The sequence below is a fragment of the Polypterus senegalus genome, chromosome 7 (assembly GCF_016835505.1).
Source record: "Polypterus senegalus isolate Bchr_013 chromosome 7, ASM1683550v1, whole genome shotgun sequence".
Classification (NCBI taxonomy): Eukaryota; Metazoa; Chordata; class Cladistia; order Polypteriformes; family Polypteridae; genus Polypterus; species Polypterus senegalus.
The window spans coordinates 112716585-112860763 of NC_053160.1; positions in this window are offsets into that span (position 1 = coordinate 112716585).

The window sequence follows — 144179 nt, forward strand, 5'->3', positions numbered from 1 at the left end:
AGTCCCTTTCTCTCCTTAACTTCGTAGGGGCCTTGCCAATGGGCAAGCAACTTAGAGTGGGAGGTAGGCACTAGGACCATGACCCGATTTCCTGGGTGGAACTCCCAAAGAGACGTGCCGCAGTTGTAATAACGGACCTGGGCTGCTGGGGCCTTTTCCATGTGACGTTTAAGGAGGGGTCGAATCTTTCCAAATCTACCGCGTAATTGCGCGATATTCACTAATATGTTTGTAGAGTGAAGATCCTCTTCTTCCCATCCCTCTTTTAGAATATCTAATATTCCCTGGGGTTGTCACCCATAAAGTAATTCAAAAGGGGAGAACCCCGTGGAGGCTTGTGGGACTTCCCGATAGGCAAAAAGGACAAGGAGAAGGAGCTGATCCCAGTTCCTTCCATCCTCGCTGACCACCTTACACAGCATTTGTTTGAGAGTCTGATTAAACCTCTCCACTAAACCATTCATTTGAGGACGATACACCACGGCCTTTAAATGCTTTATTTTCAGTAATCTGGCAGTCTCCTTGAACGTCTCCGAGGTGACAGGTGTCCCCTGGTCCATCAAGACTTCCTTGGGGATACCCACGCACGCAAAGACGCCTAGTAATTCCCATGCGATGGCTTTAGAAGTGGCTGAGTGCAACGAAACAGCTTTGGGGTATTTGGTAGCATAATCCACAAGGACTAGGATGTACTTGTATCCTCGGGCTGAGGGCTCAAGAGGTCTGACTATATCGACCCCAATTCGATGGAAGGGAATGTCAATCAGGGCAATAGGAATGAGAGGAGCATGGTCCTTGGAATTTGTCGCAGTTGACACTCTTAAAGCGACAAACCTCCTCATTGATTCCTGGCCAGTAGAAACGGAGCTTGATCTGCTCCAGGGTTTTCTCGGTGCCCAAGTGGCCACCTAGGAGGTGGGTGTGTGCTAACTCACAGACCTGCCGCTGGTAGGTCCGTGGGATTAACAGCAGCCTTCTCTCCTGCCCGTCATTCATTGCTACGCGATAGAGAAGGTCGTTGTCTAACACAAAGTGAGGACCCTGTGGCATTGACTGGTTTGTGCGCTGTCTGTTGACTAGGACCACTGCATTTTTTGCAAATTTCAGGGAGTCGTCACTCCACTGCTCCCTTTTAAAGGAGGCCGGCGTCTCTCTAAATTGGAACCGTAAAAGGGAGAGAGGGTCTGCACCGACCTCAATGGGCGTGGTTTCCTCCCACTCCACCACGGCGCTGGTGGATGACGTGTCAGCACGCGGTGGCCCGGGAGTTGCTACGTCACCCAGGATGGCCGCTTCGTCTCTCTCTGCCGGCTGATTACACGGCGTGGAGGCAGCTTGAGACGGCTCATCTCCGTCTATAACTAGGCCCAAGTTAACCCCAGAAGTGGTATGTGTCTCACCGCTTTTGATATTAGGCCAGTCCCGTCCTAGTATCACCGGGTGTGGAGGATCAGGGAGGATTGCCACGTTTAATTTCTGAACTGATCCTCCGTAGCTGATGACACAAACGGCGGTCCTGTAACCCGTGGACACAGGTTATACCGGCCTTAAATTTCAGCCACTGTTGCGGTAGGAAACAATGGAAATGTTGCTGCCGGTATCGAACAGAGCAGAAGTTTTATACCCGTTAACGATCACCACGCCTGTGTGTGGGACCGCCAACGGGTTTGTCAGAGCACACCACCATCCTTTGTCTTTCTACGAAGCTCTATGAGCTCTGCCATGATTCTGAATTGTCTACCCCAGACCGGCTGGGTGAAGCCCCAGGATAGTGTGTCCAGAAGCAGACAGCAAGCCACCTGCTCTATTATTTGAAAGGGTTTGAGTTCCTGTGGCCGTAGCCACTGCCCTACCTTTGCCCATAGGGACCAGGCTTATTGAGGGGTTGGCCGCTCTGGGTCAAACCTTCAGTTTTTCAGGCTACTCACCTGCCAGTCTGGGGCACCCCTAGGTGGAAATCGGGGCTCTGGCTTCACAGGGAGGTGGGCACTCTCATCTGAGAGAGCATAAACAGCCCTCTTCCGATGCAGCCCAACTCTGTAAGCCTCTCCCGAACACTCCCTGGCCTGCCATAGGCTGCCTAGTGGAACATGCCGGGAGCAGAGCCTGTATCGGGCCACTCCAAAACATGGGACACCCTCCCCGCCTGGAAAGTCGGGCCCAGTACGCTCCCACCTGGATGTGTTGCAGGTCCTGTCCCCTTCTCTTCCAGGACTTCTCGATCCTTCCGGCTACGCCAGTGTCACAATAACGAGACATACTCTGATAAAGGTTTGGGGCAACCACCCATATATTCTGGTATCCTGGCTGCAAAGTTGTTTTTATCAAAATAAACAGCACTAATGTGCATACAAATGTGTCCAAAACAAGATTGAAGATTTAGGGAAAAGGGACAGGCTTTTAAATGGGAAGACAGGAAATGTGGTCATAAGGATCAGGACCATGTTCTTTAGCCATTGGTTCGAGCCGGACATGACATCACAGGGGCCGGAGCCAGTAAGGTCTCCTTCCATTGGCTCGGTCCTGGAAGTGACGTCAAGAGAGCCAGATGGAATCTCCCGGGAACGGTCTACAGGAAAGAGAGAAAAAGAGTCAGTGCACTCTGCCAGCTCCCGGCATGCCTCAGAACTGCCATCACTCAAGCCCTTTAGCTGCCTCCCATGCGCACGTGTGTGACACCTTCAATACACACTTGCTGAGGTCTGCCGGTGAGGAAGTCCAGTACCCAGTTGCACAATGAAGATCTAAGCCCCAGGTCCAGGTGATTAGCGATGAACTGGGATGGAATGACGGTGTTAAATGCAGAACTCCACAAACAGCAGCCTGGCATAACAGTTCTTGTTCTCCAGATGTGACAGGGTGGTGTGAAGTGTTATGGAGATGGCATCCTCAGTGGACCTGTTGCAATGGTAGGCAAACTGGAGGGGGTCCAGACAGTCAGGGATGATGTCCTTGATGTATTCTAGCACCAGTCTCTCAAAGCATTTCATGGCTATGGGAGTAAGTGCTACTGGGCGGAAATCATTAAGGCAGTGTACTTTATTTTTCTTTGGGACACGGATGATGGCTGTGTGCTTTGAGCAGGTGGGAACAGATGAAACTCTCAGAGATGTTTTAAAAATATCCGTAAAGACAGCAGCTAGCTAGTCGCAACATGTTTTTAAAACACGAGCTGAGACTCCATCTGGGCCAGGTGCTTTGCGGATGCTGAGTCAGGAAAAAGACTTCCTCACATCATACTCGGAGAGCCTCAGGCTGGAGTCTTGCGGTGCTGCTGGGGGTCGCATAGGCCTGTTTGTCTTAACGAGCTCGAAGCAAGCAAAAAACACGTTCAACTCATCCGGGAGTGAAGCCGTGGAAGCTGTAGCCACATGTGTCCAGGGCTCAGTGATCAGCTGAATACCCTGCCACTTCCAATGAGCATTTGCTGTGCTGTTAAACTGACAGTCCAGTTTGTGGCCGTAATGGCACTTTACTAATCGAGCTACACCAGGCTAACTCTGTGAACCATTTAAAAAAAACTCCTAAAATTCATTTTTTTTGGCCTGTCATAACTACAATTTAGTTATCCACTTAATAAACTAGATATGCATAGAAAAAGTGCATTCTTCAATGAAACTGTAATCCTTATGAATCTTTGCTCTTCTCTTTTTTTCCAGTTCTTCTGTAGTGGTCACCACCACGTGAACAAAAATCCTTTGTAGCCACCTGTGATTTTTCAAATGTCTTAATGAAAACGAATACACCTACCAGCCAAGAGTCTCACTCTGTGGAATGCTTTCTGACAAAGCTTTAAAAAACAATAAAGAGCTGCTTAAGAAGAGAGACAATGGAGATGGTAGAGCACTACAAATATCTAGGGACAATCATTGATAATAAACTAAACATTGATCTTAACACAGAACAAATTAGTAGGAAGGGGCAGACACAGCTTTGCTTTGTTGGACAAAACCATAATAACACTACTTTATAATTCTTTTATTAACTGTGGTGCTTACATGTTGGTTTGGCAACCTCAGCATTAAGAATATAAACCATTTCAACAACATTGTATAAATCAGCAGTAAAATTATTAGTTCACAGCAGACCTATTCAATTCTGTCTCTTATTCCTAAATTTCAGTTGTTACCATCAGGCTGCAGGTTTAGATTTCCAAAGGTAAAAATCAACACATTTAAGAACTATTTTTTTTCTAGAGCTATAAGCATTTTGAATTATGTTACTTGTAGAGATGCTGTTAAATTATTGTTCATTATACCAATCCTGAATGTGTGTATATATGATAACACTGGGTGTTAGTTGTTGTATCTTTGTTTAATTTGTTGGATCTGTGTAACAATATCTTATGCTTTTGTATTTTCCAGTTGCAAACAAATTTCCCTCTGGGAGAATAAAGTCTACCTAACCTAAATTAAGTTGGACAGGTTGCCCAATGTTGGCCTGGAATCCTTACACATTTTGTAACGCTGTCTGACCATGAGCAAGTCCGTTGACCTGTCTGTGCTCCAAATTGAAAAACCAAAAGAAATGTAACCAATTGTATCATAAATGTTGTAAGTCACTTTGGATAAAGGTGTCAGCCAAATACTGTATGTAAATGCAATGCAAGTTTTTTTTTTCTCCAGCTTAACTGGAGTTTGTTTTTTGTCGTTTTTTTCTGACCACCATACAACTGACCTTATCATCAGACTGACATTTAGAGACTTAAAAAATAAAAGCTACATTTAAGGACTCAGTTTTTCTTAATCTTATATCCTTCTTATGTAAGTGTGCATTATTTGTATTTTTGTGTGTGTGTGTCTTTTATTCATTATTTTTCTTGATTTTGGTTTATTTTTGTTTGCATGCAGTTACTTCTTTGATATGTTGTAAAGAACTTTGAGCTACATGCTTTGTATGAAATTTGTGCTATAGAAACAAATGTTGTAGTTGTTGACTATGCCTTTGTTTTACTGTAATCTTGCCAGAAATGTCTCTGGTAATTAGCAGGTCTATAATGGAAAAAATCAGTGAAAAAAATATATGGATGGATAGATAACAGAATCATTAGGCCATAATGCTTGAGAAATGCATGTCTTTTCATCATAAGTATTTATAGATAGGGTGGTCCAGATCTAATTATGCAATTTTCATTACACTAAAACGTATTAAGTTTATTACATAGAAAATCACCCAAAAAATCCCGGACCATCGTGAATTGTGCGAAACTGACGACATGAAGAATCGTCTTCGTGCCGAACTGGAATTGTCCCTGCATAAATCAAAGTCATCCAGACGATCTGGATCTGCATAATTAGATCTAGACCACCCTGTATATTGTTCACGCACGGGCATCTGAGGATTGCCTTCCAGGCTCAGATAAGGTATGCAATAACCGGGACAAGAGGAGGCAACAACACTAATCATATCATCTCTTTTATCCCCCTTAACACCAAGAAGCTTCTTAAGAAGGGCACCCCTGTCATGGCCCCACTCAATTAACCCACACGCCTTCCGAACAGGAGGGTACAAATCTGAGGGCTTCTGGAAGATGGAGTCTCAGTTGGAGGAACTACATCTTGCATTAATGAGCTCCTAGATTCAGACCTGCTTCATAGAGGTGAGTGTTTTGGGAAGCCATTGAGGCTTAAGAGGCAGATTTTGCATCTATTTTCTGTTGCACAACCACACGCTTTTTGTTCAGTTTTCTGGACATTGGCAGTAAACATGGTGAAGAATTGACACTCCAACTTTTCTTTGGTTCTCTTTGTCCTTATATATATATATATATATATATATATAAACTGCTCAAAAAATTAAAGGAACACTTTGAAAACACATCAGATCTCAATGGGAAAAAGAAATCCTCCTGGATATCTATACTGATATAGACTGGGTAATGTGTTAGGAGCGAAAGGATGCCACATCGTTTGATGGAAATGAAAATGATCAACCTACAGAGCCCTGAATTCAAAGACGCCCCAAAAATCAGAGTGAAAAAATTATGTGGCAGGCTAGTCCATTTTGCCAAAATTTAATTGCAGCAACTCAAAATTGTACGTAGCACTTTGTATGGTCCCTGTGTTCTTGTATACATGCCTGACAACATCGGTGCATGCTTCTAATGAGATGACAGATGGTGTTGTGGGGGATCTCCTCCCAGATCTGGACCAGGGCATCACTGAGCTCCTGGACAGTCTGAGGTGCAACCTGGTGGCATTGGATGGACCAAAACATAATGTCCCAGAGGTGTTCTATTGGATTTAGGTCAGGAAAGTGTGGTGGCCAGTCAATGGTATCAATTCCTTCATCCTCCAGGAACTGCCTGCATACTCTCACCACATGAGGCCAGGAATTGTCGTGCACCAGGAGCCACTGTACCAGCATAGGGTCTGACAATGGGTCCAAGGATTTCATCCTGATACCTAATGGCAGCCAAGGTGTCTTTGTCAAGCCTGTAGCGGTCTGTGTGACCCTCCATGGATATGCCTCCCCAGACAATCATTAACCCACCACCAAACTGCTCATGCTGAATGATGTTACAGGCAGCATAATGTTCTCCATGGCTTCTCCAGACCCTTTCACTTCTGTCACGTGCTCAGGGTGAACCTGCTCTCATCTGTAAAAAGCACAGGGCACCAGTGGTGCATCTGCCAATTCTGGTATTCTATGGCGAATGCCAATCGAGCTGCATGCTGCTGGGCAGTGAGCTCAGGGCCCATTAGATGACATGGGGCCCTTGGGTCACCCTCATGAAGTCTTTCTGGTTGTTTGGTCAGAGACATTTACACCAGTGGCCTGCTGGAGGTCATTTTGTAGGGCTCTGGCAGTGCTCATCCTGTTCCTCCTTGCCCAAAGGAGCAGATACTTGTCCTGCTGATGGGTTATGGACCTTCTATGGCCCTCTCCAGCACTCCTAGAGTAACTGCTTGTCTCCTAGAATCTCCTCCATGCCCTTGAGACTGTGCAGGGAGACAACACAGCAAACCTTCTGGCAATGACACGTATTGATGTGCCATCCTGGAGAAGTTGGACTACCTGTGCAACCTCTGTAGGGTCCAGGTATCGACTCATGCTACCAGTAGTGACACTGACTGTAGCCAAATGCAAAACTAGTGAAGAAACAGTCAGAAAAGATGAGGAGGGAAAAATGTCAGTGGCCTCCACCTGTTAAACCATTCCTGTTTTGGGGGTCATCTCATTGTTGCCCCTCTAGTGCATCTGTTGTTAATTTCATTAACACCACAGCAGCTGAAACTGATTAACAACCCCCTCTGCTACTTAACTGACCAGATTAATATCCCATAAGTTTCATTGACTTTATGCTATACTCTGATTAAAAAGTGTTCCTTTAATTCTTTTGAGCAGTATATATATATATATATATATATATATATATATATATATATATACTCTTTGTATTATTTGGCAGGTACTGTAACATATATATATACTGTATATACACACTTTTTTTTTTTAGAAATGTAATAAGGCAGCGTTTTGTGAGTAGCATTATGCCAATTATGATTGAATTTCACAACTAAACCATAAAATAATATAGATATATAGAAAGATACTTTCTTAATCTCAAAGGGAAATTCACATAATCCAGCAGCAGTATACTGATACAAATAACAATATTAAATTAAAGAGTAGTAAAAATGCATGTAAAAGCAGGCAATAACTTTGAATAATGTTAGCGTTTACCAAGGGGGTGGAAATGAAGAGTTGCATAGTTGGGGGGAACAATCTCCTCAGTCTGTCAGTGGAGCAGGACAGTGACAGCACTCTATTACTGAAGCTACTCCTCTGCCTGGAGATGACACTGTTCAGTGGATGCAGTGGATTCTCCATGATTGACAGGAGCTTGCTTAGCGCCTGTTGCTCTACCACAGATGTTAAACTGTCCAGCTTCATTCCTACAATAGAGCCTGCCTTCCTAACAAGTTTGTTGAAGTGTGAGCCGTCCTTCATCTTTATGCTGCCTCCCCAGCACACCACCGCGTAGAAGAGGGCACTCGCCACAACTCACTGGTAGAACATACGCAGCATCTTATTGCAGATGTTGAAGGATGCCAACCTTCTAAGGAAGTATAGTCGGCTCTGACCTTTCTTACACAGATTGGCAGTCCAGTCCAATTTATCATCCAGCTGCACTCCCAAGTATTTATAAGTCTGCACCCTCTGCACACAGTCTCCTCTGATTATCACAGGGTCCATGAGGGGCCTGGGCCTCCTAAATCCACTACCAGTTCCTTGGTCTTGCTGGTGTTCTGGTGTAAGTGGTTTGAGTCACACCATTTAACAAAGTCTCTGTTTAGCTTCCTATACTCTTCCTCCTGCCCACTCCTGATGCAGCCCACAATAGCAGTGTCATCAGCGAACTTTTGCACGTGGCAGGACTCCGAGTTGTATTGGAAGTCCTATGTATATAGGGTGAACAGGACTGAAGAAAGTACAGTCCCCTGTGGTGCTCCTATGTTGCTGACCACAATGTCAGACCTGCAGTTCCCGAGATGCACATACTGAGGTCTGTCTGTAAGATAGTCCACGGTCCATGCCACCAGGTGTGAATCTACTCCCTTATCTGTCAGTTTGTCCCTAAGGAACAGAGGTTGGATGGTGTTAAAGGCGCTAGAGAAGTCCAAAAACATAATTCTAACAGCACCACTGCCTCTGTCCATGTGGGAGAGGGATCGGTGTAGCATATAGATGATGGCATCCTCCACTCCCACTTTCTCGTGGTATGCGAACTGCAGAGGATCGAGGGTGTGGTGGACCTGTGGCCTCAGGTGGTGAAGCAGCAGCCGCTCAATGGTCTTCATCACATGTGACATCAGAGCAACAGGCCGGAAGTCATTCAGCTCACTAGGACGTAATACCTTTGGGACTGGAGTGATACAAGATGTTTTCCAAAGCCTCGGGACTCTGCCCTGTTCCAGGCTAAGGTTGAAGATGTGCTGTAGAGGACTCCCCAGTTCCAGTGCACAGGCCTTTAGCAGTCGTGGCGATACTCCATCTGGACCCGCTGCTTTGCTGGTACGAAGTCTACTCAGCTCTCTGCTCACCTGCGCTGCTGTAATTGTGGGTGGGGATGTCTCTCCTATGCTGGTATCAGCAGAAGGATGGTTGGAGGATGCAGTACTCCGAGGTGAGAGTGCGTTAGGGTGGTCAAACCTGTTAAAGAAGTTGTTCATTTGGTTTGCTCTCTCCACGTCTCTCTCGATGGTGGCAAAATAAATAGCATATAGTAAATGATGTACTGTAATTAAACTTCAAATAAATTTAGCCTGTACTTGTCTGTGGAATACAACAATAATAATAAAACAAAATGAAAACAAGACACACAGCAGCCTTTTTGATTTCAACTTATTTATATACACTTTTGGCAAAAGGGGCCCATCATCAATTACAAAGCATGTTGTACTCCCTCTAAAGTACACTTTATGAGAAGGAATTAGGAGTCTCACTGGACTCAACACTATCAACTGCCAGACAACTGCCAAAACTCAAAGCTTGGTTAATATGTTATCTCTAAATGGTAAAGTAGAAAATTGATTAACAAACTCCATGTGTGTTGAAAAAGGAAACAAAATATGTAGGCAGGCGCTTCAAGAGTTATCAGGTGATAAATAGAACTACTTACAGTATATTTTGTCAATTGTTTTTCAGTTGAAATGTGTGTTTAAACAAATATAGCATGCAACTGTCATCAGCATAACATCAAAGGAGACTTTTTTGTTTTATGTTTTTTTTGCTAAGCCCACATTTGACCAGTTCTTTGGAGTCACATGCACCTCTCATCATTAATTCTCACTGTTGAGCCGTTTAAAGCCAAACATTTTAAAAGCAGCCTTATTCTTATACAGAAAATGACTGCAATATCAGAATGATAAAAAAAATAATGCCCTTTATCGCATTAAACTATCCTTTTGGTTAATTAATTGGGCATTGCTTTGTTTGAAACAATTACTGTGGTATTTTTCGGTGTAATTGTCTGATTGTATGTAATCATTTAAGCTGTATTTTAAACACCCTACAAGTTTAAAAATTTAATTCAACTTTTTTTTTTTAATTTAAAGAAGAGTTATTGTATGCAGTTAACTCCACAGTTTTTGGGATGCAGTTTACACCACATAATGAAGTTGTTTTTTCTTATGTCCTTGAGATTGAACAGCTTTTGTAAACATGTCCAGTGATGTGTAGTACTGTGTCTTTTTGATAAAGTGTTGCTGCTACTACAACACTGAGAACTTTTCACCGTGTCTTCCATTGCGCAGCTATTTCTACATGCAGCAGAAACATATAGTCACTGCAGGTTTAAGGCAGGATCAGCGTCACCATAGCCATTAAACTGCACCATCACAACATGATATAAAGTGATGCATCCACTTACTGAGCCAGAGAAAATAAGAAAACTTTATGGCTATCATTTACTAATGTATTTCACGCTTCAGGTTTTTGGCCTACTACCCCAAAACTTTTTACGTGTTTCCAGATATTAAACATAGCCAATAAATGGAATTTTTTAATGTCCCGGATTGAAATAGTAACAAAGTAGGATTGTTACTAAATAATACTGAATACTTTTTATAGAGTAAATGTATTTACATTTAAAAATTCTTCAAACAGTACAATTCCCTATAAAATATACTCACGCACAGTAACAAAAGTAAATGTAATTTGTTCATTTTCACCACATTGAATAAATGCATACAGATTTATCTTGAACAAAACCTAAACCTCAGTGCCTAACTATACCCCAAATAACCACTATCAGATAGACTGCCCTGCCTCCCTTTCAAATAAACAAATCCTTTCTTTTCACACTGTTTTTTCTTTCTATCCCCAGCTGAGACCTTGTCCACAAGTAACTTCTCAGCTCCAAGCTTTGTGTGTACATTCTGGTGGAAATGGGAGTCCAATGATTTGGCAACATTTGGTCAATAATCAAAGTGTAAGTCGAAAGCTGAAAAGTCAAAAATATTGATTGCCAAAGCCCAATATGTTAACTAATAATCAAGGTCAAAATCAAAACACATGGACAGTCATAACTTTCTAATTACTGTAGATATTAAATAGCCTCTGCATGAAAGACCTAGTTGATATTGAAAGCACATTAAATAGTGACAGCAAGATGAGGTCACATGTTACAACTTCAAGTCACTGCAACAACATGGCCACAGCCATCAAAACATAAACAAAATGACAGTGACTACAAGTAAAATCAAAACACAAAACGGCATCACACAAGCACAATACAGTTCAGCACAACAAAAACACACAATACTTTTCTTATTTCTTTCCTCCTCCACTCCTCCTGGCAAGCTTTGTCTTCTCCCACCTGACTCTGGCTCCTGGAGTAGTGGCTGCTGGCTCTTTTTATAAGGTACCCAGAAGTGCTCCAGGTGCTCATTGACGCATTTATGGCAGCACTTCCGGGTGTGGTGGGAGAGCTGCACTCAAGGGCTTAGCAGCAGCTGCAGCACCCCCTGGTGGCACCCATGGAACTTAACAGGGCTGCACCAAACTCCAGCTTCCATAGAACCATGCTGGAAGTCCGAGGCACAGCTGCAACCTAGGGGAGCTGCCATCTAGCGCTCCAGGGGAGGCAATGCGCTGGATACGCTCCCTCCCATAGTCCTTCCAGCATGGCAGTTTCCCAGCCGTCTGTCACATGGGTTATAACCAAAGCTGTTAACTGGCAAATTTGTATAAATAGTGGGATATTGATTTTTTTGTACCCACTCTTTCACAAAGAGAGTCAGCATTTGGACTAGAGTATTTTCACAATTTCGGGTAGCATTTGAAACACCTACCTCAAATGAGTGTCTAAACCCAGAAGCTAGCAATGGTCTGGGCTGTCTTAACATATGGGCACTAGCCAGCGGCCCGTGATGTTTCTGATGCCTATGTATGTCTCTATTTTGCTATCAAAGCAGAGGCCCCAGCACACTACTTTGCCCAGAGGACCTATGAAACTGTTAAGGTGACCCTGACAGTGGTATTAGGACAGAGCGAGTTGTATCTTTGTAAGGATGCAGATGTTGTGTGTTATCTATCTATCTATCTATCTATCTATCTATCTATCTATCTATCTATCTATCTATCTATCTATCTATCTATCTATCTATCTATCTATCTATCTATCTATCTATCTATCTATCTAATATCCTCAACCAACACAGCAAATAAATTTGAAGATGTTAAGGCACAATATGAAAACACAAAGGGAATATTAGCACTTGCAGTTGAGTTCTAAAGCACTTTTACTGTAGTATGCATGGTTGAGGTCACTAAGGGAGCTGGCCTCTTGGAGAGGGCAATGTAAATCTAATTTTAAGTAGTGGAGCTGGATGACAATAACTGTAAATTAAGGGCTAATGCAAAGTATCAGTGAGCCTTTACTTAAACATTATGTTCTGCCTATCTATTTTGAGCTCAAATAAAAAGCAAATGAGTACAAAGAACTACATTGTATTTTGTTTTTCACCACTATTAGTGGAAATTTTACATTAAAATGGATACACCGGCTAGTTGAATATACCTTACTTGGATACAAACAACTCTCCATTTATATCAGATCAAAGTAATAGCAGACCCAGTTAGATACTTTTAAATATACAAAGAATGGACATGAAACATAGCAAAGTGACTTTGTTCCACAAATCAGTCAGTAACATTTTGTAATCATTGGAGACTGATTATATATGATACGAGAGTGCACCTCTGAGATTACAAAGTCTTGGTGTTTTGTTTAATGTCCTTTATATGGGATTGTGAAAGCACTCTGGTTGTTGTTGCTAGTGCTTTAATCTGGCATGAATGAACTGGTAGTGGTACCTGAGGGAACCATTAAGGAAGATTTTAAATTTTGCTTTTAATATCTTTAACATCTGTATTAGAATTGAAGAAAATGAATTCATTTAAAATTTTATACCTGTATGGGGTAAAAAATGTGTGTGGTGCCTGTAAAGAGGGGGTTATAAAGTTGCACCTAGAGATAACCGGAACTACATTGAATATAGTTTGTTTTTGCATATATGCTTCCTGTTAACATTCTCAGAGGGCTGTACAGAAACAATTAACATAGTTTAAGGAAAATATAAAACAGCTTTTAATAAAAACACAAAACACCATGTAAAATGTATCTCTAAAATACTCAATCACACCATTTCAGAGTTATAATGTTCATAGCCTAACCTGGCAACACTGAGTGCAAGGAAATAATCAGTCCTATACAAGGTGCTATTCCACTGCAAGGCCCACTCATGCAGAGGGAAATTTGAAATCACCACTGAACCTTACAAACATGTTTTTAGGAAGTTGAGGAAAATGGAAATACCCAGAAAAAAACCCACAAAGAACCATGTGAAAGTGTACACAGACAATGACTGGATGCTGGATTTCATAGAGCAGTGGTAATGTTCGTGCTTTTTATTAATGTCTTCGGGCACTGTTAATATGTAAAGAAAAAGTTTTCTTATACTAAAAGTAGTTTCACTAAAAATAATGTTGTGTGTCAACTAATCAATGAGTGAAGGTTTTTACCCTTTGGAAGTGGATTTACCACACAACCAACACGTTTGGGGTTATTTGGCTTAAAAGGACTCTTCATTCAACTATCAGGGTTAAACTTCTATAACAAACACCCCACACTCTGTTCTCCTCTTGCACCATTGTTTCCTGTCAGACACCTGCTGCCTTTACTGATTTATAGTTGTCTACATCTGTGGTGTTATGGGTCCACAGCTCGTTGAGCAATAGGCCATTCATTTTAAATAAATAATCACCGCACCGAGCGGCGTGAGGCGTTGTTAGCGAGCAGCGGGGCAGTCGTCGATGTGGGCGTTTCTCACCGTGTGCACAGGTGAGGAACTGCCCACATTAAATGATTGCTCCCGTGGCTAATGCTACAGCTGTAATGGCCCCTCACGTTTTAAAAAGAAGCGCGAGTCGGTGTGGAAGGGGGAAAAAAAATGGAGAGAGAAAAAAAGGAAAGGAGAGGACGGAGGTTACCGGGAGCAGGAGAGGAAGCAGGCGGTGCGTGAGTGTGGTGAGTGCGCGATCGAGCGCTCGTGGACAGCTGCGTGGAAGCTGGGTGTTAGGCCGACACCCAGGTGTTTGTGTTGATGTCGCTCCCGCTGAGCGATCAGGTAGCGGGAGTGACCAGAGAAGGCGACTGGCCGCAGAGAGGCCATTGAAAGGCAGCGGAAGTCGGGAGACTTAGTGGTGGGAATCCCCAACGTGAGCGACCTGGCCGTTGGTGGAAACCAAGTTCTCCGGGACTGGGATGAGTGCCATACCGGAGCCAGGGATCGGGAGGTCTCCAGTCTCGTGTGTGTGTCTAGAAGAGGGCAGCTGCAAAGAGCGTCTTGCCTGCTGCTTGGCCCAAACGGGATAAGCAGGTGAGGCGCTAACAGAAAATAAGCACGGAGCTTGTTTGTTGTTTTTAAGACTGCTTCCAAGAGAAGATTTTAACCTCTGGTTTTAAGGATGTGTTTTTTTGTTTCTATTTATTGGTTTTATCCCCCACGTTCTTTTATGAATTATTTGATGAAGAATTTGAATTGAAACTGCACTATTTATGGAACACTGTTTTTGTTGGTTTTTAAATAAAAGCACTGTTTTGCACTTTTTACCTTCCCCTTGCTCAGTAATTTGCCTCCATTGACTAGCTCACTCGGTTTCATTATCGACGGTGTGGGGTTCGAGTGCTTCCAATAGCAATGGGAGTGTGGAGCCAGAACCTACATCGTCACACCATCTTATCTAGTCAATTTGTGTTCTGGAATCTTTTTTTCTCACTTCCCATGACTGTCTGCTTATTAGAGTGAAGTAAGTGGTGAGGTTTTTTTGGTATATACTTCTCGATAGCTCATTTTGAACTTTTACCCCTGTTTACTGTATATTTCACTTCTGAGTCATTGAATTAATTTGTTTTTGTGTTTGTTTTTTTTTTCCTGTCTATATGTCCACAGGAGCACCACAGGGGACTGTACTTTCTCCGGTCCTGTTCAACCTATATACATCGGACTTCCAATACAACTCGGAGTCGTGCCACATGCAAAAGTTTGCTGACGACACTGCTATCATGGTCTGCATCAGGAGTGGGAAGGAGGAGGAGTATAGGAACCTAATCAAGGATTTTGTTAATTGGTGCGACTCAAACCACCTACAACTGAACACCAGCAAAACCAAAGAGCTGGTGGTGGATTTTAGGAGGACCAGGCCCCTCATGGACTCTGTGATCATCAAAGGTAACTGTGTGCAGAGGGTGCAGCCGACTATACTTCCTTAGAAGGCTGGCGTCCTTCAACATCTGCAATAAGATGCTGCAGATGTTCTATCAGATGGTTGTGGCGAGCACCCTCTTCTACGCGGTGGTGTGCTGGGGAGGCAGCATAAAGAAGAGCGATGCCTCACGCCTGGACAAACTGGTGAGGAAGGCAGGCTCTATTGTAGGCACGGAGCTGGACAGTTTGACATCCGTGGCAGAGCGACGGGCACTGAGCAGGCTCCAGTGAATAATGAAGAATCCACTGCATCCACTGAACAGTATCATCTCCAGGCAGAGGAGCAGCTTCAGCGACTGACTGCTGTCACTGTCCTGCTCCACTAACAGACTGAGGAGATCGTTCCTCCCCCAGAGTATGCGACTCTTCAATTCCACCCAGGGGGTAAACGTTAACATTATACATATATAAGTTATTGTTTGTCTGTTATACCTTCATTGTTATCACTCTTTAATTTAATATTGTTCTTTATCAGTATGCTGCTGCTGGAGTATGTACATTTCCCCTTGGGATTAACTAGGGTGTTGTACCGTGTTAGCCATTATGAATGTAGAGAAAAGCCAAGCAAAATGACACCTTTTATTGGCAAACTAAAAAGATTACAATATGCAAGCTTTCGAGGCAACTCAGGCCCCTTCTTCAGGATTACATCTTGCCTGAAGAAGGGCCTGAGTTGCCTTGAAAGCTTGCATATTGTAATCTTTTTAGTTTGCCAATAAAAGGTGTCATTTTGCTTGGCTTTTCCCATGGGATTAATAAAGTATCTATCTATCTATCTAAATCTGATTTCTGAAAAAAAGATTAATATTTAAAATATAAACAACAATACAAACAAAGAAAAGTGCAACTAATTGCATCTGTGGATTAAAGGGCATGTCCTTCTCATTCAGGCTAAGGGAATTAACAGTCTACAGTTTTAATCAGAGAAGGTAACATAGAAACATCCAAGCTCCCATAGTGATTAATAAATTATTATTTCAATTGAATAGAGAAATGACACCAATGGAAATTGAATGGAATTGTTTTCAAAACATTGTTGTTTAACACGTATCTGTCCATTCACACAGATAAATTCACAAACCTGCAATTTTCTTTTTATGTTCCTATTTTCTGTATTTAGAAATAGAGAAATATGAGAATGTGAAAGTTCATCTTCGATAGCCTTAACACTGCCATAAGATTTAAGGTTCTCTCTGAAAATCAACAAACGAACGAAGACAAAATATCACTAAATGTTAGTAGCAATAAGGAATATGGTCCATGAAGTCTGCAATTTAATCATTTGATTGTGACCCCCCCTAATGTAGGTCTAGAAAAGACAACAGAAGATATCTGCTGGACTGTAGAGGTATTTGAAGCATATCAATAGGAATTACTCGAAGTGCACCTCCTTGACCTTTTCTGTATGATTTAAGGAATTGACTAAAATCATCAAGCAAGGCCCCAGCAAAGGGAATGGGATCTGTTTTGGTAGTCAAGTCAAGTCAAGTTTGGGAGCATGCACTGGTACAGTGTGTTGCTGCACCCACTACACAACAAAACAACATGGGATTCCAGTTTGCAACCTCCCAGACAGACACGTGGTCCAGTCGCACCTTCTGTAAATCACCCTCTATCTGCTGCAGCCAGGTGTTACGTGGGCGACCCCTTGGCCTGGTCCAGCCACTCGGGTCCCAAACAATGAGGATCTTACGAGCTGGATCACCCTCTAGGAAATGAGCCACATGGCCATAGTGCTGTAACTGAAGCTCCCTCACAATGCAGGTAATGTGCCTCATTCTGGACTCCATGAGCAACTGCTCATTCAACACAAAGTCAAACCAACGGTACCCAAGGATTTTCCAGAGAGACACAGTACCAAAGGAGTCCAGTCTTCATCTCAGGTCACTGAATAGCGCCCATGTCTCGCAACCATATAGCAAGACAGGAAGCACCAGGACTCTAAAGACTTGGACCTTCGTCCTTTTGCATACATATCGGGAGTGCCACACACCCCTTTCCAGTGACCTCATGACTCCCCATGCTCTCCCAGTCCGTCTACTGACTTCATAAAAAGAGTCACAAGAGACATGAATGTTACTGCCAAGGTAAGTAAACCTCTCAACAAGGTCAACACTCTCTCCGCAAACAGACAAACTGCTGATTACTGTGCCCAAGATGTCATTAAAGGCCTGGATCTTGGTTTTTATCCAGGACACTCGCAAGCCCAGACACTCAGACTCCTCGCTCAGTCTCTCAAGCACCCTGATCAGAGCATCCATTGACTCCGTGAAGATCACAGCATTGTCAGCAAAGTCAAGATTCGTGAACCTTTCTTCACCAACAGATGTCCCACAGCTGCTGGACCCTATGACCTTACCCAACACTCAGTCCATACAAGCATTGAACAGAGTAGGAGCAAGAACACACCCCTAATGAACCCCAGATTCAACTGGGAAAATGCAGAGGTCCTGCCTCCACTCTGCACAGCACTCACAGTACCAGTGTACAGGCCAGCCATGATATCCAGCAACCTTGAGGGGATCCCAAGAATCCTCAGAATGTCCCACAGGACAGCTCAATCAACTGAGCTGAACACTTTGTGAAAATCGACAAAGGCTGCAAACAAACTCTGCCGATATTCACGTTTGTGCTCCATGAGAACCCTCAGTGCCAGGATGCGGTCAATGGTAGAAATCTTAGGTGTAAAACAAGACTGTTCCGGCTGCTGGTAGGTGAGCAAGTGATTATGGATCCTATTGAGGATGACCCTAGTAAGAACCTTACCCGGCACCGAGAGCAGTGTTATCCCCCTGTAGTTGCTGTAATCCAGGCGATCACCCTTCCCTTTCCAGACAGGGACGATAAGTCCCGTTTTCCAGTCAGTTGGGATGATGCCAGTCTCCCAGATGGAAGCAAAGATTGCTTGCAATGCCTAGAGGACAGCCCTACCACCAGCCTGGAGAAGTTCACCCCGGATACCACAGATCCCTGCAGCCTCCCCCCACCACCTCAGCTGGTTCACCACCTGTGCAATCTCAGTGAGATTGGGTGGTTCACAGCTAATTGGAGGATCAGCCTCAAGAACCGTGGACCCAGAGATATCCAATGTCCTAGCCGGAGGATCAGCTTTGAACATCTGGTCAAAGTAGCCAGCCTAGCGGGTCACAACTGCAGTGTCATCCATGAGGACCGTTTCATCAGCTACCCTGACTGCGACTCTCCGAGGAACAGATTTGGTTGTGCGTAATGCTTCGATTCCTCTGTAAGCAGGACGTGAGTCACTAGACCATAGTTAGTGCGTCACTTGCTCACAGATTCCTCTAGCAAACACCTCTTTATCTGCCCTCAGAGCCCTTGCAGCTGTCCTTCTCAGTTCCCACTACAGACCAGAGTTGCCATTGGGCCATGTTTTGCGACTCCTCTCGATGATATCCAGAGTGCCCTGTGAGATGAAACACCTCCTTCTGGGAACACCACTAACACCAACACATTTAAAACACCAAAAGATCTCAAAATAATTGTATTTCCTCAGAAAAACAATACTTTAAAATCCCAAACAGTTCAGTGACCAGTAAATACTGCATATAATGTTGAATAGGATGAAAGAAATGTAACACTGAAATAGCCATACAGTCACTAATTAAGAAAGAATCAACATAGAGAGCAAAATTAGAATTGCCTATTAAGAGAGTTATTTTGTAATCTAAATGCTATTATCATTTTTAAAGTGTTTTATCAAAAATGGAAAACAAACCAAAAACAAACTTTGTCAATGAATTCTAATAAATATGGTAAAGAAAATGATGTTTGCATATGTTTAACTAAATTATTAACAATTACAGGGCAATGATACAGTTGTTAAAACTGCTGTCTCATAGCTCCAGGTGACTGTGCTTGGGTCTTTTCCTGGTTTTTGGTCTGTTTTGAGTTTTCACATTTTCTATATATTTATTATCAGTTCTCTAAATGTTTGCACATTCCAAAGACATGAACGATAGGATTATTAGATAAAACTAAATTGTCCTTGTGTGAGTTGGTAAACGACTCTTTAACAAGAGTTGGTCCCTGCTCTCTGCATGATTACTCCCTATACTTGTTTTCTTTAAAAAAAAGAGCAGGAGAAAATTAATAGAGATGTTTGGATTCCGTAGTTCACAGTATCTTGTTATGATTCAAAGATGAATGTGATCTGTAATGAGATCACTACTTTAAAGATAAATATAAGGCATTGGTCACCTGTGGATTAAGAAGCTTGGAAAATGGATGGATAGACATAAGTGAAATAAAGCAATTATAACAATAATTCATTACATTTATTGAGAGCTTTTACAGTACTCAAAGTACTTTACATAGTCTGAGGTAAGCAACTTCAACCACAACCAACGTGGAAAATGGTGCTAATACACTCACCACACTTTAGCTGTTAGGTAGTTAGAGGGTGAGAGAGATAGTCAGGGTATGATTAGGGGTCCAGAATGACCAGGTTGTGATGAGCAGTTTAGGCAGGAAATCGGGAACACCCTACTCTTTTCAAACGACAGCCAAGGGATCTTTTATGCCCAGAGAGAGTCAGGACCTCAGTTTTATGTCTCATCTGAAAGAATGCACTTGTCCTTGTTACTGGACTGGAGCATTAGGATCTACACAGACCAAAGGGTAAGCACCTTCTGATGGCCTCACCAACACATCTTCCAGCTGCAACCCAAGTTTGTCCTAGATGGTCTTCCATCCAAGTACTGGCCAGGCCCAAACATGCTTAGCTTAAGGTGTAATGATGTTGTGAAGTGCAGGAGGTATGGTTGCTGTCAGCAGTTGTTTCAGAATTTCTCTCTATTAATTAACTATTATTTTCTTCAGTCATTAAACATCCACCTGAGACGTTTTACTGTCTCATTTTCTAAAAAGTATATTTTTATACTGTATATGTTTATTTTGACAGTCTATTTGGTAGTCTACTAAGATATTTTTCTACAGGGTAGAAATTCCATATGTATCATTTTCTGTCTTTTATATTTTAGTATGTGATATTCTCTAACAAATTATTCTTTCCCAGAGGCAGCGTTTCATGGAATTATTGATTGTCTCTCTTTTTGATTACGCTTTTAGCTACTGTATTTTTATTACCCTTGTGCGCTTTTATGCAGCTACTTTTTATAGCCTCAAGAGGCAACTGCCACTTCTTACTAGAGTATGCTATTTTGCATGCATTTCTGGCAAGCTTCATGTGCTGTTTTTAATCCCAGGAAACAAGGTACCATTTGTAGCATCATTATCATGGTACCAAGGGTTTACTCTTATGTTAGGACGCCCAATCTCTGATCCTGTAAATGTGGTAATATGTTTTTTTGATGATCCAGTTATCCATTATTAATTACCCACCTTTGCATCTTTACTCTAATTTTCTAAGTCGTTTAATTATAAAATTGTAATACAATATACATCCTGTGAGGTATTATCTTAAAAGAGTTTATCACAGTGAAATTACAGAATTAGTGAGACCATGCTTATTACAGGAATACATAGTTGTCATTTTACCAACTCAGTCATTAGTTCAAAATCTTTAGTAATGTTCTTGATGAAAAATAACCTTTTTGCATAAATTAAAACATTTAAAAATAAAGTGTCACATTTAGTTTTATTCCATACTGCACTTTTATACAAAGTGGTAAAACTAAGGTATATATTCTACATAGAGAAAAATGTGAAAGATAGATATGTTTCATATGTAGGGGACTGAGAACTGCATAGATTAACCATAAACATGACAATAAATACACAAAAGTAAAAGATATAAAGGAATAAAAATGCAGAGTCACATGCAATGTATTATGATGGCTGGCTGGCAAGAGTTTGGGCTCCATTTTCCTACTTCAAACACACTAAACTCTACTGTTAACAATTTACCCATAAGGTGTTCCTTATCATTTCTCAATAGAGATGTCCTTGTTAGGGCCAGGAACCCCCCACTCAGCTTTAAACTCTCTAAAAAAGCTACAACCTCCATCATTAAAATCTGTCAGCAACATGGACTTGGTGTGAAATCTTTCTCAAAAATCCAAATATGCAAGTTTCCAGTAAGCTTGAATTCCAGACCTCAGGTTTCAAGGCAAGTCTCAAGTTATAAGGATTACATTCAAGCAAGTCAAACTGAGTTTCTGTATTTAATCAAGCAAGTAAAGTCATTAGATTTATTCAATTAAGCCAAGTCATAGGTGATAAAACTCACATTTTCACAACAATCTGCTGTTTACATAGTTATAATAATATGTGAAATATACTAACATATAAGTTATGAATAGACTTTCACTGAAAAAATAAAATAATTAACAGTGACTGGTTTATAAAGGGCGACACGGTGGCGCAGTGGTAGTGCTGCTGCCTCGCAGTTAGGAGACCCGGGTTTGCTTCCAAAGGTCCTCCCTGCGTGGATTTTGCATGTTCTCCCCGTGTCTGCGTGGGTTTCCTCCGGGCGTTCCGGTTTCCTCCCACAATCCAAAGACATGCAGGTTAGGTGGATTGGCGATTCTTAATTGGCCCTAGTGTGTGCTTGGTGTGTGGGAGTGTTTGTGTGTGTCCTGCGGTGGGTTGGCACCCTGCCCAGGATTAGTTCCTGCCTTGTGCCCTGTGTTGGCTGGGATTGGCTCCAGCAAACCCCCGTGACCCTGTATTTGGATTCAGCGGGTTAGAAAATGGATGGATAGGTGGTATATAAAATTATACATTGAAGTAATATAAGTGGATATATACTATCTGTTTCCTCACAAGAGCACTGTGCCTATAACACACAGTATTTAAAGAAAATACTTTTTGAAAGACTATGTCTCTTTTGAGTATCTATCCTCCCATCCTGAGTAAGGCATAATGTGCACAAGGCAACAGCAATCCCTGGACAGGGTCCTACAGGGCTAACACATAGACACACCCATATACTATGGCCAATATAGTATTACCAATCCACCTAAACTGCTATCTTTTGACTGTTGGTAGAAACTTCAGCACTGAGAGGAAACATACGTTGACAAGGGGAGAACACGCAAACTCCATGTAGGTGGCAACCAGGTCACAAAGCTCTGTCTTCTCATTGCGAGTCAACAGTGTTACCATTGTGACATCATGTCTTCTACCACAAGAATTATAGAATACTAGGCTGACCCACCTTTTAAGGCGACCGACTTTTAAGTTGACAACTTCTTAACACTAGAATTACCAGAGCCTACGAAAAAACTCGTAATTCCATCCCACCTTAAACTGCTTCTTAAATCCCTTCACACCTCTCCGCCAGCGCCCTTTGTCTTCTAAATGTGCTGATAAAGAGAAGTCGGCTATTCCATCCCCCCACCAATTTAGAACGTGCACGAACTTCTCTCAGCTCATGCCTTGATTGAGTATCTGGGAGTGAAGTGGAGTTTTAGAGTGGAAATAATAGATCGTTGTTTGGAACACACGCATTTCATGTCTGTTTTTACAGTAATCTGTGTCAACACATTGTTAAAACAGAAACTTTTTTATATTCTAGTAGTAGATGACAAAATGTAGGCATAAACTATATAATGTATGAAGCCTGAAGTCCAAAGAGCAAAGAAACATTTTCACAAGAATAACGCAATTGCACTTTTATTCAAACATATAACTGCAGAAACAAAAAGCCGCCTAAACATGTGACATTGACACCAGTTTACCGTAACTGACTCCGTGGCTCAATAGACTCAGCCCCTGCTTGGGAATCAAGGGGTCGCGGGTTCGATTCTGTGCCCTTCCGTTTTGAGAAGTAAACTGCTCTTGTCTTACTGTTTTAGAATAAAAGCATACATTTGATTTCAGTCTGTAACAGCCGGTGCAGTTTATGATCCTTGTAAATGTTAGCTTTTTTTTTTTATTCACTTTTCACTCTCTCAGTCGCGTTCAGAATCAATCCATACAACCCCATCTGACATGGCTGTTTTCACTAAAGGCGCTATAGCTCTGCAGTGTACCACGATGCATACTAACGCACAATCACACCCCGGTTCTGACACACAAGCGGTGGTGAAGCTGCCTTCTTCGTATCTCACCGTCACTTGCTTTTCGTTTTATTGAGTGTTCCTGCCAGTCCCCGCATGTTGCTGTATGCTTTTTCTTTTGTACTACAGGACATGCAGAGGAAAGAATGGTAAAGACCAGTAACCGGCTATATGCAATCATCAGACACTCCCCATCTGCCCGTGTCGTTCAAACACAGGAACATATATTGGTGTAAAAGTATAACAAAAGTGCACTTTTATTCAAGTGCACTTTTCCATCGCCTTTTCCTGTAAGAAGCAGTGTACACACTTCTCTCTATCCAGCATACAGCAACATGCGGGGACTGGCTGAAACACTCAATAAAACTGAATAAAAAGAAAATCAAGTGATGGTGAGATACGAAGAAGGCAGCTTCGCCAGCGTCTGTGTGTCAGAACCGGTGGGGGGGCGTTAGTATGCATCGTGGTACAGCACAGAGCTATAGCGCGTCTGTATTCTGTTTCTTTTGTACTCCAGGGCACGCAGAGGAGAGAATAGTAAAGAGCAGTAAGTTGGCGCTATATGCAATCATCAGACACTCCCCATCTGCCCGTTGTTTTGTTATACTTTTCAAAACTTTTATACTGCTCAAACTGGCATGCTCAAAAATACACGTGTAATGCCACGAAAAGTGCACGCAGACACTTCATTTCGCAAACAAAACAAGTGCACTTTTATTCAAAACTACCTGTATAACCGAAGAAAAAAGAAAGCAAGTTACAGTAGGCGATTGATACGACAGCTTGCATGGTGCAATGCTAAGAAGTGCAGATTTTCATTCCGTGCTATATGAAATCATCACATTCAAATATTAACAGTTCCCACACACCCAAGGACCGTACTTCCTACATTTACGACACGTGTACTTGTTGCAGTGTACACACCTCTCTGTGCTATGGTTTCTATTACACTGAATGAGCACCTGACACTGTACTTTCTTCCCTGGGGAAGGTCCGCATCAGAGAATTTCCAGTTCCTGCATAAATTCACACCCGATCTGACGCTGTTCGTTTTCAAATAATATTGCATTAGTGCGATTATATTTTCACATATATTGTCTCTTTCTTTCAGGTGTGTAATAGAAACCACAGCATAGAGAGAAGTGTGTACACTGCTTCTTACAGGAAAAGGCGATGGAAAAAGTGCACTTGAATAAAAGTGCACTTTTGTTATACTTTTACACCAATATATGTTCCTGTGTTTGAACGACACGGGCAGATGGGGAGTGTCTGATGATTGCATATAGCGCCGAAGTTACTGGTCTTTACCATTCTTTCCTCTGCATGTCCTGTAGTACAAAAGAAAAAGCATACAGCAACATGCGGGACTGGCAGGAACACTCAATAAAACGAAAAGCAAGTGACGGTGAGATACGAAGAAGGCAGCTTCGCCAGCGTTTGTGTGTCAGAACCCGGGGGTGATTGTGCGTTAGTATGCATCGTGGTACACTGCAGAGCTATAGCGCGTCTTTAGTGAAAACAGCCGTGTCAGATGGGGTTGTATGGATTGATTCTGAACGCGACTGAGAGAGTGAAAAGTGAATAAAAAAAAGCTAACCTTTACAAGGATCATAAACTGCACCGGCTGTTACAGACTGAAATCAAATGTATGCTTTTATTCTAAAACAGTAAGACAAGAGCAGTTTACTTCTCAAAACGGAAGGGCACAGAATCGAACCCGCGACCCCTTGATTCCCAAGCAGGGGCTGAGTCTATTGAGCCACAGAGTCAGTTACGGTAAACTGGTGTCAATGTCACATGTTTAGGCGGCTTTTTGTTTCTGCAGTTATATGTTTGAATAAAAGTGCAATTGCGTTATTCTTGTGAAAATGTTTCTTTGCTCTTTGGACTTCAGGCTTCATACATTATATAGTTTATGCCTACATTTTGTCATCTACTACTAGAATATAAAAAAGTTTCTGTTTTAACAATGTGTTGACACAGATTACTGTAAAAACAGACATGAAATGCGTGTGTTCCAAACAACGATCTATTATTTCCACTCTAAAACTCCACTTCACTCCCAGATACTCAATCAAGGCATGAGCTGAGAGAAGTTCGTGCACGTTCTAAATTGGTGGGGGGATGGAATAGCCGACTTCTCTTTATCAGCACATTTAGAAGACAAAGGGCACTGGCGGAGAGGTGTGAAGGAATTTAAGAAGCAGTTTAAGGTGGGACGGAATTACGAGTTTTTTCGTAGGCTCTGGTAATTCTAGTGTCTTAAGGCAATTCAATATGTAGATCAATTTGATATGTTATACAAACTCATTAATTTGGTTATATTGCATTTGAGCGGTATTACTTTAATACTCATAGTTTCTGTTATTTTTGTGATGAAATTTAAACTTTTTTTCTATATTGAGGTCGCCCTTTTGAACCCCCCTGATATTTACTACGCGGAAAGGCATTTTTACTCCATCAACATTAATTATTTCCAGAGACATAATTTTGTCTATTTTTACAGCGCATTGCGCACAAAAGCAAGGGAACAATGGGAGCAACAGAACTCTGCTCACATCATGTCGCTTCGTACCGCAAGATGCAAGTAGTAAGTCTGTGATAAGCGGAATACCGCTACGCTTTCCACTCACGGGATGGAAGGACAATCCCGACCGCTTTTATATAGTAAGAAAGAAGAAGAAGAAGATATCGCACAGTCTGGAGTAGAAAATCATCTTTTACCTGGAAAAATGAAACTACAAATCCCATTGTGCATTGCAAAATGAACGGGGCGTGTGTGAAACTCCGTGCCTGCCTAGCACTCATGGGATGGAAGGACAATCCCGACTGCTTTTATATAGAAGGATGCACATTAAAGGAACACAGTCTCAAAAAAAGTCTCTCCTCTGTCCTTTCTTATATTACTCTTCTGTGTTACTAGACCAGTCCAATCTAATTAAAATTGACCCTCAAATACTTGAAGCAGTGCACAACCACCGCATCCACTCCCTGAATAGTGTCCATGTTCAGAGGCTCTTCGGGTGAAAGTCGTTAACAAGTTGCCTAGTTTGTTCATTTTAAGTTGCAAACAACATGATCTGGTGTTATATTTATAGTCCTAGGTGTACTGTGTAAAGAGACAAGAAGACAGAACTGTTCCTTGTGGTGCTCCAGTGCCACTTATATGCACATCAGAGACATAGTTCTTGAACGTCAAAAACAGTAGTCTGCAAATCACTATTCAATACCTTCTAGGGCAGGGCTATTCAATTGGCGGCCCGCGGGCCACATGCGGCCCAGAATCAACCTCCGAGTGGCCCAGCCCGTGGTTCCGCCCATAGATAATAAATTAATATATAGTATTCATAAATTGTTATTTAATATAATTTAATATAAATATATATATATATTATATGAATATAAATATATAGTACTGTATATTAATATAAATATAAAGTATTTATTATGTCTATGGTCCCGCCAAAAACGCGCATTCCTATGTAAATTACGTAGCCTGCAACACGCAAACAATGCAGAGCGTGCCGGTAGTAGCTTAGATTACTATCAATATGTCTTTCTCAACACTAATACGTAAAATTGCCAATGAAAACCGTAAGTGTAACCCTGCCTGGACTGACAAATACTTGTTTATTTTACCGCCACATCTAAACGCCAAACCGATTTGTTTAATTTGTAATGAGTGCGTTGGAGTATTTAAAGATTACAATGTGCGGAGGCATCATGTTGAGAAACACCACACTTTTCGCACCAATTTTCAAGAGGGATCTCAAGAGAGGGCTGCAAAAGTGCAGAGTTTGATGGCATCTTACAACCGGAGCAGTACTACCATGGTGCGGTCATTCACAGCCCAAGAGAGAGCTACTGCAGCATCCCTTCGTGTTTCCTGGATACTGGCAAAAAAGAAAATGCCATTCACAGACTCTGAAACCGTGAAGGACTGTATGCTGGCTGTCGTGGATGAGGTGATAAATGACGATAAAATTAAAATGAGCGTGGTATCTGCTATAAAAAACGTACCCCTGTCAGATACTTCAAACATTCGTAGGGTTGAAATTCTTGCTGCAGATGTGTATGAAACGCTGTTAGGAGACCTGTTGAAAGCTGATACTATGTCTATAAGGACACACAACTGGCGATATAGTCTTTGGGAAAATTTCCGCCTTTTTTAAAGATAGTGGCCTGGATATGAAGCGTGTGTGCATGCTTGTGACAGATGGGACTCCGTCCATGACAGGGAAAGTGAATGTTTGGCAGCACGTTGGTCCGCTGTTGCACCTCAGTTGATCTCCTTACACTGCATTGTGCATCAGGCGGTGTTGTGCGCAAAACTAAGCGGGGCGCTCAAAACGACAATGGACAGCGTTATGGCTATAATTAATTTTTATTCGCTCCACATCAAGCCTCCATCATCGCTTATTCCGCATGCTGCTGTCAGAAATGTCTGCTGAGCACCACGACCTTCTTTTGCATAATGACGTGACGTGGCTGTCCAAAGGCAAAGCACTGGAGCGTTTCTGCGGTCTCAGAGAAGAGATCATAACTTACCTCCGCGGCAGCAAGCAAAAAAAGGCAGAAACGCACTTGAGTCGCATACTGGACGACAACTTCATGGCTGATGCCTGCTTTCTGAGCGACATATTCAAACACGTGTACGATCTCAATTTGGGACTACAAGGCAGAGACAAAACTGTCATCGACCTTGTGGAACAGATGCGCGCATTCCAAGTTAAACTGGACCTTTCCGCAAATGATTTGAGCACAGGCCGAATGCTGCATTTTCCGACACTCCGCAAATGCATTTAATCCCCCGCACAAATCACGGATGTGATGACAGGTTTCATTGCGATGTTGAAAAGTAACTTTGCTGGTCGATTGGGTGGACTTGATCAGTTCCCTAACATTAAGAAAGTAGCGATCGTCATGCTCATTATGTTTGGATCAACATATAAAGTTTTTCACACATGAACTCCATAAAAAGCAACTCTCGTTGCTCCCTGACTGACCATACTCTCCACCAATGCCTTCGAATTGCATTGACAACTTGACAAATTACGAGCCTAAAGTCACTGCTCTCGTTCAAAACAAAAAAATGTCACTTCTCCCACTAAGTCAGCAGGGTAACTGTAGCCTACAATACATCAATATAATGTGGGATGTGTAACAGAGGCATGCCTAATCACACATGGTGATTTAAAATATGTTCCCTCAGTGTTGTTATAGTTGTGAATACTGTGCACTTTTTATTTTATGCACTTTGAGATGTTCCTGGGTCAAATATGTGCAAGTTGTTTATTTTGTTTCAAAAGGAAACAATGTTATTTCTAATAGCCTACTACTGTGCACTATTTTGTTTTATGCACTTTGTGATCAGATAGGTCAGATATGTAGCCTAGGTCAGTTTTTTTCTTTTGTAAGTGGAAAAAATAGGAGCCACCTCAGATTCTGTTAATTCAGCTCTTTTTGTATGCACCTTTTGCTCTGCAAACTGACCAAAGTTAAAAGAGAAACAGCGAATAAACCTTATGTTTTTCAATAAATTTGTTTACGTTGGTTTTAAAATTTGTCATTACGAGCTGCTTTGCCGCTAAAATGACTGGCCCAGCTAACCTTCTTGGTTTGACAATCTGGCCCAACTGAATTTGTAATTGAATAGCCCTGTTCTAGGGGAATACAGATTTGGAGGTGTACATCATAGTCAAACAAACAGGCAAGATTTCTCACATGTATAACTGAGACAAAGGTTTCTTTCAAATTTTTTTCTTCTTCATTCTATTACTGTGCTTCAGATGATCAGTAAAATGTACAGTTTTGCACATTCTTCATATACCAGAATGAGATATGACTATTCCTAAATTTCATACAAACCTAAATGTGAATCCCAACCTCGTTGTTTCGCCACAGCACTACCACTGTGCCATATTGCAGCCCACATTTTAAAATAATCTTTTTATGGAATTTTAATCATTAATTAACTAAATATTTCAAAAACTGTCCATTATTTAGAATACTTTTTACATGCAAAAAATGAAGATTTACTGTATTACTTATTTGTGAGCAATGTGGCTGCATTAACACTCATTCGTGACTACACACCTGTTCAACAAGGTAACTGGATGCAGGCAATGCCAGTATTCTCACTGCCACTTTGAACAATAAAGGACAGTCAGCTAGACTGTTCTCAACATCAAAGATATAGTATCTAAGTAGTGGTTTTGCTAAACTACAGTACTGCAGCTTTTGGTTTTTTTATGTTTTATGGTACAATGCAAACAGCAGTCATTCACTAGTACTCGCATTTTGGACCTGTTCTTAATTTAACCACAATCATCTCTAGTAAATGAAAGTATATAGAAATGCTGAAGGTAGTTATAAAAGATAAAGTATGTTAAATATATGGATACAATGTGCAGTATGTAACAATATACCTTATATCACATAAATATAATGTGATTTTCCTGGATACCTTTGTCAGTGTTTAGACTGTAATTTTTTTAGTAGGTAATATTTTCTTATCTTCAATGAAACAATTCAAAGTTGCCAGGTTACAACAAACCAGGACAAGGATCACAAGTGCAAGCTCCCCATGATGACATCCATCCATCCATTATCTAACCCGCTATATCCTAACTACAGTGTTACAGGGGTCTGCTGGAGCCAATCCCAGCCAATACAGGGCGCAAAGCAGGAATCAAACCCCGGGCAGGGCGCCAGCCCACTGCAGCCCATAATGACATGACCAATGAATTTACAAGTTAAAGTAATTTTAAGTTTCATATCACTTAGTTTATATTAAGCATCTAAATACCTTAGCCATCTAAACATGTTATTCATGAAACTAAGGTAGTTTACTGTAATGTCTGAGGCCTTCTAAAAAAAATCTAACAACTGCAGACAAGCCTTTGATGTTGGCCAAAACACCAGTAGCCTTCCACGGCCCTTAGTGAATAGTGCCTACTGAACATCATTTACAGTATATGATAAAGCACTTATGATGCAGTTTTCTTGCAGCATTCATTTGCGTGTCTTGGCAGTATACAAATTCTCACTTGGACTGGAAGTTCACAGAGATGGGAAAACAAGTCCACTGTGTGAATCTGCGAGGGAGATTGTGGATCGGAATTAGAGGAGGGGCAGCGTGAAACAGGACCAGTGGAGTCCACATGCAGCTGATGAGACAGGCAGAGGGTTCCACAGCTGATGTGGTACATTAGATGGAACAATGACACATCATTCACAGCATTTGTTGTCAACTCGCTAACAAGCTTAATTGTCTTTATGAACCTTAATATGAATAAGTCTGAAGATGTTATCTTGTCAGTGATTTTTCTCCATCAGATGTTGCAGAAGGAATTTACATTCTTGGTAGGGCAGTCTGCAGTAAACTGAAAATATTCAAATTCGTTAACCCCTGGTGCTGATACATCCACTGCTGTTGCTCTCCAACATGCTGGTTAATCCTGATGACTTATGTAGACAGTGCTATGTAGTGCTTAGAGTATATTAACAGAATGTAAATGAAAAGAATACAGTTTGAAAAATAAAACTTTGGTACTATTAAGATTCTAGTCATGAATAAGCAAGTCTAACTAATGTTGAGTCATTTTTTAAATTTGTCAACTAAAGTCCAGCTCAAGTCAAATCTTGAGACTCCAGTTGCCTACCTCTTCTGTGCTTCTATGCTGAAACTGGTTTCAATTAAAAAGGAGTAAGTAAAATTAGAGATTAAACTAGGCATATTCAGGCTCAGCAGTCCACAGTACATTGCTATGATTCATAAGGCCACCGACTTAAAAACAAAACTTGTCAGTTAGGAGGATAGCGCTCACAGAGAGTATGTAAGTAATTGAGGGTCTTAAATAATGTGCAATAAAAGATAATCAGATCTTTTTTTCCCTATAGAGAGATTGCCTAACTGGTTCTGTAGTCTTGTAAATTTTGCCCCTGACATTGCTATTTCAGCACACCACCCCATCAACTTGTTCTAAAGGATTCACATACGATTTAAAATATTATTTTTAAGGGTCATAGACTTGCTTTTTCACAGACTTCAGTTCCATTACAGCATAGGAAGGCTAATGTCTCAACCATTAAAATGCCACTGATGCCTGGGTTTCAGTCATTATGCACATTCATGGTCAAAAAACATCATGAATATTTAATTGATGTTAGGCCTCCTGAAATTATTATTAGAGTTAAGTTGGCATACACTTCAGGAGCTGAGAAGAAGAACTGCTGAGTCACAGAGCACAGAGGGTGTTGTTAAGTAAGGCAAGGCTTTGCAGTAGAAACAAACAAGAAATCTGGTGGCTTTGGACAAGTAAGAAACTGTTTTAGAATGATTCTGTGTAGTTACTAATTACTTGTAATGTCAATTGTCAAAGTCAATTTATTTATAGAGCACATTTAAAACAGCATCAGTAATGCTGTAGCAATAGTGCTTTACAATAACATATGCAATAAACATAAATAAAATAAACAGAATAAAATAAAATAAAAAACAGCAGTAAATTGAAAACAAACAAATGACTACGAGGACAGAACCATCAGTATTACTGAAGGTCACGGAAGGCTAGAGAGTAGAAATGTGTCTTCAATCTAGTTTTAAACAGTTCAATTGAGGGTGACTCCTTAATGTAATTAGATAAAGAATTCCCCAGACGAGGTGCAGCAGCTACAAAAACCCTATCCCCCTTAGTATGAGGTACAACAAGAGACAACTGACCGGTAGATCTAAGCTCTCCAGATGGCTGATATATAACAAACAATTCAGATAAATATGTGGGAGCATATCCATCTACTGATTTAAAAAAATTCAAAATTAATTCTAAAACTAACCATTTTTAACCAGTCATGTACATTATACAACAATGTATGTCTCAATTCCTGGCCCTTAAAAAAATATTGAGTTGTTTTGCAAACGTTTTCCATTATTTCATAATAATTATTGTGTTATTTCACAAATGTGTTGTCTGCAACTGACCAGACATTATAGCCACATACTGTATATTTAATCCTACATGTACTGAGGCTTAATTTAATCCACCTAGATTATGATCCCTGGGAGCCAATGATTACCTCGGTCAAACTTCTTCTGATGCAAGGAAACTTGGTGTCATTTTTGATCCCTCCCTTTCTTATTCCGCCCACATAAACCATATTAAGAAACTTTCTTACTTTCACCTCCATAACATATCCCATGTTCGCTCATTCCTCTCCTTTTCTAATGCTGAGAAACTTGTCCATGCTTTTATCACATCCCGCATCGATTATTGTAACTCGCTGCTGGCAGGTGCCCCTTCTAATCTTATATCACAGCTCCAGTTGATTCAAAACTCTACTGCAAGAGCCTTTACATGAACCAGTAACAGTGAGCGCATTACACCCATCCTCCTTGACCTTCACTAGCTCCCTGTATCTTACAGGATTGAATATAAAATTCTATTAATAACCTACAAATCTTTAAATGGCCTTGCACCAGACTACATCAGTGTCCATCTAAATCACTATGCTCCTGTTTGCCTGCTAAGGCTATCTGATTCTGGTAATCTTGTTGTGGCTCACACTAATCTGCACTCTATGGGTGACAGGGCCTTCAACTCCATAGCACCCAGAATTTGGAATGACATCCCAAAATTAATTAGATCAGCTGATTCCATTCATTCTTTTAAAAAACAACTTAAACTCTGTCTATTTAGGAAGGCGTTTAACTTAACATTCTGCCCTTCTTTCAGTTTACCTCTCTGTCCAGGTGCTCAGGATAATTTGTGTGTCTGTTATATCACAAATTACGTTATTTGTTAGGTTTTTCTTTTAGTATTGAACTTAGTATTTTACTATGGTTTACTTGTCTTTATTCTATTTAATGCTTTGTTATCTGTTTCATTGTTCTATTTAGTAAAACATATGTATCCAATGTTACATATACCCTGCTGTTTTTTTATAAGACTCTGTGAAGCGCCTTGAGCATGGGAAAGGCACTATGTAAATAAAATGTATTATTATTATTATTATTATTAAACTGGGTATAAGGCAAAAATGGTACACTGGTCCTTGGCAGGATTCAATCACCATGCCAACCAGAAAAGTGTGTGATGTGTGAAATCAAGAAACGTTATTTTCTTAACTGAGAAGTATTACTGACACATGTCCAGTATGCAGAGTTAAAAATGGTAATCATGCACAGTTAAGAAAACATAGTGATCCCACTTAATCTACAAATGCACAAGGAGAATATACATTAGGAGATAACAGCATTAGAAAATTGTGATGAGAACAGGCGATTCAGCCCAACAAGCTTGTCCATTCTATTTACCTTAATTGTCCTAAATAACATTTTCGACATTTGAAAGTCCATGACTTTTTCCATGTTAAATTTTTTTTTAAAACGTGTGTGAAATTTTCCTTTAAAATCAATTATGCAACAATGTGATCTGCTGTACTATTTCCTATAATAATTTAAAACTCTTCAATTATGCCTCTCTCTTATTCTCCATTTGTCTTAGAGAGAATGAGTTTTGGCACCAGTTTTTTACAATTTGATTTAGACTCTGCACTCATCTGTCCACTGTCCTTCAGAACAATATTAATATCTTGTGCCCTTTCTCCACTAGTAGAGGAGGTAAGCAAGGAAGGCGTCTTTCTCTCATTCACCCTGCTTTTTACAAATATTTTGAATAAATTCCATCCAGAACTCCTTGCCTTCTTCATTCCACTACATATTTACGTATGATGACCTTCTTATATTTAGATAATGCCCCTCTGATATCCCCAGTATGCACACTTTGAAATTCTCCACAGAATTTACTTTACTCACTGTAAACACCACTTGATGGACCTCATCACTGGCCCTCTCTTTGACATTTTTGTTTTGTTGGTATTACTGCTACCTTTCCCCTCCACATGCTTTGACACTGCTCTTCAGTGTTATTTTTCTTTTAGTGTAATAGGTTCATGTTCTATCTGCTTTTCTTTCTTTAAACATTCCTCAATAACCTCAAACTCTACTTCTCTTAGACCTCTCTCTAAGATAATTCCTAACTATCACCAGCATAGAACGTTTCTGTCTCTGTGCTCTAGTTGCTAAACTACTTCTTGCTTTTCACTGAAAAGCTTCTGAGCTCATTATTCTGGACAACTGGTGATCTTCTTTTACAATTAAATTTACCTTACACTGCATCACAAATCAATGGGGCATCTATCAAATCAGTTGAAAACTAGAATACATCAGCTCAGTTGTACAAATCTTAGTTCTCTGGTTTCCTGTGATTTAGCTTTCCTTCTCTACTTTTTTAGGGTACGGAGTGATCCTATCAAGTTGATTGGATTTTTACCAATATGGTTGTGTCCTTTGTATTATTTCCTGTTATTCTGAACTTGTGACAAATCAATTACTGTAAGAAAATAAATATAAAATCCTTGTAAATGCAGTGTATAAAATTGTAAATAAATATATAACATTATTTTATATTATATGTGCATATATACTGAACATATTTACATATATATACATATATGCACACATGTTTATATGGAATGCCAAGTATCATGTGTGCTCTACAATGATCTGAGAATTCCCAGGAAAAAGTATTAAAATTAGTTATTAGTTTATTTTCTAAACATAAGAACAATTCAAACACACCATTTTCTCGTTGAAGCTTGAGTTACTTTAAACATTGCTTGTAATAATTTCTGTTTTGAATTATCTTTAACATACTGATGCCACTGTCTTGTAATATTAAATTGCAGCAATAGCTGAAAGCTGTGCACCTGCCTCACAGCAATTGGCAATGTATGATTTATGGTTACTATAACTAAGTACCAAGAAACATCTATTAACCATCAAAGAGCTCTGTCTTTGACTATCATTCTTTATGATCAAGGTACACAACATGATAACGGGTCAAGGTTAGAATGCAAAAGAACGTTGCAACCAAGCCCCAGCCTCACTAGGTCACATGTTCTGGGCCTGCTCCAAATTAACATTATTCTGGACAAAAATTTTTAATTACCTCTCAGACAGTCTTGGACTCACAATTCCTCCTAACCCATTAACAGCTGTGTTTGGGGTTCTTCCAGAGGGTCTTAAAGTGGAGAAAGACAAACAAACTGTGATTGCATTCACTACACTGTTGGCACGCAGACTTATTCTGATAAACTGGAAGAACCCAAACTCTCCTCTTTTAAGTCAGTGGGAAACTGATGTGTTATATTATTTAAAATTGGAAAAAATCAAATACTCAGTTAGAGGATCTGTGCAGACTTTTTTCAAAACATGGCAGAATCTAATCAGTAATATTTTGAAATGATTTTATAAAGCACAGAGAATTTGTTGATTTAGGTATTTTTAAAAGCCTTAAATTTTACACCGTTTGGCTTGTTCTCTCTCTCAAGGGTGGGGATCGATCTGTTCTTAGCATAATTCTTTTTTTGTAAAACTTGATTGCTATGTATTGATTGTAATAAAATTAATAAATAAATAAAAAAAAAAAAAAAAAAGAATGCAAAATAAGTAGTATTTTTTTTCTTTGAAAGCTCATGTTTTGCACCTGATTTTGTACAGCATGCACTTAAGAACTGCCATCTGAGCATCACATTCTGTTTTTGGTGTACAATTTTGCTTGTAGCAGAATTTGGTACATTCTTATCACACATCTATTATAATGTCACCTTTTGAATGTCTTTACACTTTCAAACTGAACTTGTTACAGTTGAATTTGGATTATTTTATGGTACATGTTTTGTTTGGGTACCTTACTGGGTTTCTTGGAAACATTAAATTATTTCTGAAGAACCTAAAAAACACAGTAAACCTCTGCCAAGATATTTGAGGACTGCAAAAGGAAGAAAGCTCCATTTGACTTTGCTCCATTATTGACATTTCATCTCCTGGTGTATTCTTTAAACTTGACTGCTGAGTTTTTTGGCACTGACAGTATAGATGTGTTTTGTTTACTTCAACAGCATCACTGTGTTCTCCTTGTCTGCCTAACAACATCTGAATAACCTAGAAAACATCTTCCTGTGGCTTCACAATGCTAATCTTTTATTGTACTGTATATCAATAAATGTAAATCACTCTGTGATCAACTTACCTTCTTTGGGCATGTGGTGTCAGCAGAGAGGGACAAAATCAACCTCAAAAATGATAGCCATCATGAACTACCAAGTGCTCCAAAAAGTAAAAAAAAAACAAAAACGTTAATACATCCAGGGGATGGCAGGGCAGTTCTGCAAGTATATGCCAAGGTTTGCAAACACTGCAGTTCTTTGTTCTAACTGCTGAGAAAGAGGACCAATTGGGAATGGTCATACAAAATTTCTAAGCAAAGCACCCCCATTACCACCATTCTTAATTTTTCGAGTCCACACTAATATGAATTATTCAGATTAAGTGCCATCCCTTCTGAAGTCAACCATGGACAGGAGTAAAAGTGATTTTATATGCATCAGGTTCAGCAAAAGGCAGTAAGAACAATTTTTCTTTCACCAAAAATGAGTGCCTTATTGTTGTGTGGAGTGGTGTGATTTCTTAGATGAGATCATGTTTGAAGTCTACACCAGCTATAGGGGTTTGGCCTGGGCATTCAGTTGCTCAAAGACACATCTAGACTGACTAGATGGGTGTTATACTCCTAATAGTTTTTGTTCTAGGCATGCTAGTGTAAGTGTTGTGCAGATATCATGCCCAAGGCATTGCCCTGGGAGAACTGGTGTGATGAAGCAGGTTTTCTCCATACTCCAGGTATTCATTTTTGGAGCCTCTTAAGCCCGCATTATCTGTAACGTAACCAAGGGACAGGAGGCATCAGCAAGTCAGGACACACACAGACAGCAAAGGAATGGTGTAAAGTGCAGGTGCATTAAAATACAGTCAAAAAGAAACAGTAAAACAGTGTAGTGCATCATCCCTCAATAAATATATAATCCCATAATAAATACTGTAAATTAGAAATCTATTGATCACAGTAAAGGGTTACAAATGCAATAAATAGTTTAAAATAGAGGTAAAACCAAAGTCAGGATTCCCTTTTAGAATCCCCAGACACAATACATACATAATGCCCCTCTCCCTTTTCTCTGCTGCAGCATCCATCCCTCTGCCTGTCTCACTCCTCTCTTTCCTTCAGCCCAGTGTACATCATCCCTCATTGACTCCCAGGCTTATCCTTCATGGGTCTCGCAGTCGGTGTAGATGTCAGCAACTGTGGTCTCTTTCAACTAAGGCTTTTATCACAGCTACCTCCTTTGGCACATCTGCAGTGACTCCCCAAGCTGCCTCTCCCGTCTTCCTCTCACATAACACAAAAACTAGATGCCTACTGGATCCCTAAGGCGATCACGATCATTTCTTACTGGGTCCCTAGGGAGATTTTGATTGTTCCCCGCTACCTCATAGCTCAAAAATCACTTGTTCCTCAATGAGGCCCTGATCACTTGCCTCCACTCTTCTGTACTAGCTGACAGATAGTACCTTCACCTGCCTTCACCTTCTATTCAGCTACTTTCTTGTTCAGACTCTTTCATTTCAGCTTCCCCTCCCTCTTATATGCATCTGGGTGCAGCGATTCTAATGTAAACCACATGAAACCAATGATGCAATCAAGACAGACTGCACCCTCCCATACAGGTGCACCCTGTCTCAATCACTCTATCAATTCCATGTAGCTGCGCAAGCTCCCACACCCATGGAGATTGAGCCTGCTATTTATTTATCTGTTTAAATATTTAAACACTGGGCTCCCAGTTGCTAAGCTGCAGACTCTCTATATCACAACTGGCTTGCATGTGTGGTGACTATGGGTTAATTTGGCTGGTGGATAGAGCTATTCCCATTACCAAGAAGATTTGCTAAAACACAAAATATTATTATGATGGGGCAGTGCCGAGAAACATTGTCAACAACACGGGTCCCCTATTTACTGGCTCTGTTACTGAAGTTGTCTGGAAGTAATTGAGAGAGGTTCACCAGAAGACCACAGTATACCATTCCCAATCTAACTGCATGGGGTGAACAAAACCTGAAACCCACGATCATATCTTTCATCAAGGACAGCAATCTGGAATTGATTGAACATATTATCAGAAGCTACTCATTATTTTCAGAATACACATCAGCTGAAGGAGTCAATGATGGGCACATTATTGGAAGGCCATTCATAATGCAACCAGTACCAGAAAACGTAACATAATATATGAACAATATGTTTTTGGCATGAAAATTCTGTTGGAACCACGCAGACCAGTTACATAGATGCTGTCATCTTAAGAAGCCATTCAGGTGGTTTGTACTGAATGTTTGTGGATGAGTGAGAAAGAGAGAGAAAAAGAAATAGAATCGTGCAGTTAAACAGCTGAACCTACAAGACCTGTCAAAAATCCATTAGCCAGAGGAAATGAAAACCAGGGACCCTTGAGAAGGATCCAGGCCTGGACTTGCTTGGGGGAAGGAGAGTGAAGATTGTGTTGCCTTAGACCCCAGTGAGCAATGTGATGCATGTCAGTGGATAACTATGGAAAAAAGAGCATTGGAGACGCATGGAAGGAGACATGGATAAACAAAGCAGCAGCAGCAGTGATGCTGGTATGAGGCTGTATAAGGAGATTGTCTAAAGTATTTCTTGCATGTGGGAGAAGAGGAGCCATACTGTGTTTAACAATGTATTTCGCTACTAGCGCCAGTAAAGATAAAATGTCATCAAAATAATTCCTTAAAAATAAAATGCACAGTAGAAGGTCTATTGATATATTGTCACACATTGTAGCCACAGAAGGACAGCATCAACATCAAATTCTCTGAAAGCAGGAAAGCAAATTAATATTCTCAATTTTTGTTCAAAGGGGAATCTGGTAAGTCATATTGTGCATATTTAATCAATGTGATTCATGATATTGATGATAACATCTCCATAATAGCAAGATGTACAAATTAACACACCCTTAAATTACAAAAATAATCAACCAATGAGTCAGCTTAAAATCATTATGCCTTCAAGCCCCATGGCTGAACTTAAATGTTCAGGTTGCTCATGCACACACATAAGAAAGGGTTGGACTCCAACGCTGCAAGTTTCAATGACCTCCCCAAGAAACTAGAAAACAGGTTATCTAGCTGTGCAAGGCACACAGAAAAGTTTACATGATTCAAAAACAATTTTTTTCCTACATAATAAATTTCTTCAAACATATAATGGAAATATCCAATAAAAGTTGTCATAATGAGTAGGTTAAGGTTGCAATAAACAATTTCACAATAAATTGTTGAGGGGAATTTACTACTTATTTTCATTTTTGCACAACAACACCAGGTTCTGGGAGAAGGGGGAAAAACTTGTCATGAATTCAGAAGCACCACTGTCTAAGAAACATATGGAATGCATGCATTGCAGAGCTGAATTTTGAAGAATAAATTGTAAGATTGAAAACTGCAATATACATCATGCATCACCAGAATGTGCTTGTTTATCCAACATAAGATCTATAAATCAATAGATGTTTAATTAGACGATTTTATTCAACGTATTTGACTACCTTAATGATAAAAGGGATTTTTACAGTATGTACATAGGGATTGAGTTTTGATTTTTCTACCTTGTATGACCAGTAGAGGAAGTTGCAAAACCCCAAATCCCAAAAGCATTCACACTACACAAGTCCTGGGTTCAAATAAAACAAGTCTATTAACAAAGTACCTTACAATAAAGTTCTTATATGCACTTTAACAATATTCTCTTCTCCTCTCCCTCTCGTTCCTCCCCTTGTCCCATGCAAGTGTTGTCCAATCCTCTCCCGATTCTGACTCATCTGGATGAGGTCAAGTGTCTTCCTTAATCTTAGGCATTGGATTACTGGCTCAGTGGAAGTCCTTCTGTGTTGAGCAGAAGTCCCTGAAAGTAAGGATCACATATCCTCACAGCAGAATCTGGCAGCACCTCCGAAACCCAATAAGGCTGCCCCATGGTTCCTCTATCACACTGGCCTACCAACCAGGGATTGTTCCTTGATCTGGCTATGCTGGGATGCCAGTACACCCAGCCCAAAACTGGCACCTTCTGCCATTTTCCTGGCTAGGGTAGTGTGGAAGACGAATGTTCTCTTAGTTCCCTTGTACTAATTCATGTCTGAGAAGTAAGCTTTATGAAACCAAGTAACAGCATGCTTTGTTTTAGCAAACAGAAAAATATTTGTGCAAAGGACTCAAGGTCTGAGCATTCCACACATGAGTCTGCCTTATCACGTTTTCCCTTAGCTTACATCTGAACGCCATAACAACAGGGGCCAAGAAATCAAGTTGCATAAGGGACATTGAAGGGGCTCAAGGATTGTGTATAATAGAGTGTTGACTGTTACATTTTATAATGATATTAAATTACGCATTCTAGGGGTATAAAACTGGACCCCACCCAACAGATGGGGTTCAAAAGAGCCCTGATGCTGTCATGTATATTTGACTGTCTGCTTTTCTGAAACTCTTCTCACCGTGACTCTGAAAATAAAGCTGCTTTATAACCGCACCTGCTGTCGGGTCTGAGTTTCGTCCACAGTAGGGAACACTGTGTCTTTCCTCCTGAGTTTCCAATGGGCTGGCCTCCCATTTAGGTAAGAAACCTTGCCCCAACCCTGCTGGGATGCCTGCGCACTTGATACAAACACTTGATACAAATCATCTGTTGTTATCTGGCAAAGTCTGAATAACAACAATGTCTTCAGGTTGTGCACTTTTGTAACCAATGTGATATCTGTACCAATCAATATCTGTACTAACTACCTTCTTACTACACGTTAAAGCTTCTTCTGATTAAGTGGTGTGCCCTACTCTAGTATTCTCTGCTTGGGCCAGTACCCACTCAGATGTCTGTAGGGTAGTCTCATTATCCATACTTTTAGAATTTTTATTAGGATTATTTTCAATGTCATTTTTAAATGTCTCTTTGATTAATAAATTCAGTTTGTTAAATCAATTATAGGATTAGAGAAATGTTTACAATATCCTTTTAAGCCTAGTCAAAGCAAAGCAGTAGGTCCAGATGGAGTATCGCCATGACTGTTAAAGGCCTGTGCGTTGGAGCTGGGTGTCCTCTACAACACATCTTCAACCTGAGCCTGGAACAGAAGAGAGTCCCGAGGCTTTGGAAAACATCTTGCATCACCCCTGGTGATGGTAAGGTATCACGTCCTGGTGAGCTGAATGACTTCAGGCCAGTCGCCCTGACGTCACATGTGATGAAGACCATAGAGCGGCTGCTGCTTCACCACCTGAGGAAACAGGTCCACCATGCCCTCGACCCTGCAGTTCGCATACCAGGAGAAGGTGGGATTGGAGGATGCCATCATCTACATGCTACACCGATCCCTCTCCCACTAGGACAGAGGCAGTGGTGCAGTAAGAATTATGTTTCTGGACTTCTCTAATGCCTTCAACACCATCCAACCTCTGCTCCTGAGGGACAAGCTGACAGAGATGGGAGTAGATTCATACCTGGTGGCATTGATCTTGGACTATCTAATAGACAGACCTCAGTATGTGCATCTCGGGAACTGCAGGTCTGACATTGTGGTCAGCAGCACAGGAGCGCCGCCGGGGACTGTGCTTTCTCCGGTCTTGTTTAGCCTAAATACAGTACGTCGGACTTCCAATACAACTCAGAGTCCTGCCACATGCAAAGGTTTGCTGACGACACTGCTATCGTGGGCTGCGTCAGGAGTGGGCAGGAGGAGGAGTATAGGAACCTAATCAAGGACTTTGTTAAATGGTGCGACTCAAACAACCTACAACTGAACACCAGCAAAACCAAAGAGCTGGTGGTAGATTTTAGGAGGCTTAGGTCCCTCATGGACCCTGTGATCATCAGAGGTGACTGTGTACAGAGAGTGCAGACCTTTAAATACCTGGGAGTGCAGCTGGATGATAAATTGGACTGGACTGCCAATACTGATGCTCTGTGCAAGTAGAGGACAGAATCGACTATACTTCCTTAGAAGGCTGGAGTCCTTCAACATCTGCAATAAGATGCTGCAGATGTTCTATCAGACAGTTGTGGCAAGCGCCCTCTTCTATGTGGTGGTGTGCTGGAGAGGCAGCATAAAGAAGAAGGATGGACAAACTGGTGAGGAAGGCAGGCTGTATTGTAGGCACGGAGCTGGACAGTTTGACATTTGTGGCAGAGCAAATGGCGCTCAGCAGGCTCCTGTCAATCATGGAGAATCCACTGCATCCACTGAACAGTATCATCTCCAGACAGAGGAGCAGCTTCAGCGACAGAATGCTGTCACCGTCCTGCTCCACTGACAGACTGAGGAGATCAATCCTCCCCCACACTATGCGACTATTCAATTCCATTAACAAAACATTAACATTATACAATGTTATAGACTGTTATACCTGCCTTGCACTCTCCACCTTGCATTTTTTAACTTGCACTGCATTTTTATCACTCTTTAATTAATATTGTTTTTATCAGTATGCTGCTGCTGGAGTATGTGAATTTCCTCTTGGGGATTAATAAATCTATCTAGTCCACATGTACCTGTGTATTTTTTTAAATGTAGCTTTTTATAGACATTTTGGCCCTTTAGCCTCACACAAACTGCATTTTAGGTCCCTGAAAACTGACCTATTGAAAAACTTCTTCCAGGGTGAAGATGTTTAGAAACTCTATCTTCCCTGTTTACGCGTAGTCAGTGAAAACAGAGTTTTGAGCTTGTAACGTCAGAGTGTGTACTGGTATCTCCTTTGCTTGACGTCAGTGTGTGTGCCATCATCTGTTTAGTTTACATGAGGCAATTTTGTGCAATGGTGGACGTAGCTTAAGTAGTACTAGCATTAACCTTGTTAACAGGTCTGTTTAGATGTTCACATTTAAATGTTCAATTACTCTATCACTACATTGAGCAACAGAGACATCAGAATGCGCTGCAGAGGTCACTGCTAAATTGAACACTCTGGCTACTCAGCCTGACCCGACACAGATGGACACAAAGACACATATAAAACTAAAAAAGACTTTTATTTTTCTTCACCCGTGGGCACACGTCTTCCTCATGACCCACAGGCAATACACAGTCCACAAAGCACTATTCCAACACCAACACAATCTTTTCTCTCCTCTACCACCACTCCTCCTGAAGCTTAGTCCTTCTCCTCCCGACTCTGGCCCTTGAGTAGTGGTGGCTGGCCCTTTTTATAGCCCACCCGGAAGCGTTCCAGATGCTTGACCACCTGGTCCTAATTGCACTTCCGGGTGGGACTGAAGATTTGTCTAGCCAGGCTGCTGACTCCATGCAGCTCCCTCTAGCGGCCATCCGAGCCCCCAACCAGGCTGTGGAGAACTCCATCTTCCATGGAGCCATGCGACAGGCTGGGGGATCACCACCCGCCAAGGAGACTGCCACCAAGTATCCCGGGGGAGGTATTGAGCTGCCAATGGTTGCTCCCCCGGAACAGATGCAGCAGTGGCATCCCTGCCGGGCATGGGACCCGGCTGTCTGCCACATCGCATATCAAAATAACACAACTGTAAAGATATCACCTGTCAGTGTTGTCAAAAAAGTTGCTCATTCTACTATTTAGCAGACTAGGGGAGATTACACAAGGCAGCAAATGCCTTTGGGTTGTCAAGACAGGTGGTTCCTAAAATAGTAAGGCAAATGTCTGAAGCAACTACAGTTCATTTGGGCCCTGCATATATACAATTACTGCAGTCTAGGTTTTCCTGAGTTTTGCTAATTTCGAGTGTGATACTAAGGAAATACTCTACTTCACTATTAGTCCATGCATAAGATCCCCCCTTACCTAGAAGCACCGTTGTTGTTAGCCTTTCTGAAATGGTAATAACTTTTTTCAGGCTTCTGATTGGCCAACATGGCATTACGCTTAAGGTTATATCACCGTCTGTTGTTTTGGCATGTTCTTGACAGGGGATTTTTTGCATTTTCATGTGGATGGAAATTTGAAAAGAAAAAAAAAACAGAGCATGAGTGGACAGGAAGTTTTTTTAAGAACAAAGGAGGAAATCTGTTTTAAAAGTACCCAGGTACATATGGACTGACTAGGCCTTTGAAATCAAATGTAATCTTCATACTTTTCCTCCCAATAAAATATTTGCCTGATTAAAATTGGTTTTGGCTGGTATTATTCAAAAAGTAATTATATGCTCAAGCATGATCAAGTTTCTGTCACTGCTATTTGCTAAAAACAGCATGAAAAATATATAGCATTCACATTGTCACAGGAGACTCAAGTCAATTTCCTCTTTAGATGTAAATGCATATATAAAAATAGAGTTTTATGACTCATTTTTATCAAATAAATAATGCAAATGTCTTCTAATGTAAATTATTTTTAGCAGGGCTTCATAGTTACCCCTTTTTCCTAAAAAAAGAAGTATTTCTAAATATTTATTCTTTCTAATATTTGTTATTAAAAATGTTTATTGTGAATAATAGTACTCTATTCTGCCTTGTATTGAGAGCGAAGCTTAAGGATCAATTTTAACTTTGAAGATTTCTGAAAGTTCTATAGTCATCCCAATTCTAGCCTTTTAAAGGTTACCTGGAGTTACACACTGAGCTGCAGCACTTCACTGGCAATACTTTGCTGCATTTATCCTTTTCATTTCAGCTATCAAAATAACTATCCAAGAACCCTTTTTTCGCTTTGCCTCAGTATGTGTGTATTGGTAAAAAGTCTAAAAGCCATTTAACATTTCAGTCCTGCTTGAATAGTGCATTTATACATTTAAAAATCTATTATTCATTCCTGCAGTATTTCCAATCTGCTGCACAACAGAATTTCTTCACTTTTGTTGCTGTGTTTTCTAGGAGCAAACACAGGCAAGAAAAAAATACTATAAATATGTGGTTGTTATTATTATTTTATTTCTAGTAATAATATAACAGGAAAATACAGTTATTGAACAATGATTTTTGGAACTCTCTCACACTTTGAGAAATTATTTTGGCATTGTAAAGTACAAATCAATATTGTGTTAAAGATAGGATGGGAGAAGGTTGGAGTCACTTGTTTAAAAATGAATTGGTATATGTTTGGTGGGTAAATGTGATGAGCCTGAAAAAAAAAATTGATATATTCAGAGGTTTTGCAGTATTGGCTTCCTTAGGACTGCCTGTAAAAAACAATTATTACCAAAGGCCCTATGATAACATTGTTTTAAGGGTAAAATTACATTAAATGTTTGTTTTGGTGTACTGAATTACCTATCACATTAAAACAATTTAAAAAACAAAGTTGCAGAAGGTGTGGTGAAAACTCTACTCTGGTTTGAAAAACATCTCAAAAGTCAAATAGTCAAATTAACCTTCTCCCATTCTATCTTTAACACAATATTGAATTGTACTTTACAATGTTTGCAGTGCTCCTGTTAATACAGTATTATGAACCATGAAAGTAGGCTCAGGTTATTCCATAATTCCATCCATATCTCAAAAATGTGCATGGTAAGTTGGAAACTCCGAACTGGCCAGTTGTAAATAAGTGAATGTAGTATATTTTGTAATGTGAATAACAATCAGAAATGCCTGTAAATCTAGTGTTTTTCATGAACCTCTTTTACTTTCCAAGGACAGGTTAATGTTTCTAGCTCTTTGATCTTTTTTTGGATTTCATAAGAAACTTCCAGTAATAGTCTATGAAATTGTATGTTTTCATATTGCTAACCAGATCTGCCAGAAATATATGAGTAACCTACATTTATAAAGCTGTGATATATTGTTGACACCTGTCACATTTTGTTATTTCACACTGGACACATCATTGTTATTAAACTTGAGGTCTCTTCCGATACTCATTTTGTGATGTTTTTTGATAGTGTTTGCATAATATTTATATTTCACTCCACATTTTCTGTTATTGAGCAAGATTCACTTAGATTTTTTTTACCTGATTTACCAAACATGATGAACATGAACTATTTGTCACTTTTAAGTATGAGCACAGTTTTGTATTAGTTGTAATGCGTGTCCTGGGATTTTTCAAGCAGACACAAGTTTCGAGGCATTTAAATTCATTAATCATGGTACTAACGAGTCTTGCATGTTGATTAGCACCTGGATGTAATTTCATTCTGTACATGTGCCAGTCAATAATTCAAAAAACCTATACAAGGTTTAGAATATATATTGCTTTTTAACCCTTTCCATACAGTTATAATTGTTTCTGTCACTGAGCTTGCATATTGTCTATACCTTGTTATTAAATTCATAACTTTCTGTTTTTGTTCCTGCACTTTAATGTGAAAAGCAGGTAACTGATCATCAATGGCTATTCCTCAGAACATATAATGTGATTGCAATATACATGCCTTCCTTAAATTTGTAGGACAAATACATTTGCTGTAGAGGGCAGTGTCTTTTTTAATTATTGGACCTCCATGTATCAATATAAAAGAAGGGCTAACAATCTCAATATTTAAAGCAAAAATATTTTAGATTTAATAGTTTAGAATAGTGTACTCCTGGGAGAGTCTGGCAAGTGTTTATACTGTTTTGACTTTGGCAATTTATTCTACTTGTTGGTTACTGGAACGTCTTGTTCTTCAATAGTAGCGGGTGTATCACTGACACTTTGATTAAGATTGTCTTAACCCTGGAAGTAGAACTTAGAGTGAAATGGAGATATTAGGTAGATCAATGTCAGTGAGACCTTTGCTATTATATAACATTCTCAAGCCCACCTAATCCAGTTCAAGATCATAGACACCTGCAGCCTATCACAACTGCATTTGGACAGTGTGGCAGCTCATCACAGAACTCACTCTAGCAAACATACACCCTTGCACAACTGTGCCACATGACCTGATATAGGCAATCCCAAAGCAAACAAGTCCCAAAAACATAAAGAGAGGTCAAAAAACAGAGCTAAGGTACTAAAATGGACACAATTAAAAATAAAACTATAACTTACCAAAACCAACAGGGGCATTCAAATGCATCATAAAACACACAGAACATTGGTGAAGATACGTAGACACATAAACATTAAATTATCAACAATATTACCATAAAAAAAACATTAAAAACCTGGCTGAAACAAAACACATCTCATGATTAATATAAAATGTTCTACTCTGATAATAATAATGTACTGTGTACTGTACATGTATGCAGTCACAAAATATATTCTTCAACTTTTCCTGCTTCAATTTGTGGTCAATATGCTTGATCATCCTCCATACAGCTTGATCCTGCATCTCCTCCTCAGTCAAACCATTTCCTTCACATATTCTTTTACTTTATTCATCCCCCTATGTTTTGGCCTGTCTCACTTTCTCTTCCCCTGTACTTCCATTTCCATCACTCTTTTACCTGTTGTGGTCTATGGCCAGCTTGTCATCCCGGCCAATACCCCAAGGCTGCCAGATGGAGCTCTCCCTGCAGCATGGAGGTGCCCTGGATACCAGCAGGGAATCATGGACAATGGTGTTTTCCTCTACAGTCTTGCTGGATACAATAGGGGCCAACAGAGGACGCTGCAGGGAGGCCCAGAGAGTCGTTTGTGCCTTTTAACCCGGAACCGCGTCATAGGCAAAGCGACAGCAGAAGTGACATACTTCCGGGATGAAGAAGAGGACTTTTTATCTGACCCGGAAGAGATATGAGGTCACGTGGACTGAAGGTTTGAAACACTTCTGGGTCAAGGACTATAAAGGACTCTGAGAAACACCAAAGCGTTGAGCTGGGTGGAAGGGCGGCAAAGCGTCTGGGAGTGGTGGATTGGTTTATTACGAATTGTATTGGTTTATGAATATTGTGGAGAGGAGGGTGCCTTGTGCACTGTGTATTAATAAGAAGTCATATATTTGGACTTTTACCTGGTGTCTGACGTATTGTCCGAGGGTTCAAGAGGGCGGGCGATAGCGCCCTCTATCTGTCACACTATGTACTTTATGTATTGTCTCTCATCCTCACATGTCCATATCACTTCATTCTACTTTCTTGTACTTGTTTAAACATCTTTCCCACTTCTATCTCATTTCTTATTCTGTCCTTTTTGTAACAATGTACCCATCGCAACATTCTAATTTCTGCTTATGTTGTGAGGTGCAAATGAGGAAGAACCAAAGAAAAGCTGGCCAAAAGGCCCACCCCATTTGCCGCCAGTGTCCAAAGCAAAGAACAAAAATGAGTTTGCAGTGACGCAACAGAAATAAAGTATAATTGATGCCTCTTTAGCCTCTGCAGCTTCTCAAAATTATTGTTTCTCGTGAGTGGGTTTGAATCAGGGAGCTCCATCATGCAGGACCATGTTCCTCAGACTGAGATGTCATGTTTTGAGAGACCTTAAATATATGTCATCCTGACCAGATGAGGTGTGGTTCAGTTGAGCAGGGGTGGCTGAGGTGCTTTCACTGGGTGGCATTTCTGAGCTACTAATGAGAAAAGAAACAGAGAAATTTCAGAAAAAGTCTACTGGACTTCTTATTTCATGGCAATTCCTTCTGAACACAATGTAAATTCTTGGCTCTGTTGCTCCACTCAGACAGAAACCATGATAATTTTGTATGCCATGACTACTGACCCAATACACAGAACGTTCAGTTATATTCAAACCTTATCATTGAAAAATAAACATAGATTTTAACATTAGGAGACATTAAATTCAAATAAACTTTCATTAAAAGATGATTTTGGTATGTTATCATCTATAGTGTGCAAAAAAAACTATAAATGACAGCTGAAAACTGTGTTTTGTGAAAAAATTATGAGTTGATATGATGAGACATTTTAGGTCTGTGTCAATGTGCAAGCTCATTTAATAAAAATGGTGCACTGAGACTCAGAGGGGTACAGGTGCAAGCAGTAGCATGGTAGAGCGGCTCAGGGGTGTTGATAGGCAGTTGGCTGGCCAGGCATTCTCATGTAGATGGGCGTGACAGGCAATTGCCTTGTTAACACATCCCTATCACAGCTTAAAAAGAGCCTAAGCAAGAGACAGAGAGGGTTTAAACAAACAAGGCAGAACTGGGTATGTGAATTAGCGTAGGGGAGAGGAGAAATTGATGTCAGTTGTTTTTTTGTGGGTTTTTTTTTGAGTTGCTGGGAGCATCTGCAACAGAAGAACTCTTGAAACTGAGTTGTAGGAAAAGACCAAAATAACAGAACTCCAGATATCTTGAAAATGCATTTGAAAAAATAAATAAGCTACATTTGTAAAGAATATAAACAAACACACTGGATAAGAGAAATAAGTAAAATGAAGAAATGCCATACAATAGTAAAGTACTAAACAGCCTCTCAATTGTAGATGGGTGGGTTTAAGGTAGGTCTCAACATAACACAGCTTGGTCTTTGAATTTAGCAACTGTAAAGCCACAGACCTGAGCACTATATTGAAAAAAAACATGTTTTCAAAGCCATTTTTAAATTAAGTCATATTTATCTGTTTGTGCCAGGTTTGGTTGTGTGTTTATTTTAATCCACCAATGTTAATGCATTAGATATTTTATTTTTTTAATTTTTCATACTTAAAAAAAGAAAGATATATATTTTTGTATGCACCAGGTTATTGCCAGTTTTCAAAGAAAAGCAGAATGCACTGTGAAGATTTGATAAGTGAGTGCTAGAAAGCAAGATCAGTGTTAAAAAGGCATTCTGAAAATGGTAAGCATAAAAGTTTGGCATATCTCAATGTGTGAAATCACATTTATTTTTATTTTGCAAAGTGAAAATTTTGTTTTCCTAAATCTAGCTGGCAGTCTCTGAGGAGAAGAAACTATTCTGATTACTTACTAATTTATTGGCCTACGTAGATTACAATGCGGTTAATATCAATTTGTAAAATAAAATTGGAGACTTTTTGCTATATTTCAAATTTTATGTATATTTTCATGAAAGTGACTATCAGTCTACACTTTGTGGAATGATGGAATTACCAAGAAGCAAAGGAATTCATAATGTGTGTGCTTTCACAAAATATTTTCTTCCTTCATCTGTTTTAGCAAGTTGTGTTACTTCATTTTCAACATTTCAATGTGCATTCAACCCTGTTCTGAAACTTGAAGAATTATTAATTACAAATTTATTAATAACTACCTACCCACACACATATTTGAAATTCATGAAAAATCACAATCACAATGTGTAAAGACATGCATATTTTCCTTTAATCAATGTAATGATTTATTAATAAATAAAGCTATTTCACATCTGGAAATGTAATCAGAAGTTCAGTTTTAGGATATAAGTTCTCCTGTTTATTAAGCGCAAGACCACAATTTGCTCAAGAAAGATTAATTCGCTTAAGCAGTTGAGGCAGGCATAGGCTGTAAGAAAAGTGTTCATTTATTCAGTAGTACTCAGTATCAGAACACAGGAGCAAAAACAGCTAAAATGATAAGGCAAAGCTAGAGGAGTGTGAACTGTTATCATGTCCTTGCGGAGCTGGACGGTGTCTCTGATAATTCTGAGGTGGTAGGCAGGGTTAGGGTTAGGGTTAGGGCCACCTCAAAACCAGTTCCCAAAAAGAGAGAGGTAGTGATAGTTGGGGGCTCAATCATTAGGGGGATTGAAGCACAGGTGTGCTCCAGACAGAGAGAGAGTCTCTCACGGTGTGTTGCCTTCTGGGAGCACAGGTGGGTGACCTCCCTGGAAGGGTGGATAGGCTCTTGGCCAGAGCAGGGGTGGATCCAGTTGTCATTGTCCATGTTGAAACAAATGATATACATAAGGGTAGTCTGTCAGTTCTGCGATCCAAATTCAAAGAGTTAGGTGCCCAGCTGAGGAGCAGAACTGACGTTTTCTTTGAAGTTCTGCCTGTGCCATGCGCCAGTCCAGGTAAGATTGAGGAGATTAGAAGGCTTAACACGTGACTCAAATCTTGGTGCAGGGTAGAAGGGTATGGGTTTTTGGGGCATTAGGACTTATTTTGGAACAGATGGGACCTGTTCCACTGTGACAGGTTACATCTGAACTGGAGGGGCACCACTGTATTGGAGAGGCGTATGTGTAGGCTAGTCAAGGATTGTTTAAACTGGGGAGTGAGGGAGACAGGGAGTTAAGGACAGGCCAGGTTTAGATCTATACATGGAAGAACAAACAATGGTGTAAAAATAAAAATGCATAGTAATGTAAATTCTAAGAAAACATTTAAATGTAGGAGAAGTAACACATTAAAAATAGCTTGCCTTAATGCAAGAAGTATCAAAAACAAGGTAAGTGAGTTGGAGTTGTATGTAGCAGAGCATAATTATGATATTATAGCAATAACGGAAACTGGCTAAATAACAAAGGTGGTGTGACGATGCGGGTTCAGCTCCACGCTCCCACTACTGTTCGGAAGCCCTTGAACCCAACACCGTCGATAATGTCAGCGAGTTGAGCTAGACAGTAGAGGCAACAACTGAGCAAGGGGATGGTTCAAATGTGCAAAAGTGCTTTTATTAAAATAGTCAACAAAAACAGTGTTCAATAAATAGTGCAGTGCTTCAAAGTCTTATTAATAAATAATCCATTAAAAGAAATCGGGGAGGTTAAAAAGTACACAAAAAAAACAATCCTTTAAAACCAGAGGTTAAAACGTTCCTCAGGAAGCAGTCTTTAAAAACAACAAGCCCAGTGCTCTTCTATGCTGGCGTCTCACCTGCTTCTCCCATACGGGCCCATGCAACCAGCGAGACACTCCCTGCAGCTGCCCTTCTCCACTCACACACACAGGTCTGGAGGCCTCCTGATCCTGGCTTCAGTCCGGTACTCATCCCAGGCCTGAGACTTGGACTCCTTAGTCTTCAGGACGCCCACACCAAGGACTGTACACCAAGCCTCGCTACTACTGCTGCCTTTCTGGCCTTCTGCGGACAGTCGCCTTTCCCTGGTCACTCCCACTAACTGTTCGCTCAGCGGGAGCGCCTTCCAACTCCAACGCCTGGGTGTCGGCCTAACACCCAGCTTCCTCGCAGCTGCCCACGAGCGCTCGTTCGCTCGCTCACCACATACTCCGTGTGTCTCTCTCGCACCGACCTGCTTCCTCTCTCGCTCCCTGTAACCTCCGTCCTTTTCGTTTCTTTTTTCATCGATCACACCCAAACCAACTCGCACTTCTTTTATACAGCGAGGGGCCATAGCAGCTGCAGCACATTAGCCACGGGAACAATCACGGATGTGAGCAGACCCTCACCTGTGCACTTGATGAGAAACGCTCACACTGCAGATCGCCCCATGGCTTGCTATGGCCCAACGCCCCCTCACTAAGCCTCGAGCACAGTGATTATTTAAAAAATGGCCATTGCTCAGCGAGCTGTGGACCCATAACACCACAGATGGGGATGAGTGTAACATAGAGGGATACACATTTTTTAGGAAGGATAGACAGAACAGAAAAGGAGGTGGGGTTGCTGTTTATGCCAAACAGGGTTTAAATGTAAGACCTCTTCAGTTGGATGATGAGCCCCATCTTAGTGAGGACATGTGGCTGGCCTGGAAAATATTAGGGAAAAGGTTTTATTTTAGGAGTGTGTTATAGTCCACCCAATTCAGACAGTAATTTCAACACACATCTTTTTAGTAATATCAAAAAGGCAAGTTTACAGGGGATATTATAGTCATGAGGGACTTTAATTATCCAAATATTAACTGGGATAACCTTGCAGATGGAGGAGTACAAGAGCAGGAGTTTTTAGAAGTAATCAGTGACTGTTTTTTAACACAGCATGTTAAAGCACCAACAGGGGTGAAGCCTGTCTGGATTTAGTATTCTGTAATAATCAGGATAGAATTGAGGGTGTAGAGGTGATTGAACCACTAGGGTCAAGTGACCATAATGTAATACAATTCTCAGTATTTTGTAAGAGTGCAGATGCAAAGACTAAAATTGTTAAGTTGAACTTTGGTAGGGCTAATTTTGAGCAGATGCGACAAAGTCTAAGTAGGATAGACTGGGATAAGCTTTTAAATGTGGAGACAGTCGAGGAGCAGTGGAACAGGTTTAAAAATGTTTTACATGTAATGCAGGACAGATATATACCTAAATTTGGAATTAATAGGAAACTAAAAAAAACTTGGATTAATAAAGATTTAAAAAAGAAGTTGCAATAGGAAAAACTGCTTTATAAGGCATATAAGACTAATAACTGCAAAGTGAATCGTAAAGCATATGAGAACATGATGACAACCATTAAGAAGGATATCAGGGAGGCTAAAAGACAGTTGGAGAGGAATATAGCAGATAAGGCAAAGAAGACCCAAGAGATTCTTTCAGTATTTTAGTAGTAAAAGAACAGTTAAGGAGGAGGTCAAGTTCATCAGGAATAGTAAAGGGAATTAAAAGATACAGACAATGAAATAGCAGATGCCCTAAACTTACATTTTTCTGAGGTGTTTACAAGTGAGCAAGTGGATAACCTGCCAGAGGTAAACACAACTACTAAGGAGGTACTGAGGGATTTGGAAATTGTAGAGGGAGAAGTGCTGCTCAGATTAAATAAGATGAAATCAAACAAATCACCAGGACCAGATAATATTTATCCTCGTGTTCTTAAGGAGGCTAGTGAGTACATATATAAACCCTTGACACATATTTTTAGGAAGTCACTGTGCACTGGAGAGATTCCAAGGACTGGAAAATGGCAAATATCATCCCATTATATAAAAAGGGTGACAGGGCAGATCCAAGCAACTATAAACCAGTAAGCTTAACACGCATCACAGGAAAATTAATGGAAGAAATTAATAAGGGTATGATTGAGCAACACATGGAAAGGACAGGAGTTATTCTGAACAGTCAGCATGGGTTCAGAAGAGGGAGGTCGTGTTTTACTAACATGCTGGAATTCTATGAGGAGGCAACAAAAGGATACGATCAAAGTGGAGCTTATGATATTATTTATCTGGACTTTCAGAAAGCATTTGATAAGGTGCCACATGAGAGGTTGGGCATCAAGTTAAAAGAAGTGGGAGTTCAGGGTGATGTTTTTAGATGGGTGCAGAATTGGCTCAGACACAGGAAGCAGAGGGTGATGGTGCGAGGAACCTCATCAGAACTGGCCGATGTTAAGAGTGGTGTTCCACAGGGGTCAGTGCTAGGGCCGCTGCTATTTTCATTATATATAAATGATTTAGATAGGAATATAAGTAACAAGCTGGTTAAGTTTGCAGATGATACCAAGATAGGTGGATTAGCAGATAATTTGGAATCCGTTATATCATTACAGAAGGACTTGGATAGCATACAGGCTTGGGCAGATTTGTGGCAGATGAAATTTAATGTCAGTAAATGTAAAGTATTACACATAGGAAGTAAAAATTTTAGGTTTGAATACACAATGAGCGGTCGGAAAATCGAGAGTACACCTTATGAGAAGGATTTAGGAGTCATAGTGGACTCTGCGCTATCGACTTTCCGACAGTGTTCAGAAGCCATTAAGAAGGCAAACAGAATATATAGCACAATGTATGGAGTACAAGTTCAAGGAGGTTATGCTCAACCTTTATAATGCACTGGTGAGGCCTCATCTTGAGTGCTGTGTGCAGTTTTGGTCTCCAGGCTACAAAAAGGACATTGCAGCGCTAGAAAAGGTCCAGAGAAGAGCGACTAGGCTGATTCCAGGGCTACAGGGGTTGAGTTATGAGGAAAGATTAAATGAGCTGAGCCTATACAATTTAAGCAAAAGAAGATTAAGAGGTGACATAATTAAAGTGTTTAAAATTATGAAGGGAATTAGTACAGTGGATCAAGACTGTTATTTTAAAATGAGTTCATCAAGAACAAGGGGACACAGTTGGAAACTTGTTAAGGGTAAATTTCACACAAACATTAGGAAGTTTTTCTTTACACAAAGAACGATAGACACTTGGAATAAGCTACCAAGTATTGTGGTAGGCAGTAAGATGTTAGGGACTTTCAAAACTCGACTTGATGTTTTCTTGGTAAATTACAGTTAACAGAATTGCTACATTTATGTGTTTGATCTCAGAAATAGGTATAATGTAAAGAAAAACTGCGCTACCCCTGTGGACCTACATAAACCGATCTTGCATGGTACATTGTTTAATTTCTACCAAGCACACATCTGTCATCTATCTATCTATTTATCTCTTCACATTGGCTTCTTCCTTCTCCAACTTTCTTTCAGGCACTTCACTCATTATTGATTGGACTTAAAGCCATCTCAAGCCAGACACAATCCCTTTCAGCCATGCCCTGGAATCGTTTTAGCTTGCAGACGCATTACATTCATACAGGGACACCAGGCCACAAATTCATATAGAATCTAATGTCCCTGAATGTCTGCACTTTAAGTAGTCCCCAAAGAGACATGTTTTGTTTTGTTCTTTGTGATCTTTTAGAAAATGTTTGTTTCTGCTTAGTGTTGTGTATTGGAAGAAAAGATCAATGTTATAAAGGACGTGTATTGTATCACTTTCAAAATAGAGATTTTTTTTTTTTTTTTTCTGGTTCCTGGCAAGTGATACTTGCAACCTCACATTTAATGTACCTGGAAAAACAGTATAGGCAAAATACACTTGTATACCACTTAAGTCATATTATATATAATTAGTCATATATATAGTCACCTTCTTCTTCTTTCGGCTGCTCCCGTTAGGGGTTGCCACAGCAGATCATCTTGTTCCATATCTTCCTGTCTTCTACATCTCGCTGTGTCACATCACCTTCATGTCCTTTCTCACCACATCCATAAACTTTCTCTTAGGCCTTCCTCTTTTTCTCTTGCCTGGCAGCTCTATCTTTAATATCCTTTTCCCAATACAGTACAGTATTGATTATCCAAAGTAATGTGGACTGAGGCCACCTCGGATAATCAAAAACTCGAATAATACGGAAAGCTTATGTGCGAACATAAATTAGGACAAAAATAAGATATTTCCATGCTTTGCCACTGTACGAAATACATATAATATATTTAAACATCTTCAAAAATAATACATATACAATTTCATAAACAAAATATGCTTTTCTTTCATTAATGAAATATAGTATTTGTCTTTCGTCTATTTGCGGTTTCCACTTCTTTTCTTCAATATCCTGTAGGCAGCAACATAATATCCGCAGGTACAGTATCCTGCAGTTTAAACTAATAAAATATTAAATTAAAAACCTAACAAAACAACCAAAAATTATTTACGCTACATCTGGTTTAAGATTGTGGCGATCTAACTTCTTTCGTACTCACTTTTAAAATCCTTCTAAACTTTTCCGAAAAAGTCTCTGACTGTCATTTGTTTAGCTGATTTTCCTTTGCTGCTGCATTCTGTAGGTGCCTCAGCAGCATAAGATCAGCAGGCGTGGTATCATCCTATTGTTCGACATACTGGAAAACCGTCTCAATAGCATGTAGACCTTGCATATGTGATATTTTTCCACAACTTCTGTACATTCTTCATCCTCCTCATCATGATTTTCATCTTTTCCTTCATTCAATATTTTCACCATCATGCCATCAGTCATTTCCTGCTGTTCATCATCATTCATCCACTCTTAATTATCGTTTGTGGTGAGTGGCTCCGAAATGGGAAGGGTTTTGGCTATTTCAAAAAGTGTTTCCTTAGCAGTTTCATCTTCGTTCATCATTTCCTTCTGGCTGGTTTCATTTTGGGAGTGCAATATATTGTACCATTTATTCAGAGTGGATGATTTTATATTGTCCCATGCTTCCACCAACCAGTAAATAACATCTTTTATGTTTATTTTTTAACGCTCTCAATAACACTTTTGCCATTCTCAAGGTCTTCAAGGAGATTTTTTAAAATTTGCTGTCTGTAGTTTTGTTTCAAAGTCTCCAGTACACCTTGATCTAGGGGCTGAATAAGTGAAGTGACATTAGGAGGCAAAAAAGAGCCCTGATGTCATCAAAAGTTAGTTTGCTTTCATCTGGGTGGGATGGAGCATTATCTAGTATTAGAAGTGCTTTATGTGGAAGCTTTTTCTCGTTCAAAAGATTTATTACGCTGGGAACAAAGCCTTCATGAAACCATTTTTTTAAACAAAATTGAATCCAACCATGCACTTCTTTGGTTTCTATAGTTAACTGACAGATTATTTAAATTTACATTTTTTAAGGCTCTGGGTTTCTTTGATTTTCCTATGAGAGTTAATTTAAGTTTATGGCTACCTGATACATTTGAACAGGCCAATACTGTCACTCTCTCCTTGCTTCGCTTGTACCCAGGTGCTGATTGTTCTTCTCTCACGCAAGTGTTTTGATTGGAAGCATTTTATAATTTATGCCCGTTTAATCACAGTTGTAAATTTGATAAAGATTTAAATCTTCCTCTTTAATCTTCACCAAATTAGCGGTAAACCCTTCTATCTCTTCAGTACAAGCTGACAGTTTCTCCCCAGTAATGTTTAACTTTCTAACTCCAAACCTTTTTTTCCACCAGTCCATCCCACCAGCATTAGCTGTGAATTCTTCTTCCCCTTCTTTGAACTGCTTATGAAATTCTAAAGCCTTTGCTTGTAATATCGGTCCAGAAATTGGGCTGCCTTTTCCCCACTCATCTGACTAAACCACAAAAACAGAGCTTGTGTGGCTTTTTCAAATTCTCCTTTCTTCATTGTTTTTCTTTCCATATTTTCACATCTTACCGAAGCTCTTTCTAAATACCATTTTTCAATTTCCACTCTCTTTCTCTTCCAGTCACCTACTGTCAATTCTCCAACACCCAAGTCACTAGACACTTTTTTTATTGTTTCGCCCTTATCCAAGCACTTAATCACATTCCTCTTCACCTCTAAGGGCACAACAACACGCTTGCACTTCCCACTTATGATAACTTTAACTTTGTGGCTTAATAACATTAAAAGAACATACTGTACATAAAACTGCAGCTTAATTAACACACTACAGCTGACGACTGAGGTCACAGCCACACTGAAGGCAATTTTCGGCCATAAACAGCATCGAGTGCGTGAGCGAAAAAAATACACACTTTGTATGAAATGACTTGGCCGCACAAAGAATTTTAGGCAGTTATGGATTAATCCAATCCTTGTTAAAAAGGTAATCAGCTTGTGACAATGTATGGATGAAATAGTGCTGTGAATCCCCATGAATATGAAGATCGAATCCAGTGCCAAATTCCAATGTTTATTTTCTTGAGTTGAACTAGTTTGGTACAGCCACAACATAAGTACCTATACCTCGGATAATACGGAACCTCGGTAAATAGGGACTTGGATAATCAAGACTGTACTCTATACCAGCATCCCTCCTCTGCACATGTCCAAACCAACACAATCTCGACTCTCTGACTTTGCCCCCCAACCATCCAAATTGAGCTGATCCTCTAATGTACTCATGTCTAATCCTGTCCATCCTCGTCACACCGAATGTAAATCCTAGCATCTTTAACTCTGCCACCTCCAACTCTGTCTCCATCTTTCTAGTCAGTGCCACCATCTCCAACGCATATAATAAAGCAGGTTTCACTACCATCCCGTAGACCTTCCCTTCCACTCTTGCTGATAACCGTCTGTCACAAATTACTCCTATCACTCTTCTCCACCCATTCCATCCTGCCTGCACTCTTGTTCACCTCTCTTCAACAATCCCCGTTACTCTGAACTGTTAACTCTACTCCCTGCATCATCACCATTCCACTGACCTTCCACTCATTCATACATGTATTTTGTCTTGTTCCAACTGACCTTCAATCCTCTCCTCTCTAGAGCATATCTCCACCTCTCCAGGGTCTCCTCAACCTGCTACCTACTCTTGCTACAGATCACAATGTCATCAGCAAACATCATAGTCCAAGGTGACTCCTGTTTAATCTTATCTGTCAACCTGTCCATCACCATTGCAAATAAGAAAGGGCTCAGAGCCGATCCCTGATGTGATCCCATCTCCATGTTGAATGCATCCGTCACTCTACTGTACACCTCACCACTGTCACACTTCTCTCGTACATATCCTGTACAAATCTTACATACTTTTCTGTCAGTTCTCACTTCCTCATACAATGCCATAGCTCCTCTCGAAGCACCCTATCATATGCTTTCTCCAGGTCCACAAAGATATAATGCAACTCCTTCTGGCCTTCTCTATACTTCTCCATCAACACCCTCAGAGCAAAGATTGAATCTATGGTGCTTTTTTGGCATGAAACTATACTGCTGCTCACTAATCATCACCTCACTTCTTAACCTATCTTCCACTGCTCTTTCCCATAGCTTCATGCCGTAGCTCATCAATTTTATTCCCCTGTAGTTACTGTAGTCCTGCACCTCCCCCTTATTCTTAAAAATCGGTACCAGTACACTTTTTCTCCACTACTCAGGCATCCTCTCACTTTCCAAGAATACATTAAACAATCTGGTTAAAAACACCACTGCCATCTCTCCTAATTACCTCCATGCTTCCACAGGTATGTCATCTAGACCAGCGGCCTTTCCATTCTTCATCCTCCTCATAGCTGTCCCTACTTCCTCCTTGCTAATCCGTTGCACTTCATGATTTACTATCTCCACATCATCCAGCCTTCTCTCTCTCTCATTCTCTTCCTTCATCAACCACTCGAAGTACTCTTTCCATTTTCTCAAAACACCCTCCTCGCTTGTGAGTATGTTTCCATCTTTATCCTTTATCACCCTAACCTGCTGCACATCTTTCCCAGCTTGTTTCCTCTGTCAGGCCAATTGGTGTAGGTCCTATTCTCCCTCCTTAGTGTCCAGCCTCTCATACCACTCATCATACGCCTTTTCTTTAGCCTTCGCCACCTCTCTCTTCACCTTTCACCTTATCTCCTTGTACTCTTGTCTACTTTCTGCATCTCTCTGACTATCCCATTTCTTTTTTGCCAGCCACTTTCTCTGTATACTCTCATGTACTTCCCCATTCCACTGCCAGTCTTCTTTTTCCTCCTTCCTCTGTCCAGATGTCACACCAAGCACCCTTCTTGCTGTCACCCTTACTAATCCTGCTGTAGTTGCCCAGCTGTCTGGTAACTCTTCATTGCTCCCCAGTGCCTGTCTTACCTCCTCCCTAAATTCAACCTTGCAGTCTTCCTTTTTCAACTTCCACCATTTGACTCTTATATCTGCCCTCTCTTTCTTCCTCTTCTTGATCTCCAACGTCATCCTACAGACCATAATCATATGCTGTCTAACTACACTTTCCCCTGCTACCACTTTGCTGTTTTTAATCTCCTTCAGATTGACTCTTCTGCATAAGATATAATCTACCTGGGTGCAACTTCCTCAACTCTTGTATGTCACCCTATGTTCTTCCCTCTTCTTAAAATTCACTACAGCCATGCCCATCCTTGTTGCAAAATCCACTATCATCTGACATTCTTAATTCAACTCCTTGACACCATACCTACCCATCACCTCCTCATCTCCTCTGTTTCCTTTACCAACATGTCCATTGAAATAAGCTCCAATCACCACCTTTTTGTCCCTTGGGTACACTGTTCATCACTTCATCCAACTCACTCCAGAAATCATCTTTCTCATCCATCGCACACCCAACTTGCGGAGCATATGCACTAACAACATTCATCATCACACCTCCAATTTCCAACTTCATAATCATTATTCCGTCTGACACTCTTTTCACTTTCAAAACACTCTTGACATACTCTTCCTTCAGAATAACCCCTACCCCATTTCTCTTCCCATCCACACCATGGTAGAACAATTTGAATCCACCTCCAATTCACCTGGCCTTACTCCCCTTCCATTTAGTCTCTTGCACACACAATATATTAACCTTCCTTCTTTCCATCATATCAACTATCTCTTTCCCCTTACCAGTCATACTGCCAACATTCAAAGTTCCTGCCCTCAGTTCCATTCTCTTTACCTTCCTCCTCACCTCTTTCCTCCAGACACATCTCCCCCTCATCTACTCCTTTTTCGGCCAACAGTAACCCAATATCCGCTAGCTCCCTGTTGGCTTGACCGATCCGGTGTGGAAATCTGTACTGTTGTCCGCATGTTGATCTACCAAATTTTACACCGGATGCCCTTCCTGACATAACCCTCCCCCCTTTATCTGGGTTTTGGACCAGCATGAAGAAACACCCTGGTTTGCGCATCCCCTGTGGCTGGGTTAGTCATATATATAGTCATATTATATATCTTGATAAACCCAGGGTGTCAGTGAGCCCCAAACTCTAACACGAACACACTTGTCCAGTCCTAGGTTCAAGTAATCAAAGGTTTTTTTTTTTATTTTAACTCCCTCCAAATGTGACACAAGCAAATACAGGTCTTTCTCACAATATCTCTCTCCCTACCGCACTACCCTCCTCCACTCAAGCTATAAAAATAACATTCATTTTTGGCCCAAAGTTGATCACTGAATGCTATCAGTTTCCTTATATTTATCCTGGTATTGGAGGATGATAAATGAATATTCAAAATTCATACACTATTGAATTGCATATCAGCATTTTATTAGTCACATGTACTATTATCATTTTAAAAAATTACAGTATGAACACTGTAAAAACTTCACACAGATCTGAAAAAGCAGACAAGACTCCTTTCTGCTCTCTGCGGGAATAGCCCTGCTGCAACCGCCCATAGGAAGGCTGCTCGCATTATGAAAGGGGTGGAGGAAAACCCTCAGGAGCCTCATTCCCGGAAGAGTTGAAACCACCAGAGAGTCAATGTGGTCAGGCCTGTGGGGATCAGAACTGGTGTAGTGTTGAAGCATCGCCTGCTGCACAGCAGCACTTGGAGACCATTTTGAGGGAGCACATTCAGGTAGGCTCGTGGAAAATCTTGTCTCTCCCGCATGATGATCATCTTGCTCTGCTGTCAAAGCAGCTTGGTAAACTCCTCATTTAAATGGCGGCTGTCCCTGAGGTGTGCAGACATGGGACTGGCCAGGTCTCTATACATGGATACTCCTTTTATTGGCCTGTTTGCTCTGATGACTGTCATACTCAGGAGTAGCTGTTGCTGTGGCAGATTGGCTCCTTCTGCTGGTATGGCCGATGTCACTCTTTTCAATGAGTGTATTATAAGTGTATTATAAGACTCAGGTTAAGGCACTCTCTGGGTGCCTTGTCTGTTGACTCAGTGTATGCTCTGACCATAATGAGTGATGTCTCGGTGAAGGAGACATTTTATTTGCAACTGTGCTCAGTGGTTGATGGGTGCTCATGAGGCACTGACAGGGCTGGCTTTGAGGATTGTATCGGTCAACATGGGTCTGGTGACTGTGGTGAAAGTGGCTCCATGTTCCTTGATTTTGCAAAAGGTCAGGGGCTGCAGATCACTGGATTCTGGTTACATCTCCCTGAGCCGCATCGTTGGACTTAGTACTTCAGTATTGGTGGTGTGGTGAAGGAAATCAATCACTTTCTTGTGAGCAAACACTGGAGGCTTCTACAGATCTGCAGGGTCTACAGAAGTGCCCAGTTTGTGAATTATGACCACAGACTTGTTGTTGCTACTCTGAAGATCCAGCTTAGGTCCAGTAGGCCACCACCTATTTGGAGAATGAGGCTGGACTTGGCCAGACTTTGAGATCAAACTTTTCTAATGAGTTTGCACACAGTTTCTGTGATGGACTTGCAGACTTGGATGTGTCTGCTCATCCTAATGTGATGTGGGAGACCTTCTGTGACAAGACCCTGAAGGTTGCAGAGGGATGTGTTGGTGTTGCCAGTGTTCCCAGAAGGAGTTATTTCATCTCACAGGGCACCCTGGATATTACTGAGAGGAGTCGCAGTGTACGGCTTGATGGCAACTCCGGTCTATACCAGGAACTGAGAAGGATGGTTGCAAGATGGGCTCTGAAGGTAGAAAAAGAGGCATTTACTAGAGGAATCTGTGAACAAGTGACACACCATCTATAATCTAGTGATCCCATGTTCTTCTGACAGAAGAACTGAAGTATCATACACATTTGAATCAATTCCTCGGAGAATTGCTGTCAGGGCGGGTGATGGAACGGCCCTTATGGATGATACTGCAGTTGTGAGCCACTGGACGGGCTACTTTGAGCAGCTGTTTAAAGCTGCTCCTCCGGCTAGGACGGTGGGCATCACTGGGTTAAATGTTTTTGAGGCTGATCCCCCAATTAGCTGTGAACCACACAATGTCACTGAGATTGCATACAAGGTGAACAAGCTGACGGTAAGGAAGGCTGCAGGGATCTGTGGTATAAGGGGGTGAACTTCTCCAGGCAGGTAGTAAGGCTGTCCTCCTGGCATTGCCTACAAGTAGGCATTATCCCAAATGACAGGAAAACAGGAATTGTCGACCCTTTCTGGAAAGGGAGGTGTGATTGTGTGGATTTGTGGCTAATATAGGGGGATAACACTGCTCTCTGTACCAGGTAAGGTAATTGCTAGGGTCATCCTCAATAGGATCCGTGATCACTTGCTCACTTACCAGTGACCAGAGCAGTCTAGTTTTATGCCTAAGAAGCCTACCATCGAATGCATCCTGGCACTGAGGATTCTTATCAACTGCAAATGCAGCTGATCGAGCTGCCCTTTGGGACATCCTGAGACTTCATGGGATTACCCACCCCACCCCCCCCGGATACAGCCATCAGCAGTGTGTTTGTTTGCAGAGGGAATGTCAACCTTGTCAAGAGGTTTAATTATCTCAGCATCGACATTCATGTCTCTGGTGCCTCTTCCTATGAAGTCAGGGAATTGGGAGAGCACATGAGATCGTTGGATCGGGGTGTGTGTATATTTCTGAAAAAGGACTAAGTCTTTAGAGTCCTGGTGCTCCCTGTTTTGCTATATGGTTGTGAGACATGGATGTTACCCAGTGACCTGAGACTCCTGAAGTCCTTTAGTTCTGTGTCTCTTCAGAAAATCCTTGGGTACCACTGATTTGACTTTGTGTCAAATGAGTGGTTGCTCATGTAGTCCAGGATGAAGCATCATTACCAGTATTGTGAGGTAGCGAAAGTTTTGACACTATGGCCATGTGGCATGATTCCTTGAAGGTGATCCAGCTCACAGGATCCCCATTGTTGAGGACGTGAGCAGCTGGACCAAGTCAATAGGACGCTTATGTAACACCTGGATGTGGCAGCTATATGGTTATTTCCTGGGGAGTGGGGCTGGACCACGTGTCTGCTTGGGTAGTTGCCAAAAGTAATCCCAAGGTGTTTCACTGTGTGGTGGGTGTGGCAATGCACTGTACCAGTACATGCTCCCCAACCTGACCTGACCTTACACTGTTAAATATTTATATTTGCTTTGTACTTTTTCATTTACTTTTTGGGCATTATAAAGATGTTTAGAATTGTTGCAGGTGAGGCAGCTTTTGGCTCCTGGAAATGGTTCTTTTGGGACCTGCTACATTGTACTCTGAAAGGGGTACTAATTGTGGATATGATGTCAAGTTATCACTCAATCAACTATCTGAGGCATCTGTTCTATTGTGAGTGCTATTGGCAGGACATAAATGTGATACAATTTACAGATAACATGTTAGATTACAACTAAACCCAGAGGTGATTTGTAATGTGAGGCGCTGGGGCATTGTTACCTAAAATAGTTTATAAATTCTACTTAAATAAACTAGGTAATGTGATATAATAATGAAATAAGTTTGTTTATTTGCACAGCATGCCTGATGTCAGTGCATGCCAAAATCCATGAAAAATTGGTTCTGACTTGTATTTGTTTAATTTCTGTATGAATAAAAATGAAAAAAAAAATTTGTGTGAATACCTATATTTCCATAGTGAAGGATGCCAGCCAAGAGACAGTCTATGTAAGTCCCTGATCTATTGGCAAGCTGGTGACCTGAGGCTGTCTAAATGGTTGCTTTTAGATTTTTCTCTCTGTGCCCCAGACACTTCCATATTTATTGGCAGAGAATTAATATTGTTTTAGGTTTTTTTAATCTAATGTGATTGGACAATTGTCAATGCACTTATGTCATGTTGACGTCAATGGTTCACAGTTTACACCTGCCTTTAATATTACATAACAACAGATGACTGAGCACGACTTAGGTGATGGCTACATCAAGCAGAACTTCAGAAATCAATGAAAATTTAGTGATTTCTTTAATGAACACCCCTGCATAAATTATTTACTTGTAGAAAATAAATTAAAGGCAATTGGACCAGAGCTACCTGACTTAAGAATTCAGCAGTGGACAAGTAATCGAGGATAAGGTTACACAAGCACATCTTACAGCTCTTGTTATGATAAGTGGAGTTAGCTAACCGGATGTGACATGAGTAATGCCTTTTTTGCTTCTCTTGTTTGCTGTTTCAAAGTGTTACCAAATACCAAAGCATTATGGATAACAACAGAGATACAAGATCTAAAACATCTTTCTGAAAAATGCAAGCAGTATCAAAGTAGCTTCAGCAATCTAAACAACAGCATAAGGCTAATTTTTTGGCAGGCTTAGTATTGCTAAACAGCTAGATGAAGACTACAGGATTGGCATTAGAAGGCAAAATGATGAGGTAACCAAAAATCGGCTCATCCTGTCCAGAATAATATATGAGATGTGTTTGTGATTAGTAAGATAGTGGTGTGCCTTGGGATGATTCTGGTTACAAAAAGTGTGACACTACAGAAAAAAAGGTTGGGAAACACTGATCTAGACAATACCACGCAGCTATTTTTTTGGCAGGCTTAGTGAAATGACTCAATTTACTCAGAAAGTAAAAAAGGGGGGCAAGATTTATGTTAAAGGAGATATAGGTATCCTGATTGTAAACGCAGAATAAGATTTAGGTTGGACTTATCCTAATGGTGTAGTACAAGAATTGGGGGGTGGGGGATTCGTGGGTGTAGTTATGTTTTAAAATGGGCAATGCAAATTTGTGCCCAGGTGAGGTAAGCCTGGCAAATTTGCATCTGGCAACAAGTGGAAAATAAAATTACCATAGGGAATAACTCTGTGGATGTCGTAAATTGTGATGCAAGACCAGAAAAACTGGAGGACTAGTGATTGTATAATGTGGATTTATGGAATACAGTGGAAATGGCAAAGGTTCCTGGCACACTATTAACAGAGGTAGAATAAGATTTGGATTTCACTTATGTTATGGATATGTTACAGGACAGACAGAAGTCCAAGTTATTGGAAGATGTGCAGACATGGTGTGGGTTTTAGAAGGAGGAAAGAGGCAAGTTGGCAGAGGACTGGGTAATTTAGAGACAGATGTAGAATAAAATTTGGGTGGCAGGTACATCAGTTCCTTTCCATATCTATAGGGCAAGTTATGGGAGGAGAAAATGGACTGTGGATGTCACAGACTGAGATTTTGGAGCACAATAGAAATAGGAAAGTTGTCATCAGATTGGGCATCATGGTGGTAAGGATATAAAATATTTAGCCTGGATTCACCCTATGGGTCTGGTACTGGACTAGCCAAGATATGCATTGAAATTGCTTCGAGAAACACAAAGCATGTGGAATGACCAGATAGACAGATATGAAAAGCACTATATAATAAATATATGTGAAAGGCACTGAATAATAGATAAGCGCTGCTTCATTTTGTGGTTCCAAAAGATGAGTACCGCCCCAAAACACATTTTTTATAACCAGCCTCCACTGACTAAATCCTTTTGTTTCAGAAGTAATGGGTTTCATCTCCCTATGATACATGAAATTTGTAAAGATGTATGAAAAATATTCAAAAAACAGTATAAATACTTAGTGTGCTGTCAAAATAATAAACAACTGTACTTATGATTTGTAAATCTACATGGTTCTCATTAATGTTTCTTTGAACTTTCTGTAGTATATTTGAGGTTTCAGGATCATTTGAAAAGTGAAACAAATCCATTGGTTTGTTTTGTTGTTTTTGTGTATTTTAAAGTGTAAAAACAAGTGCTTGGTAACAAATAATACTGCATCAGCATTATTACTAATGACTTTTTCATTCAATTATATCTGTTTTACACTCTATCCACAAAGTGGAAATGTCATTTCTTTCCACTGAACTTTTAAAGTGCTGTCTGAATGTAAATGTCTCCTCTAGGCTTAAGATAATGCTGTGGTTGCTATTATTGGGCTAAAAGAAATGTAATGATATTGACTCAAAGTGCTTGTAAACTAAGTTAGCATTGAGCTGACAAAGACAAAATCTTTATCATTGAACAAAAACACAAAAGCTATCTGGTATTCACCAATGCATGCCAAGAAAAAGCAGAATAAGCAAATCACTTTTCATAAGTTGGTGATATTTTTAATTATATACTGTATGTTAAATGCAATATTTCTTTTAAGTATTACTAGAAAAGCAGTCCACTTCACCATTTTACTAATGTAATATAATCAAACAAGACTTAATATTCATATATATTCTAATCATGAATAATATCTTTCTGAAATTAATTTTAAAAAGCAACATAAACTAAACTAAAGTTATGGTAGAAAAGAATATGGTGCTCTTCACAAATCAGAAGAATACCAGTAACTGTAATGAGCATCATACATTTTTTTAAAGTGAAATGTATAGTATTCTTAAGGGTAGCAGAGTGGCTCAGTGGTTAGCGCTCCTTTCTCACAGAGAGAGAGAGAGAAAGAAGTCAGGTACACAACAACTGCAAAAATCAGGAAAAAATTGGATTTGCTTTTGTCCACTGTCTGACACCTCCTTTATTCCAACGATTACAGGAGAACTTTTAAGAAAACAAAGGGAACAGGAAAACCTTAAGGAAAAAGTAAAGACCTTATAAGAGCTACTGAATTCTAAGTCAATATCACTGCCTCATCATGGCCTGTTGCTTGTTGATGAGGAGAGGGTACTACAGAGGGTTTACCTTCAGCGGGTCTTGAAGTGAGGCTGGAAGTAAGAGTTGTTACAATATATAGCATCTCTTGCTTAATGTCTTGCCTCACAGCAGCTTGATTAGGCAATGGTGTACAACTCTGTGAATGTACGTGAGCTGAAGAATTACGAATGAAATGAACTGCTCTTTGTTTTGGCAAGACATTAATTTTTAGAATTAGAATTAGAACAATCTAGACGAGAACAGGCCATTCAGCCCAACAAAGCTCGCCAGTCCTATCCACTTGTTTCCTCCAAGAAAACATCAAGTCGAGTTTTGAAAGTCCCTAACGTCTTACTGTCTACCACACTACTTGGTAGCTTATTCCAGGTGTCTATCGTTCTTTGTGTAAAGAAAAACTTCCTAATGTTTGTGCGAAATTTACCCTTAACAAGTTTCCAACTGTGTCCCCGTGTTCTTGATGAGCTCATTTTAAAATACAAGTCTCGATCCACTGTACTAATTCTCTTCATAATTTTAAACACTTCAATCATGTCACCTCTTAATCTTCTTTTGCTTAAACTGTAAAGGCTCAGCTCTTTTAATCTTTCCTCATAATTCAACCCCTGTAGACCTGGAATCAGCCTAGTCGCTCTTCTCTGGCCCTTTTCTAGTGCTGCTATGTCCTTTTTGTAGCCTGGAGACCAAAACTGCACACAGTACTCAAGATGAGGCCTCACCAGTGCATTATAAAGGTTGAGCATAACCTCCTTGGACTTGTACTCCACAGATCATGCTATATAACCTATCATTCTGTTAGCCTTCTTAATGGCTTCTGAACACTGTTTGGAAGTTGATAGCTTGGAGTCCACTATGACTCCTAAATCCTTCTCATAAGGTGTACTCTCGATTTTCCGACCGCCCATTGTGTATTCAAACCTAATATTTTTACTTCCTATGTGTAATACTTTACATTTACTGATCTAAATAGTCTTCTTCATTTAAAACATACAAGCATCCAAAGGGCATCCCTACAATGACCTAAAGCAGAAGGTGGAATGGCTCTACCTAACTTTCAATCTTATTACTGGGTGGCAAATATACAAACTATAAAAACAAGGACATTGACACAAATAGATGAACAAAAATAAGCTTGGTCTGCAATAGAAATATAGCTCTACAGTGGTTCTTTATTTTTTTATTTGCCTTGTATCCCAGTAAATATAAGTTATCATCAATATACTAACAACCCAATTGTCATTGATTCACTCAGAATATTGAACCAATGTAGGAAGCACTTCAAGATAGAGAAGCTTTTATCTGTGGCACCTGTACCTGTTAACCACCTTTTTCCACCCTCTCAAATTTAAAGTTTTTATTGTTCAGAAAATGTATGGGATTGTACGTAGATGCACAGAATTCACTATAGCTCCATATGCGCATAGCCTACAATCATTCAACTAAAAATCTTTTATTGAGCACATCTATGTCATTTAAAATTGTACAAAATGTTTCCAGGGCAAGATCCAACCTGCAAATGTTGCAATCGAGCCCCAGCCTCATTGGGCTAAATGTTTTGGGAGTGCACCAAATTAACATTCTGGACCAAAACCTTTAAATGCCTATCAGGCAGCCTTGGTGTCACATTCACTCCTAATCCATTAACAGCTGTGTTTGGTGTACTCCCAGCTGGGTTTAAAGTGAAGAAGGACAAACAAACTGTAATTGCCTTTAATTCACTACTAGCATGCAGGCCTATGTTGCTCAACTGGAAGAATCCTAGCCCGTCTCTTTTAAGTCAGTGGGTAATTGATGTTATATTCATCCATCCATTATCCAACCAGCTATATCCTAACTACAGGGTCATGGGGGTCTGCCGGAGCCAATCCCAGCCAACACAGGAAACAAATTCCTGGGCAGGGTACCAGCCCACCGCAGTTGATGTTATATACTATATGAAATTGGAAAATATCAAATTCTTACTTAGAGAATCTGTTCAAAACTTTTTAAAAACCTGGCTTGATCTAATCAATAACATTCTAGAATAAGCTTTTATATTGGGGAAGATGATTCTCTTCCTTCTTTTCTACTCTTAAAGCTATACTCTCACTGTTGGCCTTCCTCTGTTTCTCTTCTTGAATTTAGTTAAGGTTCATTTGTTTGCATGGAATGTTATTTGCTTTTAATAAATTCAATTAAAATAATAAAAACAAATAGTCTTCTTTATTCATTGTATTAATTTGTTTATCACAAGGAACAACAATCATGACTTGGGCAATCTTGGCAATTCCCTCTACATATCAATTAATCTGATCTCTGGTTGATGCTGTAGAATTCTTGGCTAGGGTAATAAACTTCATAATCTTCTAGATAGCCAGGCCTATGTATTAACCCTGTAGGCAGCTTGAATGATTGGTTGTTTAAAACTGAAACATCTGGAACACTGTAAACACCACTATCTGGCTCAAAGGACCACAATGTAAGAAAGAAAACTAAATCCTTTGTATCATTGTGCAGAAATAACTGGTATTTGCAGCACTGTGTCAATTAAAACACCTAGAAGGTAGAATCCAAGTCCAGACTTTAATGTGTACTTTAATTCACACTACATTAAATCTGAAGTCTTCTCTATCAAGCCATTAAAATGACTGATATAAACTTGAATATGTAGTCTTTGTTTATGTGTGTGGTCTACAATAAAGGGAAAAAATCTATTATTAATAATCTAATTCAATACTTAAAGAAAAATAAATATCATGTTGCAAATCCTTTTGGGTGAAATAGTGTAAAAGGTTGAAAGAAGACACTACAAACTACTCTAATAAGCAGTAATAATGATAAAGTAATAAAATAATAAAGTAATAATCTACAAGTTTAATAAAATTACAAAACAAAACAATTATAAACATTATTACTACATTAAATATTTTTTGTTCTCAGAAATGTAGTTATCTTTCTTATTGACTTTACAAATTTAACTTTAACAGAGTTTACTCACTGGGGCTAAACATTTGCAAACAATTTACACAATAAACTACTGTAAACATATAGACTAAACTTACGCTGCTTCATTTAAGACACTATAAAATTTCAATACTGTAACTAGTATTTCAAACAAACACTCTTTCTTCTTCTTTTCCTACTACCCACAATGCTTCACTGGAATGCAGCATTTGAGTCCGTCCTCCTGATGATTTGATTCCGCCTTTCATACACTAAGCACTCTGAAACTTAAAAGGGTTAGTCCTCTACAATTGCAACTGTGACATCTAAAACTGCAATGGAAATTATGTAGTTTAAGGATCTTTGTAGGATTCTCAGACTCCTAGAGATTTCTGTATCTAAATTTGATTTAAAAAAAAATTCTTCTAATTCATGCACCCTATTTCTTTTAAAAATAATAAGTTACTACTTTATATTAAATCTTGCAAATATGAAGTAATTATTTTTAATATGATTAATATGGATATACTAAAATCAATAGTGATTTCAAATCTTTAGGACCTATAAATCTAACTTCCAATTGGTGACTTAACCTGTTAATACTAGCTGGAAATATAAAATTCATAACCACAAAAATGAATCTTTCTTAGACACCAATAATTCTCAGAAATATCTGTAGGAAAACTGGGAAAACTGAATGCAGTTTTAGGAGGAAAATTATCTTGAATGTTTAAAATAACAGGCAAAACAGGAAGGTATAGGAGCTGGTTACTGAGATTTCTAGAACTGCTGCATCACTAAATAATGCTCTTTACAAGTAAAGACTGCTCTAGACTCAAAATTTCATATGTTGGCTACAAAAGAAACAGAACAACTTGCCTTTAAGTCACACCACAATCAGTATTAAAATGGAGAAAAAGCCAATCAGATTTAAGCAAAATAAATGCATATAGTAAACAGGAATTTTAAAACACAATAATAGAGATTAATAATGCAACTGGCAATAAAAATTAGACAGCAGAAAGAAATAACTAAAACATTTAAAGAATATAGTAAGTCCTAATATTCTTTACGGTGTAATGTAGATGATGTTCAATCCAAAGAATTCTTTAACAAAATACTAACACATTTTAAAAGTCCATCACACAGGATGTTAATAGATGGTCCTCCTTCCATCATTATATTAGTCAGGAGAATCAGTCTTGTCAAAATGAATATATTTGCAAAGCATACAGAATTTACCTTTTAAGAGAATTTCTATAAACATCAATAAAGCAATCTTTAATTTAGATTCAACTGTAATATCATTTATCTTGAACTCAAAAATGGCCACACATTAACAAGGCAGCTCTATAGAGATATAAAGCAGATGATTGCATGACACTAACTACCTTTAAATTCTTAACAGGGATGCAAACATGTATGTAATAAAACATGGGAAAATATCAAAGACTAGATTAGTAGATTAGTAGAATGGATATCCTGTTCTAATCTTCTTTATATACCCTGCTCTCTACTTCAACCAGTATTATTTACTGTTAATTTACCAGCATCCCAGTCATTCAAAATTTACTAAAGCTGTGAAATCAATGCAGGAAAGAGATTAAGACAGAGAATCTTCTATCTGTTGCCCCAATTTTTGACATTTTTAACATATTTTAGCCTTTTTCAGAGGAGCCATGGACATTTTAAATGGCACTTGCTATCTGCTGGACACTTTCCAAGCAGCTGTGTAAGGAAGTTTTTCTTTTCACTTTCAATTAAGGATATTTATATATCTATATATAGGATGCCTGGAAGGACTGGGAGAGGGACAATACCTCCCCTAGACCACAAGATGGCATCTGCCAGGGGGCGCCCAGAGGATTATAGAGCCTTGGGTTGCAGCACTTCCGCCACACCAGGAAGTGCCGCCAGAAGAGCATCACGAAGCACCTGGAGCATTATAAATGGGGCCGCCTCACTCCATTAGTTGAGCCGGAGTCGGGTGGAGGAGGATGGAGCTTGCTTGTGAAGGAGTGAGGGTGGCAGAAAGAGAAGAAGAGAGAGAGAAAGAAGGGACTGAGCATTTGGCTGGTTTGAGCATTTTGTGGTGTTGTAAAGAGGTGGAAAATTAATAAACGATTGTGTTTTTTGACATCTGGTGTCTGTCTGTCTGTACAAGGGGACTAAACTTCCACAATATACATACATACATATATAAATAAATATATATATATATATTGTGGCGAGCGGCTGGGTTTGGTACCCAGCCGGGATGCCCAGAAGGACCGGATGAGGGCTTACACCTCCTCCCATCTGCGAGTGGGCGACCGCCTGGTGGCTTTGGGGACCAACCCTGTAGGGGCCCGTGGTCACCGGCAGGGGCACCGGATGCCTGAGGAGCCCTGGCCCTCGGCACTTCCACCACACCCGGAAGTACTGGGGGGAATGAAGACCAGGGACACCCGGAGTGCTTCCGGGTGCATGGCCAGTACTTCTGCCACACTGGGGAGTGCCGGCGGGAGCTTATTGGGAAGCACCTGGAGCTCGTCCGGGTGTGAATAAAAGGGGCTTGACTTGAGTCGGGTGGAAAAGGACGCGTTCTCTGGAGGATGCAAGGAGGCGGCCTGAAGAGAAAGTGAGGCATTATTGTGTTTGCCAGGACTTTGGGGACTTTTGGGGTTTTGAGTGCACTTATTGTTAAATTATAATGTATAATAAACGTGTTGTGGGTGACATGAATGTGTCCACCTGTCTGTGTCTAGGCCAGTGACCACAATATATATAGTTTTGTGTGTGTGTATATATATATATATATATATATATATATATATATATATATATATATATATATATATATAAATGTATATAATCAATATACTCTGTAACTATCAAACTGAAGTATCTGAATAATGTCATCTGGAGCTGCATTAACACTGCATAAACCTACCCAGATTATATCATTCTTTGTATTGCTTATATTTTCTAATTTTAATTATTATGCAGATAAATATAATGTTTAAGTGAAAACCTAAACTCAATGTCTGTGTCTCATTATTGATTACTAGCTTTGCTGAGTGCTGGATTGACCATTTCTTGTCTAATTTTTGTCTCTTTATGGCACGAAGGACACTTTCTTGAATCCTCAATTGATGATAAACAAGTGAAGGAAAAAAAACAGTCCAGTCAGCGAGCAGCCTGCCATTAGAGGTCCCTAGGGTTGAAAACACAAGGTACAATAAGGACATTGAGACAAGCAAGAGGTTGCAGATAAAAATGACCAATTTCCCATTAAGAAAAGAACCTAAGAGGTTAATTGGTACATTTTATGTTAGGTGTATGTCAGGGTACAACAAAAGTGAAGAGAGGGAATGACAATTTTATTAGTTCAAAATGGTTTCCAAGGTTTGCAAGTGTTATTATCTAGTTAAATTACAACAATATAAAAAGTAAATATCATATTTTTGTTAGCTATTGTTAATTCATACCCAGAAAATTGAGAAATTAATTTGTTTTAACAGAAGTAGAAGCAAATACAAAGTCAAAAATCTGGAAAGATCAAAAACATAAACAAAATCATAAACTAAGTACAGTATATAAGACACAGTCTCCCCATTATTCCTAATCAGTCTACTTGCGGAGAAGGGCTTATTCTTACAGCAACGAAAACTTTCTGCAAACAAATACTGAACAAAAGGCATTTCTTTTCTTTTACAATTTTATTTTTGTGCCCATATATTTTTTAATGATGCATTTTATTCTCTAAAAATGTTGACATAAACTAGGTGAGTTTTCTCTTGCTCGAAAAATTCAATGGTATGCTGTGCTCTTGTCTTATTATATTAAAAAATGTCTACCACAATGTTACATACAGTACAGTATCTGCAGTTGCATATGCATTTAATAATAATGGTTTAAGCATATTAATGCACTCTTACTGCAGTGTCCCTAATGATTGCACCCACACAATAAAAACAAACTGGAAAAATAAAAAAAAAAATTGCTCAAAGACACAGAGATTTTAAAACTACAGAGGTGGAGCCTAACCCAGAAGCACATGAATACAAAGCTGAAACTAACCAATAAGCAGGAAGCAAATAAATCTTACATGTTAACATGTCTCGTTTGCACAGACTTGTGTACCTTGTCTATCAATTAGGATTATTTTCCCAAAGCCTGAATCTACAAACTGCGGTAGGCTGGCGCCCTGCCCGGGGTTTGTTTCCTGCCTTGCAACCTGTGTTGGCTGGGATTGGCTTCAGCAGACCCCCCGTGACCCTGTTCTTAGGATATAGCGGGTTGGATAATGGATGGATGAATCCACAAATCTTAACTTTTCCTCTGATCTTCCATTCCCTCCTCTTCACTGTTCTTTTTCTTCCTTAACATCTGAGCCTATTTCTCAAGTTTAGACTTTAATTATTCTTTGGTACAGTATGTGTGGCTTTTTATTCCTACCTGATGTTCATTTCCAGTTGAAGCTTTGTAAAAAATTTTTAGGGCAGAGTCCATCCATCCATCCATCCTCTTCCGCTTATCCGAGGTCGGGTCGCGGGGGCAGCAGCTTAAGCAGAGAGGCCCAGACTTCCCTCTCCCCGGCCACTTTTTCCAGCTCTTTGGGAGAATCCCAAAGGCGTTCCCAGGCCAGCTGGGAGACATAGTCCCTCCAGCGTGTCCTGGGTCTTCCCCGGGCCTCCTCCCGGTTGGACGTGCTCGGAACACCTCACCAGGGAGGCGTCCAGGAGGCATCCTGATCAGATGCCCGAGCCACCTCATCTGACTCCTCTCGATGCGGAGGAGCAGCGGCTCTACTCTGAGCCCCTCCCGGATGACTGAGCTTCTTACCCTATCTTTAAGGGAAAGCCCAGACACCCTGCGGAGGAAACTCATTTCAGCCGCTTGTATTCGCGATCTCGTTCTTTCGGTCACTACCGAGCGTAGATCGACTGGTAAATTGAGAGCTATGCCTTACGACTCAGCTCCTTTTTCACCACAACAGACCGATGCAGAGCCCGCATCACTGCGGATGCCGCACCGATCCGCCTGTCGATCTCACGCCCATTCTTCCCTCACTCGTGAACAAGACCCGAGATACTTGAACTCCTCCACTTGGGGCAGGATCTCTCCCCAACCCTGAGAGGGCACTCCACCCTTTTCCGGCTGAGGACCATGCTCTCGGATTTGGAGGTGCTGATTCTCATCCCAGCCGCTTCACACTCAGCTGCGAACCGATCCAGAGAGCTGAAGATCACGGCCTGATGAAGCAAACAGGACAACATCATCTGCAAAAAGCAGTGACCCAATCCTGAGTCCACCAAACCGGACCCCTTCAACACCCTGGCTGCGCCTAGAAATTCTGTCCATAAAAGTTATGAACAGAATCGGTGACAAAGGGCAGCCCTGGCGGAGTCCAACTCTCACTGGAAACGGGCTCGACTTACTGCGGCAATGCGGACCAAGCTCTGACACGGTTGTACAGAGACCGAACAGCTCTTATCAGGGGTCCGGTACCCCATACTCCCGAGCACCCCCACAGGATTCCCCGAGGGACACGGTCGAATGCCTTTTCCAAGTCCACAAAACACATGTAGACCGGTCGGGCAAACTCCCATGCACCCTCCAGGACTCTGCTAAGGGTGAAGAGCTGGTCCACTGTTCCCGACCAGGACGAAAACCACACTGTTCCTCCTGAATCCGAGGTTCGACTATCCGACGGACCCTCCTCTCCAGAACCCCCAGGGAGGCTGAGGAGTGTGATCCCTCTATAGTTGGAACACACCCTCCGGTCCCCCTTTTTAAAGAGGGGGACCACCACCCCGGTCTGCCAATCCAGAGGCACTGTCCCGATGTCCATGCGATGTTGCAGAGACGTGTCAACCAAGACAGTCCTACAACATCCAGAGCCTTAAGGAACTCGGTATCTCATCCACCCCGGGGCCCTGCCACCAAGGAGTTTTTGACCACCTCGGTGACTTCAGTCCCAGAGATGGGAGAGCCCACCTCAGAGTCCCCAGGCTCTGCTTCCTCGTGGAAGGCATGTTAGTGGGATTGAGGAGGTCTTGAAGTACTCCTCCCACCGACCCTAACGTCCCGAGTGAGGTCAGCAGCGCACCATCCCCACTATATACGGTGTTGACACTGCACTGCTTCCCCTCCTGAGGCGCGGACGGTGGACCAGAATCTCCTCGAAGCCGTCCAAAGTCGCTCTCCATGGCCTCTCAAACTCCTCCCATGCCCGAGTTTTGCCTCAGCAACAACGAAGCAGCGTTCGCTTGGCCTGCGGTACCTATCAGCTGCCTCCAGAGACCCACAGGACAAAAATTCCTATAGGCCTCCTTCTTCAGCTTGACGGCATCCCTCACAGCTGGTGTCCACCAACGGGTTTGGGGATTGCCGCCACGACAGGCACCGACCACCTTGCGGCCACAGCTCCGGTCAGCCGCCTCAACAATAGAGGCACGGAACATGGCCCATTCGGACTCAATGTCCCCCACCTCCCTCGGGGCGTGGTTGAAGTTCTGCGGAGGTGGGAGTTGAAGCTACTTCTGACAGGGGACTCTGCCAGCCGTTCCCAGCAGACCCTCACAACACGTTTGGGCCTAGCAGGTCTGACCGGCATCTTCCCCCACCATCGAAGCCAACTCACCACCAGGTGGTGATCAGTTGACAGCTCCGCCCCTCTCTTCACCCGAGTGTCCAAGACATATGGCCGCAAGTCCGCGACACCACCACAAAGTCGATCATCGACCTGAGGCCTAGGGTGTCCTGGTGCCAAGTGCACATATGAACACCCTTATGCTTGAACATGGTGTTCGTTATGGACAATCCGTGACGAGCACAGAAGTCCAATAACAAAACACCGCTCGGGTTCAGATCGGGGGGGCCATTCCTTCCAATCACGCCCTTCCAGGTCTCACTGTCATTGCCCACGTGAGCATTGAAGTCTCCCAGCAAAACAAGGGAATCCCCAGAAGGTATGCCCTCTAGCAACCCCTCCAGAGACTCCAAAAAGGGTGGATACTCCAAACTGCTGTTCGGCGCATACGCACAAACAACAGTCAGGACCCTTCCCCCCACCCGAAGGCGGAGGGAGGCCACCCTCTCGTCCACCGGCGTAAACCCCAATGCACAGGCTCCGAGTCAGGGGGCAATAAGTATGCCCACACCTGCTTGGCGCCTCTCACCGGGGGCAACTCCAGAGTGGAGTTCACTTCTCCTGCATGCCATCACAATAAAGATTTACTAGAAACAACACACAGTTTCCTCCCACCAGCTCCAAAAATGAGTTTTCAACATCCAGAAATCAATCAAAATGAATTTATGACACTCACATCACTATGGAAAAGGATTAGGCTAACTTACAATTAATTTATTTGTTCAATTACAGAGAAATTACCTTAATGACAACAGTACACCAACATAAAAATCATACTACTATGAGACTGTTACATCTTTGCTGCCATCTACTACCTTGGAGTTTACCTTGCTTTTTGTCAGTCTTTCATCATCTCTCTCTTTCTTTCTTACTTCTGTGCCATTTGAGAATCCACTTCCTGAGCACCAGGAACATCAGCAAAACCAAGAGACTGTTAACTGACTTTTGCGCACCAAACAGCCTCTATGTCCACTCACTGATCAAAGAGTGAATATAGAGGTGGTCCACTCCTACAAGTACTTGGGGGTCAGTATTAATGACAGGTTGAACTGGTCTTGGAACACAGGAATTATATAAGAAAGGGAAGAGCAGGCATTTTTTTTCCTTTAATGTGGGAAGTCGTATCCTTCACATCTTTTATAACTCTGTGATGGCCAGTACGATTTTCTACGCTGTGGTGTACTGGGCTGGTACCATCACTTCAAGAGAAGCCCACCAATTCAACAAGCTCAGTTACAAGACACACTCTGGACTCCTTGGTGGTAGTAAAGAAGAAGACAGAGCCATTATGAACAATGCTGGATATCCACTCTCTGACACACTAACACTGAGGACTTTCAGCCAATGAATTATTCAGCAGAGGTGCGTCAAGAAACATTACTGGGGTTCCTTTTTAACAGGGGTTCTTAACATGAGGACTGTGAACCAAGGATGAGTCTCAGGGGGTCTGTGAGGGTCACATAAAAATTAACATTTATATTCACTACTAGCAAAATACCCACGCTTCGCAGCGGAGAAGTAGTGTGTTAAAGAAGCAATGAAAAAGAAAAGGAAACATTTTGAAAATAACGTAACATGATTGTCAATGTAATTGTTTTGTCACTGTTGTGAGTGATGAGTGTTGCTGTCATATATATATATATATATATATATATATATATATATATCTATACTAATAAAGGCAAAGCCCTCACTCACTCACTCACTCACTCACTCACTGACTCACTCACTCACTGACTCATCACTAATTCTCCAACTTCCCGTGTGGGTGGAAGGCTGAAATTTGGCAGGTTCATTCCTTACAGCTTCCTTACAAAAGTTGGGCAGGTTTTATATCGAAATTCTACGCGTAATGGTCATAACTGGAAGCAGTTTTCTCCATTTACTGTAATGGAGATGAGCTTCAACGCCGTGGGGGGAGTTTCGTGTGACATCATCACGCCTCCCACGTAATCACGCAGTACATAGAAAACCAGGAAGACCTAAAAAGCGCTGAAGAAAACATGCATTATATAATTGAGAAGGCAGCGAAACAATAAGAAGCGGCGAGTGACATATACAACCATATTCATGAGTTCTGCTACTTGAAACAAAGCACGATGTAAACCTACACTTTAAATTAAGTTCATAGACAGGCTGCGCTGGCGTTTGTAATTTAGTGCCTGCCCATATAAGGCCGTCCGTCAGCGGCAATCCAATAGCAAACTCCACTAAATATTCACGGGTTAAGGACTGTGCTTATGCAGAGGAAGATGAGATGGTCAGGGTGGTGTTTGGTACAAACTCAGCGAAACTGCGAGAGAAAGTTTTAAGTGCCAGGACTAAGGTAACATTAAATACAGCCATGGACATAGCACGAGATGGCACCAGCACAGCTGGGAAACTTCGATGCATGTACACCGAGCGGCTCACGTGAACTGACGCAGTGCACAGATAAAAGCAACAGTTCCAAAGAGCTGAACAAAACCGAATTACACAATTGAAAAGGCAGCAAAAATATGAAGCGTCTGATACATACAAGCATATTCATAAATCCAAAACAAAGCACACGTTGGAAAAAGTCAATGTCCCGCTAAAGGAAGACAGTGTAAAAAAAACCGTGCATGCAGTGTGTCAGGTCTCAGATAAAGAAGAAGACGAGCTGTTTATTGATGCAGTAAGAAACGAATCGATGAATGAAACCTGTCATCTTTACAACGATTGACAAACACGGAATGTAACTTGAACACAACACATCCTACAAATACGAACCTGATTGAAAGAAATAATGATAATCAAATCCTTGATGACAGCAACACTCAGTAACACTCACAAAACAAATACTGTATATTGACAGTCATGTTACGTTATTTTTAAAATGTTCCCTTTTCTTTTTTTTTTAACACACTACTTCTCCGCTGCGATACGCGGGTATATATATATATATATGTATATATATATAACCCGATCTACATACTCGAATAATGGATACTTTATTCGCCATCAATGATTGTTTTGGTAAAGCCATACTCAGTGTATTCATTAGATGAACGGTAAAAAGTAAGAGCGAGGGAGGATGACTTATTGAGGCATGCAGGCTGTAGTGCGCGTCAACTCTATCTGAATTGCGATCACATTTGAAAAAATATATCTTTTCAAGTTCTCTTTAGTCCATATGTGTCAAACTCAAGGGCGGGCCACATCCGCCCGGCGTAATTATATCCGCCCCGAGATCATTTTATATACTGTATTATTGTTATTAAAGCCGGGTATATGAAGCGCTGGTAACACAATAAACTACAGATCCCATAATGCAGCGCTTCAGCTGCCTTGCCAACACTTACGAGTTAATCAAGTTATTGCGAAGCTAGCTCACACGATGCTGAAGAGAAAAGTTGATTCTGAAAATAGAGCCTTTAAAACCGATGGGAGGCTGAGTATATGTTTACTGAACCCGTGTGTCTCATTTGTGGAGCTAATGTGGCTGTAATTACAGAATTTAATCTAAGACGGCACTATGAGACAAAACATCAGGGTAACCTGAATGCAATGCAGAAGATACAGAAAGCAGATAATTAAATAAGAATCTGACACTTCAGCGGACGTTTTAACCCGTGCACAATCACAAAGTGATTTCAAGTGAAGCTGCTTTTATGGGAGACACAAATGCACCAGTGCACCTTGCCCACTTTCCCTGTTGCCAAGTAATGTTAAACCAAGTCGTCACTACGGTGTTCCCAAATCGCACTTTGCTGATAAACTGAGCGCACTGAGTTTGCACGGCGCTTTGGTGACTTTGAAGAACAAAAAGTCCGTCTACATGCGGCTCGAACCTTGTGCATGTTTGGTAGCACATATCTGTGTGAGAAGCTCTTCTCAGTGATAAAGACTAACAAAACAGCACACAGGAGTCGCCTCACTGATGAGCACCTGCAATCCATCCTGAGAATCTCCACAACACAGAACCTCACACCAAACAGAAACGAACCTGTGGCCAAAAAGATGCCAGGCGTCCAGCTCTAAAATGACATATGAGCAAAGACAACTGAATGATTTGATTTGTTATTGCTGAAAGGAACACATTTTATTTATATTTCTAGGTTTTGTTATGCAGCATGTTCATATTTGAATTTGTATAATTTTGACAGGATATATTTTTATGGAGAGCAAAATCTTTTGGGATATTTAAAATCTAAGTTTATTTTTTATATAAAATTACATAAGAGTAAAGAAATTTGAATGTTTGTTCTTTTAACGTTTACTTTATTTCTAACTTGTATAATTTAGACAGGATATATTTTTATGGAGAGCAAAATATTATAAGTTGTTTAAGGTTTGAGTTGATTTATTCACGAATAATATTCCTGTCTGTTTTTACCATTCCTACCAAAGATATTTCTGTCGACTAAATAAAAATTCCTTCTATTTAAAATTTAAATAGAACTTGAACAAATACGATAGTTCATAATATCCACAGACTTGCACGTAAGAGCGGGAGTTATCCGTTTTAACAAGCAGCGTATTGCACTGATACTGAAATAGCTGTGTGTGTATATATGTAGATATGTATGTATATGTATATATATGTTTATATATGTGTGTGTGTATGTATGTATATATATATGTATTTGTGTGTGTATGTATGTATGTGTGTATGTATTTATGTGTGTGTGTATATGTATGTGTATATATGTAGATATATATATGTATATATATGTGTATATGTATAGATATGTATATATATATATATGTTTATGTATGTGTGTGTAAATATATATATATATATGACAACAACACTCATCACTCACAACAGTGACAAAACAATTACATTGACAATCATGTTACGTTATTTTCAAAATGTTTCCTTTTCTTTTCATTGCTTCTTTAACACACTACTTCTCCACAGTAAGCTGGTATTTTGCTAGTATATAAATATATATATATATATATATATATATTTACACACACACATAAACATATATATATATATATCTACATATATATACATACATATATATATCTACATATATACACATACATATACATATACATACACACATACATACAAACACACAAATACATATATATATACATTCACACACACATATATAAACATATATATACATATACATACATATCTACATATATACACACACAGCTATTTCGTATCAGTGCAATACGCTGCTTGTTAAAACGGATAACTCCCGCTCTTACGCAAGTCTGTGTGGATATTATGAACTATCGTATTTGTTCAAGTTCTATTTAAATTTTAAATAGAAGGAATTTTTATTTAGTCGACAGAAATATCTTTGGTAGGAATGGTAAAAACAGACAGGAATATTATTTGTGAATAAATCAACTCAAACCTTAAACAACTTATAATATTTTGCTCTCCATAAAAATATATCCTGTCTAAATTATACAAGTTAGAAATAAAGTAAACGTTAAAAGAACAAACATTCAAATTTCTTTACTCTTATGTAATTTTATATAAAAAATAAACTTAGATTTTAAATATCCCAAAAGATTTTGCTCTCCATAAAAATATATCCTGTCAAAATTATACAAATTCAAATATGAACATGCTGCATAACAAAACCTGGAAATATAAATAAAATGTGTTCCTTTCAGCAATAACAAATCAAATCATTCAGTTGTCTTTGCTCTTATGTCATTTTAGAGCTGGACGCCTGGCATCTTTTTTTGGCAACAGGTTCGTTTATGTTTGGTGTGAGGTTCTGTGTTGTGGAGATTCTCAGGATGGATTGCAGGTGCTCATCAGTGAGGCGACTCCTGTGTGCTGTTTTGTTAGTCTTTATCACTGAGAAGAGCTTCTCACACAGATATGTGCTACCAAACATGCACAAGGTTCGAGCCGCATGTAGACGGACTTTTTGTTCTTCAAAGTCACCAAAGCGCCGTGCAAACTCAGTGCGCCAGTTTATCAGCAAAGTGCGATTTGGGAACACCGTAGTGACGACTTGGTTCAACATTACTTGGCAACAGGGAAAGTGGGGTGTTGCACTGGTGCATTTGTGTCTCCCATAAAAGCAGCTTCACTTGAAATCACTTTGTGATTGTGCACGGGTAAAACGTCCGCTGAAGTGTCAGATTCTTATTTAATTCTTCTGCTTTCTGTATCTTCTGCATTGCATTCAGGTCTTTCAGCCTCACTGATGAGCCCCTGCAATCCATCCTGAGAATCTCCACAACACAGAACTCCCTGATGTTTTGTCTCATAGTGCCGCCTTAGATTAAATTCTGTAATTACAGCCACATTAGCTCCACAAATGAGACACACGGTTCAGTAAACATATACTCAGCCTCCCATCGGTTTTAAAGGCTCTATTTTCAGAATCAACTTTTCTCTTCAGCATCGTGTGAGCTAGCTTCGCAATAACTTGCAGCATCATAAGCTAGACTTGATTAACGGTAAGTGTTCGCAAGGCAGCTGAAGCACTGCATTATGGGATCTGTAGTTTATTGTGTTACCAGCGCTTCATATACCCGGGCCATTAATAACAATAATACAGTATATAAAATGATCTCGCAGGCCGGATATAATTACGCGCCGGGCCGGATGTGGCCCGCGGCCCTTGAGTTTGACACATATGGACTAAATAGAACTTGAAAAGATATATTTTTTCAAATGTGATCGCAATTCAGATAGAGTTGACGCACTACAGCCTGCATGCCTCAATAAGTCATCCTCCCTCGCTCTTACTTTTTACCGTTCATCTAATGAATACACTGAGTATGGCTTTACCAAAACAATCATTGATGGCGAATAAAGTATCCATTATTCGAGTATGTAGATCGGGATATATATATACATATATATATACTCGCGTATCGCAGCGGAGAAGTAGTGTGTTAAAAAAGCTAGAAAAGAAAAGGGAACATTTTAAAATAACGTAACATGACTGTCAATATACAGTATTTGTTTTGTGAGTGTTACTGAGTGTTGCTGTCATCAAGGATTTGATTATCATTATTTCTTTCAATCAGGTTCGTATTTGTAGGATGTGTTGTGTTCAAGTTACATTCCGTGTTTGTCAATCGTTGTAAAGATGACAGGTTTCATTCATCGATTCGTTTCTTACTGCATCAATAAACAGCTCGTCTTCTTCTTTATCTGAGACCTGACACACTGCATGCACAGGTTTTTTTTACACTGTCTTCCTTTAGCGGGACATTGACTTTTTCCACCGTGTGCTTTGTTTCCGCAGTAGCTGGATTTATGAATATGCTTGTATGTATCAGACACTTCATATTTTTTGCTGCCTTTTCAATTGTGTAATTCGGTTTTTGTTCAGCGCTCTTTGGAACTGTTGCTTTTATCTGTGCACTCGCCAGTTCATGTGAGCCGCCGGTGTACATGCATCAAGGTTCCCAGCTGTGCTGGTGCCATCTCGCGCTATGTCCATGGCTGTATTTAATGTTACCTTAGTCCTGGCACTTAAAACTTTCTCTCGCAGTTTCGCTGAGTTTGTGCCAAACACCACCCTGACCATCTCATCTTCCTCTGCATAAGCACAGTCCTTCACCCGTGAATATTTAGTGGGAGTTTGCTATTGGATTGCCGCTGACGGACGGCCTTATATGGGCAGGCACTAAATTACAAACGCCAGCGGCAGCCTGTCTATGAACTTAATTTAAAGTGTAGGTTTACATCGTGCTTTGTTTCCGAAGTAGCAGAACTCATGAATATGGTTGTATATGTCACTCGCTCGCTTCTTATTGTTTCGCTGCCTTCTCAATTATATAATGCATGTTTTCTTCAGCGCTTTTTGAGGTCTTCCTGGTTTTCTATGTACTGCGTGATTACGTGGGAGGCGTGATGATGTCACACGAAACTCCGCCCCCACGGCGTTGAAGCTCATCTCCATTACAGTAAATGGAAAAACAGCTTCCAGTTATGACCATTACGCGTAGAATTTCGAAATGAAACCTGCCCAACTTTTGTAAGGAAGCTGTAAGGAATGAACCTGCCAAATTTCAGCCTTCCACCCACACGGGAAGTTGGAGAACTAGTGATGAGTCAGTGAGTGAGTGAGTGAGTGAGGGCTTTGCCTTTTATTAGTATAGATACAGCCCGGTACTGTTGATTTAGACTAGATGTAATCACAGTAGCAGGAATGGTAATAGAAAACGTAGTAGTAGTAGATCTATTTTAATTTGCACACCAGGATTGTAGTTCATTAATATAATGAAATTTATTATCCATCCATCCTGTTCCGCTTACCCGAGATCGGGTTGCGGTAGCAGCAACTTGAGCAGAAATGCCCAGACTTCCCTCTCCTCGGCCACTTCTTCTAGCTCTTCCGGGGGAATCCCGAGGCATTCCCAGGCTAGCCGGGAGACATAGTCCCTCCAGTATGTCCTGGGTCTTCCCCAGGGCCTCCTTCCGGTTGGACGTGCCCGGAACACCTCACCAAGGAGGCATCCTGATCAGATGCCCGAGCCACCTCATCTGACTCCTCTCGATGCGGAGGAGCAGCGGCTCTACTCTGAGCCCCTCCCGGATGACTGAGCTTTTCACCTTACATTTAAGGGAAAGCCCAGACACCTTGCGGAGGAAAGTTTTTCACCACGACAGACCGATGCAGAGCCCGCATCACTGCGGACACCGCACCGATCCGCCTGTCGATCTCACATTCCATTCTTCCCTCACTCATGAACAAGACCCTGAGATACTTGAACTCCTCCACTTGGGGCAGGATCTTGCTCCCAACTCTGACAGGGCATTCCACCCTTTTCCGGCTGAGGACCATGGTCTCGGATTTGCAGGTGCTGATTCCCATCCCAGCTGCTTCACACTCAGCTGTGAACCGATCCAGAGAGAGCTGAAGATCACGGCCTGAAGAAGCAAACAGGACAACATCATCTGCAAAAAGCAGTGACCCAATCCTGAGTCCACCAAACCGGACCCCCTCAATGTCCTGGCTGCGCCTAGAAATTCTGTCCATAAATGTTATGAACAGAATCGGTGACAAAGGGCAGCCCTGGCAGAGTCCAACTCTCACTGCTGGCAATGCGGACCAAGCTCTGACACCAATTGTACAAGGACTGAACAGCCCTTATCAGGGGGTCCGGTACCTCATACTCCCGGAGCAGCCCCCACAGGATTTCCCGAGAGACATGGTTGAACGCCTTTTCCAAGTCAACACAACACACGTGGGCTGGTTGGGCAAACTCCTATGCACCCTCCAGGACCCTGTTAAGGGTGTAGAGCTGGTCCACTGTTCCACGACCAGGACGAAAACTACATTGTTCCTCTTGAATCCGAGGTTCAACTATCTGACAAACCTTCCTCTCCAGGACCCCCGAATAGACTTTTCCAGGGAGGCTAAGGAGTGTGATCCCTCTGTAGTTGGAACACACCCTTAGGTCCCCCTTCTTAAAGAGTGGGACCACCACCCCGGTCTGCCAATCCAGAGGCACTGCCCCCGATGTCCATGCGATGTTGCAAAGGCATGTCAACCAAGACAGTCCTACAACACCCTGAGCCTTGAGGAACTCCGGGTGTATCTCATCCACCCTCGGGGACCTGCCACCAAGGAGTTTTTTGACCACCTTGGTGACATCAGTCCCAGAGATGGGGAAGCCCACCTCCGAGTCCCCAGGCTCTGCTTCCTCATTGGAAGGTATGTTAGTGGGATTGAGGAGGTCTTCGAAGTACTCCCCCCACTGACTCACAACGTCCCGAGTTGAAGTCAGCAGCGCACCATCCCCACCATATACAGTGTTGATACTGCACTGCTTCCAGAATCTCCCTGAAGCCGTCCGAAAGTCGTCGTCCATGGTCTCCCCAAACTCCTCCCACGCCTGAGTTTTTGCCTCAGCAACCACTGAAGGTTCATTCTGCTTGGCCTGCCGGTACCTATTAGCTGCCTCCAGAGTCCCACAGGACAAAAGGGTCCTGTATGACTTCTTCTTCAGCTTGACGGCATCCCTCACCGCCGGTGTCCACCAACGAGTTCGGGAATTGCCTCCATGACAAGCACCGACCACCTTACGGTCACAGCTCCGGTCAGCCGCCTCAACAATAGAGGCATGGAACATGGCCCATTTGGATTCAATGTCCTTCACCTCCCTCGGGTGGTCGAAGTTCTGCCGGAGGTGGGATTTGAAGCTACTTCTGACAGGGGACTCTGCCAGACATTCACAATACGTTTGGGCCTACCAGGCCTGACCGGCATCCTCCCCCACCATCAAAGCCCAGGTGGTAATCAGTTGACAGCTCCGCCTGCTCTTCACCCGAGTGTCCAAGACATGTGGCCACAAGTCCGACGACACGACCACAAAGTCGATCATTGAACTGAGGCCTAGGGTGTCCTGGTGCCAAGTGCACATATGAACACCCCTATGCTTGAACATGGTGTTCGTTATGGACAATCCGTGACAAGTACAGAAGTCCATTAACAAAACACCGCTCGGGTTCAGATCAGGGGTGGGGGCATTGCTCCCAATCACGCGCTTCCAGGTCTCACTGTCATTGCCCACATGAGCATTGAGGTCTTCCAGCAGAATGAGATATTCCCCAGAAGGTATGCCCTCTAGCTCCCCCTCCAGAGACTCCAAAAAGGGTGGGTATTCCAGACTGCTGTTCAGTGCATATGCACAAACAACAGTTAGGACCCGTCCCCCCACCCGAAGGTGGAGGGAGGCTACCTTCTCGTCCACCGGGGTAAACCCCAATGCACAGGCTCCAAGTTGGGGGGCAATAAGTATGCCCAAAGGAGATTGGTTCCAGAGTCCAAGCTGTTTGTCAAGGTGAGCCCGACTATATCTAGCCGGAACCTCTTGACCTTGCGCACCAGCTCAGGCTCCTTCCCCTTCAGAAAGGTGACATTCCACGTCCAAAGAGCAAGCTTCTGTAGCCGAGGATCAGACCGCCAAGGTCCCTGCCTTCGGCCACCACCCAACTCACACTGCACCCGACCTCCTTGGCCCCTCCCATAGGTGGTGAGCCCATGGAAAGGGGGACCCACGTTGCCTCTTCGGGCTGTGCCTGGCCGAGCCTCATGGGTGCAGGCCCGATCACCAGGTGCTCGCCATCGAGCCCCACCTCCAGGCCTGGCTCCAGAGGGGGGCCCCAGTGACCTGCATCCGGGCGAGGGAAAACGTTGTCCAAAATTTTTATTCTTCATAGGAGATTTGATGAACCGCTCTTTGTCTTGTCCCTCACCTAGGACCAGTTTGCCTTGGGTGACCCTATCAGGGGCATTAAGCCCCAGACAACAGATCAAACCCCTCCACCACGATAAGGTGGCAGTTCGAGGAGGGGTGAAATTTATTATATTATATTAATTACTTTTTATGTGTTTTTTTAGATTGTTTACTTTAAAGTTTAATCAAACTTTGTGCATGTCACATATGTATGAGACAATCAAATCTCAATAAATAAAGTACATTATATTCATTGCATGCAACGTTGTGTTTATGTGAATATTTCTGGGGAAGGGGGTCTATAGCTTTCATCAGATTCTTTAAGGATGTCCTTGACTCAAAAAAGGTTAAGAATCACTGCTTTATACAAACAATATTACGCCTGCACTATGCCTCACTGTGATTGTGACAGTCAAGTTATAAGTTTTTTCCTTTTTAATTTCCTTGGTTTATAATCAATCTGGTGTATGTTCTGACAAAAGTGTGTGCGTATATGAATTTTTTTTTTCTTACTTACTTATCTATCAGTTTATGTATTTATTTATCTCAGAGCTTTAATTGATTCCAATTAAATGCTTACATTTGAACCACTTCATCTTCACTTAGTGATTGTGATTTCCTGGCTAAGAAATAAACTATCAGATTGGATCATCCACCCTATTCACCTGACTTGTGAATAGTCCCGTGAGATTTATGTCTTTTCCCAACAATTAAAACTTGCCATGAAATAACAAAGATTTTCATGCAACCCTCACTTCCACCATAACGTGCCAGAGGAACTGCAAGGGTATTCCAGAAACAGATTTCCAGGTTTGTTTCCAGCAATGGCAATATCATATAGCTAAATGCATTGCTGCGGAAGGACATTACTGTGACAGGACTACTGTACACATTTTTTCTACAGGTGCATACTGGGAATTAAATTGTCACATTTCATACATACTGTATCTAAGCTTACGTATGTAGGGCCAATTTACAGTCACCAATTCATCTAACATATACCTCTTTAGGACCCATATGTGCTTTCACATTGACCAAGCCATTCAATAAACCCTCTGCCAAACTTTATCTCTTTACCAAATTAATAAAGTGTGGAACATAAAATGTAATTATTCAAGTCATGAAATTGGTTTTTGCATTATATATTCATTGGTAATTGTGCATTACATTGCCTATTTTGGCAGGTACTGTAATGTTGGTGTGATATTGAACTTTGTATATTGTATTGTCTTTCTGATAAAGATATTGTTGTGCTGTAGGTGTAACACCAACATGAATTACAAATAACTATAGCCTGGGTTTATTTTCAGTTCAATATGTTATTTTGTTTATGTTCATCATCACTACATTGAGTACACCAGTTCAACATTTTTGCCCTAAAGTATGATAAAACTTTGCAATGTTTTATATGGTACCAGGATCTGAGTTTTCTAATCATTAGACTCCAGCTTAGGTATCCTTATTTTCCTTTCTTTTTCTTCTACCTTCAACTAAATCTGTCCTTAAAGTGAGCAACAACCCAAGTATTCTCTCCACATTCTTGCCATCTCCTTTATAATTTGCATGTTTCACATTTGCAGCTTTGAAATCAGTGGTACCTTTGTGGTGGCTCTGAAGCTAAGGATCTGCACTGGTATCCCGAAGACTGCTGTTTCAAATCCCTGTCACTGCCAAAAGAGATCCTACTCTGCTGGGCCCTTGAGCAAGGCCCTTAACCTGCAATTGCTCCAGGGGAGCTGTACAATAGCTGACACTGAACTCTTACCCCAGGGGGTATGTGAAAACGAAGAAATTCCTAATACAAGAAATTGTATAAGGGGAAATAAAAGAACAAATATAGAATACTACAGGCCTTTACCAATATTCGTAGTTTGACAGCATGAGTTTCATATTTCATGCAAATCTATTTTCAAAAACATTTCCTCGCCTTCTCAAAATCCAAACTACTAGCGTATCCAATTTTATCTTGCATCTTTGTTATTCCTTAGCCATGCAGACGGCGTGCCATTGGACTAGCTATGGATTCCCACTGCCGTCTCTGTCCATTAAATGCCCCAAGGACATTTCTACTCCTTGGAAAACCTGCTGAACTCTCCTGTGCCACTTTGTGACCCAAGCTTGATAACCTAAACACCAGTTTGCTTCACACTGTTTCAAGGAATATCAACATAATGCATTGTACCGATGCACAGAGCTTACCAGTGCTGACTGAATGGACTCTTGCTCATTTCATTGCTATTTAATGTAACTCAGAAGAATCTTAGAAGAATCGCTCACTTTTCAACACTAGAGCGATGCTTGTGCGATGTGGCAATCTTTCCCATTTTATAGGCTCAGCTGCAGCTGGTAGTGAAGTAGATAATTGATAATAATAATAAATGATTGAATGACAAGTCATACTAATGCTGACTCTGTGCTGACGTCATCTTTGGCTGATGAAAGGCTCTGAGACATTACACAGCCCTCCCTTTAAGAGGTCATCTGTGCCTATTGACTATTACTAACTTTCTGCAATAGTGCACAAACTCTTTGAAATGCTTGGTGATCTTTTCTTCTGCTGTGGTCATGCAACTGGCGACACAAGCATAGCAGCGGAATGTTTGCTTAACTGTGATTTAACTGTAATGGCACAGCTGAGATATTGAGCACCAGCAGGGGTGTTTAACATTTTATTTCAGTGTGGTGATCTGCCCTTTATACTGTATGCAGACACATAAACCTCCCCGTGTGAAGCAACAGAGATAGCAGCTTCTTGATTGTCTTTTTTCCTTATTGAACTAACACTGCAATTAGTGTTCAAGGTTTCCAAATCTCAGCATCAAGACTCTCCATCAACAACTTTACAAACCCAGCAAGTCCATTTTTAGGTGCTTTACAGAGCTGAACCATAGGTCTTCTACTCGTCCCAGTCTTAACACCAATGTAGCATTGCGTGGTGCTTGCTAGCACCATCTTAATACATTCTTGCTTATTTCATCATTCTTTTAGGTAGCTCACTATCCTTAAAATGTAGTGTGGCTAAGTGAGCCATCAGGGGAGATGGTACGACTATGGCAGAGTTGCTCTTTTTATAGGCCAGCTCTCACTGGAGAATCTTATTTAAATCATGGAAGGCCAGTTCATACTGCTGCTGACTCAGTGTTGATGTCATCCTTGGCTGAGGCAAGACTCAGCACTATTAACAATATTTTCCAATCTATTATATTAGCAAAAGTTTTCATAAAATGCACATTCTTATCTAACACCTCTTTTAACTGAGACTGATTTACTTGATTTTTACTCTCTGTTATGGTACACACGCTAAAATTTAGGCTAACATACTCTTTGATACCACAGTGGCCCAGGCTCTTTCTGGCTATTACCCCAAAGTCATACAGTTAAGACTTAAATGTTTCCAATAGAACACACTTCCTTGCATCCCAAACAATAAAATGTCTTCTTATTCTTCCACCTAGTTTTCTTTATCTTCAATATTAATGATATATGTCTGCTTTGGCCAATTTTTTATTCTTAGTCTTTGCATTCTTCTATCACAAAAACTTACATTTCAGGTTTTCCTTGTATATACAGCACTTAAGCTAATGTTCTTTGCCACTTTCCTGTTCAATTTCATGACTTTTCTCTACTATAAAACGTGCTAGTTTTGTTCTGCTAGCAAATAGTATAGGTCTAGGGTAATCAGATGTCCATCCTTAGGTCAGACAGTCTGGTTTTTTAGGACCTTGTCCTCTGTCTGGTCTCCCAAATGTTCACAAAATCAGTTGTGCTACTTGTTAACCTAGCAATAGTTGAACTACACACTCTCATTCAAAAATGACAAAGAACACTCATTCTTTTTAAAACATAAAATTCCATCCATTGCTCTCACTTTGCTGTGATGTGAGAACAAGCAGGAGTGGAAAAGAAACTATTCAACAACATGCTACTAAAGACAAGTGCAAGCAGAACATGAAGATTGCAGAACCAGGTACATTCTGGAATATTTTTTTAAAGAATATTCAGACACCTATGAGTGAAAAAACATTTGCTTTACCACAAAAATCTTAGCCAATAGAAAACTCTTGGCGGCAGTAAGGAAAAAGCTCAATTATAACACAAATATGAGTGAGTTTTGGTGACTGAAAAACATTTTATCTGCCAGTTTACAAGTAGATTTAGTTTAAAATTAATCATATCTCTGTTACATGGCTGTGGATTTAATGTTGGTTCTGTCAGATGCTATCTTGTACAGTGTTCACTGCTTTGGGATCATGTAAATGACTATCCTACTTAAGGCAATATCATTTGATTCCAAACTGATCAGGCTACATGTTTGCATCTTCTCATGCTGCATTTCCCAAATTTTGAAAACCTATAGAAATGCTTGCCACATTGGTTGCATAAAATATGGCTCCTCTCCATCTGTCTCTGAGATTTTGGTTGCAAATACAATTCAAAAATTCCTGTCCTAATGTCTTCCTCATCTTTAATGGACTCTGTGTCTAAAAGCATACAGTGCCATTCAATTGTAATGACTGCACATGGAAGCAGCAGTTTTAATTAGGATGGAATCAGGAAATGGAATGTTATAGTAGTCATGAACCTAGGTTGAAACCGGGAGGATGAGATTCAAACATGGCTAGGACAAGAAACAAATTTATAAACTGAGAGACACAACAAGAGAGTCAAAAATGAGAATTTTTCACATAGCCTAAGTAAAAATACAACACAGAAATCAAACTTGAAGAGCAGAAAACAATTCTTAGCCAGAGTTTTAAAGAGAGAAAAGGAGGGTATGGCACTGACCTATAAGCTATTGGGGTAATTACATCATACATTGCTTCCAGATGTCTTGCCTTGCAACAGCTTGGTGAACTTGTATTACAAATAGCAAAAAATGATGGCACCAATACTATAAAATAAAAATGGAAAATGCATTTCAACATTTTAATTTTTTAAAATTTCAGAAATCAAAAGTCAGACCAGACCATTAAATTCCTCGACCTGTAAAACCCCTAAAATGCTACCTCTGTTATTTTAGAGGCCTAAGAAAAGAAGCGAAAAAAACAAAGTACAGATCATCATGGCAAATTGACTATTTTCATAAACCGTAATGCAAATTTTCCTTTAATGTCTATTTTTTACCCTTATTCGAATATGAGTTCCATTTGCCTTTGTGTGATATTAAGGATCTTCAGCAGAATTTCTTTGTCAAAACTGTATTTTAACTGACACAGGAACTCAAACCATTAAGCATTCCATCAATTAATGTCATATTCATTTTTAAATTTCACAAAAGAGTAACATGAACGATTTGATGTTCATTTTTTTTTTCTCTGCATTATAAGTAGTATTTCTTTCTACCAACAAGTAGGAATTCCGTTGACTTATATTTACTTTTCACTTCTTCATTGTACACATTTCTCACTTGTCATCTTTTCACTTTCCTTTCTTACATCTATGTATATATAAAATGACAAAATCATCACCCAGACATAATGTTGTCTGGTACCCATAAAAAAGCTGCAATGTCCAATAAACAAAGGAAACAAAAAGTACAAAGAAAGAGTGATATAAGGACTAGCATATCTGGGGAAAAAGGAGTTCCTAAATACACAATGTGATCTTAACAGATGAACTTGCCATTGTGCGTTGCATTCAAAAAAAAATTTTTTTTAAACGTTAGTCTATTTGCCACTTGATTGACATACAGGGCGGCCAGTCTGAGATCACTTTTCTTCTAACACACTGGTCATCCTGCACACACGGTCAAACGCGTGAGCTACGGTAAAACTCTACGTAAAAACTTGCTACGGCTGTGATCTAGTTAGCCTTTCAAATTATATCGACTAAAGAAGAGATTTAAAAAAAAAAAGAACGTTTGGGGAGGGTATGGGCTGGATGTAGAATTGGAAGAGGATTTTTTTCTCACAAGGTCACAATCGAAATGCATTTTGCCTGATCTGTCAATCTATCATTGCTATTCCAAAGAAGGAAAATGTGGAAAGGCACTATTGAACTGTTCATAAAAACTATGAAACTGACTTCCTTCCGAAAAACGATCAGAGAAAGAGAAAGGAGAGGGAACTAAAATCGCAGTTAATCGGACAGCCCTCATTTTTCACTCGGCTGAATTCAAAAGCAAAGGCAGAAACACCGAAGCATTGTTCCGGATGAGTCACTGAATCATTAAGTACTAGCCAACCCGCGGCGTACCATACGCCGCATAATCAGGCCGGTTTTTTAATGAATTTTAAGCACAGGGAGAAAATTAACATTTGAAAAATCGGTAATGTAATAAATCGGCAAGAAAAGCAACATTGTAACAATGCACGGAACGAACCAACACACAATCGTCCATGACTGAAAACCGCCGGATCGTTCCTCGCGCCTTCTGCTGCCAGACGGAGGGATGGGGGTTCACGGCGCGGAGAGTGGAACGGGAGGAGAGAAGGATGTCCATTCAGCTCCGTCCGTCATGCTAGTCTGCTGATTTCTCATTCAGTATGTACTGCCCGGTCATGTGCCCACCTCCAACTTGTCACTTGAGTCGTCGTCTTTACACAGTCCAGATGTACATGTGACTGACGTGGACTTTTCATTGCTCTGTGCGGTTTTGGCCGCTTTTCTATATATAATCCACCAAGACACCTGACCACGGTAGTAGCGAGGTGGGAGGGGGGTGCGTACAAAGTGCAGGAGCATCTAAGAAGACGCATGTTTGTCGCGACGCAACCAGTGGGAGCGTCAGGGCCGATCCTGGGTAGACGGCCGCCTTTGTGCGAATGTGGTTTCGCTGCCCTACGTACCTATTTTCTATTATGATATGACGGATATTACTATTACATGTACTACTTCAAACAGGATTAAGACGGTGTTAGGGTTAGAGTCGGGATGTATAAATAAAATTTAATTTCAAACGATTAATTTCAAACCAAATCAGCCTAGATTAGAAAGCCGGTTTATTTAATCGTTCTAAGCGACAGGCAGCTCTGCACACAGTGACAGTCAATTCAGAGATCGCCGCAGCCCCTGCTGTCTTTTGCCGCTTCTATTGACTCGCAATCCCGTTGAGGAACGTACGCGTCTCACATGAAATCTATCGCCTTTGCGACGCAACTATGAAACATGCAAGTTGAACGTTGACTAAGGGACTACACACATTTAGAGAGCGTGTCGTAAACACATGGTAAGCAATGGAACCGTTCAGACAGAGCGTGCGATGAGCGGCGACCAACAAAGGCTTTTGCGCCCGCTCGCGCGAGCAAATCGCTATGTATGTGAAGTCCCTAATAGGCATCAACGCATCGACTACAATACACGCCACACGCAACTTTGTCAAACTTTGCTCACTGCAAACGTCGCTGCTGCTATAGTCGTCGCCGCCTCAGACTTTAAAATTCAAAGGCGGACAGCCGCCGTCGCAGCGTCGCCGGCTGCTGCACGTCTCCTCAATGGCCGCCTTTGAGTTTGGCCTCCCACGTGCGGGGCACGTTTTTGCCCGTCGCCAGGATCGGCCCTGGGGAGCGTATGAGTCGCACTTAGTGGGAATTTCACGGTTTGCAGCCCGAATGGGGCTCAACGGCTTACCCACGCCGGGTAGACACACGGTCAATGTCATGCATAATTTATTTATTATGTCATGCAATATTTATTGAATGCTAAACACTTCTGGAAACACAGTTGTCTAAAAAGGGAGGGTTTGAGGATACAACAGAAAGTGAATGAAAAGATGGGACTGTAGACTTTCCATTGCTCTGTGCGGTTTCGGCTGCCTTTCTATATATAATCCACCAAGACACCTGACCACGGTAGTAGCGAGGTGGGAGGGGGGTGTGAACAAAGTGCAGGAGCATCTAAGAAGATGCATGTTTGTCGCGGATGCGAATTGCTGTATGTAGCGTGTAAAACAGTTTGCCATGGAGCACGTGGTGGAGCGTCGTAACCGAAAACTCAGTTTTAAAGACTGCTCACTTCATTGTGTTTTAACCTCAGTTGTAAAGGATTGTTTTAAGGATCCCATGGGATACCCCTCGCAAACCGTTTGACACGCTACACCATAGAGTCCGGACGTATTCATGTAATCAGCGTATTGTTGAGCAGACTGTATAACAATGCCTCTGTGACTAAGAACAACGGACACCACGTCACCGAAGTTATCCCAATGTTGGCAAACAAAGCTAAGAGCCATGTCACGAAGTTTGAGAGCAACAGTTTCGTCAATGACATTTCTTCAAAAAAACCCGACTGACAGAAACAAACAGTTACCTGAAGCAGGAATTTCAATAACATTGAAAGAATTGTTGTTTCCATGAAATACATTTGAAGCGGCAGCCATGGAGGGCAAAAGAATAGTCAACGTGGCTCACAGCTGGGTTTGGACCGGAGCACAGACCAAAGCGAGTGAGTATGTGTTTGATGAGCTGTTTGATTTGGCGGGCAGTGGTCTGAGGTGCGTTCCTGAGCACGTGGGAGGAGGGGTAGAGATTCTGGGCGGGGCTTTGTTGTTCCTTTCGCATGGTTTTTCATGGTGTCGAAACCAAAAAGAATAATGAAAAGTCAATGTGGCTTAGACGTGCATGTGGACTCCTAGCACAGACGAAAGGGGCTAACTGGGTGGTTGGTGAGTTTTTGCGCCCGGGCACATGGGCAGGCAGTGTGAATGCCTAGAGAGCGAAGGTAGACGCGGGCCGGTGAAAAAGGAGTGTTGGTGGGTAGGAAAACGTCTTCCGTGTTCTTGCAGGAGCATCTAAGAAGACGCATGTTTGTCGCGGATGCGAATTGCTGTATGTAGTGTGTAAAACAGTTTGCTATGGTGCAAGCGGTCATGCGTTGTAACCGAAAAATCGTTTTTTAAAGACTGCTTACTTCATTGTGTTTTAACCTCAGTTGTAAAGGATTGTTTTAAAGATCCCATGAGATACCCCTCACATGCTGCATTTGGCGATTCACCTCCGCAAGAAACATGCCTCTATGAACAGTCAACGTAGCTCGGAGGTGCATGACATGAACATGGCATTAACCTGCCCTGCACCGCATGTGGCCTCCACGACAGACGAATGTAAATGACGCAACTTTTTCTGTGTCCTCGCGTCCGACTTGGTGGCCGTGGCCCTGCGAGTTGTCGTCGTATCCAATGGAGTTGGTGGGCGTGGCTCCTTTCTTTGTGCGCCATAGGTGTCTCACTTGTTGGCGGCTTAGTGAATCTACGCCCCTTCTGGCGTGCTTTTCATGGTTGTCTTGCCTTAGTGAATTATATATATAGATTCCGGCGTGCTTTTCATGGTTGTCTTGCCTTAGTGAATTATATATATATATATAGATAAGAACTCCTTTCAAGATGGAGAGATGATAAAAAGAGGCCTTCTTTGAGACAGATGGCTAGGGAGAAATTCCTGCAGAGATTTCAAGACCCCTGGCCGGAGAAAAAGGAGTTTGTCTTTGTCATTAAACATGCAAAATACAAGCAACTTAATAACAATCAATGGCCGTTAGACTTGGCATTTTTTTATGATCTGACCAACATGTTGAATGAGCTTAATTTATAGCTGCAAGGAAAAGAGAACTCCATGGTCAATATGATTAGCTCAGTTAATGCTTTCAAACGAAAAATGTAACATCAGTCCTCAAAGCTGCAGCGCTTTGATTTGGGGAACATCCGAAACCTCGCGTCAGAGCTGGAGACTCAATGGAAGGTGTGTGTGCAACTTGACAGCATACGTTACACAGAGCAGATTGAAAATTGCCTGTCAAACTTTGACAGACGGTTTAAAGACTCTGCTTTACTTGAGCCAATAACTACATTTAAGTGCTATCCATTTAGGGAAGATGTTGAGGGTGATTCACCCACATCAAAAATTGCAACACTATTTCACCTAAAACTCCTCTACAGTGGAGGATGACATTTTGGCACTACAGGATGACATTCAGCTGAAGTTTGGGGCTCTTGGACAGTTTTGGAACCAAATATGAGGAAATGTGCTACCTCCTTGATTGCATTATTTGGCTCTACTTATTTATGAGAGTCAACCTTTTCCCACATGAAGATTATTAAATCCAAATACTGTAGTGATCATAAATGTATTGAATTGTTATTGTGCAATAAAGGTTATTAAGTTATGCAAGGTACGGCAACATATATTTTATGTATAAAGTATACTCAGTATATATATATATATATATATATATATATATATATATATATATATATATATATATATATATATATATATATATTATATATATATATATAATTTTTAATGTAGGTAGATCATTTCGAACTGGTCATTTTAAAAGTAGCTCACAAGCCGAAAAAGTGTGGACACCCCTGACCTACTCCTTGTCTTTTAGCACAGAAGCTGTTCATTGTATTTCTTTTAACACTGATTTCTGCTTCTGTGGCAATGGCAATTTTCATCACATCTTTCTAATAACAGAAAAAAAAAATTCATGTTTAGCTCTAATTCATTCATGTATACCCTTGTGTTCCATCTTCTGATTTGCTTAATTTATTTGGACACTATGTAAGATATATTTTATACCTTCTGTGCTGTGCAGTGTTACATAGTACTTGCATTTGTCCACCTCTATTTTATTTCCACACTTGTTGCTGCTGACATTTTAAACATTTGTTAGTTTTCGTCATCTCGATATCTTATTCCCTTTAATAGACACATGCACCATCCAACAGCTCAGCAAACATACATTTAATGAAGTGAATGTGAGAATAAGAATGTATCTAAATATGATATAATAAAGAATATTACATGAAAACAACCTGTAGAACTGCAGCCATATATCTGAAAGAAGTCTTGCTAGGTACACCTCTCTTCTACCCTCTCACTCATTCATTAATTAACAAAGGAAAAAAGAACAGGAACTTTGCCACAGTTTAAGCAATAAAGGAGTAGTTTGACAGTAGCAATAAAATAATTCGATAGAAATATGTTAATGAAATTTTGTGCAAACAACTGTCCAATATGTAAGATATAACAATATCTTACAGTATACTAGACACCATGCTGCAGACATTTTGTTTTTGAAGTGTACTTCCAATGGTATATATTAATTTATTTCGTTAAGCATTGTGTCTTTCATTTAAGAGCTGTGACTGACTTAAGCAGTGAAAAATGTGTGATATCACCATCCTACTAAAGGTTTACTGCAGTTCGGGGGGAGAAGGAGACTCCATTAAGTGATACTTGTGTACTATAAAAGCAATGAATTCAAGGCAGATATAAACCCGCTGGGATTAACCATACTGTCCTATAGAAAGCAAAATATAAAAAAAATTCCCCTAGCATCAAAAGGAAGTTAGGAAAAAGAAATACAATTTTTGCAAGCCCTAAATATCCCTTCCTGACAACAACTGAGTCAAATATTATAAAAAATACCATTCAAAGATATATTAAATAATAACAGAATAACCACAAAATAAAAAATTCAACCAATATACAAATACACACTACACCTCCCAAGGTGGGTACATCAATGTTTCTGAAGAGGTAGGTGCCTCTCCTATTATTTATATAATAATGTTACAAGCAGAGCAGATAGTGTAATATCAAGAAGACACAGATACCTATCCCAATCGAATCACGCCAAAAAAAAAAAAAAATACTGATGATGCCTAACAGTCAAGAATATGTTTAACAAGTCTTTGAAAAAATTAATAACAACCCAAATCATTAAACAGATGGAAGTGCCATGAACTGCTAATATAAGTACCAATTCCAGAAAATTATCACTAGAACGTTCTTACGAATAGAAATGTTTCTACATCATAGAAGTATAATATGATATATTGTAATAACTTCAGGTATTAACTTCATAGTTCAGCCTTGCTGCCATAGCAGCAGCTCTCCTCCGCCTTCAGCCAAAAGTAAAAATTTAGTTTGCTTAAAGTGAGTAGTGCAAATCCTCTAGTTCTTGAATAATATTTACCTGCAGTCATTATATTTATAAACAAAGCCTTCATACCTTTTCCAGGTGCAACATTTAAAAAGATTAATTAATGATGCACTTGGAGCCCCCTCACACACTCCCCTTCCAATCAAAACGTTTCAGCCCTGGATGGACAAGGACACCACAGAAAAACTGAGGTCACCTAAGCTAGGGATGTCCAAAGTCTTGCCTGTGGGCCAATCACAGCCAGAGGTCAGATTATATATAGCTTATTAATATGGCTTCTGATTTAAAATGCATTATTTATGGCCCGCCAGCACAGTCAAATAGAATTAATAAATCACACAAATTCAACATGCAATTCCTCTTCTACCTTATGGTGGTAACACTAATCTGTAACAGTTACAGAGTGGTTAGAGTTCACCCCTAGCTATCTGAAATTTGCTTGGACCCTTCAACTGTCAGGGCTACAGCAAGTAAAAAAAGGAAAATTGATAATGAAGGCTGCCTCTTCCAGGAGAGGTTGAAATTACAATATTTTTTCAATGAAAACCAAAAAAACTGTGTTTGCCTAATTTGTCTTGAGAATGTTGCCATGTTTGAGGAATATAATATAAAGAGACACTAAGAGACAAAATATGCTAATGCATATGACAAGCTATCAGAGACTGACCGTGCTGAAAAAGTAAAACAACTTCAAGATAGCTTAGCCACACAGCAACAATTCTTTAGTTGGGCCCGTGAGTCAAATGAAAATATCACCAAAGCAAGTGGTTATGTTAATTGCTAAACATGGCAAACCTTTAACTGAAGGCAAGTATATTAAAGACTGTGTTATAAAAATGGGAGAAAACATTTTCCCCGAGAAGAAGACAGAGTTTGCTAATGTTTTACTACACTGTGGCATAGAGAATTGAAGAGCTATCATCAGATATTAAGCGACAGCTGGGAGACAGGGCAATGAATTTTGATTTTTTTTCGTTAATCTGCAATGAAAGCGCTCACACATCAGACACTGTGCAGTTACTGATTTTTTTGAAAGTTGTCCACGATGACATGAACATAACAGAAGAGATGCTTGACCTCCAAAGCCTTAAAGGCCAAACAAGAGGAACTGATTTATTCCTTGCTGTTTGCTGAGTTGTTGATAATATAAAACTACCGTGGAGTAAAGTTACTGGTATTATTACCGATGGCACGCGAACGAAGTGGATTGTCCATGCTGATATGTAATAAAGTCATTGCATCATTCATCAGCAGGCTATTGCGCTAAACATGTAATATTTAATCATGTTATGAAACTGGTGGTAAAGTCAAATAATTTCATTTGCTCTAAAGCCCTATACCACCGACAGTTTCAGCAGTTCCTGCTTAACATCCAGGCTGAATATGGAGATGTAATATATCAGAACGACTTGAGGTGGCTCAGTTGGGGAACTAGCAAGCCTCAGACTGTTTATTTATGCATATGGATTTAGTTCAAGCAATTGTACAATGGTTAGTACTGCTGCATCACAGATCCCAAGTTCTAGGTTTAAATCCTGGGGCATTCACTTTGTGGACTCTCTCTGTGTCTGCATTTTAGGCTGCTCTAGTCTTCAATCAATCAATCAATCAATCAACATTTATTTATATAGCACATATTCATACAAAAAAAATGTAGCTCAAAGTGCTTTACAAAATGAATAGAAAAATAGAAGACACAATAAAAAATAAACATAAGTCAACATTAATTAACATAGAATAAGAGTAAGGTCCGATGGCCAGGGTGGACAGAAAAAAAAAACTCCAAAGGCTGGAGAAAAAAATAAAATCTGTAGGGGTTCCGGACCAAGAGACCGCCCAGTCCCCTCTGGTCAATCTACCTAACATTAGTCAAACAGCCCTTTTGTATTTAGGGTTTTCATGGAAGGACCTGATGATGATGGTCACGTAGACTTCTGGCTTTCAGTCCATCAATGTTGGTGCATCATGATGCTTTGAGTAGGTGGTGGTGGCGCAGGCCGGAACCACAAAGAAACCGGAAAAAGAAACAGAAGAGAGAGTTGGGGTCAGTACGGATTTTGGAGCCACTGTGAATAGTTATTATGAAGAATTGAACATACAGAGTATCAGTATTAAGTTAAAGTGAAGTTATAAAAAGGCCATGTTAAAGTAATGTGTTTTCAGCAGTGTTTTAAAGTGCTCTACTGTATTTGCCTGGCGAATTCCTATTGGCAGGCTATTCCAGATTTTAGGTGCATAACACCAGAAGGCCGCCTCACCACTTCTTTTAAGTTTAGCTTTTGGAATTATAAGGAGACACTCATTTGAAGATCTAAGGCTACGATTTGGAATATAACGTGTCAGGCATTCCGATATATAAGATGGAAAGAGATTATTTAAGGCTTTATAAACCATAAGCAGTATTTTAAAGTCAATCCTGAAAGACACAGGCAACCAGTGTAGTGACATCAAAACTGGAGAAATGTGTTCGGATTTTTTTTTCCCAGTTAGGATTCTAGCAGCTGCATTCTGCACTCGTTGCAAGTGATTGATGTCTTTTTAGTCTTCCTCCCTTATACCAAATATAAGTATCCAGTTAACTAGCAGGTCAGAACTGGCCATGCACTTGTGCAGGTATGTGTCCTCCACTTTCTAAACTGCATGTACAGTCTATTGTCAATATTACTATACTGTATATCTGAACAGAATTGGCTGCAATCATCCACTAGAGAAACCTATTGCCATAATCAGTGTTCCTCACCTGTCCTTAGATATCAACAACCATCCTGGACAGCTGACCAGGCACCCCATGGTTCCTATTACAATAGCAACCAAAATATAATGTGGAAAATGTTATGCCCTACTTCATAGAAAAAAATTCTCTTCAGTATATGATGGCAACTCCGGTCTGTACCGGGAACTGAGAAGGATGTCTGTGAGGGTTCTGAGAGCAAATAAGGAGGAATTTATTAGATTAATCTGTGAGCAAGTGACACACCATCTATGGCCTAGTGACCCACTTCCTTCTTACAGAGGAATCAAAGCACTATGCACATCCGAATCTGTTCTTTGAAGAGTTGCAGTCAGGGCGGGTGATGGAACGGTCCTTATGGATGATGCTGCAATTGTGACCTGCTGGGCTTACTACTTTGAGCAGCTGTTTAAAGCTGATCCTCCAGCTAGGATGTTGGATATCTTTGGATCCACTGTCCTTCAAGCTGATCCTCCAATTAGCTGTGAACCATCCAGTCTCACTTTGATTGCACAGGTGGTGAACCAGTTGAGGGCAGGGAAGGCTGCAGTGATCTGTGGTATCTGGGATGTACTTCTGCAGGCAGGTGTTAAGGTTGTCCTACTTGCATTGCAAGCAATCTTTGCCTCCATCGGGGAGACAGCTGTCACCCTAACTGACTGGAAAACAGGACATGTCACTCCTCTCTGGAAGGGAAGGGTGATCACTTGGATTAAGGCAACTACATCTGCGATCACTTGCTCACCTACCAACAACTGGAGTAGTCTGGTTTTACACCTAAGAAGTCAACCATTGACCTCAAAGTTCTCATGGAGTGCAAATGCGAATATCGGTAGAGTTTCCTTGCAGCCTTTGTATATTTTTGTAACACATTTAACTTAGTTGATTAAGCTGCCCTATAAGATATCCTGAGACTTCTCGAGATTCCCCAAAGTTCTTGGATATCATGGCTGGCCTGTGCACTGGTATGGTAGTGTGAGTGCTGTGCAGAGTGGAGGCTGAACCTTTGCATTTTTCCCAGTTGATTCTGGGGTTTGTCATGGATGTGTTTTTGCTCCTTCAGTGCTTGAATGGACTGGGTGTTGGGCAGGGACATTGGGTCCAGCAGCTGTGAGGCAACTGTTGGAGAAGAAAGACTTATTGATCTTTGATCTTGACTTTTCTGACAATGCTGTGGTCTTCACAGAGTCAATGGAGGCTCTGAGAGACTGAGCAAGGACCCTGAGTGTCTGGGCTTGCGAATGTCCTGGATAAAAACCAATATCTTTGCAAAAGGACAAAGGTCCAAGTCTTTAGAGTCCTGGTGCTTCCTGTTTTGCTGTATAGTTTTGACATGAATGCTATCCAGTAGCCTTAAATGAAGAATGGAGAATCCTTGGGTACCGCTGGTTTGACTTTGTGTCAAACGGAGTCCCAAATGAATCATATTACCTGTATTGTGAGGGAAGGGTCAGTTATGGCATTACAGTTATGTGGTGCGATTCCCCGAGGATGATCTAGCCAACAGTATGTAAGACCAAAACAAATGAGTTAACAAAGCATAACTTTAGCAGACAGGTGTTGTCTTTTCTGCGAGATGAACTGGAATTTTTTTTTCAATTGGAAACTAACAAAGCACATTAAAAGTCACATTACAACAGAACATCCAGGATACATGTAGTCTGTGTGGTATTCTTATATGTTTAAGAATTATTGGGGATACTTGAGCTTCTGGTTTCTTGCAGAACTGGCACCAATACTTATAACTAAGGAAAGATTAATTTATTTAGAGATCTTATTTGTGATGATGAATTTTGTAACTTTGTATTGTAACTCTGGTTCCTAAAAAGTTACCCAGACTCACTAATTTACTTGATTATGTTGACCTTTTTTATAAATATCTTTAGTTAAAATGTCTAATAAGTGAAAAAATGTAAATCTCAATGTAATTATTCTGCATTATTACTGTTGTTATTTATATATTTATTGTTCCTGTTATTGACTTGATAAACTGAGGGACAATGATGGATCTTTAATATAGAATGCTAATAAATTTAAGCTACTTCCTCTTCCTAGTCAAAGGAAGAGGTCTTCTTCTTTGTTCTGTTGAAATTGGGTGACAAACTGTTGTTACCACATCATTTAGTAAGGTGCTTACCTTCATGCCTATAGGGTTGTTAGTAATCAGTCAGCAAATCTGGTGACGCAATGTTTATGATATTTGGCAATACCTCATTATTTTATTAGTGCACAATGGTTATTTCATTAAACCTTTAGTATTTGTTTGTTTTTTTTTTTTTTGCATTTTGTTTTTTGGCAAGGTCTGTCTCTTGCACTGCTGAACACTCAAGGAAGTGTAACATGTTTCTGACAGAAAATCGGTGAAATAGTACTATTTGGCCATAGCATTACACAAAGTATATTTCGAGAAAGCTGTCTGTGAATTTTATTTTTAGATGAATGAAACACATTTGGCTAAGGCATATGCCAGATGTCAAATTATATTAGTAAAATATTTAAATAAAAGCACTATCTCAGAATGAGAAATAAATAACTCATTTTGTTTTATAGCAGGGACAGGGTTCATTTGAGATATTTTGATATTTAATTATCACAGATAGGGATTACTTTAAAATCATCCAGGGTTTACTTTTCTGTGGAATTTGTCACTTGTAGAACCCTATATTATAACAATGTAAGCTTACTTTTGCATACAAATAGAAATTATTTTTTTTTTGTCCACTCAATCACAAGAAAATACTCCTGAGCTGTAGATTCAAAATTGCAGGTGAATACTCCAGAGATGTAAAATACGAATTCTTAACAATAGGTTGTTCTTCAAGGGACACATTAAATACTATTTTATATTTCTACAGTACTCTAAGAAATTGATAGAATGATGCAGCTAGGGCTGGGGAATGATAAAATGAAAAAGACAACAACGCTGATGTGCTGGCTTGTGCTGCTGCACATTTTAATCGTTTCAAATAGTTTCATTCTGCATTAAAGGTAGATTCACAAAATGACTTGAATACCATGTATGAAAATTTAAAAACAAATACCAAAATATATCCCTAATAAAGTATATGCTCCAACAAACAAATATTCTGTACTAAATAATACATTTTTAAGAGAAGCGAATCATATCACAGACATTTAAAATGCATGTGACACCATTTACAAAGAGTCATTAAGCTGTCAAACATGATGGATGATATTTCTTGCCTGCATTAAGTGCAGCATTATGAAACATTAGTTCTTAAAAATGTGCTCATGAGATCATTGGTAGTCTCACCCTAGGGTTTCCTGGATTGATGGAAAAGATACATGCTTTATATATTTATTTGAAACAAACGTGAAATATATTTTCTTTAGAAAATGCTTTTCCATTTAGATAACGTATATCTTGATCATGCCTATATGTTTGTTAAAGAAGCTGAAATGAATGTTATTTCCTCATATGCGTTAAAGTTCTATACACTAAAAAGTTCCAATTTAGAAACTTGTCTAAATAATCTGTAATTTTGTTAGTTCTCACATTTGTTATTTTCTGAAAAATGTCATTGTTGTATCACAAAGTTAATTATCTCAGATATTATGCATGGTTTAAATAAAATATACATATATATATATATATATATATATATTAGGCTCGCCGGGCTGGAGCCGGCCGGGACGCCCAGGAGGACGTGAGGAGGGCTTGTGCCTCCTCCAGACCGCGAGGGGGCGCCCGCCCTGGTTCTGTTGGGGCCACGGGTTGAGGGCATGGAAGCCCTTCCCTGTAGGGGCCCGTGGTCACCGCCAGGCGGCGCCCCGATGCCGGTTTATCCCGGGCGGTGCCGGTCGGGCTGGAGCCCGCCGGGCGCTTGAGGACCGGAGGAGGGCGCAGTGCCTCCTCCAGACAGAGTGGGGCGTCCGTCCTGGTTAGGCAGGGGCCTTGGGTACAGGGCTTTGAAGCCCAGCCCTGTAGGGACCCGTGGCCACCGCCAGGCGCCCCGGTGCCTAATTATCCGGGAGCCCGCACTTCCGCCACACCAGGAAGTGCCGGGGAAGACTTTGTGTGGCACCCGGAGAGCTGCCAGGAAGACAGCCGACACTTCCGCCACGCTTGGGCGTGGCTAAGGACGGAACACCTGGGGCTCATCCGGGAGCCTTATTTAAGGGGCCGCCTCCCTTCAGTCTGAGTGGAAGTCGGGAGGAAGCGGACTGAGCTGGAGAGCAAGGACAGGAGGCGGCCAGGAAGCAAGGCACAGAACTGTGGGCCCTGGACTTGGGGGAAATCAGTGCAGAGGCACTGGGGTTTGTGTGAGTGCACGTGACTTTGTAAATAGCTTAACTTGTAAATAAACAGTGTGTTGGGCAAAAATATGTTGTCCGCCTGTCTGTGCCGGGCCAGCGCTCACAGTGGCGTAGTCGGCAGGATGCTCCGCCTGGTGCAAGGCGGGACCTGCATTCAAACAAATTTCTGTGAACGGCCCGCGCAGCAGCGGAACCCACACACTGGCCGCTGGAGCGCCTGTGCACAACCGCGGAGCGTTTACCTAAGAAACCGCCGCCGGACAGCGGAATGGCTTTCCCCGGGTGCGGAGGAGAACCCGACATCGCCGGAGCGCAGCGGGCTCCAGTCGCGCTGTCGAGACGGACAGCCAGGCCGGCGTGGCAGCACAGAAGGCCACACCGAGGCGGGGGCCTCGGCATGACGGGATCCGGGAGGTAAGTGCCCTGCCCTGCAATCATCGGCCCTCGGGGTCGGTCTTACCTTCATTCCTACAGGGAGGGACGAACCGGATCCGCGTCCGTGGCAGGAGCACGCCGGGCCACGGGCTGTCGGCAGCGCGGCGACGGCGGCAGCAAAGAAGGCTGCGGAGTCGGAGCCGCTGCGGCTCAAGGAATCGCCGCAACCACAACGCGGCGAAGAGGCACGTCTCCGCACTCGGAGCAGGGGAGGCAAGATGGCCGCGGGTCGGAAGTCCCGCCGCTGACAGGCACGGGATTGGCCGGTGTGTCTTGCGTGCCGCCGATGATTGGATAGAGGCGGGCCCAAGGAACGCCAGTCTCGTGCCAAACCGAGACCCGATTGGGCCAGAGGGAGTGGCCCAGAGGAGGCAGGGGCGCGCGGAGCTGATGGACAGGTAAGCCCACCGACGCCTGTCTCTCTCTCCACCAGCGGCTCGGCGTGTGTCGGAGGAGTCCCTTCGGCCCGCCAAGCCGTCTTTTGAGGAGTTGCTGCGTGTTCTAGTCGCTCAGTGTGAGCAGCTGATGGAGAAGGCGGTCGCGTCGGGACTGACACCGCGTGAGACGGAGGAACGGCGCGGCGCTGGAACCGGAGGCAGGCAGAACACGGCGGGAGTGGTGAGTGTTGCCGCCCCGTAAAGCAAGTGGGGGGATTCGCCGAACATGGCCGTGACTGTTTACAGGACGACCGGCTCCGAGTAGGCAACTTCCCAACAGCGGATGCGGCGGTGCAGACAGCTAGCGAGGCTGGGAGATCGAACACGCAAGGGCTGGTAGGATCGGGCTGCTGAGTGCCCTGGGTCCTAGCGCCCTGCGCTTCAAGCCCGCAGCTGTCTCCTGTCGCTTGCCTGGACGCAGACGGGCTGGATTTGAGCTTTTGCTGTGCTCAGACCCAGACCGCCAGCGCGTCTAAGAGAAGAAGGAGGAATCGAAGGGTGAATGCCGATTCCTCCGATAGGAGAGGACGCGGCGCTGGATGCGCGCGTCCGGAGAAGGGCCGTCCTCTGGATGGACAGAGGAGATCCCCTGGGCGGCTGGGCGAGCTGCCTGCGAGCGGTGCCGAGGCCGATGAGCGGAAGGGCATGGAACCTGCGGCGGAGGACTTCAGCAGGCAAGTTGGGGGCTGTCGGAGGGGGGCAGGAGCACGGTCGGTACGGAGATCGACGGGGCGCTCGGGGTGAGTGTCCTGGCTGTGCTTCTGGCCCTCTGTTCCTTTATTTTACAGGCCCGAAGCCCCGACGAGCGCTGAGGCCGACGTCAACAGGGACCTGCCCTCCTGGAACGGGCCGCTCCGCGGGAGTGCTCCACGCCGGGAGGACTACAGTGACCCCGCTGGGGGGAACAGCGGGGGCGAGAGCGGCGCAGACCACAGGGGACGCTTGCTCGGCGAGGGTGCCGAAGACAGATGTCCCAGGGTGCCGTGTTGGACCCTGGGGACATAGTAGGACCCTCGCTGGGGACGTGCTGCCTTTCGGTTGTGCCGCTCGACCCACGTGTCCTCGCTAGCGGTGGGGCACTGGCCCCCCGCCGGGCTGGAGCCCGGCCGGGCGCCCAGGAGGACGTGAGGAGGGCTTGTGCCTCCTCCAGACCGCGAGGGGCGTCCGTCCTGGTTCTGTTGGGGGCCACGGGTTGAGGGCATGGAAGCCCTTCCCTGTAGGGGCCCGTGGTCACCGCCAGGCGGCGCCCGATGCCGGTTTATCCCGGCGGTTGCCGGTCGGGCTGGAGCCCGCCGGGACGCTTGAGGACCGGAGGAGGGCGAGTGCCTCCTCCAGACAGAGTGGGGCGTCCGTCCTGGTTAGGCAGGGGCCTCGGGTACAGGGCTTTGAAGCCCAGCCTGTAGGGACCCGTGGCCACCGCCAGGCGGCGCCCGTGCCTAATTATCCCGGAGCCCGCACTTCCGCCACACCAGGAAGTGCCGGGGGGAAGACTTTGTGTGGCACCGGAGAGCTGCCAGGAAGACAGCCGACACTTCCGCCACGCTTGGGCGTGGCTAAGGACGGAACACCTGGGGCTCATCCGGGAGCCTTATTTAAGGGGCCTCCCTTCAGTCTGAGTGGAAGTCGGGAGGAAGCGGACTGAGCTGGAGAGCAAGGACAGGAGGCGGCCAGGAAGCAAGGCACAGAACTGTGGGCCCTGGACTTGGGGGAAATCAGTGCAGAGGCACTGGGGTTTGTGTGAGTGCACGTGACTTTTGTAAATAGCGAACTTGTAAATAAACAGTGTGTTGGGCAAAAATATGTTGTCCGTCTGTCTGTGCCGGGGCCAGCGTTCACAATATATATATATTTGTCAGTACTGAGATTTGAACCTGCAAACTTCCAGATACCAGTGCAGATCCTTAGCCTCAGAGCCACCACTCCTTATTTATCTGTTCACTCCAATTCAGAATTGCTGGAATACTACTAGAAGACTGGAAGACTTGCTGGAAGAGTACTTTGGGAATTAGCAGAATTACCTTGTGTCACCTTCCAATGGTTACTGCTTAGACTGCAATGATCATAATCATATGTCGTAAAATTGTTAGATCTCCTGATTTGAACATACCCTCCTTAAACAATACAAGTGTGCAACTGTATGAAAGGATTTTGGAATTAACAGTGGACTTTTCTTTGTGAAATTCAGAATCACTACACTGAATATTTCAATCTTACTAGGAGTTCTACTACAGGTTACAAATATATTGATAAACCAACATCCTCTACACAGGGTCACAGATTTGATTTATTATTTAGAGAAACAGTTGTTCCAAGTGTAATGAACTTATGAATTTCTTGCATTTAAAATTAACTCCTTTTTATTTATTGGCCCAATGTTGTTCATATTCTTCACTTAAATTAAAGAACTCCAGACACTTCTCACACCCATTTCTTATGTTATCATTTTGTATAGTGAGATCAGTATTCATGTTGTAGACCTTATTTGTACATATGCAGTCAGCTTTACTGATACTCTTAATTATTTCAATCTCTTATAGCAGGTTAAATTTCCTATACACAAGAAAGATCATATTTTGAACTTGGTTTCCACATGTTGGTGTTGATATAGACAGTGTGGAGAGTAATGAGATGAGTATTTCAACCCATAAACTCATTTCTTTAATTTGAATATTCATTTTCATCATTCTTCACAAAAATGTGTTACTATATTTAGAAATATTAACCATATTAATTGTGATCTTTTCTCCAAATTACTTTCTGAACTTCCGTTTATCAACTTCTTTGGTCATTACAAGTCTGCATTTGCCATTCCTTTCGATCAAGTTGACAATATGAAAGAATGCTTTGTTTCCGTTTCCTTCTTTCAATATGAGTTGCAATGTAAATAATCAGACCAGGCCTTACTGATTATTTTAGACAATTGTCAACTAGGATCTTGCGAGCTGGATCACCGTTGGGGAATCACAACACATAGCTGTACTGCCGTAACTGATGCTCCCTCACAATGCATGTAATGTGCCTCATTCGGGACTCCGTGAGCAACCACTCCATGAGCAACAAAGTTAAACTAGCGGTACCCAAGAATTCTCCAAAGAGACACAATACCGAAGGAGTCCGGTCTTCATCTCAGATCACTGGATAGTGTCCATGTCTCACAAACATTTAGCAAGACAGGAAGCACCAGGACTCTAAAGATTTCGACCTTCATCCTTTTGCATAGATATCGGGGCGCCACATACTTCTTTCCAATGATCTCATGACCCCCCATGCTCTCCCAATATATCTACCGACTTCATTGGAAGAGGTACCCAAATGATCTATATAAAATAAAAGTATTTTTATTCTTCTTATACCCTTCGAGTTGAGCCACCACCCTTGAAATTTCTGTGTATATAATAACTATTCATTCTAGTTGTTTACAACACATCTGCTGATTTCGTATTCATCAGTTAGTCATCTTTTAGTACATTTTGTGTATTATATCTTTGTCTTTGTTGTTCACTTGACCTTTCTTGGTTTCTTGATATGCCTAAAAAGGTTTCTGACACTTATTAACCCTGTATGCTATTTCTTTAAGTAAGAGAGAGAGGCATGGAAGCATGCGCTGATACAGCGCTTTGCCACAACCACCACACAATGAACCACCTGGATTGGGACCCAAGAGCAGCAGGTGACACATCATCACCACACTGGAACAATGAGAGTTTTATTATTATTTTTTTATTATTATTATTATTTTTAAAATAGTGCCTGGAGTGCTAATCCTGCCACCAGCCCCCAGGTTTTCCCTGTAAGTTGGAGGACCTGCGTGCAGAATGCTACATTTTAATATGGAAAGCATATCAAAAGCACTTTATCCTAATGGCTATGTGACCTCTTCTATTTTTCTTCCACACGCTGATTACAAATGCGGTAATATTTTGAAAACTGTGTCCTTACCAGTGGTTCTAGCCATGTAAGAGACATACACTCCCACAAAGTTAAAAATGGCAAATTTCAAACATGAGCATACAAGGTGTTGTTTTTTTTTTATTTTTGATATTCTGAGGGTGAAAAATGCTACATTTCTATTACAATTGACAATATTTAGAGTTTAATCATTTAAACTGAAGCACACATTTTATTGTTTTGAATATTTAACACAACTATTTTTGTTTATTGTGTATCACCTGAAGAAAATCATAGCGTTTCTAATGGACACTCTAAATTAGGATGACTTATACTAATTCAGACCTTTTATTATTGTTGCTGTTATTATTATTATTAAAAATTCCATAATTACTGAGCATAAGGTGGGAGCCAGTTTTTTTTAAATTTGTCAATGTCAATGTCAATTTATTTATATAGCACATTTAAAACAACATAGGAATGCTGTGGCCAAAGTGCTTTACAATAAAAGGAGAAAAAACATACAATTAACAAAATAGAAAATAAAATGAATGAACATAAATAAAATAAATAATAAATAGAAGTCAGATTACATAATCACAATAAGGAAACCATCAGTATTACTGAAGGTCACAGAAAGCAAGTGAATAGAAATGAGTCTTTAATCTTGTTTTGAACAGTTCAATTGAAGATGACTCCTTTAAGTAATGAGGTAAAGAGTTCCACAGGCGAGGAGCCGCAGCTGCAAAAGCCCTGTCCCCCTTAGTTTTTCTTCCCCTTGCATGATCATTTTTGTCTAGTTCGCTTTGGTTTGTTTTTACTTTTCTTTAATGAGCTACCTTCTGAATATGAACTCTTTCTGCCATTCCAGTTTGGGTTTGCTAATATCCCATTATCACATGTCAGGCAGTGCGGAACATGTTTATTCATATATCCATCATTCAGCTTCTTTAGACATTTGATGATGTTGTCTTTCTTTATTGCCCTATGTCTCATAGTTTTTCATTAACCTTTAACCATTACTCCAATTCATCCTACTTGATTTTTTTTCCTGCTGTAATTCAGTTCACTTGTTTTTTTTAACTTCATAGTTCTGCAGTGTTTTCTGTTGCATTTCTTTCCCACCACAAGGCTTCATTTGTTATTTTTTTCATTTTACCCTTTTCTTGTTTGATACTATTTGTTTAGATTTTCTTTTATAAATATATGTAAGCAGTACTTCATGTTACAGTATTAATGAAGTTTATTATGTTAAAAAGAAAAGAGGGACAACAAGTGAGGAAGGATGTAGGAAAGGAGTTGTGAAAAAGAAGTGATTGGTGTTTCTGAGCATTGTATGCTGTCTGATTAAAAGAACTGGCAAGTAATATACAGACTGGGATGACTATCTCAGTGTGCTTTTCTACATATTAAGGGCTCCTTTGCTAGATTTCAGTACAGTTCAGTTTTTTTCATTAGTTACCTGATGAAATTACTACCTATTTATTCAGTAATATAAGACAGACATTTGGGCAAAGATCCTAGGGTGTCAGGCTCATTAGGTGTTATGACCTGGTAAAGCTGCATGTCATCTACAGAGATGTGGCAGTTAACCTTGTAATATTTAAATACTGCTTAGGTGAATACTGATAGCTATTGAGATACATCTTTATTAAATTTATTGTATTTCTTAAAAATATTATATCGATATAGACATTTCTTTTGGGGTAAGGGGAAATTTAAGCAGTAGTTCATATTAGAGCATTAATAAAGGTTATTGATTATGTTAAAAAGAAAGGAGGAACAACTAGTAAGGGCTGGTGTAGGAGTGGAATTGTGAAAAGAAAGAAGTGGTTGTTGTAGCTCAGCAATGTGTGTGCATTATTGCCTCATTAAAATAATTGGCAAATATTCCACAAACTGGGGTGAGTGTCTATGAGTACTTCTCTAAGTATCAAGGGCTCCCACAATTCATTATCAAAGTCACTCAAGAACCAAGAAAGAACTGATGCCAGACTCTGGTAAGGTGAAAGTAACGGGCTCTTTTCACCTGCTCTTATAGCACTGATATACAGTATATGTAAAGTCCTCTGTTGTCATAGATCAGGGGCCAAATAGGCCATAAATCATATATTTTTGTGCATAATCTATTGGTTTACATGTGAACACTACTGGGTTATGAGTATTTACTAACTGGTTTGCAAAAGCTGATTGCAAGCAATCCATCTCCTATACACTTCTCTTTACGCTTCATGACTCTACCAGCCCTTAAATTCCTGTTTCTTGCTCCTCCCATTGCTGCTGAAGATCACACGAATAACCAATACAGTTTGCACGCAATATAGTTCATACACAAACCAATAGCATATGTGTGCAAACCAATGCAGTTCACTCACAAACCAATAACAAACACAACTGAATCAGTGATACACAAGAGCAAATCAATGTAGTTCATTGGCAAACCAGTAGCATACATAGACAGACCAATATAGTTATGCACAAAGCGATAATATACAGACTCAAACCAATATAGTTCATATGAATGAAACCAGTATTGTATGCACACAAACTAATGAAGTATGTAGGCAAAGCATTACTAAATATTTATAAACCGATAGTGTTCTCAAGTAAACCAATAGATTATGCACAAAAATATATGATATATGGCCTGTTTGGCCCCTTCATAGTCATACCTGATACCTCCTTGTCATAATTTAAACAACATGATCACATCAACTACACACATTTCATTTTGACAACTTCACTTTCTCACTTTTTTTGTTTAATAAACAATTATTTGTGTTCATGGAACTTTGTGCAATGTCAGCTCTCTAATATGTTTATATTTGTGTAAGCATGTTTTTCTTTCAATTACTCACCTTTTCACATATTCCTCTGATATATTTTTTTTCCAAGATAAAGTGTACACATATTATTTATGGTTCCTAGTGAATTTTCATAGATCTGCCCAGTTACCCATATCTTTTATTGTAACACTCACATTCTTTATTAAAGCTGGATGGACTGCTGCCCTTTGGTACTTTATTTAAAAAGAACAGAGCTTGTGAATAAATTATACAATAACAGATAAGTGTCTCCATCTCTAGCTTTTGATAGGAGAGAGAGTACTGTTATTAGACTTCTACAAATACTGAAAATGGTTTGAAAAGAAGAAAATCAGTTAAGAGCAGTGCCAGATACACTTACCCATCATGTGTGCCTTGTCAAATAACTTATGATTCTGTATGATACCATATTTTTGCACATTGTCTTAAGCCTTTTTTATTAATGGATATTTCTCAGTTTGAGGTGCTGAATCTGATTTTTCATGTATTTGTATCATAGAAATTGTTATTCTCAGCTACTCTAAATTATTTTTCTGCATTTTGTTGCCATTTTGTTTTTTTTGTTTTTTTTGGGTACAACCCTTTTTGTGTTGTCATTGCACGGAAGTTTCAGTTGTATGTGTTCTTGGAAATTATGTGGTTGAGGTCATCAGCAAACTGCCACAACAACTGATGCATTCAATGCGTCACTATTAAAGTTTGCAGATATCAAAGAAAACCCATATCTTTGTGAGTGTATTAGTTGTGCTACTAAGATTTCCCAGTTCTGACTTTTGCTTTGATTTCTCTTACTAAAATTATTGGGTTTAGATATGGGTATCTTTGGTCTTGATCTTTGGTTTGTTTATATTTTATCTCCTGGTCATTCCTTTAAACTTTGCACCCATTCCTGTGCAAGGATAACAACATAATATTCTAGTATTGTGCTTGTCAATCCTGACTCAATGGATTCTTGTTCATTGCATCTCACTTAATTCCTTGTATTCTACAATGACTAAGACAAAAATTAGTGTTGTGGTCTCCAATAAGTACCTGTTTAATAGTAAGAATGCTAATTAAACCAAAGGAAAATGAAAAAAGAATAACAAAACAAATCTGTGAGAGATTATTTCAGTAATATGTTTTTACTTATTTCTGTGGGTATTCTCCTTCCATTAGGTAACAGTGAATAAATGCCAACTTCTGGTCGCATCCTTTCTTATGTAGTGGGATGACTGGAAGGGGCTGGGCCTCTGGGACAGAGCAAATGCAACATCAAGGCTCTTCAGAGGTCTCCTCCTACACTCTAGGGTTGGAAGAAGAGGAGATGTTAGAAATTGTGTCTCACCCAAAGATGTCCCCTGGTTGACCTCATAAACTGAGCCTCCAATACACTACAGCAGTGTGTATGCATGACACCACACTAGAATAGAGATTGCGTAGCTGGGGCAAACTTGCCCTTTTTATAGGCTTCCTAACACCTGTCTCTGAAGCTGCTTATTTGAATCAGTGAAGGCAGCATCTTCAGCTGATGCAAGGCTTATCCCATTGCATAATAACATTTTAAAAGTAAGGTAGATGAAGAATGTGCCTTGTTGCAATACTCAGTTACAGCTGAGTTTGCAGTGTAGAGCTGTTGCATTCACAGGAAGCTCCATTAATAAGGTAATATAACTGATATTGTTTTTAGGGGAGTGGTGATTGTGCACAGGAAATGGTCACTGCAACCATGACAAAATGTCATACATTTTAAGGCACAATTCCTTTGTGTTGAAGTTAATATTTTTGTGTCAGATTATCACAAAATGGCACACCACATACATAGAGTGGATGTGCTTCATGTTCAGGCATGATATGTATGTAGCATAGTGAAATCAACACGGACAAGTCATTGAGTCCTGAGGATTGCGACTCTGATGACAAGTTGTCCTTAAGGCCCGTTTATACTCAGTTGCAGGTGTGGTTGCACATGGACCATGCGTACCCTGGTCTGTTAATTGTTTTAGCATTCATTGCGTAGCACGGCATGGTTGAACTTTCCTCAAACATTTTCCCAAAGTTTTTTTCTTTCTTTTGCATACCAATCTCACAAATATTTACGTGTCTGCCTGCACAAGCTTTCATCTTTGCCCAGGGTCTGGGAGATTTCTTGCCATGAATTATTGGATATTTGGCTATTTCTGTGAGCTTTGAATGAGTTGGATATATGTTTGGGTAGTGATGATTGGGTAGTGACCCAACACCGCCTCACACGGTGACCGAGCTGCAGGCTATGGACGTATATATGTACGTAAGTAGGATTCAGTTAGCGTTGGGAACCTGCGTATCAAATTTCTTGAAGATGGGCCCATAAGTAACAAAGACCGTTGAAAAGTTCAATATGGCGGCCGACGGTGGCATCATACCACCGAAATAAGTACCAAATTTCAGCCTTCTACCTACACGGGAAGTTGGAGAATTAGTGACGTTGGAAAGTTCAACATGGCGGACATTGTTGACCGTTAAGACCGTTACACGTAGAATTTCAAAATGAAACCTCCTTAACTTTTGTAAGTAAGCTGTAAGGAATGAGCCTGCCACATTTCAGCCTTCTACCTATACTGGAAGTTGGAGAATTAGTGACGTTGGAAAGTTCAATATGGCGGCCGACAGTAGCGTCATACCACTGAAATAAATACGTACATCGGTTTTGGTTAGCGCAGGGAAGCCACCTACCAAATTTCGTGAAGATGGGGCCATGAATAAGAAAGTTCAACATGGCAGACGTTGTTGACTGTTATGACTGTTACGCGTAGAATTTCGAAATGAAACCTGCTTAACTTTTGTAAGTAAGCTGTAAGGAATGAGCCTGCCACATTTCAGCCTTCTACCTACACGGGAAGTTGGAAAATTAGTGACGTTGGAAAGTTAAATATGGCGGCCGACAGTGGCGTCATACCATCGAAATAAGTATGTACATCGGTTTCGGTTAGCGCAGGGAAGCTGCCTACCAAATTTCGTGAAGATGGGGCCATAAATAAGAAAGTTCAACATGGCGGATGTTGTCGACCGTTATCGACTGTTATGACCGTTACGTGTAGAATTTCGAAATGAAACCTGCTTAATTTTTGTAAGTAAGCTGTAAGGAATAAGCCTGCCAAATTTCAGCCTTCTACCTACACGGGAAGTTGGAGAATTAGTGATGAGTGAGTGAGTGAGTGAGTGAGGGCTTTGCCTTTTATTAGTATAGACTAGCAAAATACCCGCGCTTCGCAGCGGAGAAGTAGTGTGTTAAAGAAGCAATGAAAAAGAAAAGGAAACATTTTGAAAATAACGTAACATGATTGTCAATGTAATTGTTTTGTCACTGTTGTGAGTGATGAGTGTTGTTGTCATATATATATATATATATATATATATATTTACACACACACACATAAACATATATATATATGCATATCTATACATACACACACATATATACACACAAATACATATATATATATATATACATACATACACACACACATATATAAACATATATATACATATACATACATATCTACATATATACACACACAGCTATTTCAGTATCAGTGCAATACGCTGCTTGTTAAAACGGATAACTCCGCTTACGTGCAAGTCTGCGTGGATATTATGAACTATCGATTTGTTCAAGTTCTATTTAAATTTTAAATAGAAGGAATTTTTATTTAGTCGACAGAAATATCTTTGGTAGGAATGGTAAAAACAGACAGGAATATTATTCCTGAATAAATCAACTCAAACCTTAAACAACTTATAATATTTTGCTCTCCATAAAAATATATCCTGTCTAAATTATACAAGTTAGAAATAAAGTAAACGTTAAAAGAACAAACATTCAAATTTCTTTACTCTTATGTAATTTTATATAAAAAATAAACTTAGATTTTAAATATCCCAAAAGATTTTGCTCTCCATAAAAATATATCCTGTCAAAATTATACAAATTCAAATATGAACATGCTGCATAACAAAACCTGGAAATATAAATAAAATGTGTTCCTTTCAGCAATAACAAATCAAATCATTCAGTTGTCTTTGCTCATATGTCATTTTAGAGCTGGACGCCTGGCATCTTTTTTGGCAACAGGTTCGTTTCTGTTTGGTGTGAGGTTCTGTGTTGTGGAGATTCTCAGGATGGATTGCAGGTGCTCATCAGTGAGGCGACTCCTGTGTGCTGTTTTGTTAGTCTTTATCACTGAGAAGAGCTTCTCACACAGATATGTGCTACCAAACATGCACAAGGTTCGAGCCGCATGTAGACGGACTTTTTGTTCTTCAAAGTCACCAAAGCGCCGTGCAAACTCAGTGCGCGCCAGTTTATCAGCAAAGTGCGATTTGGGAACACCGTAGTGACGACTTGGTTTAACATTACTTGGCAACAGGGAAAGTGGGGCAAGTTGCACTGGTGCATTTGTGTCTCCCATAAAAGCAGCTTCACTTGAAATCACTTTGTGATTGTGCACGGGTAAAACGTCCGCTGAAGTGTCAGATTCTTATTTAATTATCTGCTTTCTGTATCTTCTGCATTGCATTCAGGTTACCCTGATGTTTTGTCTCATAGTGCCGTCTTAGATTAAATTCTGTAATTACAGCCACATTAGCTCCACAAATGAGACACACGGGTTCAGTAAACATATACTCAGCCTCCCATCGGTTTTAAAGGCTCTATTTTCAGAATCAACTTTTCTCTTCAGCATCGTGAGCTAGCTTCGCAATAACTTGCAGCATCATAAGGTAGACTTGATTAACGCGTAAGTGTTACGGCAAGGCAGCTGAAGCGCTGCATTATGGGATCTGTAGTTTATTGTGTTACCAGCGCTTCATATACCCGGCTTTAATAACAATAATACAGTATATAAAATGATCTCGGGCCGGATATAATTACACGCGGGCGGATGTGGCCCGGCCCTTGAGTTTGACACATATGGACTAAATAGAACTTGAAAAGATATATTTTTTCAAATGTGATCGCGCAATTCAGATAGAGTTGACGCACTACAGCCTGCATGCCTCAATAAGTCATCCTCCCTCGCTCTTACTTTTTACCGCTCATCTAATGAATACACTGAGTATGGCTTTACCAAAACAATCATTGATGGCGAATAAAGTATCCATTATTCGAGTATGTAGATCGGGATATATATATATACATATATATATACCCGCGTATCGCAGCGAGAAGTAGTGTGTTAAAAAGCTAGAAAAGAAAAGGGAACATTTTAAAAATAACGTAACATGACTGTCAATATACAGTATTTGTTTTGTGAGTGTTACTGAGTGTTGCTGTCATCAAGGATTTGATTATCATTATTTCTTTCAATCAGGTTCGTATTTGTAGGATGTGTTGTGTTCAAGTTACATTCCGTGTTTGTCAATCGCTGTAAAGATGACAGGTTTCATTCATCGATTCGTTTCTTACTGCATCAATAAACAGCTCGTCTTCTTCTTTATCTGAGACCTGACACACTGCATGCACGGGTTTTTTACACTGTCTTCCTTTAGCGGACATTGACTTTTTCCAACGTGTGCTTTGTTTCCGCAGTAGTTGGATTTATGAATATGCTTGTATGTATCAGACGCTTCATATTTTTGCTGCCTTTTCAATTGTGTAATTCGGTTTTGTTCAGCGCTTTGGAACTGTTGCTTTTATCTGTGCACTGCGCCAGTTCACGTGAGCCACTCGTGTACATGCATCGAAGGTTCCCAGCTGTGCTGGTGCCATCTCGCTATGTCCATGGCTGTATTTAATGTTACCTTAGTCCTGGCACTTAAAACTTTCTCTCGCAGTTTCGCTGAGTTTGTGTCAAACACCACCCTGACCATCTCATCTTCCTCTCCATAAGCACAGTCCTTCACCCGTGAATATTTACCCGTGGCAGTTTGCTATTGGATTGCCGCTGACGGACGGCCTTATATGGGCAGGCACTAAATTACAAACGCCAGCGGCAGCCTGTCTATGAACTTAATTTAAAGTGTAGGTTTACATCGTGCTTTGTTTCCGAAGTAGCAGAACTCATGAATATGGTTGTATATGTCACTCGCTCGCTTCTTATTGTTTCGCTGCCTTCTCAATTATATAATGCATGTTTTCTTCAGCGCTTTTTGAGGTCTTCCTGGTTTTCTATGTACTGCGTGATTACGGGGAGGCGTGATGATGTCACACGAAACTCCGCCCCACGGCGTTGAAGCTCATCTCCATTACAGTAAATGGAGAAAACTGCTTCCAGTTATGACCATTACGCGTAGAATTTCGATATAAAACCTGCCCAACTTTTGTAAGGAAGCTGTAAGGAATGAACCTGCCAAATTTCAGCCTTCCACCCACACGGGAAGTTGGAGAATTAGTGATGAGTGAGTGAGTGAGTGAGTGCTTTGCCTTTTATTAGTATAGATATATATATATATATATATATATATACTGTATATATACTGTATATATAAATATAAATATATATTTGCACACACACACATAAACATATATATATACATATCTATACATATACACATATATATACACACACACATATATACATACATATATATCTACATATATACACATACATATACATACACACACACATACATACATACACACACATATATAAACATATATATACATATACATACATATCTACATATATACACACACAGCTATTTCGTTTCAGTGCAATACGCTGCTTGTTAAAACGGATAACTCCCGCTCTTACATGCAAGTCTGCGTGGATATTATGAACTATCGTATTTGTTTAAGTTCTATTTAAATTTTAAATAGAAGGAATTTTTATTTAGTCGACAGAAATATCTTTGGTAGGAATGGTAAAAACAGACAGGAATATTATTCCTGAATAAATCAACTCAAACCTTAAACAACTTATAATATTTTGCTCTCCATAAAAATATATCCTGTCTAAATTATACAAGTTAGAAATAAAGTAAACGTTAAAAGAACAAACATTCAAATTTCTTTACTCTTATGTAATTTTATATAAAAATAAACTTAGATTTTAAATATCCCAAAAGATTTTGCTCTCCATAAAAATATATCCTGTCAAAATTATACAAATTCAAATATGAACATGCTGCATAACAAAACCTGGAAATATAAATAAAATGTGTTCCTTTCAGCAATAACATATCAAATCATTCAGTTGTCTTTGCTCATATGTCATTTTAGAGCTGGACGCCTGGCATCTTTTTTTGGCCACAGGTTCGTTTCTGTTTGGTGTGAGGTTCTGTGTTGTGGAAATTCTCAGGATGGATTGCAGGTGCTCATCAGTGAGGCGACTCCTGTGTGCTGTTTTGTTAGTCTTTATCACTGAGAAGAGCTTCTCACACAGATATGTGCTGCCAAACATGCACAAGGTTCGAGCCGCATGTAGACGGACTTTTTTTGTTCTTCAAAGTCACCAAAGCGCCGTGCAAACTCAGTGCACTCAGTTTATCAGCAAAGTGCGTATTTTGGGAACACCGTAGTGACGACTTGGTTCAACATTACTTGGCAACAGAGAAAGTGGGGCAAGTTGCATTAGTGAATTTGTGTCTCCCATAAAAGCAGCTTCACTTGAAATCACTTTGTGATTGTGCACGGGTAAAAACGTCCGCTGAAGTGTCAGATTCTTATTTAATTCTTCTGCTTTCTGTATCTTCTGCATTGCATTCAGGTCTTTCAGGTTACCGTGATGTTTTGTCTCATAGTGCCGTCTTAGATTAAATTCTGTAATTACAGCCACATTAGCTCCACAAATGAGACACACGGGTTCAGTAAACATATACTCAGCCTCCCATCGGTTTTAAAGCCTCTATTTTCAGAATCAACTTTTCTCTTCAGCATCGTGTGAGCTAGCTTCGCAATAACTTGCAACATCATAAGCTAGACTTGATTAATGCGGTAAGTGTTCGGCCAAGGCAGCTGAAGCGCTGCATTATGGGATCTGTAGTTTATTGTGTTACCAGCGCTTCATATACCCGGGCCATTAATAACAATAATACAGTATATAAAATGATCTCGCGGGCCGGATATAATTACATGCGGGCGGATGTGGCCGCCCTTGAGTTTGACACATATGGACTAAATAGAACTTGAAAAGATATATTTTTTCAAATGTGATTGCGCAATTCAGATTGAGTTGACGCGCACTACAGCCTGCATGCCTCAATAAGTCATCCTCCCCTCGCTCTTACTTTTTTACCGTTCATCTAATGAATACACTGAGTATGGCTTTACCAAAACAATCATTGATGGCGAATAAAGTATCCATTATTCGAGTATGTAGATCGGGATATATATACATATATATATATACCCACGTATCGCAGCGGAAATGTAGTGTGTAAAAAAGCTATGAAAAAGAAAAGGGAACATTTTAAAAATAACGTAACATGACTTGGCTGTGCACTGCGTTAGTTCACGTGAGCCGCTCGGTGTACATGCATCGAAGGTTCTCAGCTGTGCTGGTGCCATCTCGTGCTATGTCCATGGCTGTATTTAATGTTACCTTAGTCCTGGCACTTAAAATTTTCTCTCGCAGTTTCGCTGAGTTTGTGCCAAACACCACCCTGACCATCTCATCTTCCTCTGCATAAGCACAGTCGTTCACCCGTGAATATTTAGTGGGAGTTTGCTATTGGATTGCCGCTGACGGACGGCCTTTTATGGGCAGGCACTAAATTACAAACGCCAGCGGCAGCCTGTCTATGAACTTAATTTAAAGTGTAGGTTTACATCGTGCTTTGTTTCCGAAGTAGCAGAACTCATGAATATGGTTGTATATGTCACTCGCTCGCTTCTTATTGTTTCGCTGCCTTCTCAATTATATAATGCATGTTTTCTTCAGCGCTTTTTGGAGGTCTTCCTGGTTTTCTATGTACTGCGTGATTACGTGGGAGGCGTGATGATGTCACACGAAACTCCGCCCCCACGGCGTTCGAGCTCATCTCCATTACAGTAAATGGAGAAAAACAGCTTCCAGTTATGACCATTACGTAGAATTTCGAAATGAAACCTGCCCAACTTTTGTAAGGAAGCTGTAAGGAATGAACCTGCCAAATTTCAGCCTTCCACCCACACGGGAAGTTGGAGAATTAGTGATGAGTGAGTGAGTGAGTGAGTGAGTGAGTGAGTGAGTGAGTGAGTGAGTGAGTGAGGGCTTTGCCTTTTATTAGTATAGATTAATAAAAATGTTGTCTAATGTACGAGGGGGAGTCAAGCTAAAGTTAGAAAATGGGATTTATCATAAAATGGAATGAACCTTAACAAAACTGATAATGTAATTTCTCAATGTAGTCTCCATCCTTCTCAATGGACTTGAGCCACCTGATTTGACTTGCCTGGATTCCAGCAGAACAAAATGTTTTGTCTTGTCCTCACAACCACTCGTGCACCAATTTCTTCACATCGCCAACTATCTTGAATCGACAACCACTCAGATGTTTTCTTAGCAGTCCAAAAAGGTGGAAATCACATGGTGCCAAATCAGATGAATAAGGTGGATGTGGCAATACCTCAAACTTCAGCTTGTCCAGACAAGCTTTGGTGATCTTAGCAGTGTGTGGGTGTGCATTGTCTTGCAGCTAACGGACTCCTTGAAACAGCAGTCCCGGCCACTTGGATCGAATAGCAGGCTTCACATTGGTCTCAAGCAAGTCACAGTAGCTTGCACTAGCGACTGTAGTACCACTCGGCATGAGTAAGTGTGAATTTTGATGCTGCTGGGATCAGCTGTGGCCTCTGGGATCCTGGATTTGATAAAAAGGACACAGATAATGAATGGCTGTAGAGATTAATGCTACAATAGCAAAGTCCTTATATCCATAAGCATTTAGAAAGCAGAAGAAATAAAAAAAAAATAAATACCCTCGTTACAAAACGTATATACTAGGTAATACTAGTTAAAGGAAAATCGTTTTGATGACATCAGTGATAAGAAGTAACTTCTTCAAGTTCAAGTACTCTTGTAATAAAAAAAAAAATCATGTAAATGGAGACTCTCCATGACCGGACCACACTAGACAGTGAACCCTTCAACTAAAAATAATCAAGAAGAAAATAAAATTTAGTCGAAAAAAATAGGGAATATCTGGCCCTTATAACCTGCAGCAAGTACTGATAAAACATTTTTTCTAGTATTCTCAAGTTATTTAAAAGTTTAGTTCTTCGCCCTAGAATGAAACAGCAACTCCTCACAGAGTTTGTTACTGTGGAAATATACTGAGTGGAAATATAGATAAGGAATTAGTTTTACATTTTTGTCTCAGAAACTAACAGATAAAATATATCTGCAGTAATGTGATATTCTGTGTTGTAAAACTTAGAAAAATATAAGAAAGATTGGGATAAATGTTGTACAACTGCAGAAGCTAATTAAAACAGAAGAAATTATACTTGATAGAAAAAGGCAAACAAAATAAATAAAACATATAAAAGTGAACAGGAGTATGGTGAAAGTGATGTGCAGATTGCCTGTATAGAAACTCAATAAGTAGAATAAATTGAGTTGAAATAGTAGTGGCAGATGAAAGAGAAATCATTTTAGCAAGTGATTTTAATTGCTCTTTAGAAGGAACAATTACCAAAACGGAATACAAATCTCATCCAGAAAAATATATACTTAATTTAACTCATATTTTCAAGTAGGTGATAAAATAAGAGAGCAGTAAAGGGTCAGTTTTGTTTCCATAAAAAAAAAAACAACAATAATTCAAAATTGTTATTTATACTTAGTCCAATCTGACCTCTCAAACCTATTAAAGGCATAATCAGTGAAGTGTGGGAATTAAATGTGAGAATGCAAGAAAAATAAAAAGTAACAAAGACATTCAATTAGTCAAATCAGCAATCATTTACATTCAAAGAATGGTTAGCCATATAAAGGAAGTGGTGCTAGGTGGTAAAACCAAAACTGCACAGATTCTTTCAAACAACAGGAAAATGGATAAGGCATGGATGATGGGAAATAAAATAACTGAAAACAGGCCTGAATCCAGCTTAGCATTTGGAGAAGTGTGGGTTTAAAACAGTGAAGCAAATAAGGATGACTAAAAAGAAGTGTAAATTATACTTTTTTAACAGACATAACAGAAAATAATAACATTCAAGAGTAGCATAGGTGATCTAAAGGAAAAGGAAAATGCTTGTGAGTTTTCTTTAGAAAGATTAAAGAAAAGAATGAAAAGAGTGCAATAGAAGAATTGCAGGATAAGAATGGGTTGTAAAAAGGTGACAAAGAAGTATTGCTCAAAGTGGAAAACATATTCAAAATCTAGAAGTATAAAGTATAGAAATATGGATAAAAAATGTTTGAGAGAAATTATTTTTGTAATGTTAGTGTTCTATTACTATCCACAAAAAAAAAAGTATACAAACCAAAAGGTAGTGAGTTTTTTAGTATGTAAGAAGAAAGAAGCACTGGTTTGTGATAAAAAGTCTTAAAGTTTTAGTTGAACTTTTGGGAAAACAATAAACAATATTTTATAGGTGTAAAAAGAGAATTTACCTTAGGAATAAATTGTCCACACAATAAAAACTTTTATTGAGTAGTATACAGTATAAATATAAATGTGATTTGACAGTGACCTTTAGTGGAGATTCACTGACACGTCTATCAACAAACACAGGTGTTTGATCTAGAACACAGATTTCAAACTCCAGGCTTGGAGGGCCACAGTTGGCTGCAGGTTTTCATTCTAACCCTTTTCCTAATCAGTGATCAAGTTTCCCTGCTAATTGACTTCTTAATAGCCCCCTGTGTTTAAGGATTCAGTCCTCTGAATTAATGCTTTTCATCATTAAATGGTAGCCAAACAGAAAAGAGACATTAAATTAGCTGACAGATGACCAGGTAAATTGGGTCTTCAGACTCCACCCAGTTTCACTCCAACCAGGTTCTTAATGAGGAGATGATTTTTGCTGTTAATTAAACTCATTATTTGTTGCTGCTCTCAATCTCTTGCATCAGACATCCAAAACTGTTGAGTTCCGGTTTTGGTGACCTCAGAGATCAACCTTACCAAGACCTCCACTTTTATTTTCAGTGATCATGTGGCATCTCCTTTTGTGTCTTATTATTGGTTGGCTGCTAAGGAAAAAGAAACAACTATAGAGGCCTGAGTCAAGTTAATTAAAACTAAGGCAAAAGAAGTTAATTAGCAGCAAAAAACTGATCACTAACTAAGAAGGTGGTTAGAATGGAAACCTACAGCCATTGCGGCCCTCCAGGACTGGAGTTTGACACCCCTGATCTAGAATGTATTTTTTAAATGGTGAGAAGGCTGCTGTCAGAAGATGCGAGATGTCTAACATGTAGGTATGAAGAAAACAATGAAAGCCACTGACTTGGGATGTTGAAATAACTTTGTTGACCCACTGACAAGGATGGCTGTTTAAGTGAGAGTAGGCAGACGCTTAACCCAATATTTCTATATTGAATGAAAGGCTGTGATGTATTTTTAAAAGTCACAGGTGTGTCAAGCATGACTCCACAGCAGGAAATTGTGGGGATCTAGCAAGACAAAGTCAAGACTCCTGACTTATCCTGGAGATCTCAACAGGAGCATTTTTGTTTTGCTTATGCTAGATGTAGACTGAACATGCAACTTTTGAAGAGCAATACTGTAGCTGCTTCTGAATGTTTTCTCCTGGTACAGATGAGACCATGCGCCATCTAATGTTTGAAGAGTATTTATTTGCTATCTCTCTCTTTTTTACAGCTCTCAAACACTGTGAAAAACTAAAATAAAATAAAGTTAGTTAAGTAAACAATAAATGAGTTACACAGGTGTAGGGATAACAAAATTAAAACATACCGCGTGCTCCTTCTGACCGGAAATTCAGGAGTCTTTATTATAGTCTCATAACGCACTCATTTCCATCTTATTAAAACAAAACACCTTCTTCAGCTTAGCGTCCATTAAGTGTCTCACTCCACAAATGAACCTTATCATATGACCACAATACCCATCTGTTCATACCAACTTTGTATACATATATACAAATACATTGAGATCAAAAATAAATAAAATTACAATTAGAAAAGAAAATATCTACAAACTCAAGTATCAAATTTAAGTATATATACACATATATTTTGCGACAGCTACAAATACTTTCTGAAATTCATGCAATGAAAATCCTAAAATGATAGATATGAGTATAGGTGGAGTTTAATGGGGGAACTGAGGAGCCTGGCTTCCCCATCGTAGACACTACATTCACAAAATCAGTCTCCAATAATGTTTTTTTTTATTCTTCAAAACTTCTAAGGACACAGCTAATTTTATTATGTTAATAACTGAATACAATATTTAAAGTCATCCTACCTAGTCTTTCCTGCATGCCACCTACCCTTTAAACAGAGAAGCATTCTGTATAAATTATCAAATAGCTTACTGTTTGAATTTAACTTGAGAGAGATCACTTAAATGTGTATATCTTATATACAATATTTTCCTTTTTTATATGTCAGATAGTAGGTTAAACACATTCTCAAGAAGCCATTTAAATAACTGCAGAGTTATGCGAACTTGCCCATGTTTTATGCCTAAATGTATTGCCTTGATCTAAAAGAAACCTTATTCAAACATCACTGTGACAAAATATTTAATAAAGAAAACTGTCATTTTGTTGAAGAAAATAAAAAAAAAATTAAATACACCAACTTTCCATCAATCCATCTGTTTTCTAAACCTACTTAACCAGAGAAAGGATGCAGAGAAGCTGGAGCCTTACCCAGCAAGCATTTGGGTTCAGGGCAAAAACAATCCCTGTACAGTGTGCCAGCCCATCATTGTTTGAATGTCACAGATATCAAAGGTCAATTTAGCATCAATCCATCTAAATTACATTTCTTTAAAAACAGATAATTTAGTCCCATAATACGTTAATACTGTAGGATTTGAAAAAGAAATGTAAACTTTTATAGTTAATTTAAATGTATGAACTGAGTAAATCTTAAGTTGGTTAAATAGTTAACAGTTTTGCTTTCAGCAATACTGGCAATTACTGAGATAATTCGGCAAAGGTCCTACTTTATTTATCATAACTGTCTCTGTTGTAAATTATTTATCATAATTGTCTCTGTCTTTTCTGGCCTTTAGACCTATATCAAGGTAACTGAGGCACACTTGTTTTATTAGAACAGAATAATACAAGGATTACAGAAGTATGATAAATTCATATATATTGACATATAACACCGACACAGACAGACAAACATATTACATATAGGCTGGCCCAGATAAATAGTTTTACAATATCAAGTCTTTAAAGATGATGTCCAATGTTCTGTGGAGTTGTTGCTTTGTTGTTGCTCTGGGTTCAAGTGGAGGATTCTTCATGCTTTAGAATGCAGCCTTTCTCTTTGCTTCATGATCTTGTCAGTGCTGTGCTGCTACTTCCTCAGCTTGTCTTCTGATGACGTTTGCCACTTCATAGGGAAAAGACCCTCTCATTCTGGCCCAAGAGTTTAGTTGCTAAACTCACAGCACACAGCTCTGGTTTAACAGACTGGGTCTCAGCTTATGGTCCACAAAGAGAAGAGAATTTCACCGTTTCAGCTCCTCTTGGAGAGGGTGGTTCATAGCTTGTTAGTTTGAGATAAGATTTTAAAAATTAATTTCTGAGAATGTACGCCGAGTGCCCCTGGAAAGAGTTGCAGAGTTCTCTAGGGTTCCCTAGAGAATCTAGAGTCCTAGAGTTCCCTAGAGTCCTGCCCGAGCCCCCCCATCCGGTTATATTAGGACATGACTGGTCGGAAACTAAAAGCGGTAAGCTTGACCCCACTCCTAGGCATAACTTGGGTCTAATTACAGATGGACAAGAACCTTCCAGCTTCTCCCACACCACGTTCACTGGCAACTTCTGATGACGTGGGCTCAGGGCATGGGACTCCTCCGCATCGGACCTAGACCCGGAACTAAACCTGGGCGAGGATCCAGGGCAGGTAGCTCCACCCCCAGACCACCACCAAGATGCATCCTAGACTTTCAGTTTCAGTCTATGCCGGCTTCATTTAAAAGAGAACAGTGAAACAATGATTCCCTGAAGTTTGCCTGGAATGCCATCGTTCCCATCGACAGACAAGCCCCAGAAACTCCCCCACCACAAGGACCCTACTTTGTACTGAAAAATGAGGTGCTGTATCACGAGAGTGATGTTAGGACATTGCTGTTAGTACTGCGAACCTACCGGCGGGAGGTCTGTGAGCTAGCACCCACTCACCTCCTAGGCGCCCATCTTGGGGCCGAGAAGACATTGGAGAGAGTGAAATTCCGTTTTTTTTGGCAAGGAATAAATGAGGAGGTCCTACCTTTTTGTCAGTCCTGTCCGGAATGTCAACTACGTCAGAAACCCAGGTGGGACCATGCTCCTCTAGTTCCGATTCCCCTTATTGATATACCCTTTGAAAGGATCGTTGTCGATCTCGTAGGCCCCTTGGAACCCTCGACGAGAGGCCATAAGTACATCTTAGTTATCGTCAACTATGTTACCCGATTCCCAGAGGCCGTTCCTGTGAACAGCTAATACAAAGAACATCACATGGGAACTTTTGGGACTCTTTTCCCGCGTATGTATACCTAAGAAAGTCCTTACAGACCAAGGTACACATTGGGAGGTTGCCAAGTTACTCCGTATTAAGCATCATAAGACGTCTGTTTATCAACCGCAGACGTATGGGTTAGTGGAAAGGTTTAACCAAACCCTCAAACAGATGCTCCGCAAAGTAGTCAGCGAGGACGGTAGGAACTAGAACAAACTCCTACCACTTGTACTTTTTGCTTATCGGGAGGTTCTGCAAGCCTCCACGGGGCTTTCCCCTTTTGAATTATTGTACGGGCGACAACCCAGGGTATCTTGGACATCCTAAAAGAAGGATGGGAAGGAGAGGCCCTTCCCTACACCAATATCTTAGAGTATATTGTGCAGTTACGCGACAGATTGGCAAAAATTCAACCTCTGCTAAAAGAACACATGTCAAAAGCTCAATCATCGCAGGCGAGGAATTACAATAGAAACACCTCCCTACGGGAGTTTCAGCCGGGAGACCGTGTTATGGTGCTCGTGCCCACTTCCCACTCTAAACTCTTGGCTCATTGACAGGGCCCATACGAGGTTAAAGACAGAAAAGGGCATGTTGACTATTTGGTGAAACAGCCAAACCATCGACCAAGCGAGCAGGTATATCAAGTCAACTTGTTAAAGCCGTGGAAGGACAGGGAACTTTCTCTCTCCGGCCCAACCCACTACCTTTTCTCGAAAACATCTGTCCTTAACCTCGGTCCCAATTTGAGTCCCCACCTCCCAGAGGCAAAACATGCAGAGGTGCAGTTAGAAGTCCAGCGTATGTTAGATATGGACATCACTGAGGAAAGTCACAGCCCATGATCCAGTCCCATCATCCTTTTATCTAAGCCCGATGGGTCATGGAGATTTTGCGATGACTTTCAGCGTCTCAAACAAGTCTCCAAATCTGACGCATATCCCATGCCTCTGTGTGGATGAGCTCCTTGAGCGATTGGGAAATACGTGTTATCTGACTACTCTTGACATGACTAAAGGATACTGGCAAATTCCCTTAATGGCATCTGCAAAGGAAAAAACGTTTAGTACCCCTAGCAGACACTGACTGTATAAGGTCCTCCCATTTGGACTGCACGGGGTGCCAGCGTTCTTCCAGTGTCTGGTAGGCAGAGTGCCAAAGCCCCACCAGTCCTACTGTGCCGCCAACCTCGATGACATGGTCATTTTTTCCGACACCTAGGAGGAACATGTACTGCAGGTTTACACCATCCTCCTGACAATAGTGAATATTAACCCCAAGAAATGTTTCTTCAGGTTAAATGAAGACAAATATTTGGGCTACCTAGTAGGAGGCGGGCTGGTTAAGCAAGAGTGTTCAAAAATTCAAGCCATTCTTGACTGACCCCATCCAATAACCAAGTGGCAAGTACAGGCTTCCCTAGGTCTAGAGAGTTACTACCACCGGTTTGTGCGTCATTTTTCCGAGAGAGCCACGGCCTTGACGAATCTGACAAAGAAAAAGGCCCCTTTCAATGTGGTATGGGATGACCTGGTGGAACGAGCATTCTGTGACTTAAAGATGGCACCGATATTGAAGACTGCTGATTTTTCTTTCCCTTTTATCCTCCAGACCGATGCTTCAGACTCAGGTTTGAGTGCCGTGTTGAGCCAAAGCATTGATGGTGTTGAACATCCTGTGATGTACCTGAGCCAGAAACTGCTGGACCGGGAGACAAGGTATGCTGTGGTAGAACCCCTCGTGATGAGCCATGCTGTCCTCCAGTGGATGGCTGTACATAGGGAGTCGAAACCTCGGGTTACCAGGTGGTTTTGAATCTGCAGCCATATAGGTTCATAGTCGTTTATTATTGGGGTGCTTGTACAGGCTAACGCTGATGCTCTCTCTCATGTTTACGACCTCTCGGTTTGGGTCGCCCGACCCCATGGGTCTGGGCTGAGGGGGAGGGTCATGTCACGCCCATGCACTTAGGGAGCAGCTTAATGACCTGGCGAGCAGTGTGAAATCGCACGTCAGGGGCCGACGGCAGTGTACTAACCACTCTCTCTTTGCTCCGACAGGAAAGACGAGAGAACGCCACCTTGAATTCACCCTAAAACCTTAGCCAGTAGACCAAGCCACTTCTATGATCTCCCAATGATGACATCATCACATCCCATTTACATCAGCGCTTCATTTCCCAGCATTCCCTTTTCATTTCCGTCCCTAGAGTATAAAATGTCCGCTAATCATTATACCAGTTGTCTGTACTGAACTTTTCATGTCTGACCCAAATTTTTGCAAGCACCGGATCCTGCAGTATACCGGATTCCCCAACTCTTAAATGTAGTATTTGTACTTTCTATTATACCATACCATACCATATTTATTTGTTGAGCGCTTAAAAACACAGCATTACAACTGACCGCTGTACAGTTACAACAAGCAGGACTAAAAGCAAAATATTAAAAACAAACATTAAGAGAGAATTAAAACAGAGATACTAAAAACAGGTCAGGGGACCAAATAAAATAGAGAAAATAGCAAAAGGCAAGTGGAAAATGAAACAGGTTAAGAATTAAAAGCCAATGTGAAGAAGTGCGTTTTTAGGCAAGATTTGAATGTGGCGACTGAAACGGCTTGCCTAACCACTAAGGGCAGGGAGTTCCAGAGCCTGGGTGCACAGACGGAGAAAGCCCTTTCACCACGAGCTTTAAAACGTGCCTTGGGAATGGTTAGGAGCAGCTGATCTGCGGATCTAAGAACACGAGGGGGATTGTGACAATGGAGCAAGACACTCAAATAGGCGGGGGCTAGACCGTTTAATGTCTTATAGGTTAGGAGGAGAATCTTAAAATCGATTCTAAATCTAACCGGCAGCCAGTGTAGGGTTTTTAAAATTGGTGAAATGTGTTGGATTCTGCTACTTCCAGTTAGAAGCCTTGCAGCCGCATTTTGAGCCAGTTGGAGTCTAGAAAGAGTCGCTTTACTGATACCAAAAAGGCAGGAATTAGAGTAGTCAAGCCGGGACGTAATGAATGCATGGATTACTGATTCCAGGAGGTGGTTAGACAGAATAGGCTTGAGTTTGGCGATTCGCCTTAGATGGAAAAAGCAGGATTTTACTGTGCTGTTGACTTGAGCATCCATTTTCAGGAACGTATCCATTTTGATTCCAAGACTGGAGACAGACGAAGTTACTGGAATGGGAAGAGAAACGAGGCCAAGGGGTGGAAACCTGCTTGCAGTCGGGACTAAAAACAATGACCTCGGTTTTTGAATCGTTCAGGTGAAGGAAGTTTACAGCCAGCCAGTCCTTAATGTCAGATAGGCAGTCGAGGAGAGGTTTGGTGGAGTCAGTTGGCTTGAGGGAGAAATAAATTTGGCAGTCGTCAGCATATAGGTGATATGAAATTGCATGTTTTCTAAAAATTGCACCTAAAGACAGGATGTAGATTGAAAAAAGTAGTGGCCCTAAAATGGAACCCTGGGGGACCCCACATGGGAGTGGGACTGATTCAGATGAAAAATCGTCTAGCATGACTCTGAGAGTCCTGTTGCAGAAATATGACCTGAACCAGTCGAGGGCTAAGCCAGATACACCAGCCCAGGATTCGAGTCGGGAGATCATGATGTCGTGGTCGATTGTGTCGAAAGCAGCAGATAAGTCGAGAAGAACCATAACCACGTGGAGTCCTGAGTCCAGTGCCAAAAGGACGTCATTTAGGACACGTAAATGCGCGGTTTCTGTGCTGTGTTGGGGCCTAAAGCCTGACTGAAAAAGATCCATTACCTGATGGTCCTGTAGGTGATGAGTTAATTGCTCATAAACTACTTTTTCTAGTATTTTTGACAAGAAAGTTAGTTTGGAAATCAACAGAGCCAGAAGAAGAAATGGAGATCTGGGATCTAATGTTCGTGACCCTATCCAGAAAAAACGTAAGGATCTGATTACAAAGAGCAGTGGAGGCAGAAGAGAAAACAGTTACGGCTGGAGAGAGGACAGCATTTAGTGTTTTGTATAAGACACGTTGATTGCCAGAGTTTTTTGAGATGATGTCAGCGAAAAAACGGTTCCTTGCACCTCTGACTGCTCTCTGGTATTGGGACCACGCGTCTCTCATGCAGTCGAAGGTAACAGTGAGACCATCTTTCCTCCATTTACGTTCTAGCCGCCTACAGTTTTACCTGATGGAGCGAGTTTGTTCGTTTAGCCATGGGTCATGCTTGACTTTGGATTGTCTCCGTTTGAGTATTATAAGTGTAATAATGTAATAATGAGTCATGAAATGAGGTACTGTTTGTTACCATAACAGAAACAGAACATACAAAACATTTATAACATAATATAATAATAAATAAAGCATTTTGGTCAGGTGATTTCCAGACTGATTTTTATATAACCTTAGGATCAAAGCAGTGTTTATCCTATATTACACAGTTTAAATTTATATAGAGCGTATACTATATAATGTGTCTTCATCCTGATTCTTTTTGCCATCTTTGTTCCCATGGTGTGCCTGGCACATTCATGTACAACACTGGTGCTAACCCCTGTCCTGATCTTCTGTTCATTATCATCATAGGCTCTTAACAACAACATTTATTTATATAGCACATTTTTATACAAAAAGTAGCTCAAAGTGCTTTACATAATGAAGAATAGAAAAATAAAAGACACAGTAAGAAATTAAAATAAGTCAACATTAATTAACACAGAATAAGAGTAAGGTCCAATGGCCAGGGTGGACAGAAAAAACAAAAAAAAACTCCAGATGGCTGGAGAAAAACATAAAATCTGTAGGGATTCCAGACCATTAGACTGCCCAGTCCCCTCTGGGCATTCTACCTAACATAAATGAAACAGTCCTCTTTGGATTTAGGGTTCTCACGGAAGGACTTGATGATGATGGTCACGTAGACTTCTGGCTTTTAATCCATCCATCATTGTTGGAGCATCATGATGCTTTGAGTAGGTGGAGGTGGCGCAGGCCACCACCACAAAGAAACCGGAAAAAGAAACAGAAGAGAGAGTAGGGGTCAGTACAGATTTTAGAGCCAGCATGAATAGTTATTATGATGAATTGAACATACAGAGTATCAGGATTAAGTTAAAGTTAAGTTATGAAAAGGCCATGTTAAAGTAATGTGTTTTCAGCAGGGTTTTAAAGTGCTCTACTGCATTAGCCTGGCGAATTCCTATTGGCAGGCTATCCCAGATTTTAGGTGCATAGGAGCAAAAGGCCGCCTCACCACTTCTTTTAAGTTTTGTTCTTGGAATTCTAAGGAGATACTCATTTGAGGATCTAAGGTTACGATTTGGAATATAAGGTGTCAGACACTGAGATATATAAGATGGGGCGAGATTATTTAAGGCTTTATAAACCATAAGCAGAATTTTAAAGTCAATCCTGAATGACACAGGTAACCAGTAGAGTAGGTAAGGTAGAAGCCCCCCCAACTGACGATGCACGTCTGCACCATGCTCCCACTTCCCTTTTGGGGGCCCTTGAACCCAACACAGTCGGTAATGTAACCAGATGAGAACACCAAATGAATCAAGGGGAAGGTGCAAAACAATGTCCAAATAAAGTGCAGTGCTCAAAGTCAATTAATAAATAATCCATAAACCAGGGTGAAATGTGGAGGTTAAAATAATCCAATAAATAAATTCAATTTAAACAAGGTTAAAACAAAAATGGCTGGAAGCAGTCCTTTAAAAAAAACAGTGCCTTCTTTAGGTGACGGCTCCCCTGCTTCTCCCATCCAGGCCCTGAAACAGGGGAGTCGACCAACCTGCAGCTGACCTTCTCCTACTTGTCTGGTAGCTTTCCGAGTTCTGAATCCGTACGGCTCCTTCCAGACCGAGACGGGTTCCCCAGTGACCACGGCACTCATGCTGGGGCTTCAATTCCCCAAGCCTCCGACTCCCGCTGCCTTCTGCGGCCTTAAGCGGCAAGCCGTCCTCAATCGTGGTCACTCCTGCTCCTCTGTAAAACTCAGCTGGAGTGACCCAATCCATCCGCCCCTGAATGCCGGCCAAACACCCTGATAGGTCTCACTTCCCAGTTGCCTATTGTTATTACTGTAAGCCTGCTCTCGCTCGCTCACTCCTGCACTGGCACCTTCTCCAGCCTTCTTCCTTTTCTCCTTTTTAACTTCCGTCCTTTTGTTTTTATCGTCTCTCCTTCCACAGGTGCGGCAATTAGCAGCTTCCAGCATCAATTACGGCAATCGAAGATACAATATCCCCCGACCGCTGTCAGACTGGACAAAGACAGAACCGTAACAACAAACAGTTTCTTCACAGTTCTTTCACTGGCTAATAGACTGCTGCACCGCAAGCATGCTTGGTACCATAAAGTAAAATGGGATGGGAACTTCCACCTACAGCTCCAGTCTCTTTAGTATGTGTGCAATTTTCCATGCTAGTGTTTAGATCTGGCAGTGCCATGCTGACAGTGTATGTGCCCAAAAAGAAGAAGCCATTGAATTCAATCTGTAACACCCTGTGTAAGTTTTGCTACATGTAAAATATATCACTGAAGGGATATAAACAGACATAGAAACGCTGGTGAATCATATCTTCTTGGTATCTTGTTGTCACTTGAATTTTTTGTTATTCAGTTTTATTCTTGAATAAAAGCACATTTGTCTCTTTATACCTTTGCAAAAGTGTTTATTTTATATTCCAGTAACCATCTGAATGAGATCAAATCTGTGCCTCTAGCGCATGTACATGCACATTCATACATGAAAACATCCCTATTTGAAAATGCTATGCCATTTGAACATGAGTTGTCATTTGAATATGTTTTTTTTTATTATCTTGCCCGTATTTGGCATTATGGTGCATGGTACTGAGAATGCAGACAGGCTTCTTCTTAATAGCAATGTGTAAATTAAATGATTTTTTTTTCTTTGGTTATATTCTTGAATAAAAGCACAAATGTTTATTTGATATTTGGATTAAAGTCTTCACAAATTATACACTACACTTCACTTCATTATTGCAATACCATGGAAAAAGTGTTTGTTTTAGGTATGTGTTCAGCATTTCTTGCCTCGCATTTCCTGTCATCCTACATTTACCCAGATCGTTGTAGACACAGAACACACATGTAATGTATGTATTCCAAATAACAATATATTATTTACCCTATGCAACTCTGGGTACCTCACTCCCAGATAAAGTCACTTGAACTGGGAGAACTTCAGCTGCATCAGTGCTGGCGATGAGATAGCAGGCTGCTTGCTGCTTGGGCTGATTGACACATTTACAAAACAAAGATGCTGATGGAGTTGCGTGAAGGAATTTAAGGTGGCCTGGGATTATGTTTTTTTTGTAGGCTTCAGGGATTCTAATGTTAAAGTAAGCTGATATATGTAGTAAAGAAGGCAAGAAAGATAAGGTTTTCTTTGGAGGCATTGACCAACAAAGAAAAATGGTAGTAGAACTACCAAAACTCCAGAATCCAGGTATGTTTTACTGTCAATTTATACCACTAACCTTAAGATTTAACATATTAATAATTAGGGGCGGCATGGTGGCGAAGTGGGTAGCACTGCTGCCTCGCAGTAAGGAAACCTGGGTTCGCTTCCCTGTGTGGAGTTTGCATGGTCTCCCTGTGTCTGCGTGGGTTTCCTCCGGGTGCTCTGGTTTCCTTCCACAGTCCAAAGACATGAAGGTTAGGTGCATTGGCGATTCTAAATTGTCCCTAGCGTGTGCTTGGTGTGGGTGTGTGCCCTGTGGTGGGCTGGCACCCTGCCCAGGGTTTGTTTCCTGCCTCACGCCCTGTGTTGGCTAGGATTGGCTCCAGCAGAGCCCCATGACCCTGTAGTTAAGATATAGCAGGTTGGATGGATGGATGGAAATTAATAAATAATTTTTATTTGTCACCTTCAGAGTAAAGGGGTTCAGTCTGTTGTACTTACAAGACCAGTGCCCCAACAAATTCACATAGCTGAATGACTCTCCCACAGCTGGACATAAATCAGTTTTCTTTCTTGGAGAGTCAAATCCAAAACCTACTGAGCTGGTTGGGTTTAACCGTAAAGGTTTCTGTTCCTTCCTGAATCTGAATACATTTGCTTACTCTTGTAAAGGGAGAGAGAGTCCCAGTTACATACAAAGAGTAAGGATCAAAAGTGTAAATTGAAATATCTCCGTCTTTTTTGAAATTCATGCAGAACAAGCTCTCTTGCAATTCAGAAGTTACTGTTTCCACTGCTGACACCAGGAATGATGAAAGAAACAAATTTCACCCTTTGTTTAGCAAAAGTGTTTAGAATGCTTCACAAAAACTTGCTAGGCAAATAAAATACACAATAACATTTTAAGCATGGCAATTTTACGCTTTTATAGATAGAATGTGTAAACTAACCCAATCACAATACTTCTAATGATCTTGTAACCATACAGATTAGGTATGTGTTTCATCAGTATACTAAGTAATGGTAGTTAATATTCTTGATATGGCAAATATTATTAAGGCTCAAAAGGGTAGCAGCTGAGCAGAAGACATCAGTCTCTTACCTTTGAGAAGATTTTAGGATATTTGAGATAAGCACACATTGTACAAATAACAATTCACATATCCAATTATGTAAATAGTCAAATACACTACAATTCCAAAGTATGACCATTTCACATAGAAGGACAAACCTAAGTAGAATATGGGGTATGTTATTGCATAAGCACATCTTGACTTTGTTATCTTGTGAAAGCCACAATCAATTTTATTAGGAATTAACGATACGTGTGACCCCAGTAGGCAGAAGTATTGTTCCTAGAGAGAGCAAGTAGGTATTCATAATGTCATCCATAGTATCATTTTAAGGACTTTCCAGAATTTTCTATGTATTTTTGTAAATGTATGTTTTGTGAAATACTTTACAATCAGGCAGATACAATTTACAGAACATATACAAAAAATATTTCAAAATCAATCTTGGAAAATACCAGAGAATTTACAAAAAATAAAACAAAACAAGACAAGAATTCAACATCCACACAAAGGAAAGATAAAGAGAGGAGATCTAAGAGTAGGGAAAAAAATGTCTTTTTCCCCCTTTATAAATGCTTCATCAAAATTTCTTTAAGTCTTGGTATGTTTTTAAAAAAAGTTTTGGACAGATCCTCAAAGTTAGAATTTTATTTTTTTTCCAATTTTAAATTCAGAACATCAGTCACCAGCTGACTTTTAGAAGCTGTGTTGGAATTCTTCCAGTTAATCAAGATACATCTATGTGATAGCAGTACAGTATAAGCTATTACAATCAATTTGTCCTTATCCTCTTTAAGCCCATCTGGGAGTACACCAAATATAGCTATTAATGGGATAGGAGTGATTGTGATAGCAAGGCTATCTGATAAATATTTTAAGATTTTGCCCAAAATTACATTAATTTTGTGCATTCCCAAAACAAATGGCCTAGTGATGCTGGAGCTAAAGAAGATGGCAACATTACACCTTCACTTTCTATCACCCCTCCAATGATCAAGTCAGGTCAATTAAGGTTGGGGACCATGCACTGGTACAGCATGTTGGTGCACCCATTAAATGATGAAACAGCTTCCATTGATATTTATTGAATCTGCTTAATCCATTTTAAGGAGCATTTTTGGGATTTGGGAGGAAAATCAGCATGTATAAAAAATATGTGCATTCCTGGGAAGAATGACAAAGCTTGGTATAGACAATGAACGATCTGGAAAAGTAGCCTTCTGAGGCTATGAAGATGCTGGCCACTATGCTACCACAGTGCCTACTATATCCTTATTGACAGATAGGGGGCGCTGTCATCCCCTTGAACCCTTGGACCAGACGTCAGACACCAGATAAAAGTCCAAATGTTGACTTTATTATAATAATAATTTGCACAAGCACCTCCACCTCCACTATACTTAAATAAATCACAATAATCACAATAATGTAATCCAAATAATATAATCCTCCACACCTCCCAGCAGCTCAGTTACCCTTCCTCCCAACTTGGCTCCCTTCTGGGATCTCCCACAGTCCTTTTATACTTCTTGACCCAGAAGTATTTCTGGCCCTCAGTCCATGTGACTTTATAACACTTCCAGGTCGGGAGAACTCCTTTTCTTCAGCCCAGAAGTACATCATTTCCTCTGTCCCCTTGACTGGGAAGTACTTCCGGGCTATAAGGCATCCCTGCAGTGTCCCTTGGCGGCCCCCATGGTATCCAGCAGGGCTATGCATTAAAACTCCAAGGTCCATGAAGCCCTGCTGGAATTCGGGGCACCTCCATATTGCATGGAGGGCTCCATCTGGCGGCCTGGATGTATTGGTCGGGATAACCTGCCGGCCATATACCACACCTGCTTTAGTAATCACCTTTCTTTGCTGTGTTTTAAGAAGCTGTGTACTAACAGTTTGTTTCTGATTGTTTCTGTAACTATTTACCTTATGTTCTTTAATTTTTGCTGACATTTAATAAAAACGTTTCTTTTTTTATATTCTTTAGATCTTAATTACTCTTCACCTTTTTTCTTTATTTATAATCAATTGGTTGATCATCTTAATTCCAATAATTTATTTGAAATCTTCCAATTATAGCTTTCTGAGTTTTCATGGTGTTGAGACAGCCCCTCTGAAAGTATTTAATGATATCTCTCTTATTACTGACTCAGGTAGTGCTGCAGTCCTTGTCCTCCTAGACTTTTCTGCAGCTTTTGATACTATTGACCATGAGATCTTGCTGTTGCAGCTTGAACATCTGGTGGGGCATAAAGGGGCTGCTCTTAACTTATTCAGGTCATATCTTGCTGGTAGACACATTTCAGTATCTTTCAATTTCCTGTTTCTTGTCTACTATTCCTGTTAAATGCGGCATTCCTCAGGGTTCCATTTTGGGTCCTATTTTATTTTCTATTTATCTTAATCCTAAAGGGGCTATTTTCAGGAATTTTAATATTTGTTTACACTGTTATGCTGATGATACATAGGTTTATTTTCCTGTTTGTAACTCTGTAATTAATCAGCTATAAAATTGTCTTTTTTGAACTAAGATCCTGGATGGTTGACAATTTTCTTGATCTCAATCGTCCCCCGGCTAAAGCTCAAATTGGGTTAGAACTTCTATGCTCTTTCGCTGACTTTTGCAATCTTGGTGTCATTTTTGACAGTAACCTCTCTTTTGAGAAACAGATTAACTCTGTAGTAAAGAATTGCTTTTTCCAACTTCGTCTTTTAGCTAAGGTCAAAGCTACTCATGCTTGTATCTTTTCTCGGTTTGATTACTGTAACTCATTGTATTCTGGGATCAGCAAATCCCTGATACGCAGGTTGCAGTTGGTTCAGAATGCTGATGCCTGTTTTATTGGTTGGGGAAAGAAGTTTGATTCTGTTTCTCCAATATTACATTCTTTACAGTGGCTGCCTGTTAGTTTCAGAATTGACTTTAAAATTTTGTTGCTAGTTCTTAAATAATTATATGGGTATGCTCCTGCTTGTTTATCCGAATTGTGTTTTTTACACCAGCCATCTAGAGAGCTTAGATCTACTTGTCAGTTGTCTCTTATGGTCCCTTGCACTAAGCCTTATACTAAGGGAAACAGGGCTTTTGCAGCTGCTGCACCTCATATGTGGAACTCTTTACCTCATTACAGTAAGGAGTAACCTTCACTTGAACCATCTGAAACTGCATTGAAGACCCATTTCTATTCTCTAGCTTTCAGTGTCCTTCACTGATACTGATGGTTGCCCTATTCTTAGTCATCTTCTTTCTATTCTTTAACTCACCAGTGGCTATATTTCATTTTATTGTACTTTATTTTATTTTTGTTCATTGTATATTTTAATGTAAAACACTTTGGCTGCAGCATTACTGATGTTACAAGCATGTTACCTCCACCTTTAGAAGTGTAAACTGCTACTATTTTTTCTTTCATTCTTTTTATAAATTGTATTGCAAAAAATGAAATCTAAGCAAGTGAAAAGTATCATGACATTAAATCTTGTTTTCCTTACTATTATTATTATCAAATAATTTGAATTATTTAGCTTACTATGAGAAATCTTGTCAAGTAACTTTTGCTTACCCCAATGGTAGTTTTTTTTTTTCTAAATAAGAGCAAAACAACTCTCATTTAAAGATTTGTTTTGTCTAGTTTTTTCATATGCATTTTTTGCAGTGTAGCATGCTTATGTCTATTTTGCCTATTACTGTACACCTTTTTCTGTATTAAAAGGTTCCTCATCCTTCTCTTTCCTTTTTATTTTTCATTCAGTGACACAATTGCAGCTAATAATTATTCTAATACCATTGAGACTATTTATTATTGTGATGAACCGCAGGAAGCCTCTGCCCTCTGTTTTATTTACAGTTAGCATAACAATCACAAAAACAGTTTTTTTTGTGGCCAACAAGATTTAAACTACAATAACTAACACTTTGTTATTCAAAAATAACAGCAAATCACAGCTTCTTCACAATTATATTCAATTATTAGCCATGACACATACATTAATCCTAAACCATAATGTCAACCCAACAAACTTTTTTAATATAAACAGTGTGGAGTTGGAAAGACAATTTTAAAGTAGTGTACACAGTATAGATTATACATAGCACAAACACAACCGATGCCCAGTATTTTTACATATATATGGTGAGATTGCCAGTTTCAGTTATTTTTGTCTACACAATGTTTTGCTGATTATCAAAACACCTGGAACTATTAAGAATTAATGACAGCAACTGCAGTATTCTACAATACAGACCATAACCTTACAGTAGTTATAACTATTGATATTCAATTTGAGTTTATGTTTATTGACTACAGATTATTATCATAGTCAATAAAGATGTGATAGCATAAAAATGAATTCCTTTAGTAAATACTCATGATTGAATGCACAGTGATACTTAAGATCCATTACATTGTGTTAAAAGAAATAATATTCCTCTCCCAATACAACAGAGTTTCTACTGCTTTCAGTATGTTTATTATTTGCTAATGAGATTCATCAATATGCTTCATTAACAATACCAACTGCTGCCAAATTACTATTTTACTGGCTACTCACAAAATTTCAATGAACTAGTAAAATGAGACATCCACTGTCTGTATACCCATATTGTTACTGATGTGGAAAAAAGGGGTGTTCTTGAGCCACTCCTGAATCCAAAATGAGAATAAAGCAGACCAAGTACCCAAAAGCAGATTTAAGCCTGAAGCTACTGTGTTGTGAAAGTGTTCCATCCTGCACAAAGAAATCTTCACATGCTGGAGGGTCCCTACATAAATATTAGAAATCCTCAGTTTACACAAAAACTCAATCAGTAACTCTAAGCAACAACAAACAACATCCTATCTCCCCACAAAATCGCAATGGAGAGGGTAAACAATACCAAGAACTGTAATTGTTTCATGTGTGGATGAACACAGAATGGGACAAAAGGCTCCATGAATTGTGACTCTCAATCAACACTTCTGTGTATAAGGCAACTAGAAAGACCTCTGTGCTGTTGTCATCGCAAAAACAGCTCAAAGGACCCCCAGATGCCTTGTGAGTGTGGCC